General features: G+C 33.5%; 13 protein-coding genes and 1 non-coding gene across 14 annotated transcripts; 4 read left to right on the forward strand and 10 right to left on the reverse strand.

The window, feature by feature from the left end:
• Positions 1 to 32982: 32982 nt before the first annotated feature.
• LOC124933088 (queuine tRNA-ribosyltransferase accessory subunit 2-like) lies at positions 32983 to 36743 on the forward strand. The gene is made up of 10 exons (XM_047473816.1): positions 32983 to 33294; positions 33440 to 33614; positions 33701 to 33859; positions 34471 to 34564; positions 34752 to 34822; positions 35683 to 35734; positions 35864 to 35912; positions 35997 to 36122; positions 36247 to 36366; positions 36441 to 36743. Exons 1-10 carry the CDS (start codon positions 33101 to 33103, stop codon positions 36577 to 36579), a joined length of 1179 nt encoding a protein of 392 aa, XP_047329772.1. The 5' UTR covers positions 32983 to 33100; the 3' UTR covers positions 36580 to 36743.
• Positions 36744 to 36838: 95 nt separating this feature from the next.
• On the reverse strand, positions 36839 to 40221 carry LOC124933087 (probable apyrase 7). Its single transcript, XM_047473815.1, has 3 exons — positions 39798 to 40221; positions 37421 to 39554; positions 36839 to 37336 (listed from the first exon to the last, which is right to left on the reverse strand). The coding sequence occupies exons 2-3, from the start codon at positions 39405 to 39407 to the stop codon at positions 37023 to 37025; spliced, it is 2301 nt and encodes a 766-aa protein (XP_047329771.1). The 5' UTR covers positions 39408 to 39554; positions 39798 to 40221; the 3' UTR covers positions 36839 to 37022.
• Positions 40222 to 43369: 3148 nt separating this feature from the next.
• On the forward strand, positions 43370 to 46007 carry LOC124931148. Its single transcript, XM_047471544.1, has 3 exons — positions 43370 to 43775; positions 44325 to 44467; positions 44976 to 46007. The coding sequence occupies exons 1-3, from the start codon at positions 43538 to 43540 to the stop codon at positions 45651 to 45653; spliced, it is 1059 nt and encodes a 352-aa protein (XP_047327500.1). The 5' UTR covers positions 43370 to 43537; the 3' UTR covers positions 45654 to 46007.
• A 14883-nt stretch (positions 46008 to 60890) lies between these two features.
• TRNAA-UGC lies at positions 60891 to 60963 on the reverse strand. Its single transcript has one exon. It is a non-coding gene; the product is annotated as a tRNA-Ala (tRNA).
• A 1158-nt stretch (positions 60964 to 62121) lies between these two features.
• Positions 62122 to 64310, forward strand: LOC124931412 (11-beta-hydroxysteroid dehydrogenase B). Its single transcript, XM_047471868.1, has 6 exons — positions 62122 to 62372; positions 62565 to 62757; positions 62828 to 62913; positions 63035 to 63166; positions 63639 to 63803; positions 63874 to 64310. The coding sequence occupies exons 1-6, from the start codon at positions 62175 to 62177 to the stop codon at positions 64222 to 64224; spliced, it is 1125 nt and encodes a 374-aa protein (XP_047327824.1). The 5' UTR covers positions 62122 to 62174; the 3' UTR covers positions 64225 to 64310.
• Positions 64311 to 64446: 136 nt separating this feature from the next.
• Positions 64447 to 64909, reverse strand: LOC124932965 (ethylene-responsive transcription factor ERF019-like). Its single transcript, XM_047473683.1, has one exon. It carries the CDS (start codon positions 64894 to 64896, stop codon positions 64447 to 64449), a length of 450 nt encoding a protein of 149 aa, XP_047329639.1. The 5' UTR covers positions 64897 to 64909.
• A 2237-nt stretch (positions 64910 to 67146) lies between these two features.
• On the reverse strand, positions 67147 to 68016 carry LOC124930288 (histone H1-like). Its single transcript, XM_047470645.1, has 3 exons — positions 67849 to 68016; positions 67441 to 67723; positions 67147 to 67187 (listed from the first exon to the last, which is right to left on the reverse strand). The coding sequence occupies exons 1-3, from the start codon at positions 68014 to 68016 to the stop codon at positions 67147 to 67149; spliced, it is 492 nt and encodes a 163-aa protein (XP_047326601.1).
• Positions 68017 to 68616: 600 nt separating this feature from the next.
• LOC124930979 lies at positions 68617 to 70265 on the reverse strand. Its single transcript, XM_047471355.1, has 3 exons — positions 69808 to 70265; positions 69151 to 69414; positions 68617 to 69043 (listed from the first exon to the last, which is right to left on the reverse strand). The coding sequence occupies exons 1-3, from the start codon at positions 70201 to 70203 to the stop codon at positions 68852 to 68854; spliced, it is 852 nt and encodes a 283-aa protein (XP_047327311.1). The 5' UTR covers positions 70204 to 70265; the 3' UTR covers positions 68617 to 68851.
• A 1119-nt stretch (positions 70266 to 71384) lies between these two features.
• Positions 71385 to 71921, reverse strand: LOC124930289 (ethylene-responsive transcription factor ERF021-like). The gene has a single exon (XM_047470646.1). The coding sequence runs from the start codon at positions 71919 to 71921 to the stop codon at positions 71385 to 71387; it is 537 nt and encodes a 178-aa protein (XP_047326602.1).
• Positions 71922 to 75771: 3850 nt separating this feature from the next.
• On the reverse strand, positions 75772 to 77970 carry LOC124929471 (pentatricopeptide repeat-containing protein At1g20300, mitochondrial-like). The gene is made up of 2 exons (XM_047469840.1): positions 76231 to 77970; positions 75772 to 76145 (listed from the first exon to the last, which is right to left on the reverse strand). Exon 1 carries the CDS (start codon positions 77795 to 77797, stop codon positions 76241 to 76243), a length of 1557 nt encoding a protein of 518 aa, XP_047325796.1. The 5' UTR covers positions 77798 to 77970; the 3' UTR covers positions 75772 to 76145; positions 76231 to 76240.
• Positions 77971 to 105328: 27358 nt separating this feature from the next.
• LOC124928579 (probable calcium-binding protein CML44) lies at positions 105329 to 105851 on the reverse strand. The gene has a single exon (XM_047468816.1). The coding sequence runs from the start codon at positions 105842 to 105844 to the stop codon at positions 105359 to 105361; it is 486 nt and encodes a 161-aa protein (XP_047324772.1). The 5' UTR covers positions 105845 to 105851; the 3' UTR covers positions 105329 to 105358.
• A 4712-nt stretch (positions 105852 to 110563) lies between these two features.
• Positions 110564 to 113950, reverse strand: LOC124932419 (protein kinase STUNTED-like). The gene is made up of 9 exons (XM_047473043.1): positions 113554 to 113950; positions 113369 to 113460; positions 112609 to 113284; positions 112283 to 112531; positions 112031 to 112194; positions 111870 to 111949; positions 111644 to 111791; positions 111015 to 111164; positions 110564 to 110927 (listed from the first exon to the last, which is right to left on the reverse strand). Exons 1-9 carry the CDS (start codon positions 113723 to 113725, stop codon positions 110682 to 110684), a joined length of 1977 nt encoding a protein of 658 aa, XP_047328999.1. The 5' UTR covers positions 113726 to 113950; the 3' UTR covers positions 110564 to 110681.
• Positions 113951 to 132352: 18402 nt separating this feature from the next.
• LOC124932667 (DNA topoisomerase 2-binding protein 1) lies at positions 132353 to 141007 on the forward strand. The gene is made up of 17 exons (XM_047473332.1): positions 132353 to 132686; positions 132792 to 132834; positions 133533 to 133654; positions 134610 to 134717; positions 135053 to 135197; positions 135308 to 135399; positions 136036 to 136129; positions 136233 to 136722; positions 137012 to 137154; positions 137334 to 137656; positions 138764 to 138931; positions 139419 to 139709; positions 139797 to 140156; positions 140242 to 140286; positions 140377 to 140456; positions 140606 to 140702; positions 140785 to 141007. Exons 1-17 carry the CDS (start codon positions 132510 to 132512, stop codon positions 140860 to 140862), a joined length of 2856 nt encoding a protein of 951 aa, XP_047329288.1. The 5' UTR covers positions 132353 to 132509; the 3' UTR covers positions 140863 to 141007.
• Positions 140874 to 144140, reverse strand: LOC124932669. Its single transcript, XM_047473333.1, has 7 exons — positions 142474 to 144140; positions 142239 to 142294; positions 141823 to 142098; positions 141513 to 141749; positions 141330 to 141449; positions 141118 to 141249; positions 140874 to 141037 (listed from the first exon to the last, which is right to left on the reverse strand). The coding sequence occupies exons 1-7, from the start codon at positions 144074 to 144076 to the stop codon at positions 141017 to 141019; spliced, it is 2445 nt and encodes an 814-aa protein (XP_047329289.1). The 5' UTR covers positions 144077 to 144140; the 3' UTR covers positions 140874 to 141016.
• Positions 144141 to 144179: the final 39 nt, after the last annotated feature.

The following is a 144179-nucleotide window of genomic DNA, read 5'->3' on the forward strand; positions in this document are numbered from 1 at the left end:
TGATATGATATAGTATTGGTTGGGCATATATAGAGAGAGATAAGTTTAAAAAAATTATAAATTTAATCTAACCTAATCTATGGGAAAATAATTAATATGTATTTTACTTTCATATTCAATGAATGTAAAAGAAAGAGCTTTTAGTTAACTAGGGTTTAAGTTCTTTGCATGTAATGGAAGCAAAAAAGGACAACATTTGAATATCTTCACAATGATCTTTAATATCTTATCAACCTTAAGTTACAAATATTCTACCAATTGCATATGTTCAAAGGCATGAGATGCTCTTCACAAAACAACCATTGTTGCATAGGAGGCCCATTTTTTAAACAATATCTTAGTTCATATGGTTAGGTGAACATTGTAATGAGAATTGGTGTGTAATTAGTTTCATCTTAGAGGATTTTTTTGGGTCATAAAATGATGTTAAAGATAGACAAACTCTAATAGCTTACTCCCTAATAAAAATAGACCTTTTGTTAGGATTTTTACAATTGAGAAAGAATAGTTATAGACAATTTTATTAGCTTGTCATTAGGGATATCAATTGTCAATGAATTTTATCACATTGTTTAATTGTGTGCATTTTTCATAGAATAAATTTCATTTAAAACTAAAAGAATGGGTAATTAATATTTTTACCCTAAAATTTGTAATTCTCATATTATTTCTTAATTATATATATATATATATATATAATATGATTCTGCTCCCCAAACTATTAAATAAATAGGAAATACATCATCATTTTAATATTTAACATCATTAGTTTAAATATATATATATATATATATATATGAGGTAATTATTATTTATCTCATTAACCTTGTAAATTATTAAATATATAAGAAATACATTATTCATAACTTTAAAGGTTAAAGTGTTAGTTAATATATATTTTTATTTTTTACATTTAAATATATTTTATTATTTTGTTTTTCAAATTTTCGATTTAAAAAAAATATATATTTAATAATATTTTTTCAATAATAATATAATTATTTTTTTATAAGTAATAATATTTTTTATTATTTAACAATAAAAAAATAATATTTTATATAAAAAAATATAAAATTACAATAACATTATAAATTAAAATAATGAATATATATAATCTATTTAAAATATGTCAGAATGTAGAATGTAGTGTGATTAATTATTTTTATTGTATTTTCTAGATTTATATATATATATATATATATATATATATATATATATATATATGTGTGTGTATAAATATTAATAAAAAAAATATAACAATTAATACTTTAATTTTTTTATTTTATAAGTTCTAGTTTTACTTTAATTAATTCCTTCTCATTCTTTATAATACATAAACTATTTTAAAAAGAACAAATGCGTTGAATATATAAGTTTAAAATGTTTGTATATGCAATATTGAAAATTAAAATAATAAATATATAAATATATAAAAACATAGTACTATCAATTTTTATATATATAAAAGAATAATTAATAGTTTTAAAATATTAATACAAAAAATAGTTACATAATATTTTTACATATTTTAAATAGTTTATACATATTTTAATCATTAATATTATTACTTACAAAAAATTATATTATTTAAAATAAATATATTATTAAATAAAATAAATTATAATTAAAAAAGTTATAAAATAATAAAAAAATATTTAATTTTAAAAATTATATTTAACTAAAAGTGTACTTTTAAACGTAATATGTTAAGGTAAAATATTAATAACCCATTAGAGAGCAAGGAATTCTTGCATTTCAAGGTAAAATATTAATTACCCATATATATATATATATATATATATATATATATATATATATATATATATATATATATATATATATATATATATATATATATATATATATATATATATATATATATATATATATATATATATATTATCAGTATTTGTTTTATTTTATTAATTCTTATATATATGTATACAGTAATAATTAATAATTGTATTCATATAAGAAATAGTTGGCACATATAATTTGATAAGTTTTAAATAGTTAATATATATTTTTTATTTTAATAATTAATATTATTATTAAAAAAATATTATATTATTAAATAAAAAGACTAAATTAAAAAATAAATAATTTAATAAAAAAATCAAAACGTTATAAGTAATAATAGAAAAAAAAAATTAATTTAACTATTATAATTGTTACGGATACCGAAATATTCAACTTTGAGGGCATTGGTTTTACGCTCCAATAAAATTTACGTCGTCGGTATTAAAAATATAAAAAATTGGAAATCAATAAACGTTTAGAATCAGAGTTCATAATGATGGAGTTGTCACTTAATTTCTTCCACAAAATTAGAAAGAAAAATTGTATTTGAATATTTATAAATTTTTTTTAAAAATAAATTTTTTTAAAATAAGGTTAAGTGTTTGGTTACCTCGTTATGTCTTGTGTGTCGGTCATACTTCAAATATTTTAACTTTAAAGATATTTATATATTTTTATTCATTATTTGTCTAATCATGTTCAGTATAAAGATTTAACCTAAGTGCTAAGTTAAGAATGCATTTAAATGATATTTTAAATAAATTAAAAAAAAATTACCATTTTAAAAAGAAGAAGAAAAGATAAATAAAAAAACTTGGAAAAAATATTCTAAAAGTGTAAATTAAAATTTATTATAACCACAAATTAATTTTATTATCGTAAATAAATCAATCCTAAATTTATTAATTCTTAAAAGTCCTAAATTGTGGACACAAAGAAGAATAAAAGTTGAAAATTAGTCGAACTAAGTAGATAAATGTTTTTAGTTTTTATTAGAAATTTTATTTTCAATGATCTTTTTTATTTTTTGAAATTTTTTAAAAATCAAATAAGATGTACAAAATATAAAATAGAGGAATAGAACAAAATTTGAAAACAAATAGAGCTTAGTGTCACGACACATTCAAGTGAGATGAAGATATCCAGCCTACAAGGTGCATTATCTAGAAGTTTCTAGGTTTTTGCTGTATTTTTCCTTTTGTGGAACTCTCTAGAATTCTCTAGGAGTTTCATGTTCCAAGTAAGTTGTAGAACTCTCTAGAATTATCTATGAGTTCTTTGTTTTAGTAAGATCATGGAAATCTCTAAAATTTTCTAAGAGTTCCTAAACTATGTAGATAGAAGAACTCTCTCGAATTCTCTAAGACTTTTCAAGTGTAGGTAGTTAGTAGAATTCTCTAGAAGTCTCTATGAATTCTTGGGTTTAGGTTAGGTTATAGAAGAGTCTAGAAAAACCTAGATTAATGAGGATCTAGAAAGATCCAACCACTTGTACGTATATAAACAAGTATTGGCCACAAACCAAGCACTTCACAATCTTGTACCTCACACTTGTAATAAACAAGATATTCTCTAAGCTCTTTCTATCTCAAAGTGTTCTATCTTCTTGCATCTTTAGAAAGGATGACTAGCTAGGAATGTGGCAATTTAGACTAGTGTTGCGCGGGACGAGAAAATATTCAGTGAACGAGTTTTTGCCCATGACAAGTGGTATCAAAGAGAAAGAGGTATCGTATCCACGTTTGTGCTTCTGCATTTGAGAGAAGCCTATGCCAAGAAGAGATGGATTTAGATTCCAAAGTCGCAAGGTTTCGAGCGGTGAATAAAAGGACAAGAGGTCCAAGAGGGACAAGTCCGTCGAGAGGAGTGTCGACATGGAAGCACGCGTGACCCAGCTTGAGGAAGGCATGTGCGAGCACCATGAGGCTCTCGAAGTGTTTAGCGCGGTGACCGATAGGGTGACGATGTTGGATGAGGATGGTGAAAAGTTGGAGAACGAGGTCATGAGGATCATTAACAATTCGAATCGAAGCATTTAGGATGAAGTCCTGAGATCGGTTTGAGGGGAGGTTAATGATATGCTCGAGAGAATAAGAGGAGAAGTACATGCAAGGTTCGATGCTCTCCGAAGGGAGATGATGGGGAAGCTCGACGCAATGGAGGGTCAGATTGGATGGAATGGAGGGGAACTTCGAGGTGCAGCAACTCGTCGGATGAATGTTCCCAAAACAACTATGTTCAAAGGCTTGATGAGTGCAAGGGAAGTGGAGGACCTCCTTTGGAATATGGAGATGTACTTTTGGGCATCAAGCATATTTGATGATCATACCAAGTTGGAGACAACACATTTTTTCTTGCAAAAGATGGAATTGATATGGTAGAGGAGCCATGAAGTAGACATTGAATGAGATATATTGAGGATGGAAACGTGGGACGATTTCAAGACTAAGTTCAAGAGCCAATTCTTCCCCGAGAATGTCGATTGTAAGGCTAGGAAAAGGCTAAGTCAACTTGTGCACAATAAGACCACCAAGGAATATGTGAAGGAGTTCTAAGAGTTGATGCTCGAGTTACCTATTCTAACGGAATAGGAAGCCATGTTTGCGTTTGTTAATGGCCTAAAGACCTAGGCATAGTTAGAGCTGCAAAGGGCCAAGGTGAGAATGTCTCCGAGGCAATTACAATTGCGGAGAGACTGATCGAGCTCAAGGTGTTTATGAATAGGTTGAAGCTCATCCGAGGTTATGAAAGAATGGTGGGTGAGACCTCCCACATGACAAGGAGAAATGTGGTGGAGACCGCCCATCCAAAAAGGGGCATGCACAAAACAACTCGGATAGACAAGCCGACAAATCGGGTACGCTAAAAGTTTGTCATCTTGTGGTGCTCATAATCATATAAATTTTATGTTCCCATTAAAAGGGGAAAATGTTGCATCAGTTAAAGGAACCGAGTCCTCTGAGGATGGGGAAGGGACTCGAGTGGGATCCTTAAGACTGCTCAATGTTGTGAAGACTAGTATTGCGGAGCCGATCAAGGGAATAAAGAGGGGCTCAATGTTCGTGGAAGATTTAATCGGGAGAAGACGCATCAAGGCACTAGTGAATACAAGGGCTACTCTCAACTTCATGCTTGAGGTAGTAGCTAAGGCGTTTTGCATCAAGACAATGAGAGGGACGATCATGTCCTTTAATGTAGCCAAGTTGGTGGTCGGGGAGGCTAAGAAAGTGCACACCAGGATCGGAGACTGGAATGGGATAGTCTCATTTACTTTAGTCCTTATAGAATACTACGATGTAGTGTTGGGACTACAATGGTTCGATCAGGTACATGTTTTGTTAGGATCGAAGACAACAGTAAAAGGGGGTTGATTACTGTTGTTCCATTTTTCACTTAAATATGATTTTAATCCTGTTAAGGATTGAAAATCTATTTCTATTCTTGGACAAATCGTAGGAAGCTCTTGAACGTTTCAAGTGCAGAAAATGCTTGCAGGATTTGAAGCGGCATATATAAGAATGAATGAAGCAATGAAAAGACAACACAAGATTTTATGGATGTTCGGAGATAAAAACTCCTACATCACCCTTCTTCTATTTCTAGAAGGATTCCACTAGAAGACTTTGATTTTTATAGACGCTACAGAAACTCACTCAGATCACAAGTCTTAACACTTGTCTGTCTGAACTTCTAGCTCTCGCACTATCTTGTTGAATAGACGACTATCTATTCAACTTACACAAGTAAAATGATTATCAAATGATACAAAATATTATTGAGTAAACTATCTTGTGCGACCGTCGTGTATATTAACGTCTCTCAACGTATATTGTCTTGTGTATGCGTAATGTAGTGACTTGTGAAGAACAAAACCCAGAACTTCACGATTGTTCTCTGATGCCTTTTTATACTTGAGGCATGACAACGGTTGAATTCATTTTGTCGATACGTGGCAACGATACGTTTGTCGTATGTCTGGCGTACATGGTTTTAGTGCACAAGGGAATGAAATATTTGTTTATTGTTTTGTATGTAAGAGTAGAGAGTTGGTTGTACATTTTGTCGTATTTCAATTTATGAGTGCTCAGCTACTTGACTTAGCTGATAAGCATTCAGTTGATGTGGAACTCAACTAATAGCGAGCTCATCTAATGATCAATTCTGCTGATAGCGAACTCTGTTGATGGCGAGCTCTACTGCTAGCGAACTCTGTTATTTGAGCACCTTTACTGTCAGTGAACTCTATTGTTTGAGCAACTCTACTTCCAGCGAACTCTGTTATTTGAGCTACTCTGCTGCCATTGAACTCTACTGTTTGAGCAACTTTGGTGCCAACGAACTATATTGTTTGAGCAACTCTACTGTCAGTGAACTCTACTGTTTGAGCAACTCTGCTGCCATCGAACTCTGTTATTTGAGTAACTCTACAGTTAGCAAACTCTGCTTATGGAGCAGCTCAGTTGATAGCGAGTTTCCTGATGGCAACTCTGCTCTTAGCGAGTCTTCAGCTGATGACAACTATGTTGTTAACGAGTCTTTGATTTTACATATGCATTAACACATTGCTGAACTTAGTTTTATTCATTCATCAAAACAATGTGTGTTCATTTTAATTATCCTAAGTTCATTTTAATCAATTAAAATGTTTTTCATAATTAAACTTAATTTAAAGACTTTCTCCATTTAACTTAATTCAACATTCTTGTATAATTCCTTATTCAGATTCACTAATCAATTTGTATCACAGGAAGACTAGTGTGATACCAACAAGGAGAGAATTAGTGGGAATGGGCATGTTCTCGGTGATGAGATTTAGTCGAGGTCGCAAATGTGGTAAAGGGACATTTGCCACTTTTTCTAGGGTGGATGATGGGGACAGTTCCAAGGGATAATGAGAAGTACCCAAGGGAGTCCAGAAAGTGTGCAGGAAGGCCTTTGAGGGACTCAAGGCTAAAGGCACCTGACAACCATCATCTCCACAAGGTTTGTCCACAAGTTACGTTGGCCAAAGTCAATCCTCTTTCGCTCTCGCTAAATCCGTAGAAGACGAAGTAGATCGTTCTCGGGCATCTTTGGAAAAGTCACCAAGAAGATGAAGAAAGGGACAGATCTGAATAGGCATACAGTTAAGAAAGGGGATCAAGAAAGAGGGAAGTTATCCCCACAATAATTGAAGTCTCTACTGTATGTGCTCAAAGGACTTGTGCGCAGATGTGAGGGACCGATCAAAATTGAGGGACGTATGGGAAACGTCTCATATCGGTTGGATCTGGAAGCCATAAGTGTACCCAATGCCAAGACGAGCAGGAGAAAGGAAGAGCACTCATGGGACGCCAAGATCGAGAAGTATCGGTCTAAGGTCGTGCCGAGGACGGCCACGACTTAGGTGGGGGAGAATGTCACGACCCTTTCAAGTGGAGTGAAGATATTCGGTCCACAAGGTGCATTATCTAGAAGTTTCTAGGTTTTTATGGTCTTTTCCCTTTTTTGGAACTCTGTAGAATTCTCTAGGAGTTCCATGTTCTAAGTAGGTTGTGGAACTCTCTAGAATTCTCTAGGAGTTCCTTATTTTTGGTAAGGTCATGGAACTCTCTAAAATTCTCTAGGAGTTCCTAAAATATGTAGATAGGAGAACTCTCTAGATTTCTCTTGGAGTTCTCAAGTGTAGGTAGTTAGTAGAATTCTTTAGAAGTCTCTAGGAATTCTTGGGTCTATGTTAGTTTATAGAAGAGTCTAGAAAAACCTAAGTTAAGGAGGATCTAGAAAGGTCCAACCACTTGTATATAAACAAGTCTTGGCCATAAACCAAGCACCTCACAATTTTATATCTCACACTTGTAATAAACAAGATATTCTTCAAGCTCTTTCTCTCTCAAAGTGTTCCATCTTCTTGCATCTTTAGAAAGGCTGACTAGCTAAGATTGTGGCAATCTAAACAAATGTCGCGCGAGACAAGGAATTATTCGGTGATCGAGTTTCTGTCCATGACATTAGGCATACAAATCGGGTCTCGGGTCATGCACGGGTCTCAACTCGTAGATCACGAACACAATCATCGGTCTTAGGCAAGAAACGCGCATCGGTCGTGGTCTTGAATTCTCACGGTTGCATGGCTAATTCCCTCGGTCATGTGGCTGGGGAAATCTTCATTCGTGGCATAGAAGAGTTCTCGGTTGGAAAGAGAAACTCTCTTAGTTGTGTGTCTGAATTCCTCAATCGTATGGGGATTCTCGGTCTGATGAGTACTCGGTCGAAAACAGGCTAAAGGCCAAGTTTTTCAGTCGCAGGCTAGGCGGGCATCAGTCGCAGGCTGGGCGGACATTGGTCCCCTCTATAAAAAACTAGCATATCAATTGCATGCCTAGCATGGCTCGGTCATCTCTTGCGGAGGGAAGCATCGATTGTCTTCAACCTCCAACCAACCAATAAAAACTTTGAAACTAGTTTTTGTGGTTTTTCGTTATCGCACTATAACCTCAAATCTAGCTAGACAATCTCAATACTTGAGGAACAGGTTTGTCATATCCCATAGTCATCATTAACCTGCATATGCCTTGTCAAAAGTTCATCGTAAAACTGAAGGTTAGACCGAAAAAATGCAAATAAGCTCACTTCTCTTCCTTTAAAACCATTCCCTCGACTCATATGATCTTACTACCAAGCATAACATACAACATAACACAACCAAATTCATAATAAAAACAAAAATCTAAGAGGTATTAAAAAATTAAAATAAATTTGAGAAGTTGCCTCATACCCTTGGGAAATATTTGGATTGACCTTAGACCATTTCAAAACTTGTTAACAACTTTGGGTTTGTCATTCTTGAGAAAAATCTCAAAAACATCTAACCCATTTTTTTTCAAATTGAATTTGGTCATTTTGATTAAAAAGTGAATGGAATAAATTCAATCCAGCCAAAAGCTTGTAAATCATACTACTAATTATTGTTGATTAACCAATTAAAGAATAAGATAGTAAATAAGCATACACAAACTCAAATAAATGCAAAATCATTTTCTTATAAGTGAAGTTATAGGGAGAATGAAGACTTACAGTTAGCTCCAAATGTCTTTTAGAATGTGTAGGAAATTTTTGGAAGGCCTAACTATCACTTAAAATAACTCTCACAAAAATAAATATAAAATTGGTAAAAGTTTGAAAAAACACACGAATGTTAGATTTAAATAAAGTGAATTTCAGCTTCTCTAGAATTGGATGTCTCTTCCTCTTGGGTGAAGGAATCTATTTATAATATATGGTCGGGGGAATGTAACATCATCAAAATTTTGGAATTCTTCTTTTCGGCTGCCAAATTTTCGGAGTATATTAAATTGGATTATTGTGGTTGACCTTTGAGAAATTGATGAGCAACCAACACTTCCCTTGTTCAATCTAAATCATCCAAGAGACTTTTCGTAGTCAAAATGGATCACCCAATCTAGGATTTTTTAATTTTTTGTTTTTGGCTGTCGGATTTTTTAAGCTAAAATCAGATTCACGTGGTTATCAATTGAACCCATAACTCGTTCCAATAAAATCCATACGTCAACATGTTTTCATGGCTTCTTAGTGTTTGTGAAATGATGTAACTAATAAAAAAAGGGATTTTCATAAAATATTCGAATTGTGTGTAGTTTTGCAACCTATAATTCGATGGTTGTCTTGGGAAGAAAGAGTTCACTCGGTGATTGGCGATCCAAGTCGATGACCACACTAGAAATCCCCGTTCTTTTGTCGCGTTAGCGATCCACGTCCTTTTGCTAGCTACATTGGTGATTTGTGTCCTTTTGTCACGTTGGCGAACAGAGTCCTTTTGCCACACATTGGTCATCCACGTCTAGGGTTGTGTTCTGCTTTTCACGTTCGACTTGTGCCTGAGTTTGGGCTCCGTGCGGTTAAAATTAATGTTTTTAATTAAAATTAATATTTTTAATTAATTAGGATATTGATTAGGATAATATTGAGAGGTTATAAGTTACAATATTTAATTCTAAGATAGCAAAAAGATTTTGATCTTTATTATATATTTACCTTGTAATGGGATGATTGGAGAATAACAACAAAATAATAATATTTCATTTCCTTTTGTAACCTTCCTTCCTTATTTTTCTCTTCAACCCAACATAGTGGTATCAGAGCTTCGAGATCGATCCAAGGCGATTCTAGGAGATTCTTGGCCGATACGAGGAGCTCAACTCGTTTTCGACGGAGAAGATTATGATTATTAGAGTGTTGTGATGAAGACACTCCTAGTCTCACAAGATCTGTGGGATTTGATGGAGAACGGACACACTGAAGATCAGGATGCCGCACCCGATAAAAAGTTAAAGGAGAACATAAAGAAAGATGCGAAGGCCTTATTTATTATTCAACAAAGTATTTCTCGTAAGCTTTTCCGAGAATAATAGGGGTTAATACATCGAAGGAAGTGTGTGATATATTGAAAAAGGAATTTGAAGGGAGCGACAAAATGAAGACAGTGAAGCTCCTGACTCTCAAACGAGAGTTTCAAAATTTAAGGATGAAGGAGAAATAAACTCTACAAGAGTACTTCTCAAGGGTGATCGAAGTTGTAAATCAAATCAAGTGTCTTGGCGATGACTTGACCGACAAAACGGTTTGCGAGAAGATCTTGATAAGTCTTTCTCCAAAGTATGACAATATGGTGGCCATTATTGAAGAAATGAAAGACCTCTTGTCACTCAGTATTCACGATTTGATGGGTTCTCTTGAGATGCATGAACAACGGATGAAGCGACATACCGAAGCTTCCCTCGAAAGTACATTTCAATCAAAAGTGAGTGTAAAAGAAGATTCTACTGAAAGCTCGAGTAAATGTCAACATTCTTGTGGTGGTGGAAGTTATGGAAGAGGTCGAGGGTGTGGCCGAGGGGGAGGTAGAAACTTCCATGATAACAAATTTTGCCATCATTGTAAAAGATCGGGTCACGTTGAAGAAGACTGTTATCATAAAAGTAAACCTCAATGTTTTAATTGCAAGATATTTGGTTATATGCAAAAGGATTATCGAGATCAAAGAAAAGAGTAGGCCAATTATACCGAGGAGAAAAGGAATTGTGAAAGTGATGGAAGCACATTTTTTTCATGTCAAGCGGCTATCGGAAAAAATGATAACGAGTGGTATGTTGATAGTGGGTGCAACAATCACATGACCGGAAATGAGTCGATTTTTTGCAAAATTGACAAGAGTGATACAACTTGGATCACAATGGGTAATGGTGCTGTGGTGAAATCAAATGGAAGAGGTACAATTGTCGTAGATTCAAAGAAAGGTAAATTGCTAATCCATGATGTGTTGTTTGTTCCAGATTTAGCTCAAAATTTGTTGAGTGTTGGGCAACTTATGCAAAATAATCATGCATTGTACTTCGATGATGATTATTGTAAAATTTTTGACAAGAAAAATAATAGAGAGTTGATTGCGGTTGTTAAGATGGAGAGGAATCGAAATTTTCCTCTTAATCTTAAACCTGCAAGTTGTGCATCGATGAAGATCAATGTTGAAGATATGTCATGGTTGTGGCATAAACGGCTTGGACATGTGAACTTTGAGAGCTTGAAATTGCTAAGCAGAAAAACTATGGTGTATGGGTTGCCAAATATTGATGACAAGCATGATGTTTGTGAGGCATGTGCTCTTGGTAAAATCCATCGAGAGACGTTTCCGATAGAGAAAGCTTGGAGAGCAAAATCATTGTTGGAGCTCGTTCACACTAATATATGTGGTCTGATGTCCATAAACTCTCACGGAGGTAACAAATATTTTATCACTTTTATCGACGATTTTACAAGAATGTGTTGGGTCTATTTTTTTAGGCAAAAATCAGAAGCACTTTTTGTTTTCAAGAAGTTTCAAAGAATGGCTGAGAGACAATGTGGTAAGGTGATTAAAAGATGAAGAAGTGATAGAGGAGGAGAATACAACTCGAAGGAGTTCGAGAAATATCATGAAGATATTGGTCTTGAAAGACAATTGACTACGAGTTATACGCCAGAATAAAATGGCGTTGCTGAGAGGAAGAATCAAACAATTGTCGAGATGGCGAGAACCATGATGAATGCAAAGGCGTTACCATTGACTTTTTGGGCCGAAGCAACCTATACAGCAGTTTATTTGTTGAATCGTTGTCCGACAAAGGCGGTTGAAAACAAGACACCATTCGAGGCATGGTCCGGGGGTAGAAAGTCGTCGGTCAATCACTTGAAAATGTTCGGATCCATTTATTATGCTCATATCCCGAAGCAAATGAGAAATAAACTCGAATATAAAGGTGAAAAATGTATATTCGTTGGCTATAGCACCAAGTCGAAGGGATATCGACTTTTTAGCTTGAAGAAAAATAAGGTGATTAAAAGTTGGGATGTGATCTTTAATGAAAAATAGCAATGGGATTGGAAAGAGAAAGGTGTTGAGGATGTACAGATGCCAGTTTTTGAAGAAGATCGGAGGAAGTCATCTAGACAAGTCAATGAAAGTGGTTATAAAGAAAGTGAGCATCAACAATCTCCGACAACACAACCCGGGGCGAGTTCATCCATTCCGATCCTTACTCCAGTAAAAATGAAAATTTTGAACGACATTGCCATATTCATACAAGTCTGAGGACAGTCTGCATTGCCTCAACCTGTCCGACCCACCAATTTCCAAACCTGTCCTATTCAAAACCGGTTCTGCCTATCCTGTAAGTGTGCTGCTTCAACCTGAAACAAACCTCTTCCGCGCTTGAACCTGGTTCAAGGGTTTGTGACAGTTTGTGTAGTATTGAAACTCCGATGTTAATCTCTAACAGGATTAATCACCACCCTTTGAGTGAGACGCGCTAACCGGCCCAACCCCGGTCCTCCAGCCGCGACCTAGATCCTAATAGTATGTTTTGAATTTGCAACATAACAAAATAAGTACAACATTTTAATCAATTAGGCTAATAAGACTTTATATTTTAAATTTAACACCAAATTTGATGAACGCATGACATTTTAACAATATAAGTTCACATTTTTAACTAACTAATCTCTCTATATATATATAATTAATGATGCTTAATTTTTAAAGTATCTGCATTGTGGGGTCAAACGTTGTGGTTAATTTGGATATATATGTGAGAGTAAATGGATACTTGGGTCGGATTGTGGGTTGACCCGTTCATAAACTTCAAACGGTTAAAAATAAAATTAAAAATGTTATATGTATGTTTCGAACTTGTAACCTAAAAAAACAAGTACAACTCTTAACCAAGTGTGAGTCACAATATGGGAGTCAATTAAGGGGTTAAGTGGGTCTCGAGTGAATAAAATATATGCTAACATTAAGTTTAGATTAAACTTAATTTTTACCAATTAAAACCAATTTTAAATTAATTAAATTTGAATAATATTAATTTTATCTAAAATATTTATAGATAAATAATATTTTATATATATTTTTATTCATATAAATACACGAGATTAATGCTAAAATTATTATTTAAACAATACATCTTACTATTCAAGTTTCACATAATATCCAATATATCAATTATTTTGCATGAGTCCTAGTTAGAGTGGCAGTTGCAAATTGCTACAGATTCATTTGGTCACAATTGCTGATTCTTACCCTTGAAAGCGAATCTGGAGCAACCTAACACGTATTTCTTTCTTTTGTCAGCTTGCTTTTTATTATTTCAACCAATAATTTAAGCTAGATTGATGAGGAAATGTATCATCTTTAATATCTATAATGTTGAATTTAAGATTGAAAAAGAAATTAAATTTATTTAAAAATATTTATTTTATAAATATCTAGTTATGAATATTGATTTAAATGAAATAATATTTTAATATATATATATATATTAATAAATTTAATAAGAATTTTTTTATTCAAACCTTATTCCACTATATTACAGGTTTTTCAAAAACTAGAAAAAGAATGATGGTCAGAATCTTCATATTCATTTGCTTTTGCCAAATAATATGTCACATATATTTACCTCTTCTGAAAATACATATATTTTTAAATTTTGCCAAATAATATGTCAATGTTTTTACCTCTTCTAAACATACATATATTTCCTGTAAAGGTAACTTTTATATTTTTTTTCTCTAATTTTTGCATGCATTCTTATCATACTCTCTGAAGGACATAGTGTCTAATTTTGCTCTCTTTAATCATTCGGTCAAAAAAACCTCAATTTCATGAAAAAATAATTGGAGAGATGACTCCAATACGCAACAACAAATTCTGAAGTTTATATTATTAAATAAGTATGAAATACATTCTTACTAATTTTAAAATTAATACATCTAGTTAAACATATAATCATTTTGTTGAACACTCATAACTAATTTAAGTTAGAAAGTGTAGACACTTATTTTTACTTCTCAATTTAAAATTTTAAATAATTTTTATCTAATAAATTTATTATTTTAAAACTTCTTATAAGGATTAATTGGACGGAATTTAAAATAAATAATTATTTTATCGATCGAATTTTAAAATTATTAAATTCCAGACTATTTTCAAATTAAATCTGAAATGTACACATAAATTAATGAATAGATAAGGTGAAACAAATATGTATTATTAATGTTATTGTGTATTTATTTTTATTTATTTTTTTTATTTTATTTTTTTATATATTGAAGAAAATAATAATAATAATAATAATAATAATAATAATAATAAAAAGTTGTAAGGTGGCCGAAAACCGGCATGCACGACTATCGGATTGTCGTAGACCACCGCGCTGCAGACAACCACGTGGTAGAATCAGCGGCAAGACCAGCGGACTATTAAACGTGCGACATGATCAATTCAACACGTGCAAGGACCAAACTCAAGCACGCGTTGGGTTGAAGAGAAAAATAAGGAAAGAATGTTACAAAAGGAAATGAAATATTATTATTTTGTTGTGATTCTCCAATCATCCCATTACAAGGTAAATATATTATAAAGATCAAAATCTTTTCGCTATCTTAGAATTAAATATTGTAACTTATAACCTCCCAATATTATCCTAATCAATACTATAATTAATTAAAAATATTAATTTTAATTAAAAACATTAATTTCAACACTCTCCCTTAATGTTTTTGTTGGTCATGCCTAACAAATCTTATAAGTAGACAAATTTGTTTAAAGGAAGTTCTTTAGTGAAGATATTTGCAAGTTGATCTCCAGTCTTTACGTGCTTGATCATCACTTCTTCATCATCCACTACTTCACGAATGTAGTGATGTTTAAGGTTGATGTGTTTTGTTCGACTATGAAATACCGCATTTTTCGACATAGCAATTGCCGATTTGCTATCGCAAAAGAGAACTGTAGCCATATCTTGTTTCTCCCTCATGTCTTCTAAAATCTTCCTTAGCCAAACCACTTGTTTGGTTGCTTCGTTTGCCGATACGTATTCGGCTTCGGCGGAGGAATGTGCAACTCTCTCTTGCTTTTTCGACGCCCATGAAAAAATACTTGAACTTAGTGAATAACAATACCCGGATGTACTCTTCATGTCATCCATGCTTCCAGCCCAATCGCTATCACAGAACCCAAACAACTCAATGTCTTCACTATCATTTTTTTCAAACATGAGACCATACTCCATAGTCCCTTTAATGTATCGCAACACTCTCTTTGCAACTCCAAGATGAATTTTGTTTGGTCGGTGCATAAACCGAGATAATGAACCCGTAGCATACATGATATCGGGTCTCGTAATCGTAAGGTACAACAAACTCCCAACCAGACTTCTATATTGTAGCACATCAGCATCACCACTACCATCATCTTTCACCAACTTCTCATTTACTACCAATGGAGTCATCACGGGATTACAATTCTCCATTTTAAATTTTGAATGAATGCTTTGGGCATACTTATTTTGACAAATAAACACACCTCCATCATTTTGATCAATCTCAATACTCAAGAAGTAATGTAACAAACCTAAATCATTCATCTCATATTTCTTCATCATATCAGTTTTGAACTCATTAATCATGTTTTCATCATTTCTAGTAAAAATCAAGTCATCAACCTAAAGAGAGACTATGAGCATACCGGATTCACCATGCTTTATGTAGAGTGTCGGCTCGCTAGGACTCCTGAAAAATCCTCTCTTAGAGAAATACTCATCGATATTTCCATACCAAGCACGAGGTGCTTGCTTCAATCCGTACAACGCTTTCTTCAACTTGTATACTTTTTCTTCATCTCATTCAACATTGAAGCCTTGTGGTTGTACCACATACACCTCTTCTTTCAATACTCCATTCAAGAATGCATATTTCACATCAAGTTGGTAAAGCTTCCATCCTTTGTGAGCGGCTAATGCAATCAACATCCTTATCGTTTCGTGTCTCGCAACCGGTGCAAATGTCTCATGATAGTCGACTCCAGGTTGTTGAGAATACCCTTTTACCACCAATCTTGTTTTGCATTTTTTAACCGAACCATCAAGACTCATTTTCGTCTTGTAAATCCACTTCAACCCAATCACATCTTTTTCTTTCGGCTTCTCTACTAACTCCCAAGTTTCATTTTTTTCGATCATGTTGATTTCTTCTTCCATCGCTTTCACCCAAATCTCCTCTTGAATAGTTTGTTCAAAGCTTTCGGGTTCTACAACACATAAATTACATCGAGGATATATGTCGTTCAAATTTCTCATTTTTACTGGAGTAAGGATTGGAATGGATGAACTCGCCCCGGGTTGTGTTGTCGGAGATTGTTGATGCTCACTTTCTTCATAAACACTTTCATTGACTTGTCTAGATGACTTCCTCCGATCTTCTTCAAAAACTGGCATATGTACATCCTCAACACCTTTCTCTTTCCAATCCCATTGCTCTTTTTCATTAAAGATCACATCCCGACTTTCAATCACCTTATTTTTATTCAAGCTAAAAAGTCAATATCCCTTTGACTTGGTGCTATAACCAACGAATATACATTTTTCACCTTTATCTTCAAGTTTATTTCTCATTTGTTTCGGGATATGAGCATAACAAATGGATCTGAACACTTTCAAGTGATTGACCGACGACTTTCTACCCCCGGACCATGCCTCGAATGGTGTCTTGTTTTCAACCGTCTTTGTCGGACAACGATTCAACAAATAAACTGCTGTATAGGTTGCTTCGGCTCAAAAAGTAAATGGTAACCCCCTTTGCATTCATCATGGTTCTTGCCATCTCGACAATTGTTTGATTCTTCCTCTCAGCAACGCCATTTTGTTCTGGCGTATAACTCGTCGTCAATTGTCTTTCAAGACCAATATCTTCACGATATTTCTCGAACTCCTTCGTGTTGTATTCTCTTCCTCTATCACTTCTTAATCTTTTAATCACCTTACCACATTGTCTCTCAGTCATTCTTTGAAACTTCTTGAAAACAGAAAGTGCTTCTGATTTTTGCCTCAAAAAATAGACCCAACACATTCTTGTAAAATCATCGATAAAAGTGATAAAATATTTCTTACCTCCGTGAGAGTTTTTGGACATCGGACCACATATATTAGTGTGAACGAGCTCCAACAATGATTTTGCTCTCCAAGCTTTCTCTTTCGGAAACGTCTCTCGATGGATTTTACCAAGAGCACATGCCTCGCAAACATCATGCTTGTCATCAATATTTGGAAACCCATACACCATAGTTTTTCTTCTTAGCAATTTCAAGCTCTCAAAGTTCACATGCCCAAGCCTTTTATGCCACAACCATGACATATCTTCAACATTGGTCTTCATCGATGCACAACTTGCAGGTTTAAGATTAAGAGGAAAATTTCGATTCCTCTCCATCTTAACAACCACAATCAACTCTCTATTATTTTTCTTGTCAAAAATTTTACAATAATCATCATCGAAGTACAATGCATGATTATTTTGCATAAGTTGCCCAACACTCAGCAAATTTTGAGCTAAATCTGGAACAAACAACACATCATGGATTAGCAATTTACCTTTCTTTGAATCTACGACAATCGTACCTCTTCCATTTGATTTCACCATAACACCATTACCCATTGTGATCCAAGTTGTGTCACTCTTGTTAATTTTGCAAAAAATCGACTCATATCCGGTCATGTGATTGTTGCACCCACTATCAACATACCACTCGTTATCATTTTTTCCGATAGCCGCTTGACATGCAAAAAATATGCTTCCATCACTTTCACAATTCCTTTTCTCCTCGGTATAATTGGCCTACTCTCTACTTTGATCTCGACAATCCTTTTGCATATGACCAAACCTCTTGCAATTAAAACATTGAGGTTTACCTTTATGATAACAGTCTTCTTCAACGTGACCCGATCTTTTACAATGATGGAAAATTTTGTTATCATGGAAGTTTCTACCTCCCCCTCGGCCACACCCTCGACCTCTTCCATAACTTCCACCGCCACGAGAATATTGACATTTACTCGAGCTTTCAGTAGAATCTTCTTTTACACTCACTTTCGATTGAAATGCACTTTAGAGGGAAGCTTCGGTATGTCGCTTCATCCGTTGTTCATGCATCTCAAGAGAACTCATCAAATCGTGAATACTGAGTGACAAGAGGTCTTTCATTTCTTCAATAATGGCCACCATATTGTCATACTTTGGAGAAAGACTTATTAAGATCTTCTCGCAAACCGTTTTGTCGGTCAAGTCATCGCCAAGACACTTGATATGATTTACAACTTCGATCACCCTTGAGAATTACTCTTGTAGAGTTTATTTCTCCTTCATCCTTAATTTTGAAACTCTCGTTTGAAACTCTTGTGGAGTTCTTTTACAACGCCAGGACAGACTCAGAATAGATGACATGTTTGTCATCAAGAAAGTGTTGGAGACCAGTATCTTCAAGTGACTTGATCATCTTGAAGACCTCATAGTGCTCAGTGCTTTGAGCAGAGTTGAAATCCACTTGAAGGATGTTTGAGAACTGAGACATTTTGTCTTAGTGAGAGAAAGAGTTATGCAGCTTGTGATTGTTTTGTTTAAGGTTTGTTCAACTTATATACTAGTGGAGAGAGAACCCTATTATCCAGGTATCACAGATGATAATGTCTATTGACCATAGGATAAAGAGTTTTGCATGAAATAAGCATGTCTACAGCCTAGGATGTTGGTCATAGACCTAGACCATGAAAGATATCAAATCTTCACGTCTTTTTAGGTGCGACCATTTTTACTTTGAAAAGGAAATGTTCTAGGACAGATAAATTTAAACACAGATAATTATTCCACTTTTGTTCGAAGATAAAATAATCTAAGATAACCTATTTCCGAACCGGTCAGTTATCAGTTGTTCGTCCCGATGCGGTTATTTGGTGCATGCACTAAATAACCGGTCGGTTTACTCTGACTGATAAACCAGGCGGTTCTTCCATAGATACCTTGGGAAATTTGAATTCCGACAGTTTAGGAGGAACTACCGGTCTTGTCTGTCCGAATCGAATTCCTTTAAGCATCCTTAGGGATGATCTGACTAATGTTGGTTAAACCGAGTGTAAGTCTGAATTGAGAGAACTTAGCTTCCTGTAGAGGCTTGGTGAAGATATCGGCTACTTGTTTATCTGTTGGTACGTATTCCAGCCGGATATGCTTCAGCATGACATGTTCCCGAATGAAGTGGTGCCTTATGTCAATGTGCTTGGTTCTGGAGTGTAGAACCGGATTGTAGGTGATTGTTATGGCACTTGTGTTGTCACAAAAGATCGGAGACTCTTCGGCTGTGACACCGAAGTCCTTCAGTTGTTGTTGGATCCAAAGAAGTTGTGAACAACAGCTTCCGACCGCCAGGTATTCAGTTTCTACGGTTGATGTGGCCACTGATGTTTGTTTCTTGCTATGCCATGAAACAAGCCGGTCACCTAGGAATTGGCATGTTCCGCTGGTGCTTTTTCTATCAATCTTGCAACCTGCATAGTCTGCATCTGAATAACTTGTTAGGTTAAAGGATGAATCCTTTGGATACCACAGGCCGACGTCCAGTGTTCCCTTTAGGTATTTCAATATTCGTTTTGCGGCTGTGTAGTGGGATTGTTTTGGATAGGCTTGAAATCTTCCACACACACCGACTGCAAATAGAATATCCGGTCTACTTGTTGTCAGGTATAGGAGAGAACCAATGATGCCCCGGTAAGCGGTCAAGTCTACTGATTGACCATCATCATCTTTGTCCAATTTAACCGATGAGCTCATTGGAGTAGCTGCTGAGGAACATGTGTCCATCCCAAATTTCTTTAGAAGCTCCTTGATGTACTTGGGTTGACTTATGAATGTTCCTTCTTCGAGTTGTTTAACCTGAAGACATAGGAAGAAACTTAATTCTCCCATCATACTCATTTCAAACTTGTTAGTCATCAAGGTTGAGAATTTATCACATAACTTAGGATCGGTTGAACCGAAGATGATATCATCTACATAGATTTGAACAAGCAGGATATGTTCCTTCTTCTCAAATTTAAATAACGTTTTATCCACCGAACCGATGGTGAAATCGTGTTTTAACAAAAAAATGCGGTTAGTGTGTCATACCAGGCTCTAGGTGCTTGCTTTAGACCGTATAAAGTTTTGTTTAACCGGTATACATGGTTTGGAAATTCAGCACTTTTGAAACCGGGTGGTTGTTCAACATACACCTCTTCACGTAGGTCACCATTCAAAAATGCACTTTTAACATCCATTTGGAAAACCTTAAAGTTTTTGAATGCAGCAAAAGCTAGAAAAATCCTAATAGCTTCAATCCTAGCTACAGGAGCAAATGATTCTTCAAAATCAATGCCTTCTTCCTGTTTGTAACCTTGTGCCACTAATCTGGCTTTGTTCCTCGTGACCAAACCGTCTTCATTGAGTTTATTTCTAAATACCCATCTTGTTCCTATGACCGGTTGATCTTTCGGTCTAGGGACTAGGTACCAGACTTTATTACTCTCGAACTGGTTTAATTCTTCTTGCATTCCCAAGATCCAATCCGGATCTGACAATGCTTCATCTATTCTTTTCGGCTCAATCTGGGATATAAAGGCGGAATTGAAGTATTCTTCCAGAATTTGACGCCTAGTTCGAACAGGTTCTGAAGGTTCACCTATAATTTTCTTAGGAGGATATTTAGTGTTCCTTTTGAAATTCGGTTCAGGGATGTCTACCAAATTACCGTTTACTTGATCAAGGCTAGACATATCGGTAGGCTGAGCAGGATTGTCAGACCGACCGATTTCCTCGGTTTGGACCGAAGTGTCAGCTTCCTGTCGTGGGACAGCTTGATTCGGCTGGGTTTCAATATTACCCATTTGATCATGGACAAACCGCCTGAAAACCGGAATTTCATCTTCACTATTAGAATGGATATTGTTATTTTCCAATCTATTGTGTAGATCAAAGCATGATGCAGTATTACTTTCAACCGATTCATCGAAAACAACATGAAGTGATTCCTCCATGGTTAAGGTTCTATTGTTATATACTCTAAATGCCTTACTTACTGCTGAGTAACCTAGCATGATTCCAGTATCGGTTTTTGCATCAAAATCAGAAAGGTAGGTTTTACCATTTATATGAATATAGCATTTACACCCGAAAATCTTAAGGTACTTAAGGTTGGGAACCCTGTTAAAATAAACCTCATACGGTGTTTTGTTGTGAATTTGTTAATTAGTGTTGATAGCCTCAGCCCAAAATTTTTGAGCAATACCCGAATCGGCTATCATGGACCGTGCGGCTTCCTTGAGAGTCCGGTTTCTTCTCTCGGCCATGCCATTTTGTTGAGGAGTCCTAGCACTAGACAACTCGTATCTAATACCGGATTCATCAAGAAATGCGGTTAAGGTACTATTGGTGAATTCGGTACCTCTATCACTTCTAATGCTATTAATGCGAGTTGATTTTTCGTTTTGCAAACGTTTATGCAGTGTGATCAAGTTTGATGCGGTTTCACGTTTAGATGGTAGAAATATTACCCATGTGTACCTAGAATAATCATCAATAACTACCATGGTGTAAAGCATACCTCCTAGGCTGATGACCTGAATCGGTCCAAATAAATCCATGTGAAGAAGATCAAAGCATCGGTTAGATTGAATATTCCCTTTACTTTTAAAGGTTGACCTAGTTTGTTTACCCATTTGACATGCTGAACAAACCTTATCCTTATTAAATACTATGTCAGGAATACTTTCAACTAGTTTTTTACCGCGAATATAGTTTAAGGTTTTCATGTTCAGATGGTTTGGTCTCTTATGCCATAGCCAGGTTTGATCAGTCTTAGTTATCATGCAAACAGGATATTCTACTTTAGTTTTCCAGTCTACCTTGTAGATATTTCCTAGCCTATTTCCGGTTAGTAGTATGGTACCTTGAGAATTCTTAACTAAGCATGCATGTTTAAGAAATTCTACCGTGTATCCAGCATCACACATTTGACTAATGCTTAGTAGGTTAAAACGTAGGTTTTCAACTAAGAGTACATTATCAATTGTTAGGTTACCATGGACAATCTTACCCTTGCCCACAGTTCTACCTTTTGAGTTGTCACCGAAAGTAATTAATGCACCGGTTTCTATTCTGATGTCGGTTAGCAGGTTGTTGTTCTCGGTCATATGCCTGGAGCAACCACTATCCAAGTACCATTCAGAGTTTCCTAGCCGTTTCTTTATATCATGTTCCTCATTTGCCATAAGGCATGTGAGTTCATCATCACTGTCACTGTGAGCCCATAAGCTTCCTCCATCATCGGCTATCAGTGCTTTCTGAACCTCACTTCCTTCACCGGTTTGTTGATAGTTGTTTCGGTTATTTTGGTTGTCCGGTTTCCGGTCATCCCTCCTCGGTTTTCTGCATTCCCACTTGAAATGTCCCAAACAGTTACAGTTATAGCACCTTACATTGGATTTATCACCGTAGTTGTAGTTTGTTGGTTGGCTTCTTTTCATGAACCTCTCAAATTTCTGTGCAAGCATTGCCATGGCATCCTCGGTGAACTGTTCGGCGGTTCTGATCGGTGCAGGTGCAACCGGTTCTGTGGATGTGATCAGTGCTCTGGTTGAGGTTGAGGCCGAAACCTCTTCTTCAGTCCTAGATCTCATTTCAAACTCATATGCCTTAAGATCTTCGAATACATCATGTAATTTCATCTTACTTAGGTAGTTTGATTCCCTCATCACCATTGTCTTTATATCCTACGCACTTGGAAGAGATCTTAATGCTTTCATGATGACCTCCTTGTTATCATACTTCTTGACAAGAGTTGCTAGCTCGTCTAACACACCTGTGAACCGGTCACTGTATTCCCTCATTGTTTCTCCCGGTTTCATCTTGATGCTTTCAAATTTCTGAGTGGCTACCATTATCTTGTTTTCTTTGGTTCTTTCATTTCCCTCATAAATCTGAATAACCGTGTCCCATGTTTCCTTTGCGGTTTTGCAGTCTCTGATCTTGCAGTACGTGTTTCTGTCCACACTGTTAGAGATCCGGTTTCTAGCATGGTTGTCCAGGTTATTTCTTCTCCTATCTTCAGCTGTCCATTCCTTTCTGTCCTTATCAATGATTATCGGTCCTTCGGCTAAAATGAACTGCATTTCGTCATCCATGGTGATTAAGTGTAGATGCATGCGTGCCTTCCAGTTGGAAAAGTCATCACCTTCTAGCATTGGTGGCCTATCGAAAGACATGCTTGCTTGAGTATTGAAACTAACTGCTCTGATACCAATTGTTAGGATCTAGGTCGCGGCTGGAGGACCGGGGTTGGGCCGGTTAGCGCATCTCACTCAAAGGGTGGTGATTAATCCTGTTAGAGATTAACATCGGGGTTTCAATACTACACAAACTGTCACAAACCCTTGAACCAAGTTCAAGCGCGGAAGAGGTTTGTTTCAGGTTGAAGCAGCACACTTACAGGATAGACAGAACCGGTTTTAAATAGGACAGGTTTGGAAATTGGTGGGTCGGTTTTTTGTAACTTGGTGATTCGGTTTAGGTGGTGTAGAGTCGGTTAGAGCGGTGTAGGTAGGTTAGTACAGGTCGGTTAGAATGTAGAACCAGCAGAAAGTAAATAACAAGACAGGTTTTTATGGATGTTCGGAGATAAAACTCCTACGTCACCCCTTCCTCTCGAAACCGCGAGAAGGATATTCACTAAGGAATACAAATACAATCCGATCGAGACTTATTTCCTGCTCGATAACACCCGTACAACTTACACCGAAACTGTAAAATACACACTTCAACTTTAGCACTTAGGCCTTTTCTAGAGAGAGAACACGATCTTATCACTTGTAAATTGATTGTTCATTGTGTCCCCCTTAAAATCTCTTGTGTCTCACGTATCCCACTTTTACTCCTCTTCAGCTGCTCCTTTTATAGATGAAATATGCCAACGGTCATATTTCACTTCCTTGAATTTGATTGGTTGAGCAGAGGTTCAGTGATTCAGACATGGCGGTCAATTGTTCAGACCTGGCAGTCAACTTTACAGACTTGGCAGTCTGTTCTTCCAGTGTGTAAGACAAACCTGCCAGGTTTGTCTTTTACTCAATATGGTGACTGTTGGTTAGACAGTTGTCTGTACTTGGAAGATTTCCTTTCTGATTTATCCTGAAGTAGAAAGATCTTGTAGGACGGTCTTCTGCAGCCTGCAGACTGTCCTTAGACTTGTATGAATATGGCAATGTTCAGTCTGTTCCTTTGGTATCGTTCTCAACAGATACCCGAAGTATCTTCTTATGCTGGTCGGTCATTTGACTTAGCCTGATGACTTCCGGTTATTGACCGGCTGTCTGGTGTTTCCAGCCTTCTTTTGAGCGGTCATGTTTCAGGTCGGTTTGATAACTTGTCCGGTGGAGCTTCTTAACCGGTTGAGTGATCTGACCGGTTGGTTTTCTCAAACCGGTTGGGTACTTTGACTGGTCCGGTTCTTTGTTCCTGCATGGAAGGTTTATTTGTGTTAAGTTTTGTGAACTGGTCTAATTTTATCTAACACATACCTATAGCATTTTTAATTTTATTTTTAAATGTCTTAAGTTTATGAACAGGTCAACCCATAATTCGACCCAAATATCTATTTACTATCACATATGTATTCAAATTAATCACAACTCTTGACATGACAATCTGTACACTTTTAAAATTAAACATTATTATTATTATATATATATATATATATAAAAGTTTTATTTATTGAAAGTCATCATTTATGTATTATTTATAAGTTTCTAACAAGATATCTAAAAGTGAACCAGAAGATTCATGAATCAAATTAAATGGTTGAATATCAACAAAAATTGGCAACATTCTTCCGACCATACATTAATTAACCACAAATCAAATAAAATTGATCTTATTAATCATGAAGCAATTAATACAAATGTATAATTATTTAAAAATAAAATTGAAATATATAAAATTTTGTAAATAATAATGTTTTGTTGGATATTTTTAAGTTTAATACAACTCTTACATAGATCTCTGCCTATAATTGGGAACTATGGTGAAAAGTTGATGCAAAATTGTTACGGCAAATAGTAAAATTTTATATACTTTTTTAATTAAAATTTTAATTTGTGTGATTTTTTTAATTTAAGAAGCTAACGACTCAAATTCAACTTAAAACGTTTTAAATAAAATTGTACTCCTGATTTTTTTTTTATCTTAGACACTGATTTTGACACTTAAACTACCCTAATGAGTTGATTTTATTATTCATAATTTTTTTTAGAATACAAATTATATTTAAAACAAAAAAAAAGATGAGTTGACTGCCAATGTAGACACAACGAAGTTGTTTGAGGATGAGTTTTTTTCTCTTATAGCCAATGTTTCATTTTGACACACCTATCAAAATTTTATATCCTAGACCACCTGTGTACATACATGTTGTGTGAGGAAGAGTTTGTTGACTCAAAACCAGAGTATGATGTTGATGAAAAGATTTGTGAGGAGTTTTCCAACCCATAATATGTCTTTAAATGAAAATATACCTCTTGTCCATGAGGCGGTACTTAAGGCCGAAACGGAGGTGTGGCCGGAAGTTCGTAAAATTCCTCCACTTCCATATAGCTATCAACCTAGAGAAATGAGAAAGCTTGCACTCCTTATCGGTTATTTAAAGACTGAGAAACGAGTTTCAAAGACGAGCAAGGTGTACTATAATCAATTTACCTAATTATTGGAAAATTATCGTGTGGAATGTTCGTGGGATCAATGATACTAATAAGCATATGATACTTAAGTCTTTATTGGGTATTCTTGGTTGTGGTATTTATTATTTCAGCGAGACGAACATGCAGTGTATGGATCAATGGGTTGTTAAGAATATTTGTAATTGGCAGGTTTATGGTTGGGAAGCTCTCGATTCTATGGGAGCCTCATGTGTGATTTTAGTGACATGGAATGATGACATGTTCGAAAAAATGGATGTTAGTATTGGAAGATTTTATGTGAGCGTTTAGTTGAAAAATTATGGGAATAATTTTAGGTGGGTTATCTCGATTGTTTATGGGTCTAACCTTCTACAACTAAAGACGGAGTTTTTATTCTGAGTTGGCTAGTGTTGCTAGTCTATGGGATCTTCTTATTGTGTTCATAGGCAACATGAATGAGGTTAGATACCCTTCTGAAAGAAAATGTGCGAGATGACTCACAAGCATTATGCGAGAGTTTTCTAAAACCATTGAGAATTTAAGCTTGTTGATTTACCATGAGAAGGTTGTCAATATATTTTTAGGAGCGGTGACGGTCACGGTGGACTCGTTCAATCTCGTTTAGACAGATTTTTAGTAAGCGAGTAAATCTTTCCCGGGGAAGCTAATGTCTTCCATAATTGTCTTCCATGGAGCTGTTCTGATCATCAACCTATTTTGATTGAGCGTAGGTTTGAGAATAAATGATTGATCTGACCAGATTTCCTTTCGAGGGTGCAAACTTGGTGGGAGAACCAAGTGATATGTGGGTCACATTTTTCCAAGATTTTTGTTAAATTTAGAAATCTTTGTAAGATGCTTAAAAGTTGGTTTGTAGGAGACCGTGATTGTTTTCGTTCAAAGGTCGATACTTTATGCTATAAGATCAATGTTATTGATGGGGCTGAAGAGCTGCGTGAGTTGCTAGATTATGAGATTATCTCTTGAATTAATTTGATTAGTGAGTTGCTATCTCTATGTAAGGAAGAAGAAATTGGGGCTCGGTAACCTAGTAGGGCTCCCTATTTAAGATACAAAGATAAGAACACAAAGTTTTTCATAGTGTTTTGAATGCTAGGGCTAGAAATAATGCAATTAATTTTATCTTGGTTCTCGGGGTTACTCATGTGAGTGAGCCAGCTATTTCCACAAATATTATCCAGTTTTATAAAAATATATTTCTCAAATCATTCATCAATATGACAAAGTTATACGACATAAACTTTGTGGATATTAGTTCTGAGTAGAAGGGTATTCTTGAGAGACACTTTACAATGTAGGAGGTGGTAAGATGTCATTAATGTGTGTGGTAATGACAAGGCTCCGGGTAGTGATGGTTTCACTTTGACTTTCTTCAAAAAGGTGTGAACCTTCCTTAAGGGGGATGTTGTGGTGGTTATTTAACACTTTTATTGTTTCTCCTCTTTTGACAAAAGTTGGAATTATATAATTATTCTAATCCACAAAGCTTCAGGAACTATAGACCTAAAAAAATTTAGGCCTATAAGTTTAGTCACATCTTTTTACAAGATTATTTCTAAATATTTGGCAAACAGATTACGTGTGATGTTATAATCAATTATATATGTTAATCAAATGACGTTTATTAAAGGGCGTCAAATCTTTGATGCGGCGTTGATTGTCAATGAGTTGATTCAACTAACTCTAATGGTGCTCAATGCGCCTTCATAAATCTTGATATTAAAAATGATTATGATCATGTTAACTTGGAATCTCTCTTCGATGTCATGGCTAGGATGAGAATGGGCGAAAAGTGGATCCGATGGATAAAATTTTGCATTTCCACGGCTAAATTTTCTGTTATCGTGAATGATAGTTTAAAAGTTTTTCGAGAATTCGAGGGGGATTATGCAGAGAGACCCATTGTCCCCCTTTTTGTTTTTCATTGTTATGGAAGCTCTTTCTAAAATGATGATCTTCACGAAAAATATTAGACTTATCCATGGGGTTGATTGTGCATTGAGGAGGGATTCGTTATCTATTTCTCACTTGCTTTTTGATGATGATACACTCGGTATGATTCAGGCTTTCCGTAGAAATTTCAATCATTTTTGTGATATTTTGTGGTTATGTGGCGTTTTCTCGAGACTTCGTGTTAATCTTGGCAAGTTTGAAATATTCTTTTTTAATTATGTGTCGGCTAGGAGAAGATCTCGTTTGGCGGGTATTTTGATATTTGGCATTAGATGTTTTTCGACCACGTATCTTTGTTTCATTTGAAGCAAAGACTCGCTCTAAATCTTCTTGAGATTCGATTATCTCTAAGATTGAAAAAACTCCTATCTGGAAAAGCAAGTTGATCACTAAGGGAGGTCGTATGGTTCTCATCAAAATCGCGTTGGAATTTATGCATATTTACATGACGTCATTATTTGTTATTTCTAAAAGTGTGACTGTTAAAATGGAAAGATTGATGTGTAAATTTTTATGGGGTCTCCTGAGTCTTTGTTTTCATATCTTAGTTAGGACAAAGTAAAAATACATAAAGATGAAGGAGGTTTGGGTTTCGTGACATATATGATATTAATAAGGCCTTACTGTCAAAGTGGTGTGCTCGTTTTGGTTCGGAATAGATAAGTCTCTAGGTTAATATGATTAAAAGCATATGTGGGTTGGATTGATCTAGTTGGTTTGTAGCATATGGAGTGTCATATTAATAATATGGAAAAGTTATCCCGAACATTCTTTGTTTACTATGGGCGACTGTTCAACAATCTATTTTTGAGAGAATGCATGGTGTGGGGTAAGAGTTTGGTTGTTCTATTCCCTGTGATGGCCATTATTTCTATTTATATAGATGTCACAGTCAATGATATGTACGATCATTGCTCTCAATGTTTTGTGCATCGTATCAGATATAGAAGGAGGTTATTATTTGAGGAAAATTCTTCTCATAATAAATTGTTATCATTAGTGGCCAAAAAATGGGTGTCTCCGTTGAACTAGGGTGCAGTGTGATGGAGAGGTTTGTATAAGTTTGATGTGGGACATTGTTATTATCTCTTTGATAGAGTCGTTCCAACTGAGTTGTGCTGAGAGAAATTATGGGAGTTTAGGATTCTCTCTAAGATCTCTTTTTTCGGGTGCAGTGCGATCTACGATGATACTCTAACTGATAATAGATGTATGTGCAAGGTTCTTATCTTAGTTAGTCGATGTCGTCTATGTCTTAAGGAGGTGGAGACGACCCCTCATATCATTTTACATTGTAAGGTTGTCGTTGGTATTTGAAGTCTTCTTTAGAGTATTACTGGTATTCATTAGGTTATGCTAGGAACCATTGGTGCGTGTGGGATTCGTGGATTGAGGCAACTAGATTTGCGGACCTGAAACGATGAGGTTATATCCCCATTATTTTTTGGTGGATAATTTGGTTGGAAAGAAATCGTAGAACCTTCAACAATCTTAAACGACCGTTGCGGATCCTTCACAATGCTATAATATTAACATTATATGAGGTTCGACGTGGGAAACCGACAAATTCAGCCGGATAGTTCACTGTCTTTTGGAAGATCTTCGCACACGTTAATTTTGTATTTGTGTGATTTTATCCACAAATGTAATGTTTTTTTCATTGTGCTTAAACGACTATCCATTTTATAATATTATTGCATAAATATTTTCAATTTATTTTTAAATAAATGAAACTTTTTTCATTCAACCCCGGATATATAAAGATAACAGGTAACCGTGAACCAATATCGTCAATCATTACGAATCAAATATATTATGATCAGAATTACAAGTTTAACAAAATAAAATGATTAAAAATAGACAAATACTTTATAATTATAATTCAGAGCTAGCAAGTCCTAGGTGTAACCAATGTTGACTTAATTAGTCATCTTGGTGCTCTGTCACTTTCATTTCTTATGAAATTTATAATTAACACCGTAATAAAGTTTGTGTTTCTCTTTTTAAGTTTAAATTTTTGTCATTCACCTTTTCTTATCGTGGTTTCTTTAAAAAAATCTAAATAATTATGTCAATTCTCACAATCAATGCTTCGTAGGCATATGTGAAATTATCAAAAAAAACATTATTTGATCCATCATTGGGAGACACAATCAATCCCTAATTATGCGATCTACACATTTCTTCTTCATGCTCAAAGAAATACATGGAGGACCATTATCATTATCTATTTTCATGTCATCATCCTTCATCACGTTCTCTTTTGCTCAAGGATTGGTACTTTCAAGGATGAGACTTTTGGAGCCTTAACCCAATTGATTACTTCGGCCTCTCTTATAACTTCTATCATTGAATTAAATCTTGGGGCCGGTATGATCCTCAACCGTTTCTGCATGCAATCCCATTTTGACATCCTCATCGACTGCATGTCATCTATCATATTTTCGATAGAATTTTCAATACAGTCCATAACATGAGTTGATGCAACAAAGGTTCGGGTACAACACCAACAAAGGTGTAATGATCAATCATTTGTCATCTCAGCAACAATCTTCTTAGGTTGACGAACCAGATGAGTACACAACACATTTTCCCTAAAACTTAAAACTATATAATTTAATCCTTCCCCCACCTATTTTCTCAAAGGAGAAGAAATTGTCTCTAGTGATTTTGAGTATAGGATGTGATTGAGTTCAAGAACTTGCCATAAATCCTTTTTAAATCTAACAACACGAAGTAACATCTCTACCACCCGAGTTAATTACAATAAAAACAATTTATGTGGCTCAAAATTGTCAAGACTTTCAAAGTTCACACATCATTCTTAACACGAAACATTCTTTTACTAACAAAAACATTATCTCTGTTTGTAACGAGATTCTTATAAATATGCTTAAGATGAACCCAACTATAGTAAATACTAATGGGTAATACTATCAAAGTACCCGTTTTCTACCTCCAAGGTCTATCTATCCAATATGCCCAAATGAAAATAAATTGTAAAAAGAAAGTAATTAAGAGTAAGATCTATCAAACATAACTAACTGACTAGGTACATTTGCACACAATTGTCATAAGTCTTAATTTCTCAATTGACCTTTTTATGGGTGGAACACACATTTTATTACAAAGGGAAAATGTCCCAAGAAAAAAAATGTAAACTCTTATTAGTTTTAATAAGTTAGGACTAATTTGAATCATGTGTGCACTAAATCAAAAAAAAAAATAGTCATATCTTCAAAGAAAGAAAAAAAAAAAAAAAAGAACAAAACAAAATTGAATTCAACATGAATAAAATTTCATCACATGTTTCGTACTAATAGAAAAGGGAAAGAAGTGTACCAACAAGTCCAGCTCACAAATCACTTTGTTTCATACATAAGCCATAAGCTCCCAAACAATAGATAATTTGTAGAAAATAAAATAATTAGTTGTTGGGAGCCAAGATTATTATTATTTATTTATTTTTGGCTAATTTAGTTTTTTTTATTTTAATCTTAAAATAATATATATATATATATATTTTTATAAATATTAGAAAAATAAAAAAATAAAAATTTGTATAGATTTCTCAACAAAAACCAACTCTAAAATTATGCCATAGGTAGGGAATCTCCGTACCCTAATCCATAAAGCCCTTATTAACCAATAATGAGTATTAACATGTGGTCCCTTTACCGAAAATTAAGGTGGTTTTTATTTAGGTCTACAAACATGATTAAATGTATCAAAATTATTAGTTAACAAAAATAAAAGGCACATTTACTTTAAAAGTAGAATGCTATTTTAATTAATTATATTTTTTTAATACATTTAACTTGGACAAAATAAATTAAGGGACAAGTCTAGTTGGCTAAGTTGACAGGTTCGGTGGACATGTTATCCTGAAAATAATTTGATTAGTTATTCGGGTAATAATCTTTAACAATTATCATGAATCTATAATCTTTATTTGTAATTGACCTGAACCCGATTCGATTGATCTGACTCAACTCAAATTTAACCTTCGATGTAATAAATTTAATATCTCTTAATTTCTAATTAAAATAATATTAATACAAAACAAAAATGAAAATAAATTACAAATTCGTTAAAAACATCTTTAAAAAAATTATAAAGAACCTCTAAGCTACAACCCTCTTAAAATAAAAATAATATAATATATTTTAATTATATATATTTCAATTTTTTTAATAAAATTAATAAAATTAATAATTTTAATATATGTTATTTATTATTGTTAAAACTAATAATAATTTTTAAATAATAATTTTATTTTAAATTATTTAAATACAAGTAAAAATTTTAATTTATATAAAATTTTATTTATAAGATTATTAAAATATTTACTATATAAATATCCAAATAAATAAATAATAATAATTTAAAATTAAATATTGTAACACAATAATTTATTTTTATTTTAATAAACTTTAAAATCTTTTAATAACATTAACAATTCTAAAATATATTATATATATATATATATATATATTTATAATACATTATTAAAATATATAATGATTTTTTATATTATAAACTTATTTTAATACATAAAAAATTATATATTTTAAATAAAAATATAATTATATATATATATTAAAATAATTAATCTTATTTAAAGTTTCATTTAAAATTTTATGTATAATTTTATTTATAATATATTATTAAAATTATTGATGATTTTTAATATTATGAATATTAATAGTTTTTAAATTTATTAAATAAGTTTATAATATTTTAAAAAAATATTTATTTATTTTACTAATATATTATAAACAGTATTATATATATATATATATATATATATATATTATAACCATCAAAATAAAATTATTGTCTTAAAATATTATTCTAAATTACAATTATTTACTAAATATTTTAAGTAGTTATTTAAAATAAAATATATTATAAATAAAATTTTATATAAAATATTTGATTTAAAATTATCATTAGTTAGTATAATTATAAATAGAATATATATTACAAAATATTCCTTAAAGAAGTTTGAATTAGTAAACCAGTTTTTGGCCCAGCCGTTTTCAAATGGGGTTGCCGGCCAATTTTTGTTTTCTTTTCCATTCAAGCTTAAATCGACACAATCTTACCAAGCTTTTGTAAAGAAAACGGCGGTCCTCCAACGAACGGCGCTTCTGAGTTAGCATATCGAGGAGGCTTTGCAAAGGGGAGAGATATAGAATATGAATTTCGCAGTGAAATCCTGCGGCAATGGAAGAGCTAGGACAGGCGTCTTGCAATTGGGTAATGTAGTAATAGATACCCCTGCTCTTCTTATTTCTACTCGTAAAGGTTTACCCCATTTCATCTCCCCCGACCTCCTCCCCACTCTTCCTTCCCCAGATGCCCATCTCCTCCAGTTTAGCCCTCTTCATTTGTGAGTACTTTAATAAAAGCTCATATCTTTATTGTTGTTATCTGTCTGCATATCCCTGTTTATAAGCCAAATGCAGGGTTAATATTTTGGTTTGTAACTTTGAACACTTGAACCCTTATCAAGTTAGCTTCTTTCTGTTTTACAGCATTGAGGGTATTTCTCCAAAAACAATATCCAGTATTGGTGGGTTACATCAGATGCTTGGTTTACATGAATATGGGTTTTCAGCTGTTGTGCGAGATTCGATTGCTTGTATTCCTGAACATAAAAGCACTAACAAGGCTGGAGCATCTTTTGAAACTCCTAGTGGCCGGCGCTTGGTATTCCCTTGGCCTTGCTAAGAACTGTCTCTCTTTAATTCTAAATTCTATTTGTTTGTTGATTTCTTATTGTGGTAAATTTTTAGATAACACCTTTAGAGTACATGGAGATGATTTCGTGTATGAAGCCTAGTTTATGGGCCAGTTTAGCTGATGAAGTACCAGCTTGGGTTTCGGAAAAGAGAAACAGAACCTCAGTGGATCGAACTCTGAGATGGCTTGACAGTTGCCTCAAAATAAGCTCCGTGAGTACTCATATCAAAGCATGATGATATTCCTTGACAATATTTACTTGTTAATTAAATTAAACACTAGAACATGCTACTCATATCATATGCTTGTTTGACTGTCTTCATATTAAAAAGTATCCATTTTGACATTATTTCATTCATTATCAAAATCAAGAATAATGATACAGTTTAGCTATATATCAAGAATGTTATTTCTAAAAGTCTCACATCTGATAAAGTATTTAAGTGAACATATGCTAGCTATAGAGGTCCTTCGTTTTGAAAAAAAGAGACCATTCCGCAAAGGGAAAAAGCAGAAACAAGACAATTGACTATGTTTGGGGCAAACTTGGAATATATGATATTAAGCAATGATTCTTTACCTTTTTCCATATACTTATGTTATAACCCTTTTTATTAAAGGATAAAACATTTTTATTAGTCCACAATAAGGTAAAGGTCGCTGACCTTGGTGAAACAGTATGCTATCTTATAACCCTTGTGTATCGTTTTATGTAGATAATCCATGCCTCTCTATTCAATATTTTCTCATTTTTATGTTCGAACATCAAATTTATTTGTCTTTCAAACTGAATATTGTCTGTTTGAATAACTAAAAAGTGCAGACCGGTGGAGCTGTTTTTGGAACAATTGTTGGTGGTTGTAGTGTGAAAGAGCGTCAACGTTGTGCAGAGGAAGTAGCAATGAGAAATGTATCAGGTAAGGCTATCTAAATTATTTATTTTTTAAAATTCCACTTGTGACAAGTCTATTTTTACAGTTTAAGTTCATTCAATTGAGATGGGCTCTATTGAAAGGATTTGTCTTGTGTCATACAATGATGTCATGGATAAAGTATATGCATATTAATTAAAGTCTGAATATACATGCTTTGTGTTTTGTTCAGGATACTGGATCGGGGGGTTTGGGCTTGGAGAGAGCATGGATGATCGGAGTACTCTTCTAAATGCGATTATGGTGTGTGATTGTCAATTTATTCATTACCTTCATGATTTTCTACAGTGATACCAATTTCCTATATTATTCTGCAAAAGTTTTTGCATTATGATATGTGGTGTCTCATGTTAATTCAGTCAAATTATCTACTTTCTTAAAGTTCGGGTAATATAACGTGTTACATACTTTGACTGATCAAGAGAACATGCTGAAAAGATTTGAATTAGAGATTAGTCTTTCAGGTTATCTTCTTTGTTAGTATTTGATTCCTATTATGACTAGGGTTTAATTAAATAAATTGGGTCATAGTTGGTGACTAATATGGATTGAAAGGAATAGAAGAACTTTTGAGAGCAATGCCCAGACGGATTGCATGATTTTAAGCTCCATTTTCATGACCCCTGGCTGAGGTTAGGACCGGGTGTCTCCATATCATTTGGCGAGAGATATAGTGGATGTTCTCGAGGATCCCGGGTCTCTTTAATTTCATTTTCAGTATAATAATTTGAATGTTTTCCCCTTTTCTGCTATTTTTCCTGTGCTTGTCATGACTTTTGGCTTTGTCCTGTTGCTTAAACAACGCTTTTTTATGATAATAAGTTTGTAGCAATAAGTATTTCTTTAATGACATCTCTAAATCTCCTCCCCTTCCTCTCAACATCTACAAAACCAATTTAGGGTTCGAATCACAATGGGAACTAGAACAATGTGATAACAAAACCTAAATGCCCCTCCCTTGAGAGAAAGATAAGATAAATCTCATAGAAGAAATATTTCCCCTTTTTATTCTATACCTGCACTTTAATATTTGTTCTAATGCTTCAGATGATGTTATTAAACTTTATGCATTTTCTAACAACCAAATGGTGATCTTATTTCAGGACAATTTACCCGATGAGAAGCCACGGCAGATCAGTGGGCTTGAACTCCCAGGTATTGTCTTAGTTCTTTTGCTGTCATTCAGCAACTTCCTTTTTCATTTTCTTGATTGAATAAGTTCAGAATAAAGGGTTATAGTTTTTCTGCACCTTTTTCATAACTGATTCTTTTTCAATCGTGTAGAGGAGGTCTTGCAGGGTATTGCTGCCGGTGTTGATCTATTTGACTCTTCGTATGTGGCTTACTTAACCGATTTTGTACAATTCTTGTAGTGTTTCGTAATTTAAGGTGAAAAGGTTTTTTTTCTCTCTTTTAGGTATATATATCATCTTATCCAGGGAGGATTTGCCCTTACCTTTCCATTAGATGGAACTAAAATGATCATGGATGATGATAGTGGGAGTAACCAAATCAAGATTAACCTTAAAGCAACTATATACAGGTACTTAACTATTTTTTTCTTATTTATGTTTCACCATGGTTAATGCAAACACAGCCTCCTTTAACTAAAGTGTAGAATTACATCTAAAAAATCAATTAATTGTTGATTGATATTTATTTTTTAGGAAAGATACTTCTCCAATTGTCGATGGATGTAGCTGTTACACATGCCAGAATCACACAAAAGCTTATCTGAATCACCTGCTTAATGTTCATGAAATGCTGGTTCAAACGCTTCTTGAAATGTAAGGATTGGAAACTTGTTTATTCAACTCAGTAAATATAGCCAGTCATGATTAACTTGGCAATTTTCTTTCAGACATAATACCCATCATTATCTTGGGTTCTTCCGTAGAATCCGAGAGGCAATAAAGGAAGGGAAATTTGAACAGTTCCGACAGAAGTTCATTCAACAAAGACGGAATCATCTTATAGCAGCAGCCCCAGCAAATGGCTAACATTCCCACGGGATTTTCTTCTCTTATCATCTAATATATAGAATGTACATTTTTCATCATCTTGCAGCTGATTATATATAGCTTTATTCTTGGGTGATGTACCAAATGAGAACCTATATTAGGTTATTTCAGATTAGTATTTTGAACTGGTTGTTGAGAAGTGAGATCAATTGACTTTTAAATTCAATATTTCAACTTAATCAAGATTTTCTTTAATCTGTTTAACCATAGTAAGAGATTTCAAGTAGAACAAATGAAATGACATAAATTTTTGTAATAGATATTGAACCATGCACAAAAGGAAAATGAAAAAGAAGATAATAGAAAAAGAATGGTTTGGTTTTTATTACAAAGAAGGATGTTGATTTCTTCTATATTGTAGGAACATAGTAAGATTAATAATAGCAGGACTTAATTTTGTGTGTTTGAACTAGGTAGCAGCCCTAAACCTTAGCTAGGTGTAACTCAGCTAGAGAAGAATTAAGGTCTTCTCGCGATTGTGATCTCCGGCTTTGCAGATTCATTATGTTTCTGTGAGACGTCCAAGGAGAGCCCATTCCAGTATTGTTAAATTGCATCTGCCCGAGGCTACCCGAAGAATAACTATGCGAAACACCACTTGTTGAGGATGGGTGTAACGATGATGATTCTGCAAGCTCGATTGCACTTCCCCCAAATCCATGAGCTGCACCAAATGGTTTCGGATTTGAACCGCCAGTTGTTGGACTAAGTGGCGTCTTTACCTTTCCATCCCCGCCTGCAACAACACTTAAAATTCAGTATTCAGCAACACGCTTAAACTGTAATGCCAAGAATGTAAGAAATTTGGGTGCTTTAGTACCTGAGTTTGCAGACCATCGCTGCAACCATGACGGAGATGGCATATGGAGAAGAGATGTAGAAGGTGCACTACTCTGCCTGAAAAGGGGGATATAAGGTCTCTGTACAAATCTTGGAGTCCAATTTCCAACGCAAGATAATGCACAAAGCAAGAAAATCATTGAAATAAACATCAATGCAAAGAGAATGACAGGATTTATTTTCATATCTAGTATCTTGTAGCCACGAAAATCCATTCTTGTTGAGAAGACCTTCCCAGCTTCCAAAAGGGCAACCCCAAGAGTCCATGTAGTGCTCCCTGAGCCAATGGATACTTGGGTGTCGCTAATGTGCAAACCGTCTCTTAATAATGAAACGATGTATGGCGATCTGAAACAATACTGTTCTATGAAGGGCTGAGGTGCAACACTTTTCTTTGCAATGCTCCAAGTTTTCTCACAAAACTCCTGGCCCTTCTCCAAGACATCATCAAGGGTAGCTTCCAAACTCAGATTAAAAAACCGATATACGACAAAGAAACCAGACATCCCATGAAATTGGCCATGTGGACGTGGCAGATTATTGACGAGAGCACATGGCTGTTGTTCACAGTCAATACCCGGGTTAAGATCTGACCATTCCGATAAGTTGACGGCAATTTTCGCAAGTGCCTTACACTCACCCCATTTGGGAGCACCAATAAGCTGGATAGGAATCCTCTGCTTCCGGGCTTGAACCATATATTTTCCACCATTCATGGGACTACCACCTTCATGATAAATTGAAGCACACAGTGAACATAAATATTTCTCTTGATAACCGGATAGCAAACACGGATGCTCAATTTTAATATTTCCTTTCAAAGGATCAACTTTATGGATTTCAGTTTGTTTCTTGAGAAGATGCGCCACAGATTTGTCAAAAGCATCGTTGAGACCATAGCCCGAGAGAGAATATGCACTCAGGTGGTGACTAACAGGACCTATACTCAGCCTTAAACTAGTCTCGTTATTCACATAATCTTTACTCTCAAAAGTGACCTGCAACGATGAGCCACCCAAGTCAAGAGCCCCAAAAGTTGCTTTTCTGGGGACAGCCCCCAAATTTTCTGTATGATAATTTAAAGCTATCCATCCAAAATATGCTTCTTCCATGCCACTAATGGTCTTAATCCATTCTCTCTGGCACATGAAGGATGAACCTTTTAGAATGGTCCATGCGGTATTTAGAAGCCATTCTGAATCAGGACTTGAGAGGCGGCGAACACCAGCTGTAGCATAAAGGAAAAGGGAAGTGGTCTTGTGTGCATTCTTTGGAATTTGTTTTTCAGCCCACTTAATCAGTGGTTTTATTGCACCAGTCAAGCCAGATACATTATGCACCAATCTGTCAAAACCTGGTTCAGTCTCCATTCTGTTGTAAGCACGGCCACTCTGCGAATTAGGCTTTCTCCGAAGAGCTTTTGGCAGTGAAGTCAATGTGATAGGGAGTTCCCCTTCACTCTTTTGGTTCATGGAAGCCTGATATACATAAACTCGTGTCCCAGTGCTCCCACAATCGAGGACAACAAAAAATTTCGACGTTGCTTGAGACCAATTAGTGTAGTAAAGCTTGAAGCCAAATACAAACAAAGCAGCTAACAACAAGCAGAGTGCAACTGTAATCACTCTCACCCATTTTCTCCGTGCTAAAGGTGTGGTTTGCAATGACTTGTGCTTGGAGAAACTCGAACCAAGATTTCCTCTTGGTAAAGGAGGATGTGATTGTTTTGCATGGTTCAAGCTCACATCCAATACATGATTAGCTTCTTCTGGATCAAGTCGGTTATATGTGGAGAAATCTTGGAGTGACGATGATATACGCATGTAAGTCTTGGGCTCATAGCCAGTAAACGAATACGAGTGGGCAGAACTTATTTCAGGAGATATGGATGGACGATTGGACGGCTTGGTGCTTGATAAATGACTTTTTGCAGCCGAAAAAAGTTCCGATATCCTATTTAACACCATATCTGCAAAAAGCTTCTACTATCCTCTCAAATGATAGTTCATTCCCCAGAATTCGTATTCATATACATTCATGAAACACTTCCTACACCTTTCATAACTTGATACAACCTCAAATGTAATTAACTTTGTTACACCTCATCTATAACACTGCATAAATGAAAATGAAAAAAACTTGAATCAATACTATATAGAGCTAGGTAAGACAATGTAAAGTGTAAACTTTAATTTCTATTTTGGAACCTATAATGCCGGAACAGAAATTATTCATTCCAACTATTAGCCCTGGTCGTAATTAAGCAGATGATAACAAACTGATAAAGTTTGAATCTTAAAATTTCTCAATCTTATCCAAATCACACCCATTAGGTAATTAATCGAAATATGACTTACCCTGCTATTGAAAATGAAATGTACAGAGAATGGGTCGTGACATTTGTGATTTGTAATAGATCGGTATCCACCGACGAGTTGCAATCTCGACGTGGGTATTTGAAGGGAGGAAAAAGACAGCTTGAGATGATTGGGTTTCTAATTGTACCCAAGAGTAATAAAAACAACCTCTTTCTCCTTCTCCTCCTCTGCAGACTGCAGTCAGAGCTGTAGATCTAAAGATTACGTTGCCAAATGAAGATTAGTTATCATAGATGAGATTGGTTCAAGTGATGGAAACTCCGGCTGACTGATCGTCGTAGTTGATGAACAGATCTGAAGGCGGGCGGGGAGTGACACTAATGGGGAGAGGTGGTAATGGTGGCGAGCGTAAAGTTGGGTTTTTTTTCACCCACTCTGTCTGTCTCTTGTCTCTGGACTCGTAGTACTCGGACCGGGTCTGGGTTTAGGAACCCAACTGATTCAAGGGCTAGTTTGATAGACCTCAAATTTGTAAATTACAATCTTTTGTGTTTCGTTGTTTACTATTATTTGCCGAAGGCATATTATTTTTGTCAAACAAACAACCTTGAAACTATGAAAATGTTTGTTCATTTCCCTAGGATGAATGTAAAACTTTTAAAACAAAATATAATATATGTCCTAAACTTTTTTTTAATAAATTGACTTTTTTTTCTTTTTTTATCTAAATAAATATTTTTTTAACTAACTTTCCTTCTTTTTATTATATTATTGTTTAAATATAACTTTTAATTTCTTGTTCATAAGACTAAACTACACTTTAATTAATTATATATTATTTTATTTTTAAAATTGATTTTTTTATAAATAATTTATAGTTGTTTCATTAAAAATAATCTTAAAAGGAATCATTATAATTTTTTTTATTATTTTGGGCAAAACAAACTTTTGTCTCAACAAATATAAAATAACATAATCCAATTAAATAAATTTATTAATCAAAATTATATATAGATTTTTTTTAGAGTACGACGAGAATTACTAGGTGATGTCCGAAATTTTGGATAGTTGTGGAAATTTTTTATTTAGGCCTAAACATAAGATTTTTATATGAGAAGAGAGTGGGTTGCTCGGGATTTGAACCCGAAACTAGTCGGATGGAGTAGATAATTTCCTTATTATATTTGTGTGGTAATTAATCAGATTATTTTGGAGAGACTATCTAGTTTGAGAGAAACCGTCAAACCTTTAATGATTGTAGTCGTTTAATGCATATCACTCGTAATACTATTATTATAACGATTTTAGAGATTTGTTTCAAAAATCGGTGGAGTCGGTAGAATTAATTTTTTTCGAATATTTTCAAGCTCGATAATCGATTGAAAAATGTGTTTATATTATTTTTTTATATTTTTTTTATTTTCTTATGTCATCTTTTTCTAATTAACACAAACAAGATTGAAATGAATTTAACTAACACGTCTTGTATCGGATAGTCATCATGCTATACGAAAATCAATGCTTAAAACATTGGCACGTTTCCTTATTTGGTTGAGTTTCCGAGATCGAGACTCTTATCCATATATAAGTAATATCGTCATTTAATGAATGTTTCGCCAAACTTATTCAATTGTCATCTTGCTCTTGTAAACATTTTTTCATTTTTCTCCACCTAAATTTAACAGGCAATAACTCCTAAAGTCCTTTTAAAACATTAGCCAAAACACATGATCTTTTTTACTTTTCTAGCATCCACAAAGATAAAATAGATGTTTATTATATAGAGAATAAATATGACAGTTATAACTCATTATGCATTGCCCAATTTGAATGGTCTCGTATAAGACCTTTTCTGATTTGATTAGAGATAGAAACATCAACTATACATTAATTATGTTGCCCTTTTTCTCCACTTTGAACCCTAATAAAATCTCAATATATATACATATAAATAAAATAATTTCTTTTATATTTTATATAAAAAAATTAATTTATTTTATTTTTATCTTAATAATAATATAAATTTTATATCTTAAACTATTTATTTTCTTTAAAAATGTTACTTTTTTTTTTAAATAGTAGAAATGTTGCTTCAAGGAGATTTTTAAAGTTAAATAAAATAAAATAAAAAATCTCTAAATTAGAAGAAGAGAGATAACGTGAATTTTCATGCAACTAAATTAACATTTATAATTCATTATGCGATTTTTGATCTGAATTGTCATGTAAACGATTTTTCTCGATTTGACCAATAGTTGACCGAGAATGGAGTGAGGATGATATTTGAGTTCTCCGTCCCGATCTTACCCCAATTTTTTCCTGAATACTAATAAACACAATATATTTATTTTTATATTTTATAAAAATTATAAGTTTATTTTTTATAATAATATAAATTTTCATATATTACAAGTTAATATAATTTTATTAATTTTTAAAATTTTTTATAGGTAGCGTTTTAAGTGATACAAATTATATTGGGTATAAGTTGTATAGAAATATAAATTGATAATATTACTTGTATAGGATATTGATATTTGGCATGAATAATAAGAAATGGTATAAATTGTATATAGTTTATAATTTTGTGTTTGATATATAGTATAAGAATGTAGTATAAATTGTGCAAATATGAATTTAAAATTATTATTATTATTATTATTTTATGTATTTATTTATATTATAAATAATATTATTTATTATTATAAATTATTATACTGTTTTTTTTATAATAATATAATTTTAATTAAAATATAAAATAATAATTATAATATTAACGATAAATTATATTTATTTAATTCAAATATTATTAATAATTATAATAAAATAAACTTAAAATAAAAATAATATATAATATAAACAAAATTATTTATAATATAAGTAAATATAGAAAATAATAATTAATAAAATTATTGTTATAAATATATATTTTTTAATTAAAATATTGAATTATTTTAAAAAATTATATTAAAAATGATTATATATAATAATAATATTAAAACTAAATAAAATATATTTAATATATTATATAATAATAAATTATATATAATATTAATAAAGAATATAATAAAAAATTAAAAATTAAGTAATATAAAAATAATATTGTATATATGAACTAATTACTATTTTATAATAAATATGAAGGTATAAATTATATAAGTTTATAAATTTATTTTTTTAATAAAAATATAACCAATATCATATTAAAACATTATTCATATAGTTTATATTATAGGAACGAAGTTATACGGATTATTATTTCATATTAAACACTATTTAAGAATAGGATAAAACGATAACTTGTGAGAATTCTTTGAAATCAAATATAACAGGGATGTTAGTAAAATAAAATCTCGATTGTGAATGAGACGGAAATGATAAAGCCATTTTCTGCCCCAATCTCACGTTGTCATCCCTACTCAAAACCCCCCTCGATAGAATTCAAAATATAAAGTAACAAACAAATATATATGCAAAGTTGAAGGGTACAAATAGTATTTGATTTATTTTTCTAAAATTAATTAGATACAATAATAATAATAATATAAGCATATTCTCTTGTATATCTATCTCTTTCTTTCTTTCTCTCTCTCTTTCTTGCTTATTTTCATTTCATCTCTTTTGTTCTCATCCGTTTTACTTGCAGATTTTCTCTCTAAGACCTCCTCCTCCTCCTTTCCAATTGTCACCATCATTCGTAACGATTACAGAACATAAACCAACGCTCCTCTTTTTCCCGATATTGTTGCTAGATTCGTTTTCCGGTCAGGGTTTTCCGCATGGATCTATGGTCTATTTACCTTAACAATGCCAACCCAACTCCACTTCTGCTGAGAAACACGGCTCCTGAGATACCCATCACCTACAATTTCCGAAAGACGCTATCTTATCGACTCGACACTGCCCGCATCTTCGGGATCAGAGATTCCAAACGAAACAATGTTTGTAAGCATCGGTCAATTGCTCTCAGAGCTATTGGAAAGAAGAATCATGATGACTCCAGTTCATCCTCATCAGGTATCTTTTTATCTTTCTTATGTTGCAGTTATTTTCAGGCTGAATTTGAATTTCCTCTTTGAAATTGGAAGGATGTTTCTCGTAGGATTCTCTTGATAGTTGAGTGTTGAAAGGGTAAGATGAAGATATGAAATTTACTATGATACAAATTTGTTGACCTTTTGAATTTGACATTTGATGATACGAAGAGATCTAAGCAATTTAGTTTTTCTTTCTTACTGTAAGTTTACTACTATTATCTGAATCTGTTCTTGTCAAGCTTTTCATGATTGAGAGTAGAATTTTGATATGGATAGACAAATTTATAAAGGACTGTGAATGAGATTCTAAGAATGGTTCTGAAATTCGAGGATTATATATTGATTGATCAGAAAAGGCTTGAAAAATGCAATTTGTGTGCGATAGAGAGAAATACAGATATTGATATGCAAAAAGTTATCATCATAGTTTTGGTTGAGCCTCTTGTCATTGTCTGCTTATCATTAATGTCTACTATTTAGTATTTTTGTGGGGGCAGAGAAGATATTATGTACAATGTTTGATTTGCAGGGAACAATGATAATTCAAATGCAGAAGATGACATGAAACAGGAAGATGCTTCTGTAGAAGACAAGAAATCTAAAGAGGAAACGCCAAACAGTAAAACATTAGACTGGAGAGAATTCAGGGCTTCTCTTTTTTCTCGAGAGCAGGTATTACATGCTTTTGTTCACGTGCTTTGTTTCTAGATCCATCGAACATGCTTAAATATATGATGTTTCAGTCTCATCAATTCATTAGATACCCGCAGGTGCATGAAATTTAGTCTTGTGCTTGATGATAGTCCATTAGGGAGAAAATCATTATTTAAGTAAAACTGCATATTCTGTTCTGGCTTTGCTATGTAAAGTTATTAGCATATACTTGATCTACATTGGCACCCTGGCATAGTTATAAAACATCAATTGGCGAAAGAGGTGGGAATTCTTCTGCCAATCTGCAAATCCAAATGACCCCTAATTCCATTATCATTCATTTAATTGATCAAATCATAGTCTAAATTACCAAATTACATTTACTTTATTCTCTAATATCATTTTAAATATTAAATATAAAAGATATTTTAGTTATTTAACTCAAATTAATCCACTTTTTCATCAAACAAAAAGAAAAAAATTACTTTGAAAAACACCCTACATCAAAAGAAGCTCTTAATTTCAGGTAGAAGCAATAAGGTTAGGGTCCCCTGAGCAAGATGGGAACCATCAGCAGTCAAAACCTCTAGGCCTCAAATGGGCTCATCCAATTTCATCTCCTGAAAGTGGGTGCGTTCTTGTAGCCACTGAAAAGCTCGATGGGGTTCGCACGTTCGAAAGAACTGTGGTTCTCCTACTGAGGTCGGGGACGAGACATGCCCAAGAGGGACCATTCGGAGTGATCATAAACCGGCCTCTACACAAAAAGATTAGACACATGAAACCAAGTAACCTTGATCTCGCCACAACCTTTGCTGATTGCTGCTTGAATTTTGGTGGGCCGTTGGAAGCGAGCATGTTCCTATCAAAAACTGGGGAGAAAACAAAACTTGCTGGGTTTGAAGAGGTGATTCCAGGTCTGTGTTTTGGAGCTAGAAATAGCTTGGATGAAGCTGCTGGATTAGTGAAGAAAGGGGTGCTTAAGCCTCAAGACTTCAAATTCTTTGTTGGTTACGCAGGATGGCAGTTAGATCAGTTAAGGGAGGAGATTGAATCAGATTATTGGTACGTAGCCGCTTGCAGTGCGGATATGATATTTGGAGCAGTGCAGAATTCGTCCCAGGAGACTTTGTGGGAAGAAATCTTGCAGCTAATGGGTGGTCATTATTCGGAACTGAGCAGGAAACCTAAGCAGGATATGTAACAAGTCACTTTTGTGTTGATAAAACTAGAGGAGCTTCTCTACAAAGAAGAAGAACCAAAAAGTATTTGTTGCTCTCTAACTGTATAGAAAATTGATGGTGGGGATCCTTTTCTTGATCAGTTAGTCTTTCATCCTCCTCTTCTTCTTCTTCTTCTTCTTTCTTTTCCTTTTTCAGATATAGGTCAATAGCTAAGCCTCTTTTGTAATTATATCCCAAGTAAGCACAGATCAGATCCAAATAAGGAGATCTTGGGAGCTGGTTTGATCACATTGCAAGTTACAACTTATTATGCTCATGTTTTAGTTTGATTTGTTCTTTTATGTAAAATATATTCTAGTCATATTTTTAAGCCATTTATTAAAGGCCCTTCTCCTACTTCTCCAAATCTTTCTACCTCAAAACTCGGATGCCCTCGACATAACTCTATCATCAAACAGACCGTGGGCACTTCAATCCATGCGATGTTCGATCTTCGAATCTTTCGATCATTCTATCTTGATAAATGATTATCCCCTCATCTATGCAAATCAAACAAATTATTTGAAACTAAGTTCTATCTTTTCAAGCTTCATTTGTGGTGGGCTTACACACACACACAAAAGAGAATGTTGTCCAAGGTGCTGATGATGGTGGCACTATTTTCTCCTTTGGTCCTTGGTTATTTACAACTAGTCATTCTGGAAGAGAGCCAATTAAGGTTCCTATTATTTACAACGTAGTCGAACACACACAATGTTGTCCCGTGTAGCAATACAATTCTAAGTATTATTTGCGAACATTGGTTGTACATTTGAATGAATTATTATAAATATAATTATACTTATTTTCAAACTTTGGCTACATTTCTTCTCTAATCAATTTAAAAAGAAAATCTGTGATTATCTTGAAAAAGAAGATTCAAAATGCTATAGAATAAGTTATTCTCAACTCATTAAACTCAATGAACACAACTTATTTATAACCATCAAAATGATTCTTCTAGACTTAAAAGATAAAAAAAAATGTTATCTTTCCTCATTCTCTAAGCTGGATAATTAACAATACAAGATCAAGAGCAATGACATCACATCTTTTTCTTCATAAATGCAGATAGTCAATTTCGTTTAATTGAAAATAAACATAAAATTCACAACTTTATATAATTTTCAATCTAAATCATTTTTATGGTATAAAATGAAAAATGATTACTTACCACTTTCATGAGGAAAGTAATTAATAAGGTCGAGATCAAAAGAAGTATTATTGTAGTTATCATCTATGTTTTTTTCAATCTCTTCTTCAATGTACCTTGTATGACTTTCAATCTCTTAAATAAGTAGTAATTGTGATAACTTTGAAGAGATGAATATTTTTTGATAAAATAGTTAGTGTATAATATATATATAATGATAAAGTATTGTTTTCAAAAAAATAAAACAAAATATAATAACAAAGTAATAATTTAAAATAAAATTTATTTTAATATATTGATTAATAAATTAAGTGATAGGAAATGATTAAAATAATATTTGTTAACCGAACAAATCACAGGTCTCCAGATTATTTTTTCTTTCCCTTTTAATGGATATAGACGATCTTGGAGAATCAAAATATTTCTTCCTTAGAACATGTTGCCAAATGTTTCTAAGCCAATAGACTCACAAGATTTCTCGTGCTCAATTTCTAATACTTTTCATCACCATTTTTGGTTTGTCGCTTACAAATAACAAGCCAATTTTGACCTAATCTTCCATATTTAAAGAAAACAACAAAGAAAATTTAGTGACGCACTTATGATCGGGATGTCAATTTCATGAATTATGATCTTCTAGAGCTCAAACACATTGATCTAGAAGTTTGGTTTGAGTAATCACAATGTTATAATCATCTATGTATTTCTTTAATAATTTCAAAGCTTTAGTTGATCCAAAAAAAATATTAATAACAATAATAACTAAATAATATAAAATATCCTATTTAAACTGTAAATAAATTATTAATTAAATCTTTTGTGTTCAATTATAACTGTTACAATTTTAAATTTAGTATAATTTAATTATAGTGTTTAGGTAAAAGGAAACTAACTGTTACAATTTTAAATTTAGTATAATTTAATTATAGTGTTTAGGTAAAAGGAAACTACTAGATTTTATTTGTTCAATTTGATTTTATTGGGTGACTTTGACCGAATAGGCTCTATTCTATAATAACATAATAAAATGTCAAGAGGGTCTATTTGGTTCCATATTTCAACATTTACTTTGAATATATAAAAATCTAATTGTTTTATTCTTACTAATCATATTTTTTAAAAATATATTTATAATGAAAATGTATAATAGTGGTGAGACAAACAAATCTAAAGTTAATATATATATATATATATATATATATATATATATATATATATATATTATCATCGATAAATATTGATACTAGGGTTTTAGCGGAATGGTATAAAAATGATATATCGCACTTATCAATAGATAGGGCTTGGGATACCAATTTACAAATAGGATTCTAAAACGGGATCTTGTACGAACAATCTCACGTACCTATCAATAGATAGGGTTTAAATTAGATTATGTACAAATAATCTCAGGTCCTTGTCGATAGATAATATTGTTAACGGGTCATCTTACAAATGATATATATGCTTGTTAACAAACAAGGATTAGAACATAATCATGTACGAACGAGTTCTCGTTTAGGATATCTATTCACAAATAGGATTTTAAAACGGGATCGTGTACAAACGATCTCACGTACCTATCAACATATATGGTTTGAACTGGATTTTGTACAAATAATATTAGGTCTTTGTCGATAAACAAGATTGTTAACGTATCATCTTACAAATGATCAATATGCTTGTTAACAAACCCAGCTTAGAACGGAATCATGTATGAACGATTTCTCGTACCTATAGATAGGGTTTAGATACATAATAACAACTAGGGTTTTTTAGCGGAATTGTATAAAAACGATTTATCACACCTATCAACAAATAGAGTTGGGATACCTAACAACAATTAGGGTTTTAAATGAGATTGTGTACGAACGATCTCACATACCTTTCAACAAATAGGGTTTGGAGACTCGATTTTTTTTCTTTTGTAGTATCCGTCGCGGCTCTATGCCTTTTAAGGGAATATTTCAATAGAATCCTTGTTTCCCTTTATTTTTCAAAGTGTCATTCGCAACTAGTTGAAATCCGTCAGTCGGTGATTTCAAACTTTATTTATGGACAAATAACACATGTTTTTAGATAAATAAACATTTTTGTGTTCCCTCAGATCCTATCATTGTTTATATCTTTTTTTCGAGATTGGAATGAGCCTTGATCCCTTGGGAAGAATCATGCCGTTTTCGGATTCGAAACGTATTCAGGGCTAGGCTTTGAACATCTTTTTCGTCCTTTGTGATGATTTTTTTTCATCAAGGAAAATGATTTATTTTCCCCAACATTCGAAATATCAGCTACAAATTCAATCTCGTATACAAACGGATATCCATAATCATAACCCTCGAGGAAGAGTGCAATTTTGATAAAAGGGTACAATTTATTTTTGGTTGTTCGTCCCTGAACCACATTTCCTGAAAATTCAACTCATCGTAAAAGCATTTGAGAGAGGTTTCTTGACTTTCTGCTTTAGTTTTTTATTTTCCATTTTTTTTCTTTTGTTGATTTACGGGTATATCTGATAGAATTGGTACATCCTTACTATTTCCGTAGCAATCAAGACTAAAGTCTAAGTGAGCAACGAATGATGATTTCAATACCTCAATCACTTGAGTAATTTTTTTCATTCATGGGGTATATCTGGTAGAATCGATACATTCTGCTCTTGCCATAACAATCATGACTAGAGTCTGAGTGAGCACGAATGGTGATTTCAATACCTCAACAAACACATGAACATTTTTCAATTGTTTTAGAGATTTTGGGGGTTTATTCCGATTCTCTTTTGGCATTTTCATTTTTTTGTTTTTTCCCAAAGCATGAGTCTTAAACCTCTCCTTATTTAACAAAAGTAACGATGATATGTCCTTTCTCAATTTAGGGCTCTAGGCCTCTCTTTTATTGGGTTTATTCAGGTTCTTTTTTTATTCAAAAAACCTTCGAGGGAGGGTTACTATTAGGATAATCTTCTACAAATGAAAAGAGCTTATTACTGATATCTCTTGAATCAGGATTATTATAAAATCCTCATTTTATATTTGAGAATATCACTTAGATAGAAGCTATGTTCTTAGATTTTCCCCTACTTGTTTCCTAAAATCCGACACATCAACTCTAGGATGAGACCAATGTTTTCTTCCTTTCTCAAAAGATTTTCTTTCTCTTGAGGAAGGAATTGGGGGTTTTATTTATTTGAGATCGGGCCCGCAAACATGCAAGTTTCCTACGTATCTTCTCGGTTCAATTTTTCTGCATGAGAAGAATCAGGTCTCCATAGTTCGGACATGAGTCCTCTATCCATGTTGCAAGTTATAAAAAACTTGGGATTTGATTATGTTGAAACAAGCTTCTTTCAAGGTCGGACTTTAAATCGTTCTACGCATGCTTGATATTATACAAAATTCTTCTAAGCGCATCAAGATTTCTTGGCGCAATAAACTCTTTGCCTTTTATGTTAGATAGGCAGACAACTTCTCTAGAGAGGATTTTCTTAAGTAGGAAAGGTCATTCCCATTGGGGTCGAAACTTGCTTCTAGAGTCTAGGAGTTCCCAAGTTCGTTTGAGAACTAAATCACCTTCTTTGAGGTTTCTAAGTTTTACCTTCCTATTGAAGGTGTCTAACATGCGTTTTTGGTAGGCTTGAGTTTTACACAAAATATTTAACCTCCTATACTCCATTAACGTTAGTTGGTCATATCGAGATATGTGCTAGTCTTCTTCTATGACATGGCTCTCTAAGAGTATTCTTAGAGTTTGAATCTCGATTTCTATGGTTGTACAACGTCCATGTTGTAAACTAGAGAGTATAGAGTTTTTTCCTTCGAGGTTCGAACGGTTGTACGATATCCCCATAAGACGTATGGCGGCTTCTTGTGCTAGTCCTTACATGTGTTGGTCATCTTCTTGATGATCCAAATCACATTTTTATTTGTCGCTTCGACCACACCATTGGTTTAGGGTATATAGGGAGATGATTTGTGATGCTCGATCTTGAACTCGTCGAGCCGTTGCAACATTTTTCCTTGGAAGTGTTGATCATTATTAAAAATCAGGGCGTGAGGAACGCCATATCCAGCGATGATGCTAGTTCGGATCAACTTTACCACTTGAGATGATTTTAAGACTTTATAGGAGGTTGCTTTAACCCATTTGGTGAAGTAGTCTATGGTGACAAATATAAACTCATGTCCATTTGATGTGTGGGGATAGATTTTTCCGATAACATCGATGCCCTGTATAGAAAAGGGAGAAGGAGATGTCATGTTGTAGAGGAGCAAGGCCAGTGTATGCTTCAGGTTATCATAGATTTGGCACTGATAATAGCTCCTTACTTAGCTCTCACATTCTTACTCAAGGTTTCGTCAATAATATCTCAAGCAAAGTATTTTCTTGGCTAAAGCCATTCCATTCATGTGTGGGTCACATGTCCCATCATGTACCTCTTCCATGATCCTCTTGAATTCAGGATTGTCTATGCAAAGCATCTTTTGACCATCAAAAGATCGACGGTAAAGTCTATTGGAAATTCAAATATAGTTGGTGGAATATTGGCGTAAAGCCCGCCGTTCCTTAGCTCAGAAGTGGGAATGATATTCTCCTTACTCAATGTACTTTTGGAGAGTATTGTATCAGGATTTAACAACATTCTCACATGAACTAACTGCTCCTGATTTAAAAGCAGGTCGTTGTTTTTTACGGATGTTTAGAGGTTTGACAAAGATTCCATCAGGAATTTGAGTCATGGCTGTCAAAGTAGACAAGGTATCCGTGAAGCGGTTTTGGCTTCTTGGAGCGTGAACAAATGATACTTGATCGAATTGGTTTATGAGCTTGGTTAAGTGGGCGTGGTAGGGTTTCAAGTTTTCTCTTTCACTTAGTTAGGGTTTCAAGTATCATTGACTTGAGATATAATCAAGTTAGAGTCGTCAACGACTTCTAACTTAGTTGCCCAGTTTTCATATGACAACTTGAGACTTGAGAGGCATACCTCGTATTTGGCCTCGTTATTGGTGATAGGGTATTTGAGTTTTTTGGATATTGGGTTGTGTCTCCCTTTCGGGTCGACTAATAAAATTCTAATTTCGTAACCCTATTTTTTGGAAGCTATGTCATACATCAGTTTACATGTGTCTTATGTTATGCTTATAATTTCCTCGTCCAGGAGTTCGAGTTTGTTTTATGTCTCAACAATGATAAGTTGTTCAACAAGGAAGTCCGCAAGAAAACTTCATATGACAAACTTTTGTACCATATAGGATATGTCGTATTCGAATAACATAATAATCCATATATCTTTCCTTGGTGACAGAAGGGTTCATTGGAACAAAAAGTGGATCGGGTCCAATCTTGATAGGATAGGCTTGCATGTAGTGTTTTAACCTTTTGGTGACCCATTCTAAAGTCCTTTTTTTTTCAGCTGGAGTGTAATTAATTTCACACCCAGTCACCCTTTTACTGATGTAGTACACATCCATTTCGAGTTTGTCCTTGTTTTCTTGAGCCAACAGGCTTCACATGGATGTGTCTGTTTTAGTAAGATATAGGATGAGAGGAACGCTGGCTTTGGGCGGCATGAGTATGGGAGGGAATTTAAATAATCCTTGGTTCTTTCAAACGTTTATTGACATTCTTCATCCCATACGAACTTTTGATCTTTCTTTAGTAGCCTAAACAGCGAGTTGCATGTCATAGTAAGCTTATTGATGAATCGGTAAATATATTGGATTTTACCCAAAAATCATCGGACCTCTCTTTTGTTTGAGAGACCGTCATAGTCATGATTCCTTCAATCTTAAAGGGATTTTCTTTGATGCCCCTCTGAGTGATTAAGAAGCCTGGCATTTTACCAACTGTGACTCCAAATGTACATTTCTTCAGGTTGAGTCATAGCTGATATTTCCTAATTCGTTATAGGAATTTTTTAGGTTTAGGACATGTCCTTCTCGATCCTTCGATTTGACAATCATGTCGTCAACATATACGTATACTTCTTTGTGAATCATGTCATAAAGTATCATGGTGAGTGCCTTTGATAGGTGGCTCCTGCGTTCTTAAGACTAAAAGGCATGACCCTATAACAGAAGTTACCTACTTATGTTATAAATGTGGTCTTTTCCTTGTTTTGCGGGGCCATCAGGATTTAGTTGTATCCTTAAAATTCATCCATGAATGATATCAGTTAATGACCGGCAGCATGATCGACTAGTATGTCAATGTAGGGTAGTGGGAAGTGATCTTTAGGGATGGCCTTATTCAAATCCCGATCATCTACACACAAGCGTATATTTCCGTCTTTCTTCGGGACAGGGACCACATTAGCAATCCAGGTAGGATATTCTATTATCTCAAGAAATCCAACTTCGAGTTGCTTTCAGACTTCTTCCTGGATTTTGTTCACAACTTCTTCTTTCATTCGTCTGAGCTTTTACTTAACTGTCTTAGAGTCATGATATAGAGAAATATGATGTCGTATGATCTTTAGATAAATGGTTGGTATGTTATTGTATTACTAGGCAAAGATGTCTTTAGTAGCTCAACAATTTCTAGACGTTCTTGGAGTTTAAACTTTGGTCAATCAGTACGATATGAGGATCGTTGACCGTGTTTAAATTGATTTCGATTGTTTTTTTGCGGATGAGACAATCTCATTCCTCAGTTTCTAAAGTGTTGGGTTTCGAAATTTAAGTTAGAGTAAAAGGAAACATCATTTTTACTCATAGATTCAAAGTCAATTTCTTGTGTTACATCAGAAAATTTATTACATGTAAGAAAAGATTATCCGACAAGATCATTGTTCTTAGGTTTCTTACAATGTACAGTATTTAACATCTCTCTAGACATGAGAGGAGAAAGAGTTCTACGTTCGTCAATCACAGTATCGACGAATGAAAGGGAGTCGGTTTTTTGAGAACCAAAAGAGCTAGATTCTAGAGTAGGATCAATTGTCCGGGGAATCCGAGCCAAGTTTTCATCACGCCAATAGTCTGTTCTTTTCCGAATCACACAAATAGAAGGGTTATGATTATGTCGACAATCTGAAAAGATTTCGAGCCCTAGAAAATGTCTCCGTAAATCCAGATGGGTAAAGGGTTTGAGGAAGTCAAAGTATAGGGTGTTTTGTCCCTCTCGGATGAATTGTCCATTCAAGGTTGGTGGAACAGATATGCGTCATTTGGATATCATTTCCTTGTGGATTTCTTCGAATCTCGTAGGGATATATCCTAGACCATGTCGATTCATGTTACAACATGGTTTTGGGAATGATGTCATGCCTTTGGTGTTTGGGCTTAAACCTATGCCAGAGAAATATCCCATTTGACGCATCATTCTGATGGAGAGGAGGCTAAACATACTAAATTCAGGGTGTTTGGACGAGTCTATATACTTTCTGAGAGGATTGGACATATCTTGAACTCGCTTAGTTCAACTTATAGAGTGTTAATGTGGGTTGACCCAATGAGTGATGCGGTGTCAGTTGCGTCTTATCGGACGACTCATCGTCAAAGGTGTTGGAATTAAGCTAATTCCATTAATGAATGGAAATAAGATTGTAAATAAATAAAATCAAATAAAATTCACACAAATTCAAAAGTGAATTAACGGTGAATTTAATCCAAATTATAATTAAATATTAATTGTTTAATTAATATTTAATGCCTAATTAGAAAATTAAAGCATAATGTTAGGATAAACATTTAGCTTTAATTGGCCTATTGGCTAACGTATGGACTCTTCAATTAGCTAGCATTAGCATTGAATGTCTAACATTGCATTTCTGCAAATCAACGTATAGGCTGATGTTAATTAGTTATGGATTAATTAACAAATGAATGAGCAATATTTATTGCTAATAAACGTTTGGATGGTTTTATTTACAGGTTTAATTCTCAGCAATATATACCCATTCATTATTTCATTTTACAAATACTTCATCCTTAAACTTTCTCACTCTAGAATTCCAAAAGTTTTCTTCTTGTTTTGTGAGTGTTCTTCGAGTTCTTCGCTCGATATTTTCCGTTGAAACCCGGTGATAGTTCAGGTACTTTATCAAGCTCGTTGTGTAGTGATTCCGGTGCTGAATCACTACTAGATTCGTTGTACCCTGGGAGACAGCCATCTGTGATAAGCTCTAGCACATGGGGAGACGGTGGAACTGTTTTAAGGGAAATGTGCTAAGCACATGCCTCGAATCAACAATTTATTCGGTGATATTGTTTTTCATATATTTTATTTATTTCATCTATTTGTAACACAATTTATATATATATTTCTGTTATTTCTCAAGACAAGATTTATAACAATCTTAAAACAGGTTCTTTGTGCTAAGCTATTTAAGAGCTTGCACTATCGAATATATTTTTTGTCTTTGATGTTTCAGAAATACGAGTCGCGGTGTTGCGGAAGAGATGATGTTCATTTCAAAAAAAATGAAAAAAGATTCATCTTAAGGAATCAACAAATAAAGATAAGTCTTTATTACATATAAATATGTTTGATTATTAACACATATGTTCTTATGCTGTTAAAGCTTAGTTTTATAAGCTAATATATTTTGATAGGAAAATTTTCTCAAGAAACATTAATTTGTATATTCATTATACAAATGTTATATAGAAAATAAATTAGAACACAATAATTTAATTTGTTCTAGTCTTATTTAAAGATTTGTTTGGTTATTAAAATTATTAATAATAATGAATGAAAATAAGAAAGTAACTAATATGTTAACTTTCAATTTTTATAAAATTTATGGTGTTAAAATTAATTATAATTGAAACATATGGTTTCAGTTTTAAAATAATTAATTATAATATATACCTTCTTTTTAATTAAACAACATAATTAATAAGAATATGGTAGGATGATTTAATAAATAAAGAGAGATGATATCTTTATTTATACATTGTTTTATATATTACATTTTATAATGATAATAAGTTATGGTTTTAAATGTGTATATATTCATTGTTTGACAGAGTTTAAGTCAAAAAGAAGAGAAAGTTAAGTTTCTCTAGAAAGAAGACAAAAGGTCATAAAAGCGGTACAACAATGAAATGGCGCATTGGTGCAGTGGTTCAAAGTTCAGACGCAATGATGCGTGACGGAAGGGAGGTCCCCTGTTCAAATCCAACTGATAAGATGATTTCTTTTGTAGAAATCAGACGTGATAAAATGACATTAGTCATTTACGTTGATTTCTTTTATAGAAATCGGACGTGATAAAATGACACTAGTCATTTATGGTGGAACCATTCAAATTTCTTGTATAGAAATTATTAGATGAATGGAGCCAATGATTTCTTTCATAGAAATCTGATGTGTTATAAAATGACACTAGTCATTTATGTTGAAACCATTCCAATTTCTTTTGTAGAAATTATGAGTTGAATGGGGGTAGTCAATGATTTTTTTTTTATAGAAATCAGATTTGTTAAAATGACTTTAGTCATTGATATTAAAACTATTTTAATTTCTTGTGTATAAGTTATGAGTTGAATGTGTAGTCAATGATTTCTTGGTAGAAATCAGACTCGTTAAAATGACTCTATCCATTAATGTTGGAGATGAATGAAGTAGTTAATGATTTCTTTATAGAAATCAGACTTGAGTCATTGATGTGAAAATCATTATAATTTCTTGTGTAAAAATTATTAAATGAAATGAAATGGGGCACTATAGAAATTATGTGATTCATAATGACAGAAAATGAAGGTCATATGTATAATGAGATTAAATAAGTTATTTGTTTTAGAACTTATTCTAATCATGCATTTAAAGAGACATGACTATGTTAATCAAAATTTTCTTCGCAAAAATTGTCTCGGTGAGAACAATCTACTAAGATTTATTTTGAGCATGCATAGTCGCTTCACGCCGATTATTGTTCAAAACATGGCAATGTAAGTGCTTCGATTAATATATGAAATATATTTGATTATGTGCTAATTGATTATTAATATAAATCATGCATATTAGCTAATAATATGATGATTCATGTTATTCATAATAAGTATGATTATCTAGAAATATATATATATATATATATATATATAAATTAAGATTTATTTTCTATCTATTTTTATTTTAATAGATAATTTTGAAATTTGTCACAAATCATGTGTTCTTTAATTGGCAAAAAATTGTTATAGAATGTTAAAGGTCATCTAATTAATTAAGAAACGAATAATTGATGACATGAATATTTATTTTTATAATTAGTTAGTTTTATATTCGATTAAAGATAAATGATCAACATTCTAATTAAGTGTAATAATTAATATTCTAATTAATTATTATGTATTTTTTAAACGGTATTTTTAATGATAAATGAAGTTGTATATATATTTGTGTAAGAATATATATGGCATATTATTTATCTGATTACGTTTCTATGTTATTGACTATATATATATTATAGTTGTTTTGTCATCGTGGTGACTAAAATGAAAGAAGAATAATATATAATATCATATATATGAATATATTAATTTTGGTTTAAATATATTTGATAATTTTGAAATCAAATAATTACAAGCAAAGTATTGTTTGATTTGAGAATAATGTGGCAAACGTGCCGATATTCCGGGATGCAAACGTGCAACCGGAAATAAATGTTTAAGCGACTTCGGTCAAAGATGCTTGAAACATTATGATTTATTTTGTATAAATCATGTGATATGGTGAATATTTATTTGATTAAATATTCTAATTTCTTTTATAGAAATTAAGTGTTGAAATAAATATTTTAATTGATTAAATATTTTAATTTCTTATGTAGAGATTATGTGAAGAATGATTTATATATGAATAAACATTCTAATCTCTTGTATAGAAATTATATTTTATTCAATTAAATATTTATGATATAGTTATCTTATTCATTGTATGATAAGTATAACAAAAGAAATTTATAAAAGAATTGTGTGACAATTTCTTGATTAGAAAATCATTGATTTAAATCATATAAGTGTGTGATTTAAAAAAATGGTACCAACACGAATGTGGGGGCAAATATTTTTATTGATTATAACACAAAAATAATTGTGTATATTATGATAAATAAAAAGATAATTTATTGTTAGAGAAATATGTTCTCTATAAAAGATAAAGTTGCGCAACTTTACAAAAAAGAAAGAAAATAACAAGAAAATGTCTTGTTTATATTTGCTGAGTTGGTGTTCAAATCGATATTTTAGATTTGAGGATTTTGAAATCAAGAAACGTGTCATATTTTGACATTATTTTCATAAAACTTTGAAGAACCAATGTCTTCAAAAGGATTTTATGAAATAAATGAAAAGGAAAGTTTATAAAGTCTTGATATGACTTATAACAAATTTTATAATAATGATATGAAAATTTGATCATATTTTTATTAAAAAGTGGATGTGACAATTATATATATCATGAAGACAATGAAAATTATTTCATTACGTGTCTTTTGTATGATATTTTTATCGTTGAAAATTACGATAAAAATGATTAAATCCATAAAGGATATGAATTGCACTGAACGAAATATCATGTTGTTATCAAATGATATATTGATATTATTAAATGAAAGACTTTACGTCTTAAAGTGAATATGTTTACACTTAGAAGTGCAATCTACGTATGGAAATCTTCTAATAAACTTATGATGGATAGATTAAACGTTATAATCTATATTTTTGACTTATGTCGAAAAATAAAATATTTTTATGTAAAATATATAATCGTTTACACGAAGGCAGAATAGTTCAAAGACATTTTGTCTACTAGTTAGCCAAGTAAACAATATTTTTATAAAAAAATAAAATGTTTAAATGGTAAGCATGTACGAATGACTATGCTTCTTATTAGAAGATATTCCAAGATTATCAGAAATTTCTAATTATTGTAATAATAATTTGAAATTAGATAAACTTAGAGTCAATGACAAGTCTAGACATACACGTCTTAGACATAATGTCATTAGACTATACTCTCTAATGCAGTTATCAAATTTGACTATGTAAGTCAAAGATAACATTGTGGATCCACTAATCAGATTATTGAATAGAGAGATAGTTTGAAGTCTTGTGAGACATTAGCCTACTATAAGTTGGTATGAAGGAAAACCCAACCTATGCAGACTGGAGATCCCAAGAACTAGGTTCAATGGGACAACCTAATTGTACTGACTTGGAAAGTTATTGTTGAGGATTAATTCTATAACGAAACAATATATATTTTGACGAGGATAAGCATATCGCTTTTAATGATTCTTTGTGAGCAAAGAGATCACCTATGTGAGGGAGAAGTGGGGCCGCTTCGAAAGAATTGCACGGCTCAATTCTAAACCCTCTCACAGAACCAGGCGCGTGTTCCATGGCCAAAATGGACACAACCATGAGAGCTTGACATGTATTAGGGAGAATTCTATGTGAAAGTGTGTAATCATTTACACAAAAGGCAGAATAGTTCAAGGACATCGAGTCTACTAATCAGCTAGTAAAGTTATATGCTTTCACAAGGGAAGGTTCAAAGGGTTACACCTACCTATCCTATGTAGAATTCAACTGTTGAACCTTTCACCGGGTTAATCTTTCAATTTCCATTAATGTGGGGGATTGTTGGAATTAAGCTAATTCCATTAATGAATGGAAATAAGATTGTAAATAAATAAAATCAAATAAAATTCACACAAATTCAAAAGTGAATTAACGGTGAATTTAATCCAAATTATAATTAAATATTAATTGTTTAATTAATATTTAATGCCTAATTAGAAAATTAAAGCATAATGTTAGGATAAACATTTAGCTTTAATTGGCCTATCGGCTAACGTATGGACTCTTCAATTAGCTAGCATTAGCATTGAATGTCTAACATTGCATTTCTGCAAATCAACGTATAGGCTGATGTTAATTAGTTATGGATTAATTAACAAATGAATGAGCAATATTTATTGCTAATAAACGTTTGGATGGTTTTATTTACAGGTTTAATTCTCAGCAATATATACCCACTCATTATTTCATTTTACAAATACTTCATCCTTAAACTTTCTCACTCTAGAATTCCAAAAGTTTTCTTCTTGTTTTGTGAGTGTTCTTCAAGTTCTTCGCTCGATATTTTCCGTTGAAACCCGGTGATAGTTCAGGTACTTTATCAAGCTCGTTTTGTAGTGATTCCGGTGCTGAATCACTACTAGATTCGTTGTACCCTGGGAGACAGCCATCTGTGATAAGCTCTAGCACATGGGGAGACGGTGGAACTGTTTTAAGGGAAATGTGCTAAGCACATGCCTCGAATCAACAATTTATTCGGTGATATTGTTTTTCATATATTTTATTTATTTCATCTATTTGTAACACAATTTATATATATATTTCTGTTATTTCTCAAGACAAGATTTCTAACAAAAGGGTGGGGTCGATCACGTGCATTCTAGTTTTTCCTCTCGCAACATCACTCGGTTTGTAACACATTTCACATTGACAATCTTTGCACATAGGTGTAGAAGTACCGATCTCAGTCAAGTACTTTTTTGCAAGTGAGAAGAGGGTGATGTACCCTTTACACAAAAAGACTTTAAAAATAGGGATAAAACATATGCGTCTCTTAGGTGTTGTACCTTTCAAGGCAAGCCTATTAAGTGGAAAACGTGATACAAACGTTTCAAAAGTCAAGTGTATGTTTTTGAGTTAAACATCTAATCCCCAGCAGTGTCGCCAGAATACTGATGTTTGTTGCTTAGAGAGTAGAAAACCTCACTATAATATTGTAAATCCATTCCTTGTACCAAATTATGTTCGTACGATAGTCAGTTACAATATCATCACAGGTCTACTTTAGACTTTTTCGATTACTCGAGAATGCCCTCGCGTTTCTCTCTCGGCAGATGTTGTAACTGTTTAGCCGAATTCGTATTTGAAAATCTTGACTACAACCCCATTACCTGAAGAAAGTTAAAATGTTTAGCCGAATTCGTATTTGAAAATCTTGACTACAACCCCATTACCTGAAGAAAGTTAAAATGAAACAAACTATTATGTCACGAACTACACATATTACCATTGTCTCAACTTAAAACAACATTTTAAAAAAATGTTGGAGATGCGGGGGATCGAACCCCGTGCCTCTCGCATGCAAAGCGAGCGCTCTACCATTTGAGCTACATCCCCATTACATTAAGAATGTCGCAAAATAAAATGATTATCGTCACGAACTAAACAAGATCGTGAATTGTGAACCTGGACGCGCTCATTTGTCTCAACTACTACCAAAAAATACTTTCAAATCTTCTTGAAGGTTCCATTCTTTTTCTCTCCAATACCTCCTTTTTAATAATGCAAAGAAGAACTCTAACCCTGCCTAAGAAACAAATGGAACAGTCGAGGAGAGGAAATGTGAAAGAAGCAAATCCTAGAGAAGAGAATAGACGAGATATGAGATCTAGAAACAAGTATAACTTGCCGGGAAACAATGTCGTTGAACCGTTCGCAGCCTTCTCTACCATCACCACACTCATATATGCGAATATGAACCCTAATACTCACCTGAATAATCAAGACGAGGTTTGAAAGAACGACGAGACGAGCTTTAATGGATGAGTCGAGGCAGAAAATGAGCAGCTAGAGAGAGACGGAGACGGCGAGAGATGAAATCTTCAAAGAGAAATGAAATTATAATTAAAATATGAATCGTCATATAATCGTATAATATTAAATCGTCACGGACTTACAAGATCGTCACGAACCTATATAAAATCGTCACGAATATACAAGATCGTATCGAACTTCTAATAATTATGAACTACAAATAAATTTGTGACGATAAAGGATAACAAGAATATTTGATAAAGGATAACAAGAATATTTCAAATGCTCAAAATGTAATTTTTGCCAACATTATCAACCTGGTTTATTTTTCAAATTTCGCCTGTTGGAAATATTATCCAATTTCAAATTTCACCTATTGAAGTTATTATCCAATTTCATAACTTAAATCCTTCCAGGTTAGTTTCTGTAGCAACTAATGACTTCCCCTAATCGATCACTAATTCTCTGTAACTATTAGTATCAGATTCTCTCTTAAGTGTCAATCTTTCTTTCTTTTGGACAGCTTTCATTGATTTTATCTTCTTTGTGTCACTTTTCACAACGTGTACTGGTGTGGGGTGAACTACCAAACAGTAACACGTCATGCAGAATCTCTAAACAACAACACGTGGTGGAGTGGAGATGTCTTCTACTGCATGAAAAGCTCTTCTCTTGATCGTCCACCGCTGCATATCAACTGGGTCTTCATAAAATTCATCTATCTATCTTTCTTCTTTCCATTTCTCTATTCTATCCCTTTCTCTGTCAACTGCTATTCAACAATTTCTTCAAAAATGTTTAATTTACATATGGATCTTTTGAACTCTGTCTTGGATCTTGCAGTGCCTCCGGTGAGCTTAGTGTTGCTTGCCTTCGCCTGGCCGGCCTTGTCCTTCATCAATTCCTGTGAGTGGATATATGGAGTCTTCTTTGCTGAAAATATGGAAGATAAAGTCGTCATTATCACCGGAGCCTCTTCTGGAATTGGCGAGGTAGTTTCTTCTTGTATTATTTTATATCAAACACCCCTGAATTGATCTTGGATTCTTATAAATTTACTTTAAAAGAAGAACGGATATAGAAAGTGGGTTTCTGGTATTTGATTGCATATGTAAAAGATAGTTTAATTGCATGATTTGATGAGGATGATACTAAAAGGAGTTTATCTGTTATGAAATTATCAGCAAATTGCATATGAATATGCAAAAAGGAAGGCCAATCTTGTATTAGTTGCTCGAAGACTAAATAGGCTGACAGGGATAAGTGAGAATGCAAGGGAGTTTGGTGCTAAGAATGTGATGATATTTGCTGCTGATGTTATCAAGGAAGAAGATTGCAGGAGATTTGTCACAGAGACGGTTAACTTCTTTGGACATGGTGAGCCACAAAATCTATAGGACATTTTAAACAGTTTATTTGCTTCTTGATTTAACTCAAATCTCTGCAGTTGATCATCTGGTAAACACAGCAAGCTTAGGGCATACCTTCTACTTCGAGGAAGCAAATGACAGTTCTGTGTTTCCCATCATAATGGTAAGTTTAGTTGGGGAAGCCCAGAAATGGGCGAGCAATTGTCTTTATTGTTTCACCTTAAACAGTTTATTGCAACCAAGCCCTTGCCTAATTTTGATACAATAATGTCTATGGTTTTCAGGACATTAATTTCTGGGGAAATGTTTATCCTACATATGCTGCCCTTCCTTATTTACGCGAAAGCAATGGAAGAATAGTAGTTAATGCATCAGTGGAGAGCTGGCTACCTCTTCCGAGAATGAGCTTATATTCGGTTAGTAAATGTTAATGAATTATAAGCTTCAATCATCCTCATTATTGAATTTGCATCAGTTCACTTTGAATCTTATTTTGGAGGCACTTCATGAAGTTCATATGTCAAACGATCATGAATATAGAAAAAAGTTTATAATGTATATATGTGCTCTTTTATCCTATTTTAATTTAGTTTAGTGCATTATCCTTGTAGATGAATTGTACAACTTATTTTACTAATGGTTTAGGCTAAAAGATTTTCATGTGTTTTACAGGGCTAGCCATAAAACCTTTTGAAGCAGAACTCCAAACACATATGTTATGATTTGTACTTGAATTTGTCTTGTCTAAATGTTTCACAATGATTCATGTCACATGGATTAATGAACTAGTTTTGTCATTTCGTATGAATCTAGAATTTGAATAAATTACCAGTGATATGTGAAAAGCACTAACTTTTCTTGCACTCTGATTTTTTTTGGTTAAAAAAGGCGGCAAAAGCAGCCCTTGTGAACTTCTATGAGACATTGAGGTTTGAAGTGAAAGACGATGTAGGAATTACAGTGGCAAGTCATGGTTGGATTGGGTCTGAGATGAGTGGAGGGAAATTCATGCTTGAAGATGGTGCAGAGATGCAGTGGAAAGAAGAAAGGGAAGTAAGTATCTTGGTCTTATTATTATATAACACTTTTTACTTCTTTACCTATTTATTTTTGTTTTACACAGGTACACGTATCTGGAGGTCCGGTGAAGGAATTTGCGAAGTTGATAGTTAAAGGTGCATGTAGAGGAAACTCACATGTGAGGTATCCAAGTTGGTACGACACATTCCTTCTGTATAGATTCTTCGCACCAAAAATCCTCAACTGGACACTTCAGTTGCTCTATGCTAATGATTCAAGGAGAAACTCCCTCATAGGAACTGGAAGACCTCTTCTCGAGGCAGCACCAGCTACTGCTGCTTCTTCTTCATCTTCTCCTTCGTCTTCTCTTACACAGTCACCTCCGCGAAAGTATTTCGCCAGTTCTGGAAGCTTTCCTCCATCTCCAGTTCATCCAATGTCAAAATTAGAATAGCGGGGTATGTCTGTTTCCTTTCCTTTTGTTTTGTTTTGCTTTTGTTGTTGTTGTTGTTGAAGAAATGGACTTTATTTACTTGTTAAGTTGTTTATGTTAAATGGACAAAGAACTATAATATTGAATAAACAGTTTCCAGCATATATAGATTGATGCATATATATAATTATGAAAAGAATAAAAAAAGTCCTAAATCATTAGAGGACCTTTTTATTCAAAAACTCAACTGTCGATATAGTCATCAACAGATATATCCAATGATGTCTGCTGATTATAACCATGACCATGATCAGCAGCAGCATCATATGTTGCTAGTCGTGCAGCAGCATCGACAGCCATGCCTATGTCTGATGCTGCTCTTTGTATGGAATCTGGGCGTGTGTCAGTTGGGAGTATGTGAGTAGGCAACAATGAAGGGAAGTTAAGCTTGGACAGTGAAGTAGGTCCAGGTCTTAGAGAGTAATAAGCAACGTCGTAGGCCATGGCTGCTGCTTCTGGAGTGGAGTAAGAACCTAACCATAGACGGTCATTGGTCCCAGGAACTCGTATTTCTGATACCCATTTTCCCCATTTCCTGCATCGAACTCCTTTGTATTTCTTCATTTCCGAACCTCCTCCTCCTCTTCCTCCTTGGCTGGAACTAGCTGTAGTAGTAGTAGTATTGTTGTTCATGGTGCTTAAGAAAGGTTTGTTTTGGGGTTTAGGATTTAGGTAGTTGTATAATAAGGTTAGTTTATAACTTTATATAGGAGACAGTTAAAGAATAGTTTTAAAGTCAAAAAGGAAGAAATTATGGTTTTGGTTGACTTGATTTGGCAAAAGAAGAAGTCAAAATTTTCTTAAGGCAGTCAAAATGTTATTTTAAATTTTGATAGGAAGTCAAAATGGTATTTGATTGTGGTTAATATATATCTGGCTTTAAAATGGTCAACTTGGAATTGATCAAGCAAGTAGTGGGATATGATATTTTGTTTGTATAAATGAAAGTAGTGTGGACTAGAGGACTAGGACCATGTGACGGTGCAATATTATAATAATTTTATTATCAAATCAATATTTAATTAAAATATGGTTTTTCTTATGTTGGCCGGTTAGATCTCTTTGTAGATAACCGACCATTATTGGTATCAGTTTTATCGGTTCCGATTAAATATAAATTGTAACACGTAAACATTTAATTAAATTATTACCGGTCTGAAAACTGAACCGATTAATCGGAACTTGAAAAAATTATTACCGGTCTGAAAACTGAACCGGTTAACCGGAACTTGAAAATGAAACTGAAACTCGTAAGTTGTGGGTTTTAGTTTTTTCTTTGATTCATCTTGTTATCTCTTCTTCTAATATAGCGGCACGTGGATATTCACTCTAAGGTTTCGAGTTCAAGCCCGACCGATTCATCTTGTTTTATTGTTCAATTTTTTTCTTAGAACAACTTAATTTCAAGTCTGTCTTGACAAAAGTTCATTTAAAAGAAAAGAAAAATCCTTTTATGTTATTAATATTTAAAGGATATTACTATTTTTTTTAATACAAAAAATGTATTGTGATTGAATGTCAAGTAGTAATTTAAACGAGTATCAAAACAGAAGATGATTTAATATTATTATAAGCACCTCAAGTGGTGGGCCAAGTTTTCTTTGGGTGGCCAAGTCATGTTTGATGTATGAACTCTAGAACAAGGAGAAGACTTTGAGACTAGTTATGCACATGCATAATAAATCCAACACGTGCTTTTGTTTAATTTTGAGGTGATGTTTTAGGCACTACATTTGAATTTAAGTTTTTTTTAATATTATAGAATATTTAAAAAAAAATCAAATTAATATGTATATAATTATTTACATGTTAATAATTTGTGGGTTATTAAACAATTTAAGGGATATAAGTGGTTGTTTTATATCAATATCGAAATACACAACTAAATGTTTGAATAATTTTTGAAATTGCCTGTTTCCACTTATGAGTCCTAATTTTCTTTTCTTTTTTGTATAATAATATAATTATATCTCAAATTTATTTTAAAAATTAAATATTAACTATGTATATTGTAATATATTTTTATAGTTAAATAAAATTATATATATATATATTAAATTTTAATCACGATGGATTGGTTTGACAATTTATATAGTTTGGTCAAAATTTATATAGTTCTGTCTATTTTCTTTGCACAGACTTATTATTATTCACATATAATTAAAAACCTAAATAATGTATTTATTGTATGGCCATTTTTTTCCTCTATCCTTTCATCTCAAGCTTTGCCCTCCCCTTTTGAAAATCCAAATTTTGCCTTTTGGTTTTTTACCCAAAAAAAAAAAAAGTTCAATGTTAAAAGTATATTCTTTTTAAGAAATGTAGTCTCACCGAACAAGGCTTAGGGTTTGTTTGGTCTAGGTTATTGAAATAACTTAGATTTGAGAATTTTTTAAAAAAAAAAAAAAGATTAAAAGCATATTGATATATATAAAATAAAATAAAAAATAATAATTTTAAATAGAAGGTATTTTAGTTTTTAGTGTTTTAAAAAATGAATTAATTAATTTGATAGATGAATGGAGGAGTGAAGTAATGTTTGATTTTTTTTTAGTTATCTTTTTCTTAGTTAAAAAATAATCAAAGAATATTTTATTTTTATTTTTGAGGTTTATTTATTAATAAAACGGAAAAAAGTAAACGAAATAAAAAAGCAAATAAATAAAAAGAAAATAAACTTTTTTTTTCAAAAGTTGAATCTTCATTATTAAAACAGAGTTACAAGATTAGAAATAAAGAAATGAAGCATAAGAAAAATGTAAAAATTATATACTTAGTGAATAGTGAAGTGTATTATCTCTATAATGAAATTAAATTATAGAAGAAAAAATGTGTATATAACTAGTAACTATCTTATGAATGTTTTAAAGTTAATATTTTAAACTATTTTAACATAAAGCGTTTTGTGTTAAAAGGTGTCATGACTGTCATGGGGAAAATTTGATGAAATGGCCCCATAACAGGGGAAATTCCAAAAAGGGCCCCCGCCTACTAATGTTGGCAAAAAGGGCCCTTTTGCCCTGCGAAATGTCAGAAATACCCCTTCGGCGCCAGTTTTTACGCTCATAGACGCGAATTACCAATCACGCGATTTAATCTAAATCGCGTGAGTTCATCACCGCGATTTAGATGAAACGCGTGATTGGTAATTCGCGTTTTGAAATGTACGTGAATTACCATCCGGTTTCACAGTCTTCTTAGCCTTCGCCGGTGCCGGTGCCGGTTTCTTATTGGCAGGAGCAGCGGCGGCAGACTTCGCCACCTTCGACTGAGCAGGAAGCTTGAAAGAAGCTTTCACTTTCACCAATTTGGAAGTCGAAACAAGTTTCTTCAGCTGAACCAACAACAATTTCTTGAAATTAGGAGGAAGCTGTTTCTGCTTCTCCTCAATGAACTTCGTGATCGCGTACTGACTCGATCCATTCTTCTCCTTAAGCGATACAATCGCTTCGGTAATCATCTGAATCATACAGATCAAACACCATTGATCAGATCTAAGAAGGATTCAAATTCAAAACCTAAACAAATCACAAAACGAAACTAAACCCTAGATTATTATATCATTATATATATATATATGCTAACCTCAAGATAAGGAGGATGAGTAGGAGGGTTTCTGGCCTTCTTAGGTTTAGGCTCCTTAACCGTCTTGACCTTTCCTGCATTCTCCGCCGGTTGAACAACCGCCGCCGGCTCAGCTTCCACGACGGCCGGAGGTGCCTCAACTACCGCTACAGCTTCTTCGGTGGCCATATCAGCTTCTTCTTAGGTTTAATTCACGTACATTTAAAAACGCGAATTACCAATCACGCGTTTCATCTAAATCGCGGTGATGAACTCACGCGATTTAGATTAAATCGCGTGATTGGTAATTCGCGTCTACGAGCGTAAAAACTGGCGCCGAAGGGGTATTTCTGACATTTCGCAGGGCAAAAGGGCCCTTTTTGCCAACATTAGTAGGCGGGGGCCCTTTTGGAATTTCCCCTGTCATGGGGGCCATTTCATCAAATTTCCCCTTTCATGTTAGTTCTTCTAAGTTAAAAAAAATTATTTCAATATAATTTTGAAAAATTAACCTATTATGAATCCATTTGAAATAGTTTGATAACTTTAAAAAAAAAAAGTTTTAAAAGTTTACATTATTATGCTTTAATACTTTTCCTTATTTAAGAAATAATATATCTCTAATGTTTTTCTTTAGACAATATTTAACTTTTATTTATTACTCAATTTATATATATTTGAGAAGAAAGTGAGAATACCAAAGGCTAATTCACCTAAAATACAACGACAAAACAATTATGATGGGTTCAACAAAACAAAAAATTAGATACAAAAGATATGAGACAATCATTGAATTGAAGTAGACAATTGTATTTAAGCTTTTATGAAGGAATTGACAATGGACATACATGTGCTCTTTTGTTTTATAATAATACAAGTTTTAACCTTTTAAAAAAGAAAGAAAATAGAAACATAGACAGACATTAGGACATTGAATCAAGACTAAAAAGGAAGGATAGGATATATATATATATATATAATTGAATGTGAAGATCTTCATAAGAAAGGAAATGGTGAAATGGGGTCAGTTGAAAACATTTGAGGCTGAATAAATGAAGTCTAAAAAGCCAGTTCCTTTAAGCAAACCTTTTCCAGTCAAAAGCTCGAAATCAAGAAGAAGAAGAAATCCAATAACAGCTGCTTTCCCATTTATTATCTCATTCCTCTCATTGAAACCAAACCCTTGATCTGTAGCCTCATCAATCACCATTCTCACCTGTATTATTAATGTAGGTTAATTTGTCATCATCATCATCACACCAAGAACAAAATAAAAGATTACTTAAACAGTTAAACATTATCATCATCATCATCATCACCTACCTCCTCAACATTAACATCAGTAGCTGTGAAACCTGGTTGAGCCTTCCCACTGAAAACAATCTCAGCTGACGACACTTGAGCTGCCCTTGAACCTCCAACCCCTATGTAAATGTTTTGCTCATCGATTTTTACTGGATAAACAAATAGTTTTCTTAGGACAGGAGTCAGGACTCTCAACACCGGATTCTTTGGATACCAATCTTTTATTTCTCCACTTCTCAGCTCAAATGTGCTATCTGTCGATGGGCAGACAATGCATCCATCCTAATCAATAACAAACAACAATCTCTTCATATTCATTTACCATAATTTGCAATGCCTAATCCATAAAACCCTAATCAATAACAAACAAGAACCCTAAACCCTAATCAATAACACAACAATCTCTTCATACTCATTTACCATAATTTGCAATGCCTAATCCATAAAACCCTAATCAATAACAAACAAGAACCCTAAACCCTAATCAATAACACAACAATCTCTTCATACTCATTTACCATAATTTGCAATGCCTAATCCAAAAAACCCTAATCAATGTTCCCCCCCCCCCCCCCCAAAAAAAAAAAAACCCTAATCAATAACAAACAACAATGCCCTTCATATTCATTTACCATAATTTGCCTAATCCAAAAACAACAGGAACTACTTAATTACCTGAGTAAGTTTAGCGTTAAGCAATCCTTCTGTATAAGCTCCCTCAGCAGGGGATCTATTCTCAATTGCAAACACCTCATCCTTATACCATAACAACAGTATAGTATCTCCATCCTGAATAATCACTCGCCTCTCACCTTTCGGCAACGCTGACAAAGGCACCACGGGAATCCAATTCCTCCCGTCAGATGCCGATTCCTCAGCAACCGATACTTCACTGGCCTTGCAAGCGATTCTACTCCGGCAAGAGACCGAGAATGAGGAAATTGTTGATGGGTTTCCCTTGCCGGTATTGTTTAATCGGCTTGTTAACTGTGATGGTGGTTTCCGTCGAGTAATTAACTGCGATGGCACTGGAAGGATTCCAGAGCCCAGCTTGCCGGCTGCCGCAGCCATGAAATAGAGTGTGGAGAGATGGGTTTCTGAAGAGAGAAAGATGAAGGAGAATGAGATATGAGAGAGAGAGAATTTGAGGGTTTGGATCGATACGCAAAGGTGGGATTTCCATAGCCACACACAGAGGATAATACGATGATGAATTCGTCGTGTAAGAAGAAACACGGATTTTATAATAATAATAAAAAAATCAACTGCTCTTTGAGGCGAAATTTAATGAAATTATTTTATTTTTGGACGAAAATATCCCAGTTGTGAGACGTAATTGGAATTCGCGAGACAAAAAAAATCGTCTCGCGAATGCTGGTAGCGTCTCGCAATTGTGGATGTCTCGCGACATGAGCAAAATCGTCCGAAAAAAATTAAAAGTGTCACCAGTATTTTTTTATGCACCGACACTTTTAGCAATTAGGGACATTTTTAGTGTCATTTCATCAAATTTCTCGTTTGAGGTGCTCGAATCATGTTTTTATTCGAATATCGAAATATCAAAATTTTAACAATATTTTAAAAAACCATCTTATTATCTAACATATTACGTTTTTAAATCTGTAAAGATGTTTTAAATATATTATTTTTAAATTAAATATTATTTTCGAGATTTAGGTATCATAATTTAATGAAATTGGAGTAGGTAATTAATAAAAGGTATAATTTAATGAATGATTTGAGAAAATTTGAATAGAGAGATAATTTAATGAATGATTTGAGAAAATTTGAATAGAGAGATTTTTTTTTTCAAAAACTTTCTATTGACATAACTTTATATATAGTTTACCGATCAGAAATTTTTTTGTAAATCGAGTATTTTTTTGATATATACTCAAAATTGTAGAATACGATTTGAATGTTTTAAAAATTTTGTAATGTATGAAAATAGTTAGAAAAAAAAAATTAGAGAATTGTTAAATTAATTTAGAAAAAAAATATATTATCTTACATCCGTTTGTAAACAATTCTTACATACCTAAAAAAAGATAAAAAATTATGATAGTTGGAGATTCAAATGATCAAATTTAAAATTCAGAGTCTCATAAAAACGACTCAAGTCCCATAGGAATTGGGCATAAACAAATAAAGCTTCTAGTATTCTATATCTTTAGTTATGCCCCCCACAATTTCACCAAATTCCACCTTAACTTCATCATACAATCATTTTTTTTAACTTAAGAAGAAGAGGTTTAAGGATCCCAAATAGAATTTGTCCAATATTGCCACTCGGGTTCATTCATTTCAACATCATTGTATTCCTCTTCTTCTCTAAAACTATTACTACAATTGAACATCATTTGTTCGTCCATCATTCCATTCCACATATTTGGCGACTCCAACGGTGATTCATTAATAGCCTGAATTTGGCTCGGGGAGAGACCTACCGTAACAGGGGCAGGACATTGCTCATGAATTCTCATACCATTAGCTGCCTCTATTGCAGCAAGTCGTATGTCGTCGGCACTTGTACCCATAGGGCGAGGTAAATTATTTGCTAGATGAGGAAAGTTCAAGTTTGCACCATGACCTCGGAGATGTAATGCAGCCACATCATATGCGGTTGCAGCCATCTCGGGAGTGTCAAAGCTTCCTAGCCATATACGAGTCTTTTTCCCCGGCTCGCGTATTTCGGAAACCCATTTTCCCCATTTACGCTTGCGAACTCCACGATAAATAGAAGTCGATGGGCCACTAGTTCGACGAGAACCTATAGTAGGATCTTCCATGCCTTGGCTAGCTAGTAGGAAAAATGAAGGTTAGATATTAATTTTCATTCTTTGTCACACTTATATATATAGTAGTGGTGGGAAATGTTAATTTGTGCAATAACATTATTAATTTAATTAAGATGGAAAGAATGAAGGAAGAAGGGAACTTCCAAGCACTTTCATGACCCACTTTCATGTTAATGTCATTTATTTGAAAGAGGATATCAATATTTTCTTATATTTATATATCCATTTTAAATTCATTAATTATGTAATAATAATAATATTTACAATTTACCCACTTAAATATATTATGATACATTTAGATATAATTATTATTGTTATTATTTTGTTGGAATTATTTATTAAAAATATAAAGTAATTAGCAATTAATTAATAAGATTAATAATAAAAATGTAGTTGGGTTGGGTTTTCACTATTTGTAGACGCGGTTTTATCTAATGAAATTGGTCCATTATCATCCAACAACTTTTGTTACTTATGTTAATTAGTGTGATGGTAATGCATATACACAAAGTTAACTTTTTTTTTTTTTTTTTAATTTACTTAGTTATTGATCTTTATAATACCCTAATTTTATTTTAAAGTATTCTTAATGATTTTTATATTCTCACTTAAATTATCCCTGATAAATTTATATTTTGTTTATTATCAACAAAAAAATAAATTAAATATTCATTTTATAATAAAATATAACACATCAACTATGGATAATAATAGGGCGGTTCGGGACGGAAATGCATTTACCATATCTGTCCCATTTTATTTCGGAAATATTTTTTTACTACCATCTATGTTCAGTTCGGTTTCGGAGAATTTCTACGACACCATTTATACCATATTCTCAAAAAAAAAAAATTATAATTTTTTTTTAATATATTAAAAATTTATATAATTATAAAGAGAAAAAATTTAAAACTCTTATAAATATAATGAATAAATAAATATATTTGTATTTTTATATATTTGATTGTTTTTATAATGTGAGGCAAAATCGATGTGAAATTAAGACGGAACAAGTCGGAAACTGGGAATACAAATACAATCATTATCTCATTCACGATCAAATTAAAGAACCATGTAATTTAATTACCGCAAAACAGTTTCAAATTCTTATTCTTATAACCTAATATTAATAATTTTCAAAGGAGAAATAAAATATGTAGTCTAGTCTAGCAGGTACATTTGTATTACACGTGGGAACTCTTCTTTTTATGGTCAATTATCCACCCTTTAATATTTTCAAAATAAATTGATTTTATTCTTAATTTGTCTTATCCTCCCTTAGGCGGTTAGGGTTTTGTTTGGATCAGTTATATGAATTATTTATATTAAATAAATTAACTTTTTATAATTTAATCTAAATAAATTTATTTAAATAACACAAGATTAAATTAATTGAAACAATGACATACAAACAATATCTAAGAAAGACTAATAATAATAATAGAGTCAACAATGTTGTTGTTAGGAACAAGAAGAAGCACCGGCCACGTGTCAAAACTAAAATGAGATATTATTTAAGTTTTGCCGACGTGGTTTAGTTAATTTATATTATCATATAGTTAAATGGAAATTGAGGAGATGAATCTCTAATATCTAATATATGGGAAACAAACTGGCTACAGCTGCATTGCACTTAATTTCTTTAATTAATAATTATTAGGTTTCCAAACCTGTTTATTTATTTAATTAATAAGCATTAAGATGGATTATTAATCTACTGGATTTTGTGGGGCTGTCTGTTATTATGATGGAATTAAATGCCGGTGCCGTCATGTATAGTAAGTATCATTGGTAATTTAGAAGAGAGTATTATTTATTGTATTGTTTTTTATTTTTATTTAGCTTGAATTTAAGAAGTTAGTACGATTAAATTCAATATTTATGTTGAGTTTGGATATTTAAAACGAGTTTGGGATTGGTGATTAGAAAAATAAAAAAAGGTTCAATTGGGTTATAAATGGAAATGAAAAATGTGTATAACTCGTCTTCAAAAACTTAATATTTTACCATAATATTTATTTGTAAATTTTAATTTTTTTAATGGGTTCATAACAAAATCGATACAAGTTCTTATCATATGAAATATGAGATTTTTTCTTCTTGAAATGTTTATTAGTATCTTTTTTATTTTTTGACTGTAATCACGTCTATAGCTGCTTAACCTATTAATTTTTTGTAATCAAACTTGGGTATAAATGTTTTTATTGTTGATTTTTGTTTATTTATTGTATTAAGAATTAGATTTAAAATAAATGAAACAAAATCAATATAAAAACGGTGATGTGGTACCCATGAGATACATTGGAATAAAAACTGAGTACCCCATACATTAAATTGGGATGGAAATGAAAATTGAATATGAGACCCTCATGTGTAAATGTAATCGCTCATGAGATCCTAAGCTCTCATTTGGCTGTTGTTTTATGTTCCCTCTCATGGAGGGGCAATATTGTAATAAAAAAAATACTTCTTTTTTTATTATGATATTGTCCCTCCCCATGTGAGAAGGAAAAGGGGAACACAACTAAATGGGAGCAGAGAATCTTCCTTCATAGAATCGAGTGAGCACGAGATGAGTAATTACTAGGTGTGATAAAAAAAATCCGATTGAAAAGACCCGATTCATTGATCTGGCCAGTCCAATCCGAAAAAATCCGAATCCGATGGATCAGATTCGGATATCAATCCGATCCAATATTTTTACCGGATTTTCGGATCGAGAAAAAAAATCAAATACCCGAAGCCAATTCGGTGAATTTTAAAATTAAAAATAAAATAACATATTTATAAAATTTACCAACCTTAATAGCCTAAACAATGGTGAGTATATTTTTATTATTAATCAGACTTATTTTGATAATTTTTAACAAATTACATCGGTCAACTAAAATAATAATATGTGTACACAAACAAAAATATTATTAAATAACTAATTATCAAAGAAAAAAATTAGAAATATGAAAAAAAATCGAATCGGCGGGTATCCAACTGGTAATCCAATACGGTGTACCAATACGGTGTTTTCGGATCGAATAGTGGTCGGATACAGGGTCAGATACGGATCGCAATTTTCGCAATTTTTTTTAAAAATAGAGACGGATATCCGATTTGTCTTTGTAGTTTAATGAGATTTAAATTAATTTTTTTTTTCATTATGGACCATATCCATTTTTTTTTCATTATAGACAATAATTTTTTTTTCTTTGTAGACAACAACCATTATTTTTTTCATTCACTTTTTTAAGATCAATAATAAATTTATTTTGATATTTATATATTACTAGAAATAAGAAACCCCATTTTTATTTGGTTTGCTTCTCTTTGATGTTTGAAATTTCCATTACAAAAGCTGCATTTTGACATGAAACATAAGTTTGATAAATACAAACAAAGAGAACATATTCAAAGGTCATGCACAAGGCTCCATTCAACATAGAAACTCTTTTCAAAATGATAATCAACCAATTAATAAATAATAAATCTATCTATGTAGGTGTAACCAAAAGTAACAGTTCATTTTCATGTCTCTTAAAAATGTTTGTTACTGCTAATTTTAATACAAGACTTTTTTATTTTCTCGAGCTCCATTGCATTCAACAGTCTCCACAAGAAGACAGGTGTGTCCTGAGCAATGTTGGCACTAAGAAGATCCCTCCTAGTTATTGTAAAAACTCGGGTAGATATATCAGATTATTGGCTAAATTGACAGTTTGCATAAACTTCTCAACATTTGATCAAAAACAATATAATGTATATAAATCACTCAACCAAATCACGATTGTGTGGGATTGTGCTAACTTTCACAATTTCAAAAAGAAAAACACAACTAAACCAAGCAAAATAACAAACAAATGAATGTTCTTAGTTTTCATTTTCAGTTAGCAGCAAAATACATGTCAGGAGTGCAATAGCGGGTTATTTGAGATTATTTTTAAATAACCCATTATCCAAACATCCGTCACATTATCTATTTATACCCCTACTGTCCTTCTATCCAAATAACCTCATTTTCAATAATCTACAACAAACAAGTTTATTTGAAAATAATCACTTGGTTATTTAAATAACCCCAGATCAAAATCTTCATTTCTTTCTTGGTACCTACCTCTGCATTTTACCAAGGAAGTCTGTTTACTAAAATGTAAAACTTTGCAAGCACAACAGCTTTGTGTAAAGACATGTTATCTTTCTGTCAGCAGTTCCTTCTCGAAGTTCCTGCATTGACATGTAAGTCATGAGGGGCAGGAAAACGAAGAAAGAAATCACCAACATAAGAAATCTAAGAATAATAGGATCTTACATATGAATTTCTATGTTATCGCAGCAGCAGCAACATCACAAGACTCTAGTTTGAAACTAGAGAACCTGTTCTTCAGATCTCTAGCCAATTCCTCATGGCGATCAGTCTTGAGCCGATTCAAGACCCTCCTATAGATTGATAAGTTAGGTCTTAGACTCTTGTCCATCATTTTAATAAGAATAGTTCCGGCCCTGGAAATGTTCCCCTTCTGTAGATGAAAGCTAGCTAGTAAACAGTAAATCATATTCTTATGTCTTTGATGATACTCAACAACTTCAGAATTAATACCACATTCTTTAGATTCCTCAAGTCTCCCTAAATTAAGAAACCCTTTAATTATCACTGCATGCGATGAAATCCTAGGTTTAAGCCCCATATTTATCATCTCATTCAGAAATTCAGTCGCAGCTTCCAACATACCCTCTCGTGCTGTGTAATGAATGAAGATGTCAAAAGTTAATGCATCAGGATGATTACCATTGTTTTTCATCTCTTCAAACACACTATGAGCTTCAGCTAATTCACGATTCTTGCACAAAGTGCTAAGCAGATAATTGTAAATGTTAACATCTGGCTCGCAAAGAAAATGTCTCATGTCTTCAAGTGTCTTCCTTGCATCTTGAAAATGACATTTCTTACATTTTTCACGAATCACAACCTTGTAGTACTGAGGCTTTCGTTCGGTTATGTTCATCACGAAATCTGCCATTTCAAATGCTCCCCTTTGGCAAAGCATCTCAATTATCCCTACAATCCCTGAACCACGACAAGATCCCCCAACATTGTCTAATATTTCTATCACTTTTGTTATGGATTCCATGAGTAAAGACTTACTCGAATTTAAAACAGGCAAAAAACTAAATGCTTTGCAAGTAAGGCAAAGGTTTTTGGATTTGAAGTCATTCAATATGTTAGCCATGGACTCATAGTCACCTAACCATCCACAGTTATCAATGATTAAACTACAGAAGTTTGAGTTACGATACAAATCATGCTTCATGTTCAAAACCCAGATAAACAAAGGTAACCCTGATACTCTTTGTCCATTCAAAACACTGAAAATCCGGCTTAAACAGTCAATTGAAAGACGTCCCGCTACCTTATTCAGATGCCCATCTAAGCTAGTACCACCATCGTGTTTAATAGCATAAACAATTACAGCTCTCTCTTCTGCAGTCAACTTAGAGTTGAACCGCCGCTTTAAACCCTTAACATTATGCCTTTTATTCATCTTTACTGGCGGGGATAAGTTTGAATCTGATGTAATAGAAAATAAACGACCTCGAGATCTTAGATACCTAATATCAAACATTTGGTGGGCAAAGCTGGCGATGCATCCAGAAGCAGATGGGGATCGAAAAAAACAAAATTGAAGAGATGGGTATGTGATTTGGTAATCGGAAGAGAGAGACCCAGGTGAGGATATGGAGTAATGAAGAGGCTTTTGAAGGTAAGAGGGTCGATCCAGAGAATGGAGAAAGAAAGATGGAGAGAGAGATATGAGAGGAGTTCCTAAGAAGTACCTGGAAAAGCGATGCTTCTTGATGATGTATTTGGAGATTTGCATCTTCTTCAATGATCTCTCTCCGATGGAGCAAGAGAGATCGGTCTTCTTCGCATTTGGAGAATAAATGAACGGGATTTCTACAGAAGACTGAATAAAAGAGTTTCTTATCAGCAAAAGTAAAATAAAAAGGGTTTCTCTTTTTCCTCGTAAGTTTACTGAAGATAGTGTGTTTTAATGTAGGGAAGAAAATTGGGCGGATTGGGGGTAAGGAGTGGGCTTACATATGACCGTCCTCATCTTGCTCCGTTACATGTTACAACTTTTAATTTTTTTTTATATAATATACCTATTCTAATATATTAAAATTTTATATTATTAATTTTTTTTTAATACTTTTATAAAATATAAAAATTAAATAGATAGGTTAGCGATGTTATATATTTATTTGTTATTATTATGAATGTAAGAGAAACAAATATCATCAAAACCATTGAAAAAAATTCAGAGGAAATATAATCATCATTTTTTAATTAATAGGGGTGAGCATTCAAATTGATCTATAGTTATATTCACTCAATTCAAACTAAAAAATATGTACCAACAAAATAATCCAATTCACATTCTGTTAGGATTAAAAAAAATTATTTTATAAATATATAAATTTGATTTTATGTTTTTATTTAACAAATATTTTTGTTTGAAATTGTTATTATATTTGATATTTTATTACTTCATTTTATTTAATTAGTCAATTTAAAATTAGTTTAAATAAAGTGAAATAAGAATTATTGGATATATATGACCTATTGATTGAGGATAGGTATAATATATAATATATAATATGATCTAATTTAAATTTATAATAAGTAACAATCCAACTAAATCCACAACTAGTGTAAAATAGGTATATTTATATTTGTAACTAGCAAAATTAAAAAAAAATTATTTAACTTTAATTTGTGTGCTGAAAATATTTTATTTTTGATAATTTTAAATTTAATTATAACAATAATCAATTTAAATAATTTTTTTAATTTAAAATAATCAGAGCTCATTAAGAGAAACTTTTAAATTAATTAAAAATAATTAATTTAAAAGATTATTTATTTGAGAGTAAGGTTGCCAATTAGTTTTAAATTTAAAATTAATAAAATATTTGTATAGGTGTATAAACGAACTTTATATCAAAAAAAATTTTGGGTTCGATGTTTGATGACACTCGGGAAAAGATTTTCACGCTATGTCCTTTATAACCGTTAAAAACAGTCTTTATTTCATAAAATTTTAGTTATTTCTTTTGAAAACTCGATTTTAACGTTTTATTTAACTAATTATTTTTCAAGTTCTAAACATTTATTGTTTTTTATTGCATTTAAAATTTTAAAATAATATTTAAATGTTAGTACATACCATTGATGTAGAAGATTGTTGAGAATAACACCCGAAAATATCAATTTAGGGCATTAGAATTTAAAAAAAATCAAACAGGCCTTTGTCAAAATATTTATTATGAAAATATTAAAAAAATATTTTAATATCATTTTTTATTTTTTCGAATTTTTAAAAATAGTCCAAGGTTTCTAATTGTTAAAAACAATTAAAAATAAAAAATTATAAACAAACAGGCCCTTAAACAAGTGTACGTGTCGTGAATTGGGTCTGGGCTAAATTTGGCCTGAGTTCAATGGATTTGGGCGCTCGATTCGATCAACGTGGGGTTGAGCTCCTGGTCGCGCATGTGGATTCTCGGTCGGGAAGAGTGTCTAGCTAGTTTTTTGGTCGAAAACAGAGGTGTTCAACCGGTCGGTTAACCGGTTAAACGTTTTCAGTTAAGTCTGATTTTACCTCTTATTTTACAAACCGGTTAACTAACCAATATTGATATCGGTTTTACTAGTTCTGATTCTATTTGTTTCTGTCGATTCCGGTCGGTTAATCAATTTAACCGTGAACCGATAATTTTAAATTTTAAATTAAGTATCAAATTTATTTAATGATTTTTCTTCAAAATTCTTGTTCCCGCCCTACTTTTATGCTATTCTTCATTTTTTATATGTTATATATTATTATTATAATATAATATATTATAATAATATTTGATAGATATATTTAGAAATATGTTATAATATATTATAGTAACAATATAATATATTTTAAAAGTATTTAGTTTTAAACTAATAGCTATATAATTTTAATTTATTTTTTAAAATAATTCTATACAAATTATATTTTAAAATTTTAAATAATTAATATATATAAATTATTAAATATTATAATATATCTAATATTTATAAAAAAATAACTGAAATAAATTATAAATTATAAATATATAATTAAATTATTACCAGTTTACGGGTTAAACCGCTAGAAAAATAGTTCAACCGAAAATCGAACCGTTTAATCGGTAAAAAACCGGTTAACCGAAATGTTAGAATTGGTTAACCAATAAACCGATAAGCTATCAGTTCGGTTATCGGTTTTCCATTTTTTTGCACGGCCTTAGTCGAAAATTAGACCAGGCTGAAATCATCGGTCAAATACTAGGCGTTAGTTGGTTTTCTCGGTCGAAAACAATGCATGGGCAAAAATCTTTGGTGGGTTGGGTCATTTTCTCAATCGCAAACCATGTCAAGAAAAAGTTCTTCGGTCGGACGCCAAGAACAGCTGCATCGGATTTTGAGATTTCGTTTGAAGCTTCCATACTTCGATCTGAATGCGAGGGGGAAGCTTCATTTTCTTATGTAGAATAAGATCATCATCATCTTTAGACACCATTCGACCAGGAGGGAGTCAAATCGGGTATGGACAATTCTTGTATGAAAATAAAATTTTGATTTTACGGTTCTAATTTGATGTTATGAGTTTACCAATAGCTTCCTTGAAAATGTTATAACCGAACTTAACCATAAAATAAACACTAACTATCAATTTTAACTAATTCAATAACTGCATTTTTCCTTTTTTTTTGAGATTTTTGGTTTATGAGTAAACATACCTTAAACCCGATTATAATTGATCTAAAATTACTCCTAACATCTTTTAAAATATTGTTAGATTAAGTTAAATAAAGAAAAAAGGAAAACTATTTAATTAAGATTAAATAGAAATTAATTAATTAAGTTGAATTAAGAAAAACGATTTAATTTCAACTTAATTGAACTTAGGATAATTAATACCAATACGACATAGTTCTGATGATGCGCTGATAGTTGAATAAAACTAAGTTATGCAAAAGTTTTATGTGCTGGCAGCATACTTATATCAACAACATAGTTGAAAAAGCGCTGACAACAGGCTTATGTCAACAGTAGAGTTGAAAAAGCGCTAACAGTCGACTTGTATAAACAATAGAGTTGAAGAAGCGCTAGCAACATGCTTATATCAACAACAGAGTTGAAGAAGCACTAACAACAGGCTTGTTAGGATCGACGGCACCAATAGAGACAGGGGTCTGACTATTGTTGACGACTTTGGATAAACAGTTTGATAGAAATCCTATTAGGATTAATATCTCTTTCTATTCTTCACAAACCTTTACAAACTCTTGAACGATTCAAGTGCGGAAACTTTTCCTTAGGTTTGAAGCTAAAACCAAAGAAGGAGAAGATGACAGAATGTAAATAACACAGCAGATTGTTTATGAATGTTCGAAGCAAACTCTCCTACGTCACCCATTCTTCTAACCACCGGAAGGATTCACTATACTTTTCAATCAAATACAGTTTGCTGACTAGATAACTCTCTGTTGAACAGAACAACCTCTGTTCAACTTACAACACACTGTTAATGACTATCAAATATTCCAATAACTTATCACTCAACTTCACGTAGTGATTTACAAAATACACTTGAGAATAAAATATCTAGAGAGAGAGTAAGTTGATTCAAGAAATCGAGCTTCAAGAAATCTGTTGATTCAATGAAAGAGAAAGCTTCAGCTTTTGTCTTATTTTCTACTTCCTTCATCTTCATCCTTAGGCAGCAATATATTCTTGAAAAACTTCAACGGTCGAATCTTCCTTTTGGATACGTGGCAAACATCCATTGGAAGGCCGCCCATAGTACACAAGTACAGCACGCACTGTGCATATGGAACGTGGCCGTACCAATCTGGTAGTGGCCAAATATTCTTCTAAAATTGTCCTGCACAGAACAAGTAGTGGGAAGAATATTTACTTACGTGGCATTCATCAATTGGTTACAGCTGGCTGTCGTACTGGTTTTCACAGGAGAGTGGAGCAGGAGTAGCGTACAGCTAGAGCACGTGGGTAGACGGGTGCTAGCTTCAAGCATACTGTTTAAGCCGAGCATTGGACGTATTTCAGTTAGACGGATTGTGAAAATCAGTCTAATGAAATTTAAACATCCCCGTCTAATAACAGAGTCTATTAGACCGCCTGGTCTAATAGAATTAGACTTACGTCGTCTGAAGGAGTTAGACTCATTATCCAATAATCATTAGACTGCACGTTTAATTATCCAATAATCATTAGACTGCACGTCTAATTCCGGTTCTACCTCAGACTTGTCTGAAGGAGTTAGACTTACGTCTAACTTTCACAATCTATTAGACTGCACGTCTAACTCCACTAGTTAGACCCCCACGTCCAACATTAGACGTTTTTCATAAAATTGGTATAACTCCGCGTTGACTTTCAGCTATGCCTGCAAATTAACAAAACTGTAATTATTAATTCTGCACCTGGTGAGATTCAAACTCAGGTCACCTGTATGACAGGTAGGCATGCTTACCACTACACCACTTAAGATATTGATATCTAAATATATATTTATATATTTGATATGACTAACAATTATTGAACTTAGTTTTATCCAAAAACTATTTCACCAATCATCAAATCAAAATTTTTTAAATCAATTAAAAATTTCAACCCAACAATCTCTCCCTTTTGATTATTTAAACTAAATTATCAAAACTAATTTAAACATTAAAAATTTCAACCCAACAATCTCTCCATTTTGATTATTTAAACTAAATTATCAAAACCAGTTTAAACATTAAAAATTTCAACCCAACAATCTCTCCCTTTTTGATTATTTAAACTAAATTATCAAAACTAGTTGAGTTCATGATTTAAACATAATCTAGGCATTATCATAATCTAACAATCCTAAAAATATTTCTAAGGTAAGAAAACTTAGACTCGAGAAGTGACTTTGAAAAGATGTCAGCCACTTCAGGCTGCTGATTGTCATATGCTATGTCCGAGCAACCGGCTGTCCAGATGTCGTCTTGCTCTTCCAAGCTGCTTTTCTGTTTTACCTGCATTCAAAGACAATAACGAATCTGGTACCCATTTTTCTTTAGGTCCATGGCTTATTAGTCCCTTGGGAATCCATACTTTGATTATTTTTATGGATTTTCCATGTTGCGTTGTGATCGGTGCGTATGATTTATGCTTAGCAGACGTCTTTCTGCTAGCAGCTGAACTGTTAATCTTAGAGGATGGTTTTTTGTCTAAAACTCCTTGACTTTTTGTCAAGTTTTAATATGCCAGACTTGCTGGCTGCTTCCATCTTAAGTTTCAGCCAGCTAACAGTTGGCGGAACATAAGTAATCTCATCCTTTAAGGTTAACTCATCACAACTTGAATCAGTTCCATTCTCAGTTAAGCTCCTTTTGACAAAGCTTATAAACTTAAATTTGTCAGTTTCTAGGTTTAACTTTTCACAAGACTTGTCTGAGTCATTGTCATCAAATCCTAAACCGGATTTGCATCCGGAAGGCCTCAGCATACTTATCTACTGTCTGACTGCATCTCCAGACTTCGTCCAGGAACCGACCACATATGTCAAACATTGGTTTTCAGAAAACAGAGTTTGAAAATTTTCCTTGAACTTTTCATTCTCATATGAGAGCTCAGCCATTTTGTTTTCAAAAACTTTAGAATCATTGTTTTGAGATGAAGAAGAGCTGTCAGATTTGTTTTTCAAATTTAGTTCATCAAAAGAGTTTGACAGTTTCTTGTACTTAATGACCATGTAATTGAGTGCAGTAATTAACTCATCTCTTGAGAAGTTTTCAGAGGAGAAATCAAATACCTCAGAGTCAACTTCTTCTTTTTCCATGAAGCAAGTGACCTCTTCATCATCACTGACGTTGGATGATGAATCATCTGAGTCGCTGTCGGCCCACTTGGCTTTGTTTTCAGCCGCCATGAGAGTCTTCAGCTCTTTCTTGTTCTTTTTCTCATCACGCTTCGGCTTGCTGTTTCCTTCCTTGAAGTGTCTCTTCTTCATGAATTTGCAGATTTTCTTCATGAAAAGAGCCATGGCATTGCTACTAATCTGCATAGCAGCAGCCTTCACAGCAGTGGCAGTAGATGACTCCTCAACAGTCACCAATGCCTTTGTTATGATGGTGGATGTGGGGTGTTTCTCTTCATTTCTATAGTTCAACTCGAACTCATAGGCCTTTAGATCGGCCAACTAGTCAAAGAGCTCCATCTTATTGAGGTCTTTAGACTCCCACATCGCCATCGTCTTAATATCCCACTCTCTGGGCAAAGCACGCATGACTTTGATCGCAACCTCTCTGTTGCTGTAAGTCTTACCCAGAGTGGATAGAGAAGTGATAACCTTACTGAATCTCTCATCGAACTCAGTCATCGTCTCTCCATGACGCATCTTGAAGTTATCGAACTGTTGAGTAGTAACCATGAGTCTGTTTTCTTTTGTTTGCTCGTTGCCCTCACACATTTTAGTCAGCTTCTCCCAAATATCTTTGGCAGTGGGACAGGTAATGATCTTGTATACCATGTTGTCATCTAATGTCTTGTAGAGGATGTCTTTTGCTATGTTGTCGAGATTATTCTTTCTTTTATCTTCACTGGTCCACTCAGATATAGTCTTCTCAATCTTTATCGAACCGTCGGTGATGACAAACCACATGTCATCATCTATGGCAGCTAGATGAGCGTGGACTCTCGCCTTCCACACGACATAGTTTTCCTCTAAGAACATGGGAACACTGTTGATGACAGCCATAGACATGATTCAGATTCTTTAGAAGCTTGAGAATAGAAAACGAGGCTCTGATACCAATTGTTAGGATTGACGGCACCCATAGAGATGGGGGTCTGGCTATTGTTGACGACTTCGGATAAATAGTTTGATAGAAATCATGTTAGGGATTAATATCTCTTTCTATTCGTCACAAACCTTTACAAACTCTTGAACGATTCAAGTGCGGAAACGTTTGCTTAGGTTTGAAGCTAAAAACCAAAAAAGGAGAAGATGACAGAATGTAAATAACACAACAGATTGTTTATGGATGTTCGTTGTAAACTCTCCTATGTCACCCTTTCTTCCAACCACCGGAAGGATTCACTATACTTTTCAATCAAATACAGTTTGATGACTAGCTAATACTCTGTTGAACAGAACAACCTCAGTTCAACTTACAACACACTGTTAATGACTATCAAATAGTCCAGTAACTTATCTCTCAACTTCACGTAGTGATTTACAAAATACACTTGAGAATAAAATATCTAGAGAGAGTAATTTGATTCAAGAAATCGAGCTTTAGGAAATCTGTTGATTCAATGAAAGAGAAAGCTTCAGCTTTTGTTTTATTTTCTACTTCCTTCATCTTCATCCTTAGGCAGCAATATATAATTTGAAAAACTTCAACGGTCGAATCTTCCTTTTGGATACATGGCAAGCATTCATTGGAAGGCCGCCCATAGTACACAAGTACAGCAGACACTGTGCATATGGAACGTGGCCGTACCAATCTAGTAGTGGCCAAATATTCTTCTAAAATTGTCCTGCATAGAACAAGTAGTGGGAAGAATATTTACTTACGTGACATTCATCAATTGGTTACAGCTGGCTGTCGTACTGATTTTCACAGGAGAGTGGAGCATGAGTAGCGTACAACTAGAGCACGTGGGTAGACGAGTGCTAGCTTCAAGCATACTGCATTATTGCTTAAGCTGAGCATTTGACGTATTTCAGTTAGACAGATTGTGAAAATCAGTCTAATGAAATTTAAACATCCCCGTCTAATAACAGAGTCTATTAGACCGCCTGGTCTAATAGAATTAGACTTACGTCTAATTACAATCACTTCAGACTAATCTGAAAGAGTTAGACTCACGTCTAACTTTCACTTAATTAGACTACACGTCTAATTATCCAATAACCATTAGACTGCATGTCTAACTCCACTGAGTTAGACTACACGTCTAATTCCGGTTCTACCTCAGACTTGTCTGAAGGAGTTAGACTTACGCCTAACTTTCACAATCTATTAGACTGCACGTTGACTTTCAGCTGTTCCTGCAAATTAACAAAACTCTAATTATTAATTATGCACCTAGTGAGATTCAAACCCAGGTCACCTGTATGACAGGCGGGCATGCTTACCACTACACCACTTAAGATGTTGATATCTAAATATATATTTATATATTTGATATGACTAACAATTATTGAACTTAGTTTTATCCAAAAACTATTTCACCAATCATCAAATCAAAATTTTTTAAATCAATTAAAATTTTCAACCCAACAAGGCTTATGTCAACAATAGAGTTGAAAAGCGCTAATAGTCGACTTGCATAAATAGTAGAGTTGAAAAAGTGATAACAACCGACTTGAATCAACAATAGAGTTGAAGAAGCGCTGGCAGTCGTCTTACTTCCAACAGTACAGTTATCCTCAACACGCTAACAGTCGACTTACTTCAAACAGCAGCCTTGCTTCAACAGCAATCTGAAGAAGCCAACAACTGTGTTACGTCAATAATTGTGATGTGCTAACAATAGACTACCACCTGACATACAACCACTAGAAAATCGACATGTATCTATGAACGAGATTCGATCGTTGCTTCATTTCAAAATAAAAGTACAACGTCGAATCCCTTGATTTATGAACGGAGGATCCTTGTATTTCTGAATGGAAAATCCCTGAATATCTGGATTCTTGGTACGATGAATCCTCTTGGTCAATTCACGTGTCCAAAAGTCAGATTCGACAATTGCTACACTTCAATGTAAAAGAGCTTCAAAGTACAACGGCGAATTCGCTCGAATACTTGAACCTCCGAACATACAAACGATAGCACATACGAAGAACAAGTTTCACAACTCTCGATCAATCTACTCTCTCTCTAGCTCATCTATTATAAGTGCGTTCTGTATTTCACTTACTCCAAGTAGATAGTTAATTCATTGTATTACCTGAGAGTATACTCATTATTGTAAATTAAATAGAACGTTGTCTGTTCAACAGAGTGATAGCTAGAAGTTCAGAACAGGTAGCTGTTAAGTCCTAGGTTCTGACTGGGTTTGTGTAGACGTTATACAAACCAAAACCTTCTAGTGGAATACTTCTGGAAATAAAAGAAAGGGTGATGTACGAGTTTTATCTCCGAACATCCATAACTCATGTGTTATTTCCTTACCGCATCTAATAGTATTGCATCTACCGCTTCAAATCTAGCAAACATTTCTGCACTTAAAATCGTTCAAGAATTTGCGATGATTTGTCGAAGAATAGAAATATATTTTAATCTCTAATAGGATTAAAATCTCATTGAAAGTAAAAATTAGCACAACAACATTCAACCCCCCTTCTATTATTGTAGTCAATCCTAACAAGTGGTTCAGAGCAGATTTTATATTCTCAAGCAACTTCAAACATCCGAATCATGTCTCTCCTAAACAAAATTCCTATGTTCACAAAGAAAGACTATGATGACTAGAAGATCAGGATGCAAGTTCATTTGGCTGCTCAAGATGATGATATGTGGTATGTCATCACCGATGGGCCGATGAAGATCCAGATGATCAACACAGCCACAACCTCAATTGACGGTGCTCTTGAGATGAAGGAGAAGCCAATATATGAGTGGAATTCTGAAGACAAGAGGAAGGACAACCTCAATAATGTGGCCAAAGATATCCTCTATAAGACGTTAGACAAGAACATGTTCAACAAGATCAAGTCATGCTCAACTGCCAAAGAAATTTGGGAGAAACTGACTCAACTCTGTAAAGGCAACGACCGAACCAAAGAAAATAAGTTAATGGTTGCCACACATAAGTTTTACAGCATCAAGATGCGTCCTAGAGAAACAATGACTGAATTCGATGAACGATTCAACAACATGGTTATTGAACTCTCCACTTTGGGAAAGACTTACATCAACATAGAGGTTGGTATTAAAGTTATGAGAACTCTTCCTAGAGAATGGGACATTAAGACAATGGAGATTATGGAATCAAAAGATCTCAACAAGCTTGAGCTGCACGATCTGTTCACCGATCTGAAATCCTATGAGTTTGAAATAAACTCAAGGAATGAGGAGGAGCCATCCACGTCGGCCATCACAAAAGCGTTGGTGACTGCTGAAGAGCCACCTGCCTCAACAACTGCGAAGTCTACTAAGTAGATTAACAACGATGCTATGTCATTCTTCGTCAAGAAGTTTGACAAATTCTTAAAGAAGAATCATTCTGACTCTAACTTTAATAGATTTAATAATAAAGATGAATCAAAAGCTAACTTGAAATTTTTTAACAATGATAAACTATGACATTTGAAGGCTGACTATAGAAAGCCCAAGAGGGATGACAAGAAACCATATGATAGAAGAAATAGAAAACAAAAAAAAATCTGCTAGCTAAGGAAAACAAGAGATGAAGGCATCAAATGCTTCATGGCTGACTGCACTGAGGTATTTGACTTCTCTTCTGAAGAATTCACAAGAGATGATCTAACCAATGCACTCAATGACATGCCATGTCATTGAATACAAGAAACTTTGAGACTCTTTTAATGAAATAAATTTGAAAAACAAATCTGACAGTACAAGCTTTTTATCTTAAAACCCTGAACTATAAGTTTTGAATAATGAAATAAATGAGCTCTCATCTAAGAATGAGAAGCTCAAAAAACAATCAAAACTCTTTCTACTGAAAACCAAAGATTAAACTAAGTGATTAATTTTTGGATGAAATCTAGAAAAGCTGTCAAACAACTGATTATTGAGCAAAGGCCTACCGGATGTAAATCCGGTCTAGGATTTGATAATAACTCTCCTGATGAGTCCAATAAAAGGCAAGCTTAAACCCATAAGTTTTTTCAAGGGTAATTTAACTGACATTGGAACTAATCACAATTATGACGACTTAACCTTAAAAGATGATACTAAATATATTAAGCCAACTTCCAGTTGGTTCAAGCTTGATAAGTGGGCAGCCAATTGTTCTGGAAAACAAAACATTGACAGAAAGTCAAAAGGTTTTCATCAAAAATCATCTTTTAAGGTTAAAGGATCATCAGCATGTAGGAAGACGTCTATCAAGTCTAAATCATACGCTTTATTAAAAACACAAAATGGGAGATCCATAAAAATAACTCAAATATGGATCCTCAAGGGACTAATTAACCATTGACCCAAATGAAGCTTAGTACCAAAGCTGTAAATATGTATATGTGTAGATAACTCAAGATAGCGGCCTAAAGGAGTTTGTTTGGTATCTGGACAACGGATGCTCCAGACAAATGATAGGCAACAATTGACTGCTAACTGACATAACAAAGTGCACAAGACCAAAGATTATTTTTTATGATAACAGCAAAGGTAAAACCGTGGGTAATGATAAGATTTTCCAATATAACCTTACTATTAATAACGTGCTATTAGTAGAAAATATGTGTTATAACTTGATTAGTATTAATCAAATGTGTGATAATGGCTACATGGTAGATTTTCAAAAATATGAATGCATTGTTAAAAATCAACAAGGGAACACCTTGTTAATGGGAAGTAGAATATGAAACTCATATCAGATGAACTGGAAGTCTAAGACGTCTAACCCTAATAGAATGATAACTAAAAATGATCAAAACTGAGTATGACATAAAATATTAAATCATATTAATTTTAAAACAATAAACAACATCTATTTAAAAGATCTTGTAACTGGAATACCAAAACTGAAGTTTTCTAAAGATAAGGTCTGTCTTGCTTATGAGATGGGTAAACAAGTAAGATCAACTTTTAAAAATAAAGGGAATATCTAATCCAACAGGTGTCTGGAATTATTGCACATGGATCTTTTTGGTCCAATTCTAGTAACCAGTTTAGGGAGAATGAGATATACCCTAGTCATACTTGATGATTATTCTAGGTTTACTTGGGTAAACTTCTTAGCCTCTAAGGATCAAACTGTTGAAAATTTAATTAAGATCCTTAGAAGACTACAAAATAAAAAATCTTTAAGTGTTATAAAGATTAGAAGTAATAGGGGAACATAATTCACAAACAGAAGTTCGTCTTCATTTCTTGAGGAATCTGGGATTAGACACGAGTTGTCTAGTGCAAGAACCCCATAAAAAAAGGGCGTTGCTGAAAAGAGGAACAGAAAATTGAAGGAAGCAACTAGGTCAATGCTAGCTGATTTCGGTGTGTCTCAAAAGTTATGGACAAAAGCCATTAACACAACATGCTATACTCAAAATAGATCAATGATAAATAAACGTTTTAATAAAACACCCTACGAGATTTTCTATGGCAAAGTTCCTAAAATTTCATATTTTAGAATCTTTGGCCGTAAATGTTTTATTCATAACAATGGAAAAACTCATTTGACTCCTTTTGATGCCAAATTAGATGTAGACATCATGTTAGGTTATTCATCAGTTAACAAAGCTTATAGAGTCTTTAATAAACAAAATCTAACTGTTGAAGAATCTATGAATGTCGTATTTGATGAATCTATTGAAAATAAATTTAAAGAAATTATTGAAGTGGCTAACAGGTTGGAAGCCGCTAATCTTCAATCTAATAATGATGATGAGGTTCAAGTCATCAAAAATAGCCTGTCTGATCAGCTAGATGACCCATCTGATCAGCCAACTGACTCATCTGATTAGCCAGCTGATCCATCTTATTAGTTAGTTGATCTAGTTGAAACTTTACCAAATAGCTAGACCGAAAGTTAACAAGCTGCTGACAGTCCGAATGTTGCTGAGATAGTTGATCAGACAACTGACCCTTTGGGGCCGAACTTCAGATGGAACAGAAACCACCCACCTGAACTAATAATAGGTAATCCTAATGTACCTCTTAGAATTAGAAATCAACTAATGGATGAATTTACAAATTATGCGTTTATTTCTCCAATTAAACCTAAGAAAAATGAAGCATTATTTGATCCAGATTGGATCAATGCTATGAAAGAAGAATTAAATCAATTTGAAAGAAATAAAGTTTGACATCTAACTCCAAGACCAAATGATCAATATATTATTGGAATTAGATGGGTTTTTAGAAATAAACTTAATGAAGATGGTTTAGTTATGAGAAACAAGGTTAGACTTGTAGCTCAAGGTTATAGACAGGAGGAAGGAGTTGACTTTGAGAAGTCATTCGCTCTGTAGCTAGACTAGAAGCTATTAGAATTTTTATAGCCTATGCAGATTTTAAAAATTTTAAAGTATATCAAATGGATGTTAAAAGTGCTTTTCTAAATGGTATACTTAATGAAGATGTATATGTTGAACAACCACTCGACTTTCAAAATCAATCTCTGCCTAATCATGTTTTTAAGTTAGATAAGGCTCTATATGGTCTTAAGCAAGCTCCTAGAGCTTGGTATGATATATTAACTAAATTTTTATTTGAGCATTGATTTTATTATAGGCACAGTAGATAAAATACTTTTTAGATTTATTAAAGACTCACACATTTTACTTGTTTAAATTTATGTGGATGATATCATATTTGGGTCAACTAACCCCAAATTATGTGAGAAATTTTCTAAGTTGATGTAGGATAATTTTGAGATGAGTATGATGGGTGAGCTGACATTTTTCCTTGGCCTTCAAGTTCGACATCTTGAAGTTGACATCTTCATCAATCAAACGAAGTATACAAAGGAATTACTGAAGAAATTTGGTATAAAGAAATGTTTAGATGCCTCATCACCCATGAACTCATCTAGCAAGCTAGATAAAGATGAAGATGGCTAGAATGTCGACATCACAGCCTATAGAGGAATAATTGACTCACTGCTTTATCTAACAGCCATCCAACTAGACATCTTGTTTGTCGTCAGCGTGTGCGGAAGATTTCAGGCTAATCCTATAAACATTCTCATTTTATAGTTGTTAAGCGTATTTTGAAATATTTAAAATTAACTCAGTGTGTTAGACTGTGGTATTCGAAGGATGTCAGTTTCAACTTAATTAGTTACTCTGATGCAAATTATGCAGATTGTAAAATTGATCGAAAGAGTACCAATAGAATGTGTCAGTTCCTTGGTGATCATCTGATCTCCTAATTTAGCAAGAAGAAGACGTCTATCGCCACGTCTACAACAGAGGCTGAATACCTTGCTGTAGGCAGCTGCTGTGCTCAATTATTGTGGATTCAACAACAACGGAGGGATTTTGGCATTGAGGCGAAAGAGTCGTCAATCTTTTGTGATAACACCAGTGATATCACTCTAACTTACAATTCGGTGTTGCAATCATGGACGAAGTATAACGACATCCGACATCACTTCATCTGGGATCACGTGGCACAAAAACACATTCGATTGGAATATGTGCTAACGGATCAGCATGTGGCCGACATCTTCACGAAGCCACTCCTTGATACTAAGTTTTCTTACTTTCTAAATATTTTGGGTCTTTTAGATTTAAATTAATCTAATTTAATATGCATAAATTTAGGTGGAATTTGTTAGTCAGCTGATAAGCCAGACGTGTTAAGACGAATGTCTTCATTCGTGTTGATAGAGCAGTCGGTGGATGACACTATACATTAGATGTGACTGGACTTAAGCCACTTGGAATTTTAGTCTAATAATGACACTAAGCTATTAGGAAAAGTCTGATGTCGACACGGTTGTTGTTGTGCGTCAACAACACGCCTATAGTAGAGTTATTATATTACACTAAAATACAAGGTTAGTGGATAGCGCGGTCAGTCGGTTGTCCAAGTGTTCAACAAACGACTCATCTTAAGTCGAGTGGAACATCTGTTCTTAATCTTATAAATAAGATGTCGTTTAATTCTTATTAAGACAGTGAACGGTCACATTTTAAAAATAAATATTTCCCTCCATTTATTTTAAAATTACATGAAGACACGTGTTTGTCATGTCCTAAAATGTGACTTACACGCTTGGTTAATTAAATATCAGACACATACTTATTTAATAATGTATTTTATTTTAATTAATGACACATGTCGGTTATACACTATAAGAGTATCCAACACGTCTAAGACGATTCATTATCCTCTTTTTGAGATCTTAAATCCCCAAATCTCTATCTTCTCTCTAAGAAATCTCTTGAGACTCTTGGCTGTCTGAAACCTTAAATCCTCTTCTTTTTCATCACTTAAACCCTAAATCTAAAATGGATTCTTTTGTACAAAACACCATGAAAGTGGATTTCGAGTCTGTCTTCTCCATGGGGATGCCGACAATGGTCATAATGTTCAAAACTCTAGAAGCTTCCGATCTGAGGAAGTTTCTCGGTGGTCCGTTCACCATTCACAAACAGGAGGTTCTTGATTTGTTCGCGACTGTGAATATAGTCGGCGACATGATTTAGGCAACGGTGAAAGGAGTAGAGGTCTCCATTTCTGAAGAAGTTTTTGCCCAGGTCTTCAGCCTTTCGACTAAGGGGTTAACAATATTCAACATTTTTCTGGCCGAAATCTCTCTGAGATGCAAATAGTCTTCTTAGAAGTCTTATTCCCTATTGAGACTCACGGGAAGAAGAAATTCTTAAAGCCAAAGTTCTGTCTCTTGAACGACATTGTCTCCAAATCACTCCAGGAGAAGCTAAGATCCTTCGATGTCTACACCCAGGAACAATTTGAGATGATGATGGCTATAACCAAGGGAATAGCCATCAACTGGTCGTTTGTCATGTTCAACACCCTGATGGCCATGTTTATGTCACCTAAGAAGCAGCAAACTGATTATGCCGCACAAGTTAGCAGGTTGTTCAAACATCTCCAGGTAAACGTGGGAAATGGAGTGAACATCCACCTCAATAGAGTTATGACCAGCTGAATGGTCTGTAACTACTACTCTAGAATGAAGGGGATCAAGGATACCATCCTTGGAACTTCCGTTCAACAGTTGACTGAGTAGTCGACTACCATGTTACTCAGTCGACTACCATGTCCAAACGGTCTTCTGTTTCTCGACACCCTACCCCTACGAAGAGAGGAAAGTTCATAGTTGAGGAGTCGGCTGAAAGCTCCAACACTTAGAAGCGCGTCTCTACTAGAGAGACTATTGAAGTTGCCTCGATGTCAAAGAAGGCAAGGTTGGAGGAATCTCCTATTGAAGAGGTATTTCCTATACCAGCTTCTAAATCTGCTCTAGTCGTAGTGTCTGTTGTGGTCTCTGTTAAGGGACCGGTTGAAACACCAACTGATGTGTTAGTTGGTGCTATTATTGATGAAAGACCTAGGGGTAACACCCCTGCTAATGAGCCAACCGCCGTGCCTGTTTTTGAAACTGCTGAAATTGTCGTGCTAAATGTTGAGTCTACTGACCAAGTTGCTGAAACCCCAACTATTCAGGCAACTATGGGCCCTGCTGCAGTTCAATTGAAAGCAACAATTCCAAAAGTTGTTCTCCTCATTTTAGGCGCCTCTCCAACGACAATTATAAGGAGTGTGCAAGCTGCTAGAGGAATCACTTTGAAGAAACATGTCCTTACTATTTAGCCTACCGAAGTTGCAGGAAAAGAAAAAGACTATATGGTCTATGTTCCCAAGTCTCTATGAGTCGTGAAGCAATCTCTTGAACTCATTCTGGAGGAGGTTGAGTCGACTACTTATAGAGGCTCGAATTCTTCGATAAATGGAGCAACATAAGGCTCCACAAAAGATTCCATCAGGTCCTCCAAGGTACAAATCTGATTGAGCAGTGCAAGACACTGTTTAGTCTAGAGAAACCAGTCCTAACTTGAACTTGCACCTTGGATATTCAAGAAGCTCTCAAGAGGAGAGAGTTGGTTGTGGCAGTCACTAGAGGAGGTGATTTGCTCACTATCCTTCGTCAAAAGGAGACAAACTACGACCCTTTGGAGAGAACAACTTGGGATACCAGGGTAAACATCTGTCTATAGAAAATCTTGGACTCCTTCAGCTCAACTACCTTATCTTTCATTCATGGCACGAAGTCCTCCAGGAATATTGAGCAGCAAAGGAGGAAGTCTTGGGTAGTGTTGAACTATCCAGATGCTAAAGAACAACTATTCTTTGTTGAAAAACTTTCATCTCCTCCTACTAAGAACCATCCTCTCTGTGCTGTAGAGCAGACGTCTATCCCTGCTGTTGAGCTGTCATTGGTTGAAGAGCATGCGCCTCTTCAAGCTGTTAAGGAACTACTCTCCTCTACTACTAAGGAGCCCTCTTCTACTCCTGAGCAACACACTTCTCCTGCTCCAAAGAAGGAGCTTTCTCAAGCTGCCTCCTCCTCGACTCATGAGAAGGAGCCCTCTTATGCTCCTAAGCAACATCTCTCCCCTACTCCTGAGAATGAGCTTTCTCAAGACACTATAGAGAATTCTTTAGATTATGAGAAGATCCCTTCTGCATCCAAGCGGAGCTCTATCCCGACTAAGCAATAACTTCCTCGAGCTGCCTCAAGTCATTCTGAAGAGCTGTCTGGGATCATCAAAGATATATGTATAGATTAGCTACGGATCTCAAGTGCTGATAAAAGTGCCTACTCCTCGGGCATCTTCCTCTTCTAAATATCCAGCGTCGTCTGCGATTGAGGTAAGTACTTAGTCTCCCCTATTCGCGTCCTCCAAGCAGGTTCCTATTTGGAACAATCGGTTCACTCTTCTCCTAAATAATTCTCTCTCGGAATGGTGGATCTTCGAACTATGATGCAGGATGTCATTGCTCCCCTACAATAGAGTGTTATCGTTATCTTCAGCTTAATAGAATCTATCAAGGAGCAATCAACTGCTACCTCAAAGGCTTCAGCCTCGATAGCTTCGGCGTAGGATTAGATCCTTAGCCAAGTTTCGAGGAGTTCCATTGAGGTATCTATCATTAGGGAGTCGATGACCAGGATGAAGTCCATCCTGCTCAAAACCAACTACGACCAAAACCAAGGAGTAGTTGATCTTTCTACAAAAATCGACACTCTTGGCTTTCAGCTTATCGAAGTGACAAACCACCTTAAGAATTCAGCAGTAGAACGTATTAAAGATACTGATGCTGTTAAAAAGGGGAAAAGCAGTCATTCGGGAAGTAGTCAACCAGGCAGCAGTCGAGGGGGAAGATCAGGTAGGGGAAAGCCTGGAAGAGGAGGAAGGGGATGCTGGGAAAGTCTCCTCTTCTAAAGGGAAAACGAAGAGGATATTTTTTGGATATTTTGTAAATGTTTGTACATTTTTTGTTCATATAAAAATAGTTAATTTATCTTTTATTCCCTCATCTTTTAACTTAGTTTTAACATCATCAAAATGGGGGAAATTGTTAGATTAAGTTAAATAAACAAAAGGGAAAACTATTTAATTAAGATTAAATAGAAATTAATTAACTAAGTTGAATTAAGAAAAACGATTTAATTGAACTTAGGATAATTAATATCAATACAACATAGTTTTGAAAATGTGTTGATAATTAAATAAAACTAAGTTATGCAAAGGTTTTATTTGCAGGTTTTATGCGTTGACAATAGGCTCATGTCAACTGCAGAGTTGAAAAGTGCTAATAGCCGACTAGAATAAACAACAAAATTGAAGAAACGCTGACAACAGACTTATATCAACAGCAAAATTGAAGAAGCGCTGGCAGCAAGCTTATATCAATAGCAGAGTTAAAGAAGCGTTGACAGCAGGCTTATGTCAACAACAAAATTGAAAAAGCGCTAACAGCCGACTTGCATAAACAACAGAGTTGAAAAAGTGCTAACAACTGACTTGCATCAACACCAGAGTTGAAGAAGCGCTGGCAGTCGTCTTACTTTCAACAATAGAGTTGTCCTCAACACGCTAATAGTCGACTTACTTCAAACATCAACCTTGCATCTGAACATCCATTAAACTCTTGTGTTATTTCCTTACTGCATCTACTGTATTGCATCTACCGCTTCAAATCTAACAAGCATTTCTGCACTTGAAACCGTTCAAGAGCTTGCGACAATTTGTCGTAAAATAGAAATAGATTTAAATCTCTAAGAGGATTAAAATCTCATTGAAAGTAAAAATTAACACAACAATATTCAACCCCCCTTTCTATTGTTGTAGTCTATCCTGACAAAGATGTTAGGAAGCTTTTTAAGTCTTAATTCTTGATCTAAAACTCAAGAACAAAAACTAAATTTTGAAGTTCTTAAAAATGAATTTGGGTATTATTTAATAACCTTTATTCATTCAATTTGATTTCAGCAAAAAGTTTTGAAATGATCTTAGGATCGAATTCAAATCGAAAAATTGGATAATCAAGCAAAAAGACTAGTCGAACTGAAATGTAAAAAATTAAATTTGAATTTGTAACTTGAATTACAATATGAATTAAAGTGTATAGTGACTTGGAGAATACTCCTAAACTCTTTATTAAGTTTTGTGATGATCCAAAAACGAGTATTAGAGCCTTTCACAAAATTTCTAAAAATTTCAAAATTTTAATGGTGGTTGATATGAAAATTGGATTGGAGGCTTATGATTATGATCATTGCTTTCGTCCTGACAGGGGAAGTTATTTATAACTTTCTTAAGTCGGTCGAGTACACAAGTGGATCGAATTTCAGACAAAGGACCATTAATGACTTTTGTTTATTTTCGATCATTTTCATCCGGTTAGGAAATGATCAAGCCTATGATCATAGACCAAATTATCACAAAGCTATGGTGATCATTTCAGCCTTTGAATCAAAGTATTTGGTGGAGTATCGATGAAGTTTCATCTTTGAAAAATCAAAGATTGTGGCTAATTGTAAGCACTATAAATCTACACTCCAATTTATAATATTAAAATAATTATTTTGATTTATTTTTAAATAAATAAAATCAAAATAATTAACCCCATGGATAAAAACCTATTTAAAACAATTAATTATGATTAATTATTGTGTTAATTAATCATATTAGTTATGGGTTAATGCCAAAATAAATAAAAAATTATTAGGGATAAATGTTGTACATATATTATCTCAAAAAAAAATTCTAGGAAAATTAAAGGACAAAAATAAATAATTTTGATGAATTGTTATATCCATCTCATCTCAAAATAATTATTTATTTAAATTCTAAAAATATAAAATAAAAATAAAAATAAAGCTGGTAAAATATTTGCCATATTTATTTTAATATTTATGTATTTAAAATATCAAAATTAAAGCCAAAAGAGTGAAAGAAAATATCAATTTCAAATAAACCCTTAAGGTTTTAAATAAAAACAAATATTTGTAATTGATTGTACCCGAAAACAGTTAAAATGGTTGCAACAGGAATTGCATCCATCAAATGAAAGTCCTATCTTCATCCAACGCGCTAGAGCGCTCCGCATAACCCGTTGTAGCGAAAGGAAGTGCGCGTCGAGGAGTACCGAATCAACTAACGAGACGTATACCCCGTTAGCTGAAAATGCTTAAATGCAAACGACGTTGGACAGAACACTAACGGAACGCTATGACGCCATCAAAACGACATCGTTTTGACCTCCAATCACCTTCTTTATCGCGACGCCGTCTGGATAAGCATGAAGAACCCGTGTTAATCTTGAATTTTGGAACTCATTCATTGGTCCACTAAATGAGTTGATTTAAAGCCTAGAATGACACCCTACGATGGTGATCATTCTCCATATAAGAGTAGGCCTCATCACTGCCTATTCTGGTGACTACAAGCCAAGAATAATCAAAAGCCATTAATGGCTTTGAGTGATTCAGCCCACTTGGCTTCTCCAACCGACTTAGTATGGATATTGTAAGGGTACCCCCGGTCTATGTCATGTTACATAGCTTAGAACGTGTCAAGAGACACATGGAAATATGGAAGGACCACCGCGAGGAAGCTCGAGGTTTGATGCGTTTCAACCTTGGTTTGTGTGTCAGACATCTTTTAAAATGAAACATTTAGGTTTTCAAAGATTTTGAAATTACCTGGAAAGGTAAGAAATTAATTATGTAAAAATAATTAATCATTTGTTCAAATTAGGCTAAATAACAATTTAACCTAAATCCGATTTAAGTTAATTAAACATAATCAATTTTAGTATTATTTATTTGAAAATCAGAGTCGCCAAGAAATTTTATGAAAATCAATAAAATGATACGTGTACAAACATATTTGTACCAAAGTTTCTGAAAAGGGTGGTTTGTTGTCTGTTTACGCTCAGGAAAGGGCTTTCACGCTATGTCCTCTACGCCCGCCTAAGGACGTTGTCAAAATCCTTTTAAAATAAACAAAGTATGGCTTATATAAATCTAATTATAACATTCTTTATCTTTAATTAGTAGTTCGGGGTTCTTAAATGAGGATGGGCTTTTAAATAATTGTACAAAATTATTTACAAGGGTGTGTACTTATTGCGTTTGTATTCAGATTTGACAAAACCTAAAAATATCAGAGGAGAATGTCAGATTTAAAAATAAATTCCAAACGGGTCCTTATCCAAAACATTGGTTTAGGAAATATCTCGAAAATATAAAAATATCATTTTTTGATCTTTTGAGATTATTTGAAAATGAGTTTGGATTCCAACATTGCAAAAATAATTTTGAATTTTGAAAAGTGGAACCAAATAGGCCTTAGGAATGGAGTCCTAGGGTCTGGGTTCATTTTGACCGATCTAGGCTCGGTGGGGTTTTGATCATGGCTTAGTCATATGGGTCAAGGGACCAAAGAGCTCGGTCCTAGGCTTGGGAGGCTTGGTTGAAGATCGACGAGGCTCGATCCTGGGTCAAGTCTACCGATTTAGGTGCTCGATCCTAAGGTTAGGTAGCAATCGGTCCTAGGTGTAGGGCTAGGGTCAAGTTTACCGGTCCTAGGTGAGGTGAGGACTTGGTCCTAGTGTTAGGTTTATTGGTCCTATGTTAAGTGAAGGCTCGGTCCTAAGGTTAACCTAAACCCGATTTAAGTTAATTAAACATAATCAATTTTAGTATTATTTATTTGAAAATCAGAGTCGCCAAGAAATTTTATGAAAATCAATAAAATGATACGTGTACAAACATATTTGTACCAAAGTTTCTGAAAAGGGTGGTTTGTTGTCTGTTTACGCTCAGGAAAGGGCTTTCACGCTATGTCCTCTACGCCCGCCTAAGGACGTTGTCAAAATCCTTTTAAAATAAACAAAGTATGGCTTATATAAATCTAATTATAACATTCTTTATCTTTAATTAGTAGTTCGGGGTTCCTAAATGAGGATGGGCTTTTAAATAATTGTACAAAATTATTTACAAGGGTGTGTACCTATTGCGTTTGTATTCAGATTTGACAAAACCTAAAAATATCAGAGGAGAATGTCAGATTTAAAAATAAATTCCAAACGGGTCCTTATCCAAAACATTGGTTTAGGAAATATCTCGAAAATATAAAAATATCATTTTTTGATCTTTTGGGATTATTTGAAAATGAGTTTGGATTCCAACATTGCAAAAATAATTTTGGATTTTGAAAAGTGGAACCAAATAGGCCTTAGGAATGGAGTCCTAGGGTCTGGGTTCATTTTGACCGATCTAGGCTCGGTGGGGTTTTGATCATGGCTTAGTCATATGGGTCAAGGGACCAAAGAGCTCGGTCCTAGGCTTGGGAGGCTTGGTTGAAGATCGGCGAGGCTCGATCCTGGGTCAAGTCTACCGATTTAGGTGCTCGATCCTAAGGTTAGGTAGCAATCGGTCCTAGGTGTAGGGCTAGGGTCAAGTTTACCGGTCCTAGGTGAGGTGAGGACTTGGTCCTAGTGTTAGGTTTATTGGTCCTATGTTAAGTGAAGGCTCGGTCCTAAGGTTAGGTTTATTGGTCCTAGTCCTCGGTCTTAATGTTAGAGTGTTCGGTCCTAGCCTTGAGTCCTAATGTTAGAGTGATCGGTCCTAGCTGAAGAACATCAGTCCTACTCCACGATCCTAGCTGAAGAAAACCGATTTTGCTCCACAGTCCTGGCTGAAGAACACCGGTCATGTTTCCACGGTCCTGGTTGAAGAACACCGATCATACTTCAACGGTCTTGGCAGAAAATCACCGGTCCTATTCCCTCGGTCCTAGTAGAAAATCACCAGTCTTGGGTCTGTTTTCTCGGTCCTAGGCTAAAACCTTAGGACCGGGTGTTCTTATTTTGGTCCGAAATTTTAGAAGTTCATAACTTTTGATTGGGATAATGAAATCATGATCTGTAAGCTATAGTAAGTTCATATGATCATGAGGAACAAAAACCCTAACATAAATCGCGATTTTGAAGTCCTTACAAGTATCAATTTTAAAATACCATTTCTAGGTCAAATTTTGGGATATTTTAAATTAGGCCATTTCAAGGTCTGATTTTCTTTCCATTAACTTTGAAATGATGAATATAGTTGATCTAAACCAAAACAGGAACATCATAACATCATTAGAACAATTTTTGAAGATTTAATCAAAATCCAACTTTTTTCAAAAACTCAATTTTATCAAACATAAGTGATGAAATAGTTGCTTAGAATTTATCCTAACATGTTAACAAAGATTTATAACAACTAATTGGATAAACAAATCCAGATTAAAACAAGCACACATAATTTCAAAAATCCAAGTTTTCAAGCTTTTGTTTTTAATTTCAGTTTGATCAAACATGATCAAAACATGATTACGGTTGTTTGAAAATCATTCAAACATGTTTACAAACATAGAAACTAATTGAACCAAAAAATATAATTAAACTCAAGAACATAAGATTTCAAAAAATTCACTTTTCAAGTTTGATTTTCTGAAATTTTTTATTCATATGGATTTGATCCAATTTCTTTCAACATAAAGCATATATATATTGATTCTCAACAAATAAATTCCATAATCAACGTTAAGAACAAGGTCAAACAAGAGAATTTGAAAAAATTCAATATGTTCAATCACAAATGGTGATACAAACGATATGGATGCATTAAACATTGGGAGAACATTCATGGGGTGTGTTGGCAGCTATTCAAGAGCCTAGATTGAAGCTTGGATCGTCGAAACAGGTTTCGACAAAAACCAGTTTGTCGGAATCTTCAAAGCTTGATTTCAGGTGATGAAATTCGATGATTGATAGGTTATTGTTGGATGATTTTGTAGTGGAAGAGTAAGGGGTATTTATAGTAGGGTAATGTCAGTTGAGGAGAGTTAATTTGAGATAGTTTTAACCTCCAACGAGCTTATCCCTAAAATCCTATCCGACAACTGGCAGCCTTATCTACAGCGAGATAAGGCTTGAGGATAAAGGGAAACGTAAGCGCTGACGAGGGGGTCACGTGGCCAAAAAAATTAAGGGATTTGATCGCCTGTGGAGGAAACTAGAACTTCTGGAAGGTTGAACACCAGGGAGGTCGCGATTCCAACGAAGAAGATGAGCTAAACGGCGTTGTTTAGTAACAGGACGCCGAGTTCCGTCTGGTTCCGTTAGCGGTTAGCCTAGTTGACTAACGGGGTTAGTATGTCCCGTTAGTTGATTTAGAGCGGGCGCGTGGCTCTGTTACATCCGGTTGTGTGGGAGCGTCTAGACTGTTGGATGAGATCTGGGCGCTCATTTGATGGTCCAGAATTCTACTGCATAAATTAAACATAATTTCAGCTACACAAGATTAAAATATTTCTGGAATCATAATAACAATTATGATCATATTTTATTCCTTTGGGAATTTTTAGGAGTTTTGGGGTATTTTATTTAATTGTTTTAAGTCACGAATTAAACATAAATCATGAATAAATCATAGTTAAATATTTTATCCTCAAATTATTTTTGAAAATTTTTGAAAATTTTTGAAAATTTTCCTTAATTAAGATTTAATTGTCACAATAATTAATCCTTAATTAAGTTTTAATTCCATCTTAAGTTATTTTGAATATAAAATTCCAAAATACTATTTTAATATTATTAAAAATAATAATAATATTTGAAAATAGGATAAGTCAAATTTTCATGCTTATAGATATAAATTCCTCCCTTCAGTCATTCCGAAATTAAGGAACCAACACATATCCCTTAAATCTAAGAAAATCAAAATCCGCCATTAAGGCTTCAAAGCTTCAGATTTTTTGAATTTTTTGTTTAAGGTCTAAAGGTTGGATCTGAATATCCAGAAAGTTTCCTTAATGATCAAAGAGTGTTCTCCAATCATTGGTAAGGTTTTAATCAACATCTAATTCATATTTATAATTTGAATTTTTATATTTAAAATTGCAGAAACTTGTATGCTTGTTGTTTATGGTGTTTTATGGTGAAATATTGATCATATGATCATTTAGAAACTATCTGGATAAGATAGAACCGATCAATCAATCTTAAAAGCAAAACCCAAATTTAAAATTTTAAAATCCAATAATCAGGTTTGTTGTTGTTGGGTTAATTTTGTTGAATCACAGCCTAGAAAACATCACAAAATGATTGTAATGATATGATGGGCAATTATTTGGATCATGTTTGATCCATCCCGATCAATATTAATCAAATTCAAAATTTTCAAAATAAAATGCAAATTTCGATTTCTTAAATTGGTCAAAACGAACATCAAGTGTTCTTGTATTAGTACCAATCAAGTATATGTGATATAAGGAGGCTATTGAATAACTCCTTTCACTTTAAAACAACTTTAAAATCAAAAACCCAAAATTTGATCACAAATTGATCATCATTTAGGTCGATTGATACCTTGAGATGATGATCAACATGTTCCAGGGAGCTTTATGAAGCCATCCAAGTTCTTGGATCAAAGAATCATAGCTAAAAAATGAATTTTAAAAAAATATCCTTGTGTTCTTGAGGACCGAGGCTTGTTAGAATATGACCGAGACCAAAGACTGACAAAAATAAGCTAGCACCGAGACTTTGGACTTGTGTTCTTTAGTTAAGACCGAGACTTAGGACTAGTATTCTTGAGTTAGGACCGATAAATCCGATCAAGAATTCTCACTTAGGACCGATTAAATTCAGACCTAGGACCAAGAGGTCTAACTTGGGACCGAGACTCCCAAGACTCATAACATAGAACCGAGACTCCCAAGACCTAGGAGCGAAAGGCCTGAGTTTGGGATCGAGACTCTCGAGAGTCGGTTTATATCTATAAGTAAAATGTTATATTTATTTTGATCCATTATTAATATATAATATTTTAAAATTTTATCTTATATTATTTATGTTTGATAAATTATTTATAATTAGTAAAATTTTGAATCATTCAATTGTTTTTGTATGAGTGTTTTAGTTTTGAAAAAATATTGTTAGTATGATATATTTTATTAAATTATGATATACTTAAATATTTTAAATGATTATGATATAAAGAAAATAATAATTTATATTTTTAATTAAATAAAATATAATAAAAAATAAAATTAAGATATTAATACTAGTTTCAATTACAAAATAATATTAATAATTTTTCTCTAATAAATTCAAACATTATCAATGAGAATGTTATAACCCAACACTACAATTCTATTGATCATATTTATTCTCATTATACACTCATATTCTCCTTCACTTATTTGAACCAAACGCTCAATACTGTTTTGGGTTACTTTTATTTGAAGAACAAATAAGGAATTGCATAAATCTCAATAACTCAAGCCTGAATCATTTAACCATCCTTGGAATATTATGGAATTTCAATAGCTAATAATAATAATAATAAATAATGCCCAATAAAAGATGATATACATTTAATTTTCAATTACATAATACAACAAATTATTATTATTTAGACCTCTTTCTTTTTATAATCCACTTAGATAACATCAACTTTCAATTTAAGTTCTATGATTCCAAATCTATTTATGAAATAACTTCACTTTTTCCACCATTAACTTCAACTTTATTTCTTACCATATTAAATCCTGACAAATGAATATGTTTCAAGCATGTAAGCAAATGAATCAAAATATTCCTGTAAATTTGATATTTTACAAAAATAAAAACAATTAAACAAGCTAGTCTCAGGCATGTAAGCAAATGAATCAAAATATTCCACAGTAAATTTGATATTTTACAAAAATACTAACAATTAAACAAGTTAGTCCTCGGTCATTTCTTTTTCATTCTTTATTTGTGGCTAGACCTTAGACGTTTCTAATAATTTAGGTCAGCCAATCCAGAAGAAAGGAATTATAATAGCCATAATAATTTACCAAAAGGGGGTGTTAACAACATTGAATTATTTACAATATTGATGGACAATGTCATCTAGAAGTGTAGAAATTTTATTTTTTTCCTACAAAAGTTGAATTCAAAGATCATAAATAAATCGTTAATTAATTAAATAGAGGGTTGACATGTTAAAATATTGAATATAATTAAAATTGAAAATCATCATCATCACACACACACACAAACACACACAAATAAAAATAAAAATAAAAATTGATTCTAACCATGCCCCCCAATCCACAAACTAAAACATAACATTTTCAATATGATCATTATGAATTATTTGCAACCAACATATTTTTGAACTCTTCAAAATCAAGCACCCCATCCAAATTAGCATCATAAGTTCTGATCATACTATCGCAATCTCCTTCACCACAATGTTCATTCCACATCCCAAGCCTCGACAACACATTTCCCAACTCTTCCGATGTGATCACACCATCTCCATTAACATCGAAAACTCTAAACGCCTTCACAAGATCCTTCTCTTCACTTTCATCAATAATATTACTATCCATCCCCGTTGTGGCATTTTGATTATCAACTTTGTTGACGAGGGTTTCATAGAACAAGACAAAATCGATGAAATCAAGAGATGTTTTTCTCATGAGAGACTCGAGATCATTGTGGGTAAATGATATCTCGATGCCTACTTGTAGGATTTGGGAGAGTTCGATACTACTTACGTAGCCATCTTGGTTTTTGTCTAGTCTCTCAAATATTCGTTGCAAATCATTGGTGCTGAGACTAGACATATCCTTATTTTTTTGGGGTATGAGCTAGAAATGTTTAATCTTGCACAAAATTGAGAAAATTGAAGGGGAATGTATTTATACATGATCATATGGGACTTGGGAGAGAGAAAAGAGAAGACCAAGTTTAGAGAAGACTTGTTTTTTGTTGTCATGTAAACCACGCATATACTTGTTTAATCTTGTGGTGTATTCCAATTCAACGTACCAATTAGTGCTGCAAGTTAAATAAATTTCAATTCATTATTTTATTTGTTTATAAGGATATAGATAGCAACAAAGCATAAATTAACTTAATGTAAACAAATATATATTTGGAGAGTGCAAAATATACATAATATTTATCTTCAAATTACTAAAATACTAATTTTTTATAAATTTTTTTTTTTTTTTTTGTATATATACATACAAACAAAAAAGTTGTACTAAGTAATAAAAAAATTACTTTGTTTTGCTAGACACTACATAGATATCTAGGTATGCATACATAAATTTTATCATAATATCTCATATTTACTTTCTTTTCTTTTTTTTTTCATTATCTAATCATTCAATTTATTTATTAAAATAACATAAAATTTAAATATAAAAAAAGATTATAGTAATTCATGGAATTAAAAATCCAAAAAAATATCCTATTTATCAAATAATATTAATTAAAAAAACAATAAAAATTCAAAATAACCCAATATCAAACAAGCCCTAAGGATTGAGAATACACCTTTTTGTATTTAATAATTAGACCTTTTATTATTTTAAAAGTCAAAGTTTTAAGGGGTTTAGACTTGATTAATTTGTTAAGATTTTAATTAATCTACAAAATTTGATTGATGACAAATGGGCAGATATTGGAGATTCATTCTTAGTCTTGGCTTCTCCTTAATATTCATTTGATTATTTTTTATGCTGTAATTAACAATTGCTCAATTAAATATCCTAACTTAAAAAAGTTTGTTCGACGTCATTATGACTCTGTAATGACGTCATCATCCATATACTTTGAGTAGGGTGATATTGAGGTTAATTTGATCCGGAAAGAGTTTAATTTGATCCTAATGATTAGAAAAGTATATGGATGTCTGAAATGGGACGGAATACAATTAGATATATACGTCGAAATCCGATCGACTAATAAAATAAAAATTAGGTTCGGAGATGTATATTTCACTACACATAGATGCCATTACCCTACCTAATTAAACTTGTCCAAAGTTTATTAAAAAATTATTTTCATTAGTTTCAATGTAAGGTAGCCAACCTAATGGAATAAAGGCTTCATTAAAATTATCCCAAAATTTATTGAGCTTAATTCTAATAAAATTAATATCTATTCTATTAATTGTAATTCTATAAAAAAATTACAATTATTTTCATTAAGTTCAATATAAGGTACCCAAACTAATGGAATACGGATTCAAATGTGAACTAATTTGTATGACAGGCTAGGGCTGCACAACACAGCACAGCGGCACGATAGATACATCCACGACACAGTCGGCATAGGCGACACGATATTATCTTGAGTTGGAAGTCATAAAATCGGCGCCGAAATCAGCATTGATCAAAGGAAATGCGATCGGTACAGGCAGCATGACACGATCTTTTGGATGCTTTTTGGGGAAATGTTGGTTGTCGTCTGCTGTGTAGTTTGCTCCTCAATCATGCTAGTCTGGGTTGGGTGGTTTTTGTTGACTCCTCTATTGTCATCTGTTGCAGATTACTATTATTGATTTCTATTGCAGGTCTGAATTGTTGTTGGTTGCTAAGGCATTTGGTTGTCTTCTGCGCAGGTTGAGCCACGATGAGCCTACGCTCGACTAGCCTCCTCAACTGACCTAAAAGCACAAAAAAAATAAAGGGAGTCTAGAGAAATTGTCTGAAAGGGCTGCCACTTCTTCTAGTTGTTCGACCAGTCACAACGCTGCTAATGACGTTGTCTTCAATCCAATTGTTGCATCGACCAGTCAAATTACTGGTCTATCAACCGGTCGTGCCCGTCTCCCAATCGGCCATGACTCCCCTCCCCTAACCGGTCATGTAGCCTCCACCCTGACCGGCCTAGCTGTTGTCAACCCAACCAGCAGTGCTACTCTTTCGACAAACCATGTCACTACCACCCTGACCAGTCACGATGCTGTTTTTCTAGTTCACCTTAGACACTACGGTATGTCACGACATCCCCACCATGACCGCTCAAATCCCCGATAAGTTGTAGACCATGGGACGAAATGAAATCGCAAATTTTGCGGGCATTCAGAACTAAATTCTCAACTCCCTCGTCCAGTTCCAAAGGCATGAACTTTTCATGACCAATGAAAAAAGCGAGCAAATCATTTGCCAATTCAAAATCCGATTCGAGCAAGATTGAAACTCATTCGACAAAGCCGAATACGAGGAAATTGTTCTGTGGTCGGTTAGTGTCATGAGAGAGTTCTATAAGTGGCCCAAAACCTATGCCTACAATACATAAACAAACGCAAACCGAACATGGCAAACCAACAAGGTTTGGGGTAAAAACGGGATAGTTAATAGAGGCAAGTTCAATGTGGATCCTAGCCTAAAAATTAAAACGCTCGAACACCTGCTCCAAATCAAACTCCCCTTGGAAATTGAAAAGGGATGCATCGTAGATTGGAAGCGAGTTATCATTGGTCACTTCATGGGCACCCACAAGGCCCCATTCCGAGCAATCAAGGCCGCCCTTTTCCGACAATAGAGCATAAAGAGACTCAAAATAATCAACGACTTTGGTTATTTCTTTCTCACTTTTGGCACAAAGCCCGAAGCCCAAGCCATTGCCAACTCAGATTTCACATTCATGTTCAGCTTATGTTTCAAGCTCATCAAATGGAATGAAGAAATGGACATCAATAGTAAAGCGGCACAATCCGAACAAATGTGGGTGAGACTGAGATACATCCTACCACACCTTTGTAATGCCAAAGCACTTGTTTACCTCGCCGGACTCATTGGAAAGTCGCTTAAGCTCGATCCCGACTTTGACTCGTTTGAACGGGTCACGTTTACCCGCATTTGCATTGAGATCAACTCAACGAGTACAAAACTGGAAAAATTTGAGCTAAGATGTCGGAATGGAAACATGGCAGTCATTGAGGTAATGTACGAGCAGCCGGAAAAAGAGGACGGGGAAAAGAAAAAGAAGCTCGTGGTCACCCCCGAACAAGAGAATGTCAAAGTGGTTAAGAAATCCTATATCGAAATCCTCAAAGCAAATAAAAGCCACAACGAATACGTGAACGAGAACCAAACTAATCCCGATCTCACCGAGCCTGAAACCGAGGCCCTTTTCCCACTTATTAGGTTCAGAAAGTCTGGTATTGACGTGGATGATAGCGAAAGCCAAAGAATCTCGAAAACTATGAGCTCTGAAACCAAAGAAAGTCGCAACGTTGTCAAAAAACTACCTTAAGGAAACAACTCATACGCTCAACTCCAAACTTAAGCCCAAAAGGAAAAAAGTGACAAGAGAAGCTAGCGATGACGAAGAAGTCGGAACTCTATCCAGAAATATATCCCAAAAAGATATAAGGGTGACAAGAAAGAAGGAAAGAAAGAACAAGGGAAAAAATAAGAGAGACGAGTCTGAGGAAATCAACCCCTATCGTCTTGTTTTAGTTGATTGATTACTAGTTTTATTCATTATTCAACTTTGATTTCATGTCCGTGTGCATTTGTTAGGCCAAATGTGGATTTCTCATGGCCATCGTGTGTTGATTATGAGCAAATTGTTGTAAGCTTAATTTCAACTCTTATACTCCTTTTACCATTTTCGGGTCTTTTTAATTAATGACGCAAGTCAATTCTCAAAAAAAAAATTAATGGAATAAAAAAGCTTCATTAAAACTATTCGTTCATCATGCGACAAGTTCCGTTCACCTAATTAAATACTTATTCCGCGGGGATTAGTCGTACTCCAAAAAAGATGCGGAACCAGCGTTCTAAAAAAAAAAAATTCGATTATCTTACATTAAAAACATAACTTAGTTATAAAAAAAATAATTCATATTTTTATTTGAATATATTAAACATTGAATTCTCTATTATCACCTTTTATTTGTTATGTACTTTAGCTTAACAAATGGTTTTTATTATCTTATTTTGATTCATTTGTAGAATTGTGAACGGAGAAATGTATTCCTCTTTATTTATGTTTTCTATTGAATGGTTATCTTTACATTCATATTTTTATTTATTTGTAACATATATTATTTTAGAGAAATGATTTGGGAGATATTAGAGAAAGAGAAGTTGAGTGTGAATGACGTGGCGCAATTTGATTCGCTCAAAAAATAACAAATTTTCTCTCTCTACTCATTCTTTATCATTTTTTCAGTTAGTGATGTGGTGATATGTCATTCCCTCCCTCATTTTCTCTCCCAAATATGAAACATCCCCTATTTTCTCTTCCAAATTTTCTCACTTAATATACAAATATGAAATAATTTATTTATTTTAATATATTAGTTGCAAATAATATTGTGACAGTGATGGGTGGATGACTGACTTGTATAAAAACAGTTATTTGTGATGGAAATTAATTCAAATCTTCAAAGTCTTTTGACAAGATAGAAGAGAGAATAATCAAATATGCCTCCTCTTGAATTTAAGTGCCCCTTCCTTGTTACTTCATTCATTGACCACCCCCTCTTTAGAATACAATAATTAATCTCAAAATCATTTTTATTCAATTTCTTATACAAATTGAGAATTGGACCATCTTTTATTCAATTTCCTCCATATACTCATAGATAATACATAATATATCTACATATAGCCAAACCAAAGCAATGTTACAAGTTTCAGTTTAGAATTAGACTATTTAGGCAAAGCTTGATTCGCGACTACACCTTCCTTTCAAGTAGTCCTCTATGGACACGAAGTTTTGCTCCATGCTACTCATTGATAGAGAATCATCTTCCCCGTCTTGAAAAACAAGATTAAGGTGGGACTGTAGTTTGGAACGGTTAAATTCTTCTTCTTCTTCGCCTTCTCTCCTTTCTTCACAACCATTCATTTCAATTATCTCATCAATATCGCCCTCTTCCTCAAGAAGAAGCTTTAACACCTTCTCAGAAACAAAGAACGAAAGAAAAAAAAAACTCAGAACCTGTTGAAAGACAAACAAATATCGCATAAGGAAGCTCAAACTCACCCTATCCATACAGGGCCGAGCTCCAGGTGCTCGTCTTATACATAGAGAAGCAGCCAAAACCATCCTTTTCATTTGATCAAAATCATAATCACTACCCAATCTTGGATCCACCAACTCAGAAATCTTCCCATCATTCAGAATCCTTTCTGCCTGCCAAAATACATCACCAAATATTAGATTCACAAACACAAAACTATATAATAAAAGCTTAAGAAAATGACCAGGAGCTTGTTTTGATATTGGGTTATTTAGAAAGAAAAACTTTATCTCATCAATTGTTCTTTCAATCATAAATAAATATACCTATACTTCATTTGTCTTATGAATTTAAATTTTAAATAAAAAAACATTTAGTAATTTATCCAAATAATCTAAAAAACATACTTTTTCATCGAGATGATTGAAGTGCTAGCTTCATAAGGGAATAAACAAAAACGATTTTGATTTCATAACCTTCAAATAAACACACATCAGGAGCTTGATTGATGTAGGTTTTGTTTTCAAAAACCCATTTTTGGGAAGGGTGAGGAATCTTGTTTAGTTAAATTATTTGATTTAAATAACTAAAATAACCTTTGAATTTAATTAAAACATAAAGTAAGGAATTTGTAGGCTCCAATCAGCCATACCCACAAAACCAGAATATCTTGTCCCTTTGGAAGATCACTGTTTATAGGCTTTCTTCCCGAAACAAGTTCAAGAAGTACAACGCCAAAAGCATACACATCGATCTTCTCATTAACTTTTCCATACATGAAATATTCAGGTGCCAGATATCTGCAACAAAAACAGAAAAAAAAAATCTTTATTTTCCATATGGATTCGACGTGAGAAGTATTAGCTGATGCGACTAACCCGAAGGTCCCTGCAACATCAGAGCAATCCATATCGGATGACATTATCGATGACCATTTAGCAAGTCCAAAATCAGATAACTGAAAATTTTAAAGCAATTGGAACAAGATTAGCATAAAAGTAAGCCAATATGTAGCCGGAAAAGATGGTCAAGTCAAAACCTGTGGCTCGAAATCATTGGACAGTAGAATATTAGACGACTTCACATCTCTGTGAATCATCGGTTTCTCTATTTCAATGTGTAGATAAGCCAATGCCTCAGCAATCCCCAAAGCCACCTTATATCTTTCTTTCCAACCAAATCCTAAACTAGCCTTATCATCGCCTGGTTTGAACAAATACCACAAAAAAATGACAATTTCAATAGAATGAAAGATAAAAAAAAGGGGGTATTATAAAGTTTAATTCCATACTGTGAAGATTCTCCTCGAGGTTTCCTCTGGGTAAGAAATCATACACCAGGAGAAGATTAGTATCCTCCAGACAAAATCCAGAAAGCAATATGATATTCTTGTGATTCAAGGCTGTTATCATCTCAATTTCTAATCTGAACTCTTTTATTGCATCTTCAAATGGATTCAACATCTTCACAGCAACTTCCTTTCCATCGAGAAGGGAACCCCTATAAACGCGGCTGCTACCACCCGTACCAATCAAGTTCTCTGTAATTAGAAAGATTAGCTCATCTACCCATCTGATAATTGCATAATATTAATGAATCTATCAAAATTCAAACAACCTGGCATGAAATTTGATGTCGCCTGCTGCAATTCTTGATATGTAAATAATCTGCATACAGACGAATATTTCTCAAGAAAACCCTCCAATTCTTCTGGTAAGCCGCTGAAACTGGGGCAAGGGGATGATTGTAAAGTTAAGCATTCAGATCTAGAGGGAACAACTAAGGAACCATTTCTCTCGTCGAATTCAAAATTTTCATTTGATGAGCAATGCCGAAAGGGTGAGTCTAACCCCCATTGAAACCCTGAAAACTCCTCATCACAAAACTCCTTCGATTGGGGATGCAGATTTTTGGGAAATTGAGGATATGTTGAACATATGACACAGTTACTTTTCTGGGTACTACTTTGAACATTTTCTTTTGTTGGTTTAGTCTGATTCAAACCAAGCAATACCGTTCTGTTATGATCATCTTCTTCTGTAATGAACATTCTAGAAATGGGAGATTTACAAGATTCTCTTTTGAAGACAATCTTTCCATTGTCAACCGCAATTATGGAGCAATTTTTTGACAGTTTTCTAGCACAGTACTTTGCCACAGATTTTGATGATCGAATTGTGTGGTGGGTTTGAGCTATTCCCACAACAACGTCTGTTGCTAAGTATGATATTGCTTCACGAACAAGGACTTTTTGGATTGATGAACCTCTGCAAATCTTAAGCTTGAGATCAACCTACACAGATCAACCAACTAATAAACATTAAACCAGACCAACGATTTCAAAATTAAGATCAAAGAAACAAGTGTTAAGACAAGCCTGTTTCAACTCGCAGAAACCTTCATAAACAGCAAGAACAGTATCAAACCCTTCAACCATTGACATAAGCGATGATTTCCCATCTCGATCAACTATACAGCCAAAATCATAACTATGAACAAAATAAGAAACCTGAAAATTCCCAACTTCAATCTAAAATTTTAACAAATACAAACTCAACTCACCCTTGTTGTTCAAAACATGAATAGCAATCACACGATCACCAGTTCCAGCTACCTTAACTAGAGCCCAGTTCAAAAGCTCTTTACTTTGAGAATCCAACTTAACACCCACCACCACAGTCCGGCCTACTCGTTCCATTTCCCCACATTCTCCGGTGCGCCCGTTCTGGGTCATTTTTGCAGCAAAGACTTTCTCTTTAGTGGATAAGATTCCGGCGGCCGATGAAAAGCATTCTGGAGATTGAGAAGATATAAAGACGATTTCAAAGGGTGCTTGAAAGGTATCCTCCTCCGTCCATTTCGTACATTTGTTTTCTTATTTACTCCGGCCTGCCTTCGCCTACCAGACGCAAAGACGCAAGATGGCGATTGCGATTGCGATTGCGATGGCGAGAGAAAGGAGAGATATGTGAGAACATTCCTCTGTACTTTTCTGTATAATAATATAGTTATAAAATAAATCATTTAAATATGTAGATTTTAAAGGATTTTTTCTTTAAGGAAATTAATTTTTTTAGAGTGAATCTTTATTCAATATTAAATCAAATATTTAGTAATATTCAATTACTACTTTTAGCTCTTCTAACAAATCATTCCTTTTCATAAGGAGATTTATAGAATCTAGTAATTCCATAAGTTATTCAACTTCTTAATATTGTTTGGATAAAATTTACTTTAAGAAAATAATAATAATTAGGAGTGTCTAATATTTAGTCACAAATCAAATATTCGGTTCCGAATTCAAATTCATCGAATAAATCGAATTTTATTTTCGATTTTCAAATCAAATTTTAACCAAATTTGAATTCAAATAAGGTTTTTAATTTGATTTTCAAGTTAGGTTTTCAACTAGAAAATTAAAATGAAAATCAAATTTATTATTTATTTTATTAGATAAATTAAATAGTTATATATTTATTAAATTTGAACAAGTAATATTATATTATTTTATATTTAATTATTTATAAATAAATTATATAATATATTTTAATATATTATAAAATTGAAACAATCTATATTTTGGTGATGTAATAAACTATGTTTATATTATTTTTTAATGATTTGAATTTTGATGGATAAGATTTTAAATAGGAGTGTTATGATATAATAATTTATATAATTTATTTTGTATGTTAAATTTTTGGAAAAAAAACTCATTTAGATGTATACTTATACAAATAATTCTGTTAGACATTTAAACTAATAAAAGTTCATCTAAATTTCGGTACTATTAAAAATTAACTCAGGGTTAGTAATATTATAACTGTTTTTTAAAAATTTAATATTTATCAATTAAATATTTATTTTTTCTCTTCTTTTTTATTAATTAATTAATTTATTTATTTCTTTTTACTATTTTTTCTTTTCTTTTATCTATTAGTTTTTTATTAATTAATTAATATATTCACCTCTTTTTCTTATGCTTTTATAAATTAACTAATTAAATATTATAATAAATATTAAACTATTTTATCTATATTATAATATTCAAGTATTCCTCAAAATATTCCTGAAATTAATAGACTAAATAATTTTAAAATAATCTATATTAATATAATAAGAAACAAAATAGTCAAAATAAATTTAAAAAAAAATAATAAAATAACAAAAAAAGAAAAAATAAAATGAGTTAATTAATTTATATAAAAAAAAATAGACAAAAAAAATAGTAAAAAGAAATAAATTAATTAATTAATAAATAAAAAAATGAAAGAGAAAAATGAATATTAAATTAATAAATATTAAATTTAAAAAAAAAATAAACATGATTACTAATGGAGACTAAATGAACCAATTTTTAATAAAATTTGTTAAAATGAACTTTTATTAATTCATTCGTATAAATAAACTTTTTTTATAATTTTTTTAGTGAATTTTTTTTATAATATTTAACTTAATTAAATTGTCTAAATAGTTTATAAGGTTGATTTATAGTATAGAATATTTAAGAATAAATCAATTATATCATTTTATTTAAAGCTAAACATGAAGCCAAGTCAAAGATACTCCTACAATATTTTAGACATTTTTGGATATAATTTGCATTTATATCTTGGACCATACAAATATATATATTAAAAGGATTATATTTTAAAATTGCTGCTCACTTTTGATCTTAGAATCCCAAGTTCCAATGGGTTACACTTACACAACAACTTTTCTTTAATTTCTTCCTTACCAGTTTTATATTACTTCTTTTTATAAATACATAAAAAAAATAACCAACCACTCTCATGCATTCATAGGATCCGTTGAACTTTAGAACAATTGCTTAGGATCTAATGTTTGAAATTAAGTACAATTAGTTATAGTTTAATGCCCCACATCATTGACAAATTTATTGCAAGGAAAAAAGCACTCCAATTAATTGTAATCTTAGCATTAAATCGATTTTTTTAATAGAAAAATTCAAACATAAAATATTTAATCTAATAATAAATGTCAAATTATATTAACAATTTATAAAATGAATTTTTTAATTGGAAAAATTCAACGATTATGCAAACGCTGGAGGGGGACTCCAAAAGAATTTATAGAGGTAATAGAATAAGTCGAATGAACCAATGTCGAAAAAATCTATGTAAAAATGGTTGGTAGGTAGAACCGAAAAATGTCATGTTAAATGATAATTGACCATCTATATTAAATAAAAAGATCATTTATCTATAATAAAACTAATAAAAAAAAAACGTACAAATCATTAAATAATACTCTTCATATGGAATTTTTTTTTTTAAGAACTATTTAAACATATGAAAAACAAATTCAGATCCAATCACTCCAACTCCTTTGCTACTAAGAAAGAGATGAATAGAGACTAAAAAAAATCACCGACACAATTATAGAGTATGATCAACCAACGATGCACCAACAATTGAAAATATTATTTAAAATACAAATATTCGAAATTAAAATTCGATTCGATAAAAAAACATAACAATAACTCAAATTATAATGATAATAAAAACTCTAAGAAGGAGATCTAGTATATAATAATGATTGATTTATATTTTATAATTTGGTTAACTAGTGGTTTAATTTGAAATTAATATAATATTATTACTTGCCAATAGCCATTTAACTATTAAGTCTATAATTAAATATTCATTAATGAAGTGTATGAACTTTAAATATTAATCTCTTCTTAAGGAAGTAACTTTAATTTTTAAGATGCTAACTAACTTCAAGTCTAATTAAATAAACTAAACTTTTTTAATTAGAAGCAAATTCTCATAATTTATTTTAGTTTCCTTTGTGCCTAAAGAGAGAGAGATGAGAAGTTAATATGAGAAAGTCAATCATTACAATGATTTTTGTAAGTAAAATAAACTTTACATTCATTTGGTGGTGCATTATTATAACTAATCATATTGTTACCAAATAGAAGCAACAAAAACCAACATTACATGACATTGAACCATTAGAAGATCTATTTGGTGAAATAAATACTCACAAGTTAAAAAAAGCTTTCTCCCCAAGTCCCCATGCACAATACCAAGAAGCTATAGTATGAAAAAAAGTTTGAAACATATATCTTGCTTCTTTCCTATTTAGACAATAAAGATATGCAAATTATATATCATAATTGAAAATAATCATATATTAAATAACTTATCAAATTGGTTTTATTATATCAATATCATTCTAACTATAAAATCATTTAGTTTATTAATTAAATTATTAATATTTTATTTTTATTAAATTCAAATTTTAAATACAAATTAACATTTTAATAATTAAAAATTCAATAATATATATATATATATATATATATATATATATTATCAAATAAAGTTTTTTTTGAACAAAACCCAAAAAAATCAAAATCAAACAAGCTCTAAGTGATCATTTGTAGTGATTATTTTTGGATTTTTATTCAAAACTAATATAATATTCATCCTATTTTTTCATCACCAAAAATATATTATTTTACTTTTATAAAATTAAAATTTTAAATACAAAATGACATTATAATAATTCAACTATTAAATATGTTTTTTCATCCAACAAAATTTAAGGAAAAAACTCAATAAAAATTCCCCAAATAATCAACATTAAACAATCCCTAAGTGACATGGTCCATGGATAGATATTAGTATTTGTTAACCAGTTCTTTGTTTAGTTAATTGTATAGAAAAAATGATTATTCATTAAAAAATATGTAACCTAGCTAAAACTTAAGTATGGATGGTTTGTTGGTTATATATGTGAATAACCAACAAACAAATTGTTTACTACTAATATATATATGTGAATAAGTAGAACATGGTGCTTGTTGGTTATACAAATATGTGAAAATTTTGTTTTAGTATTCACATATTTATTTTATATTAATATATATTTAGACAATATTTTTCTATCCTTGTAATAGAATTCCTTCATCTTAAATCTCCTGATCAATCCCCATGTGTAATGTCTTAACATTATTAGGCTGTAACATTTAAAAAAAATCAAAATAAACTTCAAATGTACCCAAATATGCTCCAACATTGGAAGAAAACATTGCTAATATATATGGACGCAATTTCAGGATGCAGAATCTACCGTTCAACAATACTTAATTCTATACTTAATTCTGATCTCCTCTTCTAGCTTAATAACAATAAGAGGTGGATACTAATCCTAAGTTCTTGGGTTCAAACTCGTCATGCGGCAAATTCTGCATCTGATTAAATGGTTAAATGTGTTTGCGGACTATATACTTAATTTATTGTCTCATTTTTTACAATAAGAGGTGGATACTAACCCTAAGTTCTTGGGTTCGAGTCCGTCAGATGACAAGTTCTGCGCTTGGTTAAATTTGTTTGCGGAATATATATTTAATTCGTTGTCCCATTTTTCAAAAAAAAATAAAAATCTCTCAAGTCTGTAGAATTTGTAGAATAGTTTGATCAATAAATAGACAGAAATAATTTGAGAGAGGAGATTAAAATAGTTTCATTTTCTTCATATCTCATTTAATAACCAGCACAAGAACCCCCAAAAAAAGATAGAAAAGAGGGCAGAAATTCTGAATTAATCAAATTCAATCAGTTATATATATTTCTCAAGGTCTGGAATCTCTGAATTTCTTAATCAACAGAAGGTGAGAATCCGAGGGAATTGTGAAGCAGATTCGGAATGAGAGGACTAATCATCTTATTAAGACTGTTATTCACTCTTAAAATTTGAACCTATTTATTTGTTTGGATTTAAAAAAAATATATTTAAAATATTGTTAGATAAAAAAAACTTAAAATTTATTAATATATATGATTAAATATTTACAAAATAAATAAAATATACTTTAGTTAATAAATTAAATTATTTGATTAAGTGGAGATTAAATAAAATAATATTTGACTATGATTGAATTTAAACCAAAAAAAAAAATATATCTAACATTTTCAGCATAAATTAAAAAAAATCGCTTTCACAACATAACATATTGTAACTTTTTTAAATATAAACTAAGGCCTAAAGCTAAAAAGATAGACACAAATGTATAGACTTCAATTTCATTTTCCTTTTCTATCTCATTTATTTTAATCTATACTTCATTTTCCTAATAAAAAATAACAAATATGTAATAAAAAAATACTCATTTTCAAATAAGGCTTTATTTTTATTTTTTATTTTACACTTCAGATAGTTTGATTTTAGTTTATTTATGAGATTTTTTTATTCAAAATTTATATATCATATCATATTTTATTTAATCATCTAATAATTTAATTATGAATTAAATTTTGCTTTTATAAAATTAAAAATATTATAATAATATAAACAATTACAAATTAAAATAATTTTTTTTATTATATAATTGTTTTTCAAAAAAAATAAACGGCCTCCTCCAAATAACAAACATCATAATTTACTTTTTATTAAATATTTTATTTTTTATTAAATAATTCATTTCAAAAAAAATAATAAACCGTTGTTCAAATAACTTAAATCATAATAATAACAAAAATAAAAATATGTTTTTTTCAATTTAAGAAAAAGTTGACACCACATTTCATTGGAATCCGACTTTAACTAAGTTTAATATAATCTTTTCCGTTACATTTTAAAATAATGTCACATTAATCTTATTTATTCTCTTGCATTTAAGTGAGATTAAATTTTTTTAGCCACAATTTCAGTATAAGAGAGGTATGAACATCATTTGACCATTATTAATCTCACATACAATATTAGGTGATATTCAAATATAAGATCTCCACATGTCTAATTTCAAAAATATTATCTATTTTGAGCTCAATCAAGTTGCAATTAATATAATATATTCACACTTTGGGATTTGGTCAGATATGAAATGCTAGAATATAGATATAGGGTAGGGTGGGCTTACCATTACTCCAATAATTGTTTTGTCATTTTAAATATCCATATTTTCACTCACTCTTAGATGGTGTTAGAAATAGAAAAGTACAAATAATTGGAAGTTAGTTTTGTATCTTTTACATCCAACTTCAATTACCATGTAACATGTATTTATGATTCTTTCATTAGACCATTCTTGATTTTCCATCAATGTTTTAATGCTTAATCTAGTGTAATACAATTCATTTGAAATTATATTTTCATCCATATGTGTTTATCATGTCGTGTTCTATTAATTACTCAAAATAGCAGACCAAATGTTTTCATTCTATTAGTTCAATCCATAAAATGCATGAGTTTTTTCAACTTCTAATTCAATAATAATGTATTTTGGACAACTTTTATTAGAGTTATAAATAAACCAAATATTTGATCAAACAAGGGGAATTCATCTTGTTATGTGATTTTTTGTATAGTAATGTTATGTCTCATGATATTAAGCAATTTGATATTATTTATAGGGGTATATGAGAAGATACAAGACACAATACACTTAAATCTAAAAATGTCACTCAAATATTTACTAAACTGAAAGGGGGCAGAGAAATGGTTTTCGGATGAATTTTCAAATTAGGTGTTTGTAGGACAAAAGAATATTATTGGTGGGTACCTGTTGTTTGGACACCCGGTCTAATATAATACTCATGTTTGTTTATTGGACCCGGTTCAATCGTCGTTTTTTATAACGACTCAATTGCCGAAATTCATGACATGTTCATATTGTACGGTTTGAAAAATCTGAAATTTTGAGTATAATATTGTTGTTTGCAAATATGTGCAGAAGATGCTCAAAAGAGGAAAAACCGAAGAAATGAGTCAAACTAACGAGACAACTCGCCAACCGACGAGTAAACCCGGGTCAAAGAAGGGTCAAATGCAAGTCAACTAGTGGTGGAAAGAGTTTGACCGACCTTTTGAAGGTTTTTAATTTGAAAAAAAGTGGGATTATTTGAAAAAGAGGAATTTGCACCTTTGAAGTCCCTTCAAGCTCCAAATGAATTCAAAACTTCACAAATTTATTCCGACTTCAATACTCAATGGAATTTGATCATTTTGGATGTCTTGAAAAGATAAATGAGTTCTTTAGATGACTGTTCATCCGATTGTGTCCCCAAGATAGTGTTGAGAAAAGATCTAATCTAAACACGTGATAAAAGAAGATATAAAGATAAAGTGGTAAAGAACAATAAAGAACACATGATATAACGAGGTTCGACCAACAATGTCTACATCCTCAGGGAGTCGTCAGTTCTATTGATTTTCAATGGAGTAATGGTCCGAGTAGCCCTATGTTACAATGTGTCTATTTATAGGAGTACATCAAAAGCAAAAGACTAAACTACTACTCCTAATCCCAATAAAGGCTTAAAGCCCATTACAATATATAAACTCTAATAAAATATGAGCCCAAAACCCAACAATCTCCACCTTGGGCGAATACTGCACTTATTGAGAAGTGATGAATAAATTACAAATTCAACAATTTCCACCTTGACGAATTTCACATCCCTTAGGAAATACACGAGTCGTACCCATCAATCTGCACCATGACTAAAGTCAAGCCATCAAAAAAATAAGTGGGTTTAACACTTCAATCTTCACTTTTGCTCGAGCCATTATCAGATAACTTTTCGTACCTCTACTTCCACTCAAGTGCCCTTAAAAGAATAACAATCTCCACCATCACGTATATCGCGCCATCAAAATGTTATGAGCCACACATCATTCTTCATTGCTCGAGTTATTCACGAGATAAATTATTATACCTCCACTTCTGCTCAAAAGCCCTTAGAAGATAAAATCGTAGAGTTCATAACACCAAGTGAATTTGGGCAACCACGTTATTTCAACGACGAGAGACATTCAACAACTCTTCCCAATCTTTGTTCATACTCGTTGACATATGCGGAAACTAGAATTAACAATTCTTTATTATGTCAAAATAATCTTTACAATTGTTTGCCACAAACTGAGTGTCTTATTTTTCAAGTCCAACAATTGACTAAAACCAAAAATATTGAATAGACCCAAGACAAACTTTTATCGTCTACTTTTTCAAAATTAGATATCTATCGAAAACTGAGGATACCCAAAACAAACTTCCATCGTCTACTTCCTCAAAATAAGATATCGATTGAAAACGAGAAGACCCAAAATGAACTTTTATCGTCTACTTCATAACAAATAAATTAGGCTATCACGACATCTCTTTTCTCTAGCTCAAGATCTGGAAAAGTATTTGTCACCCATATTGCCTTGAACGTTGCATACTCAACCAACTTGAACAAATTAACTTACAATCCGCTAGTTTCTTGAATCCCAAAACGCCTAGCAATCCAAGAATATTATTTCAAAATTCACTATCTCTCTTCAATTGTCTTCACCAATGCTTCAAATGATCATCCATAGTTTCTTTGAAAGAAATCAAATATCCTTCCATTTGAATTGATCGAACCTCTCATCTAGCCCATTTTTCATGACTAGGAATCCCATGCAAGGTCTCAATCATCTCAATCATCTAATCTATGATCCACAATGTATAGACAATTAAGATAGAACAAAAGAAGTAACAAAATCATCACCTTCAAATTATTGAGTTTCCCATCTAGATCTTTTTTCATGACTAGAAATCTCACTCAAGGTTTTATTTATCTTCTCACATTAGAAGACAATTCAATAATTTCTTCTTGGTTCGTTTGAAAGTTACTCTCAAGATGTCTCCACCTCAACTTATAAGTGTCTTTTACTTGTCTTTATATTCCCAGTCTTTCATTCATATTATGTGTTAACTGGATTTGTGTCAATTCTTAATCACCCGCCAACTCAATGCAATCTTGTAATTTGGCCCGAAGGATTGCCCTATCAACATGTCGACAATGTTGTCATCGATTAACACCATTTTGATAACAACTTTCCATACTCGACCATGTTTTTGTTAAGTGTAAAAGCACAGAATCTCACCATCGTCTTCATCTTGATTAACTCTTTCAATAAGATAAGTGAATAACTAAAAAGATACAAACTTTTTGGTCCCAAACAAGTCAAATAAAACTAAAATTAGGCAGATACTTTAAGCCTCGGAAAAACAAACTTCGAGACATCCAAACCTTGATCCAATCGTTGAAAATGTAGATGAATGAGTTACCAACCCTCTCGACAAAATCTCAACGCAATCGGACTTCGTTTGAATCTCTAATCGTCAGTTTGATGAACCTTGCGTGGCTGTAGGCGAAAATCTGCTACTAGATTTTCTCTCTACCTCTCTTTTAATTTTGGCTTTTTCAATAACTATTTTTCAAAGAAAAATCTCTCCAAACTTATTTTAGCTGAGACTTTCTTCAAGTCAAAGCCCTCAATATAGTGGAATAATGTCACTCATGTATGCTAAGACAACAATCGGTTATAAAAAAACCTCCAACTAATTTTCAACAAGAATGAAGATGTATAGTTTGTTCTCCACATTCTTCTAGCCAAATCCTGCATAGAAAAATATAACAAACCATGTATATGATTAGTTCACCCTCAACTCATACCTTAGAAATTATCATTCTTGGTAGAACTCTTAAGGCATCAACACCCACTTGACAACTTCGCACCAACACTTACCGAGATTGCAAATCAAAACCTACTCACAAGGTTTGATGCAATTCCAAATCCATCCCTTATCAAAATCATACTCTTGTAAACAAACCTTAAAGCCACCTACTTTAATTAGAAAACCCTTACATGTTGCATCAACTATCTTCCACAATCTCATCTTCTTCATTCTGGTGTCGATGTCTACACGACGACTTTTCGTCACCTACACCCATTGGCGCCTTCGAGAAGAACAAAAGACCCATTATCTTCTTCTCTATTCTTCTCAAGAGAGAATCACCCAAAATTAAGAAATATTTTAACGACATTTGACATCTCCTTAGCAATTGAAGATTTCGACTCAAATCTTCACATCAGCTAATTCTTCTACAACCAATGTTGTTTTCTCAAATAGCCAACAATTTTCAACAAAAGCACAAATTTGCAACAACTTTTTCAATGTTGGTTAGGGTTTCTATCATATCTTCACAAATAGATTAGGATAAATATTCTCAAAACATGATTTGATACCACTTGTTGAGAAAAGATCTAATCTAAACACATGATAAAAGAAGATATAAAGATAAAGTGGTAAAGAATAATAAAGAACACAAAATATAACGAGGTTCGGCCAACAATGCCTACATCCTTGGGGAGTCGTCCATTCTATTGATTTTTCATAGAATAATGGTCCGAGTAACCATAGGTTACAATGTCTCTATTTATATGAGTACATCAAAAGACAAAAGACTAAACTACTACTCCTAAGTCCAATAAAGACTTAAAGCCCATTACAATATATAAACTCTAATTAAATATGATCCCAAAACCCAATAATGATGAAATGTCGACATGAATGGAAAGTGTTCTTAAGAAGATCCACTTGGACACCCCTCCACTTAAAAAATTCACAATTCGAGTTGTAGTTGATGGAATTGAGTGATTCAAGTTGGGATGGGAAACTGATCCACATACCTTTCGAATGGAACCAGTCCCGAACCTTGGCTTGACGATTAGGGCACTCACCCGATCAAAACAAGAGGGTCAATGTCCTAGGTCTGAATCTCAGGAGCTAAATGGAGATAGGCTATACTTCTAAAGTTCATATCTTTCAAATCACTATATCATTTTAGATGTATGAGTTATAACTGGAAATCCCTTTGAGTTAGATTTCTAATGATACAAAGTAGGCATCCCAGTTTTCTATACAACTCACCCCAGGTCACCCGTAGTGAGACTGATACATGAAATGACATGTCTATATGTAGCCGCTCTCCTGATCAACACGAACCTTGTTGGCAATTCCTTAAAACATAAAAATTGTGGGAAAGATTCATAACTTTATAATGCCTACTCAATAATCATGTGAGGAGTCATGAGTCCAAAGCTATGAGGATATGAAGTCACGGGTTCGAAAACTGCAAAAGAACTGAAAGGTGAATAAAAGAGAAACTTTGGAAAATCGTAAATTGAGTTAGGATGAACCATTTGAGTTGATTCAAAAAGGGGATTCAATTTTGTTGATCTGTGAATCCACAATAAAAAATTCTCACTAAATGATTTAAAAATGAGGCCGAACCGATTTGTTTAAGGTAATGGAGCTAAGGAGAATTGCAAAGATGCCTTGGATTTGAAATTAAAAAAAGAAACAAAAGGAGGGAATCCGTTTTGGATAATTACAAGCATGCCCCTGGGACTAATAAAATTAAACAGACGCATAGTGACTCAGATGGGATTTGGGGGTTCAGTTGGGGAATTAAGTTCAGTCGAGGGTGATCCGGAAAAAAGGGCGGTTACCAAATCAGAGGGAGACGATTCCGTTCTTGAACAGAGGAAGCTATCTAGCTCCGTTGAGTCTTGGTCAAGAAAAGTCGAGTATAGTCAGAAGACTACGGAGATAGACATGTGGCTAAACAACAAAGATCTATAGAGATTCGTTCACGGGCGTCCTTGAACGCGAGCCTTACTTCTCACGCGGGAAGCTCGGTTATATGCTAACTACATCGAAGGCTATATAAAGGACGGTTCATTCGAGAAGAAACAAAGAAAAGCTATTGCGGAAATAGAAGAATAATCAACGCGGAAGATCCATGCGAGCTCCGACTCTTCATCCGTTTTGTCAATTTCTTCACTTTAGGTAACTATCTGTCCAATGTAGATCATTATGCTTTGATTGAGGCATCGGTTCTTGTTGGGTCAGCTCATTTGGCAGCTGGACCTGACAAATTAATAAAGCCCATTAGGGCATATTTAGTTAAAGGAAAAAAATAGCAGATAGTTTGTTTTCTCTCTCTCTTCTTCCATTGAAGCAACAATTCCTCCATTAAAGCAGCGGGTTCTTCTTCTAATTTCCTTTATTTTTTCTCCATTTGGTTAGCCATCTTTAGTGATGATGATAATATATGTGAATGACAAGTTAGGATGAGATTAATTGATAACTTTTATTAAATTACCTCTAGACTTAATTGGACAACATTGTATACCCATTTGATATAGTGAATGATTTAAGTAGCCGAAGTGTCCCGTAGTTTTACCTAATTTGGGTTTTCCACGTAAAATCTTGGTGTCTTGCTCTCTATTTGTTAGATTGTTACTAAGGTTATTTTGCTCAATTGTTTTGGCTGCCCATTTGATTACACAAAAGGGAAAAAGAATTGTTAGGCCTTTGTTGTAGCTTTTCTATTTCTGGATTGCTAAACATGTGTTATTATTCGATTTCTCCAACAAGTGGTATCAAAATTGAGTTTGTTTGGTGGTGATTCTTGTATAATTCAAATGGAAGATTTGCTGAGTAGTAATGGCACGATGATCAAACTCACAACTACCAATTACACAATCTGGAAGCACAGATGGAGGACTTATTGTGTAATTATGATTATGAAGACACTATTTTTAGTGATAAAAGCAAACCAGATGTTATGATAGATGCAGATTGGAAAAAGCTGAATAGAAAGGCAGTTAATAAAATCAGGCAATGGATCGACAACAGTGTGTATCAGCATGTGGTTACTGAGGTTAATTCTTATAAAGTGTGGACTATTTTGAGTGATTTGTATGAAAAGAACAACACTCAAAATAGAGAATTTCTATTTAGAAAGCTTTACTCGTTAAAATATCAAGATGGGTTTTCTATGTCCGAGCATCTAAATGCTTTTTAGGATATTCTAAATGAGTTGGCTGTGATAGGAATGAAATTTGATGATGAGCTTCATGCTATGTGTTTGATTAATTCCCTGCTTGATAGTTGGGAGACACTTGTGGTTTCAATTACCAATTCTGTTCTACAAGGTAAGCTCACTTTGAAAATGATGAAAGAGAGCGTGTTGAATGAAGAGGCTAGAAGAAAAGAACAGGGCATCTCGACTCCAAGTCAGGTGTTCGTGACCGAGAGAAGGGGTAGAAGTAAAAGTAAAACTCCAAAGAATCGTAGTGGCAGTTCAGACAGGTCACGGGGAACATTCAACTCGAGAAAAGAGATTACATGTTATCATTGTGGCAAGTCAGGACACAAGAAGTATTAGTGCAGATCTTTGAAGCGGGAACAAAAGGAGAATAAACAAGATGGAAGTAGTAAGGTTGCAGATGTGGGTGGTAACGACATCGATATTGTTTACGATAATGATAGTATCAACCTTATTTCTTAAGATACACAATGGGTGGTAGACTTGGGTGCTTCTTATCATGTCACTAATCGTTGTGATATATTTGCTTCTTACACTAGTGGACAGTTTGATTTAGTGACGTTGGGAAACCATGTTATGTGTAAGATTATTGGAAAAGGAGATGTCTGTTTGGATACTAACACTTTGTGTAAGCTACTTTTGAAGAATGTTCGACATGTTCCCGATATTCGAATGAATTTGATCTCTACTAGTATTCTTGATGATGAGAGCTATCATAGTTATTTTGGTGAAGGAAAATGGAAACTCACTAAGGGGTCTTTGGTGATAGCTAAATGAGAGAAGGTCGGTTCTCTTTATGTGAGAGAGACTAAGTCTTACGGTGGAGAAGCAAATGTAGTTAATGATTGTTCAGCACAGCTTTGGCATAAGCAACTTGGTCACTTAAGTTAGAATGACATGTAAGTTCTCTCCAAGACAATCGATCTTCAGGGTTTAAAGTCCACAGATTTGAAGACATGCACAAATTGCTTAGTTGGTAAGCAACATAGAGTTTCCTTCAAAAATTTATCTCCATCTAGGAAGCCCAATATCCTAGATATGATTCACACAAACATATGTTTTATGGATTCATTGACTTTAGGTGGTGCTCATTATTACATCACTTTTATCGATGATTGCTCAAGGAAGGTGTGGGCCTATTGCTTGAAGACTAAGGATCAAGCATTAGATTACTTCGAGTTGTTTCATGTTGAAGTGGAGAGAGAAACTGAGAAGAAGTTGAAATGTGTTCGTTCGGACAATGGTGGTGAATACAGAGGACCATTTGTGGAATATTGTAGAAGTCATGGATCAAGCTTTTGAAGACTGTGTTAAAAACACCTCAACAGAAAGGAGTCACAGAGAGGATGAACATGTCTATCAATGAGAGAATTTTGTGTATGTTGTCTCATGCTAAGTTGCCAAAATCCTTTTGGGGAGAGGCAATGAAGATAGCGGTTGATCTGATAAATCTTTCACCCTCTAGTCCTTTAGATGGAGACGTTCCAGAAAGAGTTTGGAGATGTAAAGACGTCTCTTATGATCACTTGAGAGTTTTTATTTGTAAAGTGTTTGTTCATGTTCCTCGAGATGAGAGAGCTAAGCTTGATAGCAAGACGAGACAGTGTATCTTTATTGGGTATGGCCACAGAGAATTTGGGTACCGATGTTGGGATCCGGTTAACAAGAAACTCATTAGAAGCAAAGATGCGGTATTCTTTGAAGATCAGACCATTGAAGACTTTGAGAAAAAAGAAAAGCCGAAGTCTATGGAGAAGAAATTTCTCGATAATGGTAGGATTCGTACACCATAATCACAGCCCAATGATGTGGAAAATTCTCAAGTTGAGGTTGATGAGACTCCTATAGTTATGTTGAGCCAACAGAGGAAGCTGAACGAGATGATGATAGTTCTCTAGAGCCACCTAATGATCAACATATTAGAAGATCTAGTAGGCAACAACAACCTTCTAGTAGGTATCCTCCTAATGAGTATGTGATGTTGACTGGTAGGGGAGAACCAACAACCTATCAAGAAGTATCGTCTCATGAAAATAAGAACAAGTGGTCGGTGGCAATGCAAGAAGAGATAAATTCCTTGCAAGAGAACGAGACTTATGACTTGGTGAAACCTCCGAAAGGAAAGAAGACTTTGAAGAACAAGTGGGTATTCAAGTTAAAGCATCAATAGAATAGCTCACAACCTCGATACAAAGCAAGACTGGCTGTGAAGGACTTTGGAAAGAAAAATGGGATTGATTTTGAAGAGATCTTCTCATCGGTTATGAAGATGTCATCCATCAAAGTTGTGTTAGTATTGACTACTAGTCAAGATTTGGAAATTGAACAGCTGGATGTGAAGACTGCATTTCTCCATGGTGACTTGGAGGAAGAGATCTATATAGAACAACTCGAGGGTTTCAATGTTAAAGGTAAAGAAGATCTTCTGTGCAGGTTGAGGAAAAGTCTGTACGGGATCAAGCAAGCGCCTAGACAATGGTACAGGAAATTTGACTCCTTCATGGAAGCAAATGGGTACAGTAAGACTACTTCTGATCATTGTGTTTTCATTAAGAGATACAATGTTGATGATTATGTTATTCTTCTGCTCTATGTTAATGATATGCTGATTGTTGGGCAAGATATTGCAAAAATTGAGAAGCTCAAAAAGGATTTGAACAAGTCTTTTGCGATGAATGATTTGGGTTCAGTGAAACAGATCCTAGACATGGAAATCACAAGAGACAGAAAGAACATAACACTTTGGCTATCACAGGAGAAGTACATTGAGAATGTACTTGAGATGTTTGCAATAAAAAATGCAAAACCGGTTTCAGTTTCACTTGCAGGTCATTTCAGGTTGAGTTCTAAACAATGTCCTACAAGTGATAAAGAGAAAGATGAAATGAAGAATGTACCTTATGCCTCCACAGTTGGTAGTCTTATGTATTTCATGGTATGTACAAGACCGGACATAGCACACGCAGTTGGTGTTGTTAGTCGGTATCTCTCCAACCCTGGAGAAGAACACTGGTTGACTGTTAAGTGGATTCTCAGATATCTTCGAGGCTCTTCGAAAACACGTTTATGCTTCAGAAGTGATACTCCTATTTTGTAAGTCTTTACAGATTCTGATATGGCGGGTGATGTTGATTCAAGAAAATCCGTATCAGTTTTTTTGGTTACCTTTGCAGACGATGCTATTTTGTGGCAGTCAAAGTTACAAAAGTGTGTTGTTTTGTCTACTACAGAAGCTGGGTATATTGCAGCTATTGAGGCATGTAAAGAAGTGTTATGGATGAAAAAGTTCCTACAAGAGTTGGGCCAAAAAAAAGAGAAGTTCACTTTGTTTTGCGACAGTCAAAGTGTCATTATCTCTCAAAGAATTCAGCTTTTCATTCGAGATCCAAACACATCGACGTGAGATATCATTGGATACGTGATGTGCTTGAGGCAAAAGAGCTGAACTTGGAGAATATTCATACAAGTGAGAATGGTGTTGATATGTTTACAAAGTCCTTGCCTAAGGACAAGTTTGAAGATTGTCGGGAGAGAGCGGGTTTATTGGAGTCCGCGAAGTTGCGCTAACGGGGGAGATTTGTTGGGTCAGCTCATTTGGCAGCTGGGCCTGACGGATTAATAAAGCCCATTAGGGCATATTTAATTAAAGAAAAAAAAACACAGCAGATAGTTGGTTTTCTCTCACTCTTTCTCCATTGAAGCATAAATTCCTTCATTGAAGCAACAAGTTTTTCTTCTAATTTACTTTATCCTTTTTCCATTTGGTTAATCTTTAGTGATGATGATAATGTATATGAATGACAAGTTAGGATGAGATTAATTGATAATTTTTATTAGATTACCTCTAGGCTTGTATTGAACAACATTGTATACCCATTTGATATAGTGGATTATTTAAGTGGCCGAAGTGTCCCGTGGTTTTACCTAATTTGGGTTTTTCACTTAAAATCTTGGTGTCTTGCTCTCTGTTTGTTAGATTGTAGTAAGGTTATTTTGCTCAATTGTTTTGACTGCCCATTTGATACACAAAAGAGAAAGAAAAAAATTTAGTCCTTTATTATAACTTGTCTATTTCTGAATTGTTAAATATGTGCTATTATTTGATTTCTCCAACAGTTCTATATAATGTCATTTTGTTTATTGAAAATCCTTTAAAGCTCATTTGATGAATTCATTACTGTCATATGCTGAAATTTATGTGCTCTGTTGGTTAAATCTTGCCTGATAGACGTTCGATTAGGATTAGTTATGAATTAGGTTAGGACAAGAGTCTATTCTGTTCAAAGAATTCTGGTTTCCTTCTGCTGAAATCGCGAAATCCGCGTTTGCCAAGAGGAGGAAGGTATAGGCTGTGTTCTTCAGTCATTATGCAGCAAGTTCTTCAACTGTGAGAGCCTAGACACGAATCCAGCGCGCAGACGGATCCCAGTCGGCCAGGTGAACTGTCACAGTAGACGCTTTCGCAATCCGGATGAAGACGAAGGCCAGGCGACATCCGACTGTCCTGCAGATTAGGGAAACAATCCCCATTTCCTCCTTTTTGGGATCGGGATTCGTTCGAATCGGAGCGATGAACGGCGGCAGGATGAAGACGAAGGCTAGGAGAGCTAAACGGGCCTGTGGAGCATCGTTCTCAAGCGACCACCGACCTCGGGTGCGAGAGACGCCGGAAATCGCCTTGGCCGGAGGACGAACGGAGAACTGCCTGAGGCAGGATGGATTTTTGTTATATCCGATTCCTCTAACTTCTTTCGAAGTTGCAAAGAGGCCTCCGGGACTTTATCTTTTTTAAATATGCCTATATATTTTAATTTTGAATTAATTATTTAATTTGAAATTAAAGTAGTCCCTGATCTTTTCCTTCTGTTTTAATTGAATCCCTGAACTTTTTTTTCATTTTATTTTCATTTCAAACTTTAAAATAAAAAATAAAATAATTTCTAAAGTCCTGTCTGCCCCTTAAGATTTAAGGACTACTTTAAAACGATGATGATTCAAACATTGAAACTACTTTCAAATATTTTTCAAAAAATTCAAGAATATTATTTTCTTTAAAAATGATTTCCAAAATTTTCGAAACATCACATAATAGTTAAAAAAAAAAAAAAAAAAATTTTTAGAAGCTCATAGATATTTAAAATAATATGACAAATATTTTGTCAATTTATTTTATTTTATTTTTTTATATAATTTTTGGAATAAAATAGATATACATAAATTATTTATTTTAATCACTTAATTTTTTTTAAAATTATTTTGAGATAATATAAGTAAAATATTTATCCCAAATAATTTTATTTATTTTTTTATATTATTTTCCTTAATTATTTAAGTTTAATTATCACTCTAATTAATTTAAGTAATTATTTAATTGGAAATTTTGTAGGGTATACCTGTATAATTTGTAGTGTTTACCTGTAATTGTAATTAAGTTCCAATCTTTTATAATATATTATAATAATGTTTAATTATTCAAAATCAAATTATATATTAGAATATAATTTTAAATGATTTTAAATGAGACATGAGAATATATATATAGATTTTATTTTTATGAATAATTGTTTTTTATGAATTGAGAAATAAGAAAATGTAAATAAAAAAGAGAAAGAGAAAGAGAAAGAGAAAAGAAAGAAAGATGAGAAGGCCACTGACTGACTCCCTTGAAATGTTCCCGCCTTTAGGTGTTTGTGAAAATAGAAACCTAGCGGCTTCAACTTCGATCCATCCAACAGCCATCGAATCCACTTTGATGCAATTCCACAATTTCTACATCTCATTCAAAATTGTAATTGAAAACTAACCCTCTCTACAGATTCATTCTTATGTTCCAAGATGATGTCGAAATTATTCAAAGGAGCGAATGTTTTCATGTCTCGTAACTTAGTTCCGCCGGAGGTCTTCGATTCGCTGCACGATGCTCTCAAGAATAACGGTGCCGACATCTTTCTTTGTTGCGATCCTGCGCGAAATGGTCCTGACGACTACCATGTCATTTCCTCCTGCGACCATGTGAGGCGGCCACTTCCCTATTATCACTCTTCCATTTGTCACATTTTAGATGAATTTGCTTTTTTTTTTTTTGTCTGTTTAAACGAGCTATTAATTTGTTTACAGGAGAAGTTCAGTGATCTTCAGAGTAAAGGCTGTCGTTTACTTGGTATGGTTCTAGACTTTATAACTTCTTAATCTGCACATCACTTCCTACTATTTGTTTTTACATGCAATATACAGTGTGAGTTCTGAGTTTTAAATGTGAAGTGATGGATGCCTTTATTTCTTAATAGGTGAAATTGCAATTCATTATTGTTGAACAATAAGCAGTTTGAGTACCCAACTCTAGTCTTTCTGCTTTAGTGGATGAAAAGGCAATCTAGAAAATGTGTACAAGTTTGTATTTACATGTCCTTTTCTACTGCTGTAACTCTTTACTTTTGCAAGAAATATCTACAGAAGAGGCTTAATTTGGGTTTTTAACACTGGTATTTTCCATTACAACGTTTCTTGCTGGACTCAAGTCTTGTTTGAGTGGGAAATGTTGTCCAAGGATGTGGACATGATTATGCATTATTTTTCTACTATAAATTAAGTTCATTATTTGGTTATCTTTGCATGTTTAAGCTAGGGCTACTTTGACGCTATTAGTTGCAACTTGTAAATTAAGAATCATAATATAGTTCACCATTCCAATATAAAATACTGTAACTCCATTGCAATTCAAAAACTTGTATTTGATTCAAGTCTTATTCTTCTGCTAAGTTACCCTCCTGAAGGCTAGTTCATATATCTTACAACTTTGTATGTCATGGCACTTAGACACAACATTTCATCAGTTCCCCTTATTTTTAACTGTTGTAGGTCCTCAATGTGTGCTTTCTTGTGCAAAAGAATGTAGACCACTCCCAAGACATAGTTTTGCTTGTTGTCTAGCAATGGATGGGGTCAAAGTATTGGCATCTGGTTTTGATTCTAATGAAAAGGTGTTGCTTCTACCTCATATGGAGTACTATATCAATGTTAACATAGCTTACTTGAATTGTGGATGTGATTGCACCATTCTGTTATCATAGTCCTCTCATGATCTTGAGATCTATTCCCACCAAAATGGAATAGTTAAATAACTAATAGAATTAATAGCAGTACTTTTTCTGGCTATTACTTGTGCACAATGGGAGTGTTATTGTTTGTAATGGACTATAGTCATTACATCATTTTCTCAGATTGTACCTCTAGGATCATCAACATAAGTATTTTCAAGAATTATTCACAAAAAACATCATGTTACCTGGGTAAGCCAAGATTTAGGTTGAGCTAAAATTTGAATTTCTGAGCTGAAGGCTGCTTAATGTCACATAAGACATTTTTTTTAATCATAGAATATTTATCTAATTCATTTATTCCTATATCAGAAGATAGAACTTCTTGTCCAGTTTTAGCTGATTGTGGACGATTGTAAGGTTGTGGGAAGACATTTGGACGCACATATGATGAAGTGAAAAACTTGCAGCTTCTAAGTTTTTTTTCTGCCAACATTCCTTAACAGTAAGGGATTTATCAAATTGAAAAGAAACATGGGAATGGTTCTTGTAAAGCTAGTACTTTAACTTAGTTGTTTCAAAATCTTCGAAAGGGGAGAACACATACTCAATTTACAAATAGCTATGTGTTACTCTAGATCATTTCTTGAGAAGTATGGAAGCCTGACTTTCTGGCTCCAAAATGTTAAGCTAAATGATGCAGCATATCACATAAGTCATGCTCCATGACCCTTGAATTGTTTTTGAAGATCTAGAGATGCATTATGGATAGATAAACTTTTAAGGCATCTTTTCTTTTCCCTTGAACATATAGCTTTTGTTCACACGTCTTTCAAAATTTTCCATTTGTTATCACATACAGATGTGGCTTGTACTTTATTCCTAAACGATTTTGCAGACTGAGATTGGAAAGATGGTTGCTTCAATGGGTGGTACGTTGTATTCTAAGGCATCACTAGATGTCAATTTTGTTATTGTCAAAAATGTCTTGGCGGCCAAGTACAAGGTAGGCTCTCTTTTCTGCATACTTCTCTAGTTGCTCTCTTCTTGTGGTATATTCATATAACTGCATGGATTTCTTTGCTTACTGTGGGTTTCAAAGTTGTTGTAGGTTGTATTGATGTCATTATATTGAAAGTACAACCTTTTCTTCTTAATATCCTTGGTTAAAAATCTGTTCAGTAGACTGATACTTTTAATGAAATTTATTCTCTCTTCACGCCAATTCTTCTACAGTTTGTTTTTACAGGTTTACCTTGCCTCTTTATTATGTTTTGTTTCTTTAGATTTTTAATTATCTAAAGAAAATACCGAATCATTCTTTGGCATTCTTTTTATTAGTGGGCGCTAAATGTCCTCAAGAAACCAATTATCACAATAAGCTGGTTACATCAGTGCTGGAAAGAGCATCGTGTTGTTCCTCAGGAGGCATTCAAGGTTCCTCCCTTTTATGGGTTGACAATATGTGTTTCCAGAATTCCTGCAGGTTGATGTTCAGAAGTGACCTTGTAGCTAATCTTGTGCACGGGGTGCATATTCTGTTCAGATCGAGCTGATTAATATTTTCCCTTCTATGTCGGTTATTTGTGTTTTCAGATGTACGGAAAGAAATGGAAAAACTGGTGCTAGAAAATGGTGGCAAATATTCAGCCGAACTCACCAAGAGCTGTACACATTTGATTTGCGATATATCCTATGAACTTCTATTTCTCTCACTCACTTGCATGTTTTTATATTGTCCCATATTAAATATAAGGCTTAGAAGTTAATAGTGACTGTCTAGATCAACATGTAGTTCGTTTTCTTATGTTGCCTATCAATGTGTTTGAAATTTCTCATCTTTAATTGATGTTATCTTTACCCAGTTGTTCATATTTATGTGTGTTATTTTTGGTTGTAGCTCTACTATTCATTTTTTATTGTGCTTGTCTAGATGATAAATAATCTAGCAGTCCTAGCCTGTTTTTTTCTATTCCTGCTTTGTTGAGGCTTAAGTTGTTAAGAAAATGGCTTCAACAATAACATCAAGCTAAGACAAACAGTTACTACAAAACCTTTATTTAGATAACAGGGCATGTAGTGTCTAATATTCCACTATGATTCTGGTAATTTACTTTTTGATGTCAATATGTAGTCGAACACTAGCTTCATATTACCATCCTGTAAATTATGTCAACAGAATTTGGGAGAGGCAGTTTAGCAACTCGCTATTGAACAAAAACAACTATTCATTTTTGTATGAAATGTTGTCTTTTGGTTGCATTTTATTGTTCAATAATTTACATGGCTATAAACCACCCAATATTTTCCTTGACTATTGGTAAGTTCCTGAAGGAGACAAATACAAAGTTGCTAAAAGATGGGGCTGCATTCATATGGTTACACGGAAATGGTTTGACCAATCTGTTGCTAGAAAGGGTAATTATATGTTGATGTACCATAAATCATGTAACTAAAATTTCCAAGCCTGTAAGTATTCTTGGTAAGGCATCTAACTTCAATGTGTTTTCATGATGAATAGCCAGTATGGATGAGGAGTCCTTTCCTGTTCAGTATGTTTCTACAGTTTCAGCTAGTGGTGCTAGGACTTCCTCGTTGTTACAACGGAATCCTGTCAATTGTACTGGAAACTTCCCATCCGCTGCATCTTCAATGGCTGAAGATTCAAATTTCGAAGCCATTTCATCTGCTGGAACTGCAGAGCCAGATCTTGAAGCCACCTTTTCACAGAAAGTAGTATATCCTACTACTTTGGGAGCTTCTAGTCAGGAAAAGAATGGAGGAACATGCACCATGGGTTGCAAAAGTGACATGAATCTTGATGGGTGCATTGCTGATGACTCCCAAAGTGAAAATGACTTGTACTTATCAGAGTGCCAAATTTCATTGGTTGGTTTTAGCGTCTCTGAAATGCGCAAACTGGTCAACATGATTCGTAGAGGTGGTGGCTCCCGTTACATGTCATTAAATGAGAGATTGACTCACATAGTTGTTGGAACACCAACAGATATGTAAGATAATCTTTCTTGTGAAAATCCTGTAGAACAAAGGATTTTAAATTTCTATTGTCTAATGCTACAATTTTGGTGCATATTATGAAAAGTTATTCATTTTCCAAATCATACTATTTCTCGTTCAACTTTTTTAGCTTTCATGCAACATAATGACTTTTACTGTAGCCAGATCTTTCTGATTGTTTGACAATTGTCACAGGAACCTTGTTTTTTGGTAGCCTTAGTTTTTCTAAACACCTGACGACTAGTAAGTTTTTGTTCTTTTCTTATGTTAACAAATTTGCAGAGAGATAAAGGAAATTAGAAGCCTTGCAGCCATGGGTATACTTTATGTGGTTCGGAACTTGTGGCTTGGAGAATGTGACCGTGAGAAGAAAGAGGTCCCTGTACTTCAAAGGCATATTGCTCATGATGTACTTATCCCTAAAGGTTTCTGGACTTTGATGTTTTAATTTATCAGTTGGTTTTATTGCTAGAAAATTTTCCTTGAATCCCTGGTAGCACAATTTTTAGCCATATTCATGTTACTAAGCTGGAGGAGGCAATCTTGGCTACCAGGCTCTACATATAACACTTGTATCTTTTTAACTGAATGTTGTAATTTACAGAGCGTGCACACGTAAGTACAGGGTACATGACAGGCCCAACGAGCATGGAACAAGGAAAATCCTTCAATACTCTTCCTATTCAGCCACATGTTCAATCACAATCCGTTTTGGCTTCTTCAGAGATTTCTCTGGAGACAAAAGCTACAAAAGTCAACATGAATGGAGAAAAGTTTTCTAAATGGTCCACGAGAACCAACAACCAAAGCCAGATTCCTGAAAATGGTCATCAACAGGAGAGATCTAGTAGTCAAATTCAAGATAAGAAGTCAAATGTTTTTGCGGGGATGAGATTTTGCTTTGGAAGTTCATTCCCATTGGACAGGGTAAGCCTAAGAGAAGCATTTAAATTTTTGATGGTTTTAATCCTCTAGGATTTTGTATAACATATCCTTGTTGATGTTTCTCTCTACTTTTTACATAAATCTTTATTTGTTTCTGTTTAAGTTTATTATTTTGAAAATCTAGTCTCACCGAACTAAAAGTTGAAGCTATTGTTGAAGGCTCTTGTAGCTTTGTGGTAGAACATAAGGCTCATGGCCACAAGGTTGTTAGTTCGAGCCATTGTGACGATTTTCAAGAAAAGGTTGAAACTATTGTTGTTCCATGGCCTTTAGAGTTCTCTTTTGGGGTTTTAGTATCCCCAAACCCTTTGGGATCCTTTTTAAGTCTTCAGAGGGCATATGATAATGTAAAATTGCAGTGCACAATGTTAAATTGTTTCTTTGTCCTAATTGAATAGCTTGCTCCCTTAGAATATGAACAATCAAAAACTGTCCAGCATTTTCAAGACAGGTATAGATATTTATAACCTGGAAACAAACTTTTTGTAGTCAGACATCTAAACTCTTCTCCTTGTATCCTTACAATAACATGTTAAAGAAACTTAGGAAGACATTATTAAAATCCAATCCATGTTTATTCATCAATGTTGATTTGGATATGGCTTATATCTTACTCTAATTGCACCCCAAAAGATTAATGTCTTTTAACTGTTGGGGTGCACATCTCACTGACTGAAGCCAAGTGTGAATAGACTCATAGACTGACTAACTGAAGCTGAGTGTGAATAGACTAATTTACTGACTAACTGAAGCCGAGTGTGAATAGACTCACTGATTGACTAACTGAAGCCAAGTGTGAATAGACTCAATGACGTACTAACTGAAGCCGAGTGTGAATAGACTCATTGATTGATTGACTAACTGAAGCTGAGTGTGAATAGACTCATTGACTGACTAACTGAAGCCAAGTGTGAATAGACTCAGATAAGCATTAGTATGAAAGCAACCTTCATCGACAATTGGACTCTATGCTTCTCTATACATTAACACTATGTGGAATTTCTTGTACTTTCATGATATTTGGGCTTGACCTTTATATTCTCACTGAATAAAATCAAGATGACCAAGTTTGGTTGGTTACTTTTTCAGAGAGGTGAAATCAATGACTGGGTTCACGAAGGGGGCGGGTTGACATTGTGTGATAAAACGGAACAGGATGTAAACTTTATCATTCAGTGCCATGGTATGGTTCACTACCAGACTAATACTTCCAGAGGTATTAATGTATCCAGTCACTGGATAAAGTCTTGTTTGGAGGTAAGGGTTCGTAGCTACATAATTTTTGGTGTAATTCTGGCTTTTGTTATAGTGATGTAATTTTCTATTACTTATCTAGAGACTTCATATTTCTAAGAGCTAGGTTTTCTTATAGATATGATAGGTTTAGTTATGTTTTGGTGTTATGAATGCTTTTTGTGGCATAACTTATGATTTCCTTTTAAAAGATCAAACTATTTTCATTAATCCACAGTGAACACGAAACTCACATCAACTGTGGTGAAACATCCAAACAAAAAACAACAAGTACCATGTCATTAGTTAATTAGAAAAATACAATATACAATAAAAATATCAAAAGAAGCATCAACTTATGATTTTTTATATAGTTTTTTGAAATAATGGTCATTTTATTTACTACAGTTGAGAATGAGTCATAACAAACATAAATAAAGTCTACAGTTCATGAATATTTAAAATGCCTAAGAAGGATATAAACTCTTATAATGATGTTGTTGGTTTTCAGGATGAACGGTTGCTGGATGTTGGAGCTCACATTCTGTATTCTCCACTTCCATGCCAGATCCCTTTACCTGGATTTGAAGGACTTCGTATTTGTATTTCCCAATATGATCAAAAAGAAAGACTGCTCCTAAGAAACTTGTGCTTTGTTCTCGGAGCTAAATATGTAGAGAGATTAACTAGAAAGGTCACACATCTACTATGCAAGTTCATTGGAGGCCCAAAATATGAGGCTGCATGTAAATGGAAGATAAAATTAGTTACATGTGAGTGGATTTATCAGTGTGTTAAGCAGGTCTCCCTCTCACACTCTTCTCTTCTGTCATTTGCTTCATTTATATGTTTCCATATCATTCCCATAATTGTGTGAATGCTTGGACAGAATGAAGTTGTTGGGCTAGATTCATATCACCCAAAAGAAGTTACTTCACAAGATCAAGTTGCAGAGCTTATACCCATGAGCCAGTTTACTCAGAGTTCGAGCATGATGCCCAGTACTGCTACTCAATATCCAGTTCAATTCCAAGTCCCAAAAAATAAAGATGTTCAAAGTATTGGTAGAAATAAAAAGGCTAGGCTTACTGAAGGTGGAGGAAGAGAAAGAAAGAGTGGTCCACCAAATGAAGTCATGCATTCTTCCTACAGGAAAACCTCCATAGTAGAAGAAGCTTCTGATGTCATACCCAATGGCGAGGCTGATGTAGCTTCTGCTATAGAGGATCTCATAGTGGAGACTAGTAAAGTAAGTTGTTGTAATTACATTTTTAGTCTATTTTATATTTTACTTGGTCTTCTGTAGGTTTAACTCTCATTTGGTTGTGATCTAGATTCAAGATCTGAAGTCCCCCAGAAGAAATGAACAAGATAAAGATGTATCCTTTTTCTTTTCTTTTTTCCACTTGTTCCTTTCAAATTTACTATTCCATTAGATGTGATGTTTTCACTCCTTGACTGTTGAATAGTTATTCTCATCTGATTGCACAATCGAAGAGAAAGCAGATCTTGAATCTTCTTTTGTTTTTTCCAAGAATTGGATGAACAGGTTCTCTCTTTTCTTTCTATCTGACTCTCTTCTTGTTCCTATTCGATCTAATAACCCACATGAAACAGAGCCTGATTTGATTGGGCAAAGTATTTACCCATTTGTTGTATGCCTTTAATTGGTGGTACTGAATCCATCATTCTATTTAGGGATGGGAGAAAGGATGAGACCTGTAATCCTTCTGTAGATGGGAGCGTGGGCAAGTACAACTATGATGGTTTCAGTGAAACACAAACAGAATCTCAGGTACAAAGAATCTAAGAAATCCTTATCCAGATTTAGAAACAGATTTACATAACAAATATTCATGTTTTTCTTGCAAATGTAGGTTGTTGGCTATGAAGAAGACCTCTCAGGGAGGCAAATGATAATAGACAGAGTTCGGACCACACGAGGATTGAGTTGAACTTCAACATGTACATCAATCAACATTCTCATATTATATTTTGGATTTCATTCCTAATGTTTTGTTTATGCATTACAATGAATCGTTTGTCTGTGGGCGTGTTCCTATATAAGTAAAGTATATAACATTATGAGTTGAGCCTGTAGCCAGTGATTCATAATTTGCAGCAGTATACCTGTCATAATCAAAATAGGCTTCAATCAGTGTGTAAAAAAATGAGGAATTTTAACTTTTATCAAGCAGTTAAGTGCCTACCTTTATTATTCTATCAGCTTGCCCAACCAAAAGCTTTCCCTGCTGATATAATAAAGACGTTATGACCGAATTGCAGGCGATAGAACCTACAGATGAGGCCACTGTTTTATGAACTTCATCTCCCAACAGTTCCTACATTTTATCAAAGCATAATCTGGGTTCAAATGTGATACAAAAATTGAGTTTCCAAATGAAGCCAGAAGAATAAATACCTGTACAATAACAACCTTGTCCCAGCCGCCTGTAAATAGCCATTTCCCCTCCATACTTATAGAAAATACTGCACCATTATGAGCTTGTATGGATTCCAAAAAAGTTCCATCACTCCAAATCTGTGAAAGTGTGAATATCAAATTATAGCTATGTACTACTAATGGTTGCACACCTTTACTCACCTTTACACATCCATTTTCATGGGATGCAACAACGAAATTCCCATGAACAGCTAGAGACAAAACTGATGTCACATTCCCAGGTATATCTTCACCTAGTACAGCCAACGGACTGTGGTCACTCATACACCACAACCGAACAGTTCCATCCCAACTCCCACTGTAGAGAACACCATCACAAACCACTAGAGTTGAGACAACTGATTTATGACCGTTCATAACACATGAAATTGTGTAGTCCTGAAAACCAAAACAATTTTGATAAAACATCAGATGTAAAGGAAGAGAAACAAGTGCTCGAGTTCCTCATTACCCGCAAAGACCATGCTTTTATTGACTTATCGCCACTTCCAGTGTAGAGCAATCCAGTTCCAGAAGTAGCGAGGGCATGAATACCACTATACCGCCAATCCTTTTCCTCTTGCAGCCTCTTTATTGGTTCTTGACTAAATGGAACATTACTAATGTTCCAAATACATATTGCACCTCCACTGTCACCCGTTACACATAAGGGCTTGTCATAATCCACATAAACTACAGCCATGATCTTTTGCTCATGACCTCTAAATGTATGTACCTGGCTGAAATCCTGTAATGAAATATTTAGTTTAAAGACCTAAAAGGTACTAAGCTTCCAAATCTATGGATTCTGAATTGGAATGGCTTGAAATTGGAACATGGAGAGTAAATCCATGTAAGGTTAATTTGATTGCTTAATAGAGAGCATACCTGAAGAGACCATAAAATCACTGTTTTATCATAGGAAATGCTAAAAAGGAATCCCCCTGCAATGGATGATAAAAGGTCTTTAAGTTTAAATACATGATATTTTAGTCATTCATCCTAAATAATCTACTTTTTCATCAAACAAATGTTTTTTTCCCCGAAGTTTGAATGATTTTAAGAAAAAAAACTACATCAAACAAGCTCTAAAGTGAAATATAAGTTGTATTCTGTGTCATACCTCCAACAGCCAGTCCTGTAATACAGTCGAGATGACCCTTTAGTTCGATACATTTGACATTACTTCCAACAGTGCTATTGACAGTACTCTTTTCTTCAGCTACGCTAGGATCTGCAGCACGAATCTCTTCTCTCGGTATTTTACATAATTCTCCTAGAAGTAAGCAACGACTTGTTCCCTCCTCCTCCGGAAAATCCTGAGAAACTGTAGCCATCTCATCAGGGTTTTGGACAATCAACTCCCTAATGCATTTCCAAATGTCAATAACTGATGTCTGGCTCGCAGTATGAAGTTCCAAACATTTGAATAGAATCTCTTTCAGCCATACCAAGTCCAAACCATAATTAACATTCAATGAAGTGTGCAAATTCTCCACCAACACAGTAATAGAAGCCTTGAAATCATGAGAACCGTCACTGATACTGCCTAAACTGTCGAGAACTAATTCACTAAACGAGTTCCCCATAAACAGCCAAAGAACTAGGCAAGAAGTTGACCAAACATCATAGCCTGATAGAGAACCAGTTTCAAGATCTTCACTTCTTAATAGCTTTTGCAATAGTTGTGGACTGATAAATGCAAGGGGGGTTCTAAGAACATTATCGTTTAAGCTTTCAGATTCTCTAACCAGTCTAACAACTCTCCTTCCTAATGCCAAGACCTCATTCAAATCGATATATACATGACCAAAACCATCAACGCGGAAGCATGATGGGTCGAAGCAACCACAAAATAACCCTTCTATATGTAGAGAATGCACTGCTTCACATATCTCCATTCCCATCATAGAAAAACTAACTAAATTTAACGAGCACTCACCTTCACCAGCAGACTCTTTCTTCCAATCACCATTTCTCTTCTTCTTCTTCTCCAGAAGACTGTCATTGTAGCTTTCACTCACCATATACAAAAACTGATCATCTTCACTATACCAGATACCATAAACCTTGCAAGTTTTACTCCCTTTCAAATTAGACACTGTCAAGAGCAAACTCAATTCATCTCTTTCTCCAAGATTCATTCCATACAAAATGCTCATGATCTTTGCAGTATAACTGTATCTTAACTTAGAATCATCAACTTCACTGAAAGGACCAGCAAGTCTAAGAAGACTCAACTTCTCATCTCCTTTAAGTGAATATCTTGCTAGCTGTTGTATCTTTTTCAAAATTCTCCCATGAAAAACAGAAAAAAAAGGGTCTTGAGTTCTGACTTCAACCACCAAAGCATCTTCCGGCAAAACCCATCCTTTCCAACTCAAATAGAAGGCGTGTGACCAAAGTCCGGGGATAAAATCGACTGGCTGTTTGATCACCGGAGATTTGGAAGGGTTTTGGTTATTCTGATGATCTGGGTTTGGGATGATGGAGGCTAAGCGAAGGAGATCAATATTCTTTGGGAGGGCGGAAGCACCCTGTGGATTTGGATAGTTGACTAGCTGAGTACAGGCGGGACATCGGATTGTGAAAGGAAATGGGTGGGGAAGCTGATCAATACAGACGTCACAGGCGGAATGGCCACAGGCGAGTACTCGAGGGATGGTGGAGTTTTGGTCGTAGGACTGTAGACATACTGGGCACTCCGGCGGCTCCAGTTCGTCCATAGCTAGAGCTGGTGTTTATGTTTTTTAGTCTCTTGCCGGAGTGAGTTGTGTTGGAACGGGAATATGTTTTACCATTTCGTTAAGAAGTTTCTTTATGTTAGTT

This window comes from Impatiens glandulifera, chromosome 3, assembly GCF_907164915.1.
Source record: "Impatiens glandulifera chromosome 3, dImpGla2.1, whole genome shotgun sequence".
Classification (NCBI taxonomy): domain Eukaryota; kingdom Viridiplantae; phylum Streptophyta; class Magnoliopsida; order Ericales; family Balsaminaceae; genus Impatiens; species Impatiens glandulifera.

Excerpts from the sequence above, each read along its gene's own strand:
- LOC124933088 (XM_047473816.1), top strand. The coding sequence starts at position 33,101 with ATGAATTTCGCAGTGAAATCCTGCGGCAATGGAAGAGCTAGGACAGGC. Across the intron at positions 33,295-33,439 it reads CAGTTTAGCCCTCTTCATTT|CATTGAGGGTATTTCTCCAA; the intron begins GTGAGTACTTTA and ends TCTGTTTTACAG. Across the intron at positions 36,123-36,246 it reads CTTAAAGCAACTATATACAG|GAAAGATACTTCTCCAATTG; the intron begins GTACTTAACTAT and ends TTTATTTTTTAG.
- LOC124933087 (XM_047473815.1), bottom strand. The coding sequence starts at position 39,407 with ATGGTGTTAAATAGGATATCGGAACTTTTTTCGGCTGCAAAAAGTCAT. Across the intron at positions 37,337-37,420 it reads GCGATGGTCTGCAAACTCAG|GCGGGGATGGAAAGGTAAAG; the intron begins GTACTAAAGCAC and ends GTGTTGTTGCAG.
- LOC124931148 (XM_047471544.1), top strand. The coding sequence starts at position 43,538 with ATGGATCTATGGTCTATTTACCTTAACAATGCCAACCCAACTCCACTT. Across the intron at positions 43,776-44,324 it reads CTCCAGTTCATCCTCATCAG|GGAACAATGATAATTCAAAT; the intron begins GTATCTTTTTAT and ends TTTGATTTGCAG. Across the intron at positions 44,468-44,975 it reads CTCTTTTTTCTCGAGAGCAG|GTAGAAGCAATAAGGTTAGG; the intron begins GTATTACATGCT and ends TCTTAATTTCAG.
- LOC124931412 (XM_047471868.1), top strand. The coding sequence starts at position 62,175 with ATGTTTAATTTACATATGGATCTTTTGAACTCTGTCTTGGATCTTGCA. Across the intron at positions 62,758-62,827 it reads GGTTAACTTCTTTGGACATG|TTGATCATCTGGTAAACACA; the intron begins GTGAGCCACAAA and ends AAATCTCTGCAG. Across the intron at positions 63,804-63,873 it reads AGTGGAAAGAAGAAAGGGAA|GTACACGTATCTGGAGGTCC; the intron begins GTAAGTATCTTG and ends TGTTTTACACAG.
- LOC124932965 (XM_047473683.1), bottom strand. The coding sequence starts at position 64,896 with ATGAACAACAATACTACTACTACTACAGCTAGTTCCAGCCAAGGAGGA.
- LOC124930288 (XM_047470645.1), bottom strand. The coding sequence starts at position 68,016 with ATGGCCACCGAAGAAGCTGTAGCGGTAGTTGAGGCACCTCCGGCCGTC. Across the intron at positions 67,724-67,848 it reads CTCATCCTCCTTATCTTGAG|ATGATTACCGAAGCGATTGT; the intron begins GTTAGCATATAT and ends TGTATGATTCAG. Across the intron at positions 67,188-67,440 it reads GAAGACTGTGAAACCGGATG|TCATGACACCTTTTAACACA; the intron begins GTAATTCACGTA and ends TCCCCATGACAG.
- LOC124930979 (XM_047471355.1), bottom strand. The coding sequence starts at position 70,203 with ATGGCTGCGGCAGCCGGCAAGCTGGGCTCTGGAATCCTTCCAGTGCCA. Across the intron at positions 69,415-69,807 it reads TTAACGCTAAACTTACTCAG|GATGGATGCATTGTCTGCCC; the intron begins GTAATTAAGTAG and ends GTTATTGATTAG. Across the intron at positions 69,044-69,150 it reads CTGATGTTAATGTTGAGGAG|GTGAGAATGGTGATTGATGA; the intron begins GTAGGTGATGAT and ends TTAATAATACAG.
- LOC124930289 (XM_047470646.1), bottom strand. The coding sequence starts at position 71,921 with ATGGAAGATCCTACTATAGGTTCTCGTCGAACTAGTGGCCCATCGACT.
- LOC124929471 (XM_047469840.1), bottom strand. The coding sequence starts at position 77,797 with ATGCAAATCTCCAAATACATCATCAAGAAGCATCGCTTTTCCAGGTAC.
- LOC124928579 (XM_047468816.1), bottom strand. The coding sequence starts at position 105,844 with ATGTCTAGTCTCAGCACCAATGATTTGCAACGAATATTTGAGAGACTA.
- LOC124932419 (XM_047473043.1), bottom strand. The coding sequence starts at position 113,725 with ATGACCCAGAACGGGCGCACCGGAGAATGTGGGGAAATGGAACGAGTA. Across the intron at positions 113,461-113,553 it reads TCATGTTTTGAACAACAAGG|TTGATCGAGATGGGAAATCA; the intron begins GTGAGTTGAGTT and ends TTGGCTGTATAG. Across the intron at positions 112,532-112,608 it reads GACATCAAATTTCATGCCAG|AGAACTTGATTGGTACGGGT; the intron begins GTTGTTTGAATT and ends TTCTAATTACAG.
- LOC124932667 (XM_047473332.1), top strand. The coding sequence starts at position 132,510 with ATGATGTCGAAATTATTCAAAGGAGCGAATGTTTTCATGTCTCGTAAC. Across the intron at positions 135,400-136,035 it reads GTACACATTTGATTTGCGAT|GTTCCTGAAGGAGACAAATA; the intron begins ATATCCTATGAA and ends GACTATTGGTAA. Across the intron at positions 136,723-137,011 it reads GTTGGAACACCAACAGATAT|AGAGATAAAGGAAATTAGAA; the intron begins GTAAGATAATCT and ends ACAAATTTGCAG.
- LOC124932669 (XM_047473333.1), bottom strand. The coding sequence starts at position 144,076 with ATGGACGAACTGGAGCCGCCGGAGTGCCCAGTATGTCTACAGTCCTAC. Across the intron at positions 142,295-142,473 it reads TACAGGACTGGCTGTTGGAG|GGGGATTCCTTTTTAGCATT; the intron begins GTATGACACAGA and ends CATCCATTGCAG. Across the intron at positions 141,750-141,822 it reads TAAAAGCATGGTCTTTGCGG|GACTACACAATTTCATGTGT; the intron begins GTAATGAGGAAC and ends TTTGGTTTTCAG.